General features: G+C 41.1%; 1 protein-coding gene and 2 long non-coding RNA genes across 5 annotated transcripts in view; 2 read left to right on the top strand and 1 right to left on the bottom strand.

The window, feature by feature from the left end:
* Positions 1-1,389, top strand: part of LOC132377883 (uncharacterized) — a 19,240-nt gene extending 17,851 nt beyond the window's left edge. The window contains exon 3 of the long non-coding RNA XR_009506825.1: positions 398-1,389. This is a non-coding gene — a long non-coding RNA (uncharacterized LOC132377883). The remainder of the gene's footprint in view (positions 1-397) is intronic.
* A 31,420-nt stretch (positions 1,390-32,809) lies between these two features.
* Positions 32,810-81,768, bottom strand: LOC132377884 (uncharacterized). Of its 3 annotated transcripts, XM_059944333.1 has the most exons (4): positions 81,541-81,768; positions 41,556-41,612; positions 34,791-35,389; positions 32,810-34,757 (listed from the first exon to the last, which is right to left on the bottom strand). In XM_059944333.1, the coding sequence occupies exons 3-4, from the start codon at positions 35,220-35,222 to the stop codon at positions 33,468-33,470; spliced, it is 1,722 nt and encodes a 573-aa protein (XP_059800316.1). In that variant the 5' UTR covers positions 35,223-35,389; positions 41,556-41,612; positions 81,541-81,768; the 3' UTR covers positions 32,810-33,467. The 3 variants fall into 3 exon arrangements, with proteins under 3 accessions (XP_059800316.1, XP_059800315.1, XP_059800313.1); XM_059944332.1 differs by having other exon boundaries at positions 32,811-35,389; XM_059944330.1 differs by lacking the exon at positions 41,556-41,612 and having other exon boundaries at positions 32,811-35,389.
* A 16,212-nt stretch (positions 81,769-97,980) lies between these two features.
* Positions 97,981-129,327, top strand: LOC132377885 (uncharacterized). Its single transcript, XR_009506826.1, has 3 exons — positions 97,981-98,760; positions 120,634-120,869; positions 122,932-129,327. It is a non-coding gene; the product is annotated as an uncharacterized LOC132377885 (long non-coding RNA).
* The last annotated feature ends 14,852 nt before the right edge of the window (positions 129,328-144,179 follow it).

The raw sequence follows: 144,179 nt of genomic DNA, 5'->3' as shown, positions 1-144,179 counted from the left end.
CAAAAAAATCCTCAAATAGAATTGTTTTAAATAGTTTAAGATTGAGACAAATGAGATTTTAGCATATGAAAATAGAATGAGTTGGATGTTCATCACAAACTACAATGATTTGTGTGTTATAGTTTTCTGGTACCCAGAATGTCACCTGTACACATCATTGATGTAGATTCAGATCCTACTCATGTATGAGGTACTGTATATACTGTATGTAGTATTTACAATATACAATGCGAAACTGGTTACACACCTATTTCGATGTCACCTGAGGAAAATTAAAGTACAGAAATATAGGGCCAAAAATGAAATAGGGTTTAACAGGAGGACTGAGGCTGCTCACTACTACCTAAAAGAAACTCAGTCTTATTATGCCACTGATATCTTATTACTTCCTACCCAGGTCATGCCCTCTTCTTGCTGCTGCCATTAGGAAGAAAGTACAGAAGCCTCAGGACTCACACCAGCAGGTTCAGTAATTGCCCCTCAATCTGAACAGGAGTGGATAACTTCACTTGGCCCATCACTGAACTGTTGCCACAACTGCTTTCAAGGACTCTTCATCTCATCTTCTCAATATATATTGCTTATTTATTATTAATTAAATTTTTTGTTTTGCGCTATTAGGACATATTCTGGAGATATGCAATATAGTAAATATTAACTTCAAGCAATGTGCAGTTCTGAATAGGGATAGTAGTTTGAATTTAAAATGCAGCTTGGAACAATGGTCTTTCTGAAGCTGTACTTTAGAGTAAATTGCACACCAGGAAATACCCAACTGACTGAGATGTCTGTATATGCATGAATGCAATCAAAACCATTTGACCTAAGGTTCTACAGAGGCATGAACATGACTCAGAGACAATGATGATTAGCACTCATTTTGGGTGTGTTGGTGGGTAGATACAGATGATTGAAAATTATATGTAACTCAAAAGAAGCATAATGAAGGCATTGTAACTAGTAACATTGTCCTGTTACCTTTGTTCTTTAGCATATAAAGTATGTTGTAATGTCGAATCGGAGTGACTCCAAAGGCTGTCAGCTTGTGTGTGTCCTGAATAAAGGCATCGATATCTACCAGCTTCATCTTTCCAGTGGCTTCATTCACAGTCATGACATGCTCTCTTTTGCCTTTTGCACACTGGTTATCCACCCTGTTGGTGACATCTTTCATTGATTCTATTATGTTTATTGGATTTATTGAGTATGCTCGCAATAAAATGAATCTCAGGTTTGTATATGGTGATACATATGTACTTCGATAATAAATTTACTTTGAACTTTTGAATTTTGAATCCAACGTTTTCCTTTTCTCCCGGGGATTTTTTTGATTGTTCCATTACTGATTTTCCCTTCTAGCCATTGGCTACTGATCACCTTTCATGCCCTTGCCCTTTCAGTACAAAATGGGGCTTCATGACTGTCTCCCTGCCAGAGATTTGTCTTCATAAGCAATCAGCTCCTCCCCATTAAACAACAGACTCTAAGATCAATCAGTTCATCCTCCCCAAGTGCAAACCTTTACAGAAATCTACAATCGTCTCTGCGCTACAACTATAATTGTCTGCTACGAATATCTTCCCACTCCTCTCATCCTATTAACCCCACCAACCTTCAATCTGTTTACTGATCTCTTTCTTCCATAAGCTGCAGTATCTCCCATGGCAGTACTTCGCAGAGTTAGAGACTTCAGCAGAAGATTGAGTTTTCACAGGGCAGCTTCTGATGACAACACGTATTAACATGGGCTACTCATTTAATGATTGCTCCTTACATTCTTTGTTCATGCTGCTTATATCTACAGTTTTCTGTTTTTGTCACTGCTTTCTAAATAACACTGAGGGCAAAACAAATAATGTGCCCTGATATCTGAGATAGGCTTCACTTTGCACCTTTTATTGTATCTTTTATCTCCTGTTGACAATTATCCTTAACTGTAATAATATGAAAAGCGATTTTCCAAAATAACTACAGAAAAGAAAATTGCATTTCTCGTGTTTGGTGTTTGTACAGTATTAGTCCAACATAGCATTTAATCTGTATTGTGCTGGAGGCCACCACTGCCAATTGCAGTCTTGTATACTGAGTGGAGGCATGAGAGGCTGCAGATGTTGGCATCTGGAGCAACATACAAGATACTGAAGGAGCTCAATGGGTCCGACAACTACTAGGGAGAGGAATGGACAGTTGCAGAGAGCTTTCACTTGCTTCATACTCTTCACCTCTTCACCTCTTTATACTGGCTAGCTCTCTAGAGATGAGGAGTGTGGATGAGGGGTCTTGACCCAGTGCATTAATTGTACATTTCTCTCCATAATTGCTGTCTGATCTGTTGAGTTCCTCCAGCACCTTATACGTTGCTTTATAGTTAGTGTCTTACTATACAGGATAAATTAACATTAATTTAAGCTTCAAATGAATTATGTTTCATTTAATGGTGTTAGCTCCCTGTGTAACCACAATCTGCAACTATAATCGACAAGAAAGGCAGCAGATTAGTTGAGGGGTCTCAAGGGTGGGAAAGGGAAGTTACAGTAATTGGCAATATTTGTAAATGTCACTTGATGACACCCAGAAACATTCCATGAGATTTTACCCATGCACAGTGCAAAGCCCCAAGGCCCTGAGCCTGCATGTGAGACAGTGCACAACAGACATAGCAAATTATATGGATTTTTGCAAATTACTGAAGTGTCCAATTGAAGAACAAAACATATTCTGCTGCATTTTACGCAAAGCAATTTTTAATTCCACCCACCTAAAGTTTATAAGAGGTCTAGGTACAGTCTCCAGAAAACCATCACACAAGTGAAGTGGGATTCTGGACTAAACCTGAATCAGTGAAGAATGCTCAACAGTTGTGGCAGGGTTGGAATAACATCACATCTTATAAAGTTAAATCAAGTGACACAGGCAACAATAGGGCTTCACTTCCAGATGAGCTCAATACCTTCTATGCTCAAATTGTCCATTAAAACATGGACGAACCATCACGAGCTCACACATCCCCAGATGATCCTACGATTTCAGTCTCTGAGGCAGCTATGCGAGCAGCCTTCAGGAGGGTGAACCCATAAGAAGCATCTGGCCCAGGAAAAATACCGGGCCAAGCACTAAAGATCTGTGCTGATCAACAAGCTGTCAACTAAAATCTTTAACCTCTTGCTTCAGCAGTATGTGGGCCCTACCTGCTTCAATTATACCAGTGCCCAAGAAGAGCGTGGTGACCTTCCTCTCTTTTTAAAATTTTTTTTTATCGAATTTTCAAATAGGTTACAGAAAGAAAAAAAAATTTGCAAACCTTCCCCCCTCCCCTTAACCCCTCCCCCAAACATATCCCTATAGAAAAAAAGAAGAAAAAAGAAAGAAAGAGAGAAAGAAAGAGAGAAAGAAAGAAAGAAAGAAAGAAAGAAAGAAAGAAAGAAAGAAAGAAAGAAAGAAAGAAAGAAAGAAAGAAAAAAAAGAAAAGAAAAGAAAAGAAAAGAAAAGAAAAGAAAAGAAAAGAAAAGAAAAGAAAAGAAAAGAAAAGAAAAGAAAAGAAAAGAAAAGAAAAGAAAAGAAAAGAAAAGAAAAGAAAAGAAAGAATGCCCGGATATCAGAAGATCCCAATATGCTCCATGGAGTTCATAACAGCTTTAATATGTATATTTAATTCTTTCCCCAGATAACCAATAATTTTATCTTCGGAGCACCTATATACTTAATCCTATCTTTTGTAAATAAGGGTGCCAAATTTTCAGAAATATTTCTTATTTATCTCTTAAATTATAAGTAATTTTTTCAAATGGAATGCAGCTAAAAATTTCATTCTTCCAACCATCTATACTTAAGTATGAATCCGATTTCCAAGTAACTGCAATAGCCTTTTTGGCTACTGCTAATGCAATTTTTATGAATTCTTTCTGATATTTATTCAATTTGGATTTCGATTTTATCCCTTCAATATCGCCTAGTAAAAATAATGTGGAAGTTGTATTCCAATAATTTGTTCCAGTAAAACTCTTAAATTTGTCCAAAAAAGTTGAATTTTAAAACCAAGTTGAATTTTAAGACCAAGTAGAATGTAAAAAAGTACCAATTTCTTGATTACATCGAAAATATTGATCAGATAAATTTGAGTTTAATCTATTTATTGTTTGTGGTGTAATATATATTTGATGTAAAAAGTTATATTGTACTAATCTTAGTCGAATATTTATTGTATTTGTCATATCGTCAAGACATAATTTTGACCAACTTGTTTCATCAATTTTAATATTCAAATCAGTTTCCCATTTTTGTCTTGACTTATGAGTTCCTTGTTTAATTGCCTGTTTTTGAATCAAATTATACATACCAGAAATAAATGTTGTGATTTTTCCCTTATGAATTAAAGTTTCTATTTCATTAAGTTTTGGCAATAATATTGTTTGGCCCAGTTTATCTCTTAAATAAGTCCTTAATTAGAAATAACAGAAAAGAGTGTTATTTGATATTTTATATTTATTCTTTAATTGGTCAAATGACATTAATATACCTCCTTCAAAACAGTCTCCTATATATCTAATCCCTTTGTGAAACCAGTTATATAAAAGTTGATTATCCATTGTAAAAGGGATAAGTTTATTTTGAATTAAAGGTCTCTTTGCTCATAAAGATTTCTTTATCTCATCATCAACATTTATCTTATTCCATAAATTAATCAAATGTTTTAGTATAGGAGATTCTTTCTTTTCCCGTATCCATTTAGATTCCCATTTATATATAAAATCTTCTGGTGTATTTTCTCCTATTTTATCTAATTCTATTCTAATCCATGCCGGTTTATCTTCATCAAAAAAAGATGCAATAAATCTAAGTTGATTTGCTTTGTAATAATTCTTAAAATTTGGTAATTGTAACCCTCCTAGGTCAAATTTCCATGTCAATTTTTCCAACAATATTCTTGACATCTTACCTTTCCTAAGGAACTTCCTCACACATTTATTTAACTCTTGAAAAAACTTCTGCGGTAATTGTATTGGTGGTGTTTGGAATAAATATTGTAATCTAGGGAATATATTCATTTTTACAGCATTGATTCTACCTATTAACGTTATTGGTAACATCATCCATTTATCAAGATCCTCTTGAATTTTTTCAATAATGGCAAATAATTTAGTTTATATAAATTCTTTATATCATTATCAACTCTTATACCTAAATACTTTATACCATTTATCGGCCATCTAAATTGAGTTATTAATTGACATTGACTATAATCTGCTTTAGTAAGGGGTAAAATTTCACTTTTATCCCAATTTATTTTGTACCCTGATATTTTCCTGTATTCTTCCAATCTAGAAGATAATTTACACAATGAATGCAATGGGTTAGTTAGATAAACCAGAACATCAGCAAATAAGTTAATCTTATATTCCTCCTGATTAACTCTGAAATCCATAATATCTGAATCAGTTCTAATTAATTCAGCTAATGGTTCTATCACCAGCACAAATAAAGCAGGTGATAATGGAAAACCTTGTCTAGTTGACCTTGTTAACTGAAATGATGTTGAAATTTGGCCATTTGTCACCACTTTAGCTTTGGTGTTAGTATTTAAGGTTTTAGTCCATTTTATAAAAGATACTCCTAATCCACATTTTTCCAATACCTTAAATAAAAAAAAATCCCATTCCAATCTATCAAATGCTTTTTCTGCATCCAAAGCAACTGCCATACTAATTTCTTCCCTCTTTTGTGCCAAATGAATTATGCTAAGTAACTGAGTTACATTATCTTCCGATTGTCTATTTCTAATAAATCCTGTTTGGTCCATGTGTATTAATTTTGGTAAGTATTTAGATAAACTATTAGATAAAATCTTTGCTATTATTTTATAGTCTGTGTTCAACAAAGAAATAGGTCTATATGATGTTGGCTTTAAAAGATCTCTATCTTTTTTTGGCAATACTATTAAAATAGCTGTCAAAAAAGATTCTGGAAGTTTATGAGTTCTTTCCACCTGGTATATTAACTCCATAAAAGGAGGAATTAGTAAATCTTTAAACTTTTTGTAAAATTCAGGCGGAGAACCATCTTTTCCTGGAGATTTATTACTCTGAAGTGATCCTAGAGCTTCTTCGACCTCCTTTAATGTAAAAGGCACATCTAATCCCTTCTATTCTTCCATATTCAATTTTGGGAGAGTTACTTGTGATAAAAACCTTTCTATCTCATCAATATCATTTTGTGATTCTGATTGATACAGTTCAGAATAAAAAAATTTTAAAGTTTCATTAAAAGTTCATAAGTAATTTTATTTACACTTGTTCTAATTGCATTTATTGTTTTGGAAGCCTGGTCTGTTTTTAACTGCCAAGCAAGAATCTTGTGTGATCTTTCACCTAGTTCGTAATATTTCTTAGTTCTCATAATTGCTTTTTCTGTTCAGTATGTCTGAAGTGTATTATATTGTAGCTTCTTATTAACAAGTTGTCTTTGTTTTTCTTCTGTCATATATCTTTGAGATTCCTTTTCTTATTTTGTAATCTCTTTTTCCAATTGATTTATTTCTACCATATATTCCTTCTTAATTTTTGAAGTATAACATATTATCTGGCCTCTCAAATATGCCTTCATTGCTTCCCATAATATAAATTTATCATCAACTGAATGTGAATTTGTATCTAAAAAAACTGAATCTGTTTTTTCATTAAATCACAAAAATCTTGACGTTTTAATAATATTGAATTAAATCTCCATCTGTAAATCGATCCCTTCTTTATCCATCATTATCATTGTCATTATCAAGGGGGAATGATCTGACAATATTCTTGCTTTATATTCCATATTTTTCACTCTGTCTTGAATATTCGCAGATAGTAGGAAAAAATCTATCCTTGAATAAGTTTTATGTCTATTTGAATAAGATGAATAATCTCTTTCTCTTGGGTTAATTCTTCTCCATATATCAATCAAATTTAAATCTTTCATCAATGATAAAGTTAATTTTGCTACCTTTGGTTTTATAACAACCTTTGTTGACCTGTCTAAAACTGGGTCTAGACAAAAGTTAGAGTCTCCACCTATTAATATTTTATCGTGCACATCAGCCAAATTCAAAAAAGCCTCTTGTATAAATTTTACATCATTTTCATTTGGTGCATAAATATTTATAGGAGTCCATAGTTCTGAAAAGATTTGACAGTGTATAATTACATATCTTCCCACAGAATCAATTAATACATTTTGTATTTTAATTGGTAAAGTTTTGTTGACCAAAATTGCAACTCCCCTCACTTTTTAACTAAATGAACCTGTTATAACATTTCTGACCCAGTCTCTCTTTAATTTCTGATGTTCTCTCTCTGTTAAATGTGTTTCTTATATAAAAGCTATATCTATTTTCATTTTCTTAATGTATTTTAAAATTCTTTTACTTTTCACCGTGCCCATTAACATTAAAACTTTAAAAACTCAGTAAATTAGTCATTATTTTTAATGGGGTTACTCCAGTCTATAATAATACATAATATTTCAACTCTCATAGTACCTTGGGGAATTATTTTAAAATTCTCTATGTTGCTATATGTCTCCCCTCCGATCATCCAGGCAAAGAAAGAAAGATAAAAGAAAAATAGATTATAAAGAAAAAAAACAAAAAAAACCCTGCTAATGTTGTGAATGAAAAAAAACACAACATTACCCCCCTCCATTGTACGGGTCATGGCAATCGCCATGATTACACACGTGAATCCTGTAGCGATGGATCCGAAGATCCCCCAGCTCCCCCGTGACATGAAAAAAGTATATATAAGAGAAGAAAAAATAATATCACTACTCTCGATTAATATTTCTCAAATTTTTACCTTTCTCCCCCTGTATCATATAATTAAAAGTATATTTAAATATTCTTCTGTCCTTAATGTCCATCAATTCACTTCACTGTCCCTGTCTTCATCTTTAATCTGTTTCACTTTTAAATCTTTACTGTGTCTTGCGAATATTTGGGAGTTCTTGTGCAAACTCCTCTGCATCCTGATGATCAGTAAAAAATCTTCTTTCTCCATCATCCAAAAGAATTACCAGTGTTGCCGGGTGGCGCAATATAAATTTATAGCCCTTTTCCCATAAAACTTTTATCACTGGATTAAATTCCTTCTTTCTCTTCAAAAGGTCATAACTTATATCAGGATAGAAAAGAACTGCTTTCCCTTCTATCATCAATGACTCATTTCTCTTTCTGGCACGTTGGGCAGCCGCCTTCAGGATCTTTTCTTTATCTTGATATCTTAAGCATTTTATCAAGATTGGTCGTGGGTTTTGATCAGGTTGAGGCTCTGTGGACCCTTTCGATTTCAATCAACTGGGTTCCCTCTTCCATTTCCAAATTTTCTGGGATCCATTTTTGAAAAAAATTTATTGGATCCTCTCCCTCTATCCCTTCTTTAAGACCAACAATTTTAATATTATTTCATCTACTAAAATTTTCAAGCACGTCTATTTTTTCCAACAGTGGTTTTCTTTCTGATGTCCAAGCAAGAATATTATCTTCCATTTTATTCACTCTATCAATAGTGTCTCCTGTTATTTCTTCGACCTTTTTAACTTTCTTGTCCATTTTCTCCTATTTTTTCACCATTTTATCAAACGTAGTCATATTTTTAATATCTTCTTTTATTATTTTTAATGCCTTTAATTCTTTTAATTCATGCATTATTTGCGCTAAAGCTTCTCTTATGTCTCCAGAATATCTTCCATATCCAATCTCTTCCTGTTGTTCTTCTTTTGCCTACTCATCTTCATCTGTATGTTCCAGAGAATCCGAATCCACCTCAGATTCATTTTCACTTCCACTTCCAATCGTAGCTGGGATTTGTAGTTCAAATTGCTCGTGTTTGTGCATGTCCCTTCCTTTGCACATGCACAGTTCCTGTTGTTTCTTCCTGGAGACTGTTGATGTTGCCGCCGATTCCTGTTCTGTATCGCCGGAGGTGAGATGCTCCTGAGTTGGAGGCTTCTTCCTGGCGGCCGGCCCAGCTTGTACTGTCTGCAAAGTAGTAGTTTTCTTCTGTGTCTTTTTAGGAGGCATATCTAAGGAAGATCCTGAGTAGTTTAGACGTAGTTTTTAGAAAATATTTACTAACTTTTCTTCACTTAAACATTAATTTATTAGTTTTTTACGGGAGAGCTGGATTTCCACGTCTCGATCCTACGTCATCACGTGACGTCCCCCGTGACCTTCCTCAATGACTAGCACACATTAGCACTTACATCCACAGTGATGAAGTGTTTTGAGAGGTTGGTGATGAAACATATCAACTCCTGATTGAGAAGTGACTTGGATCCCCTCCAAGTTGCCTACACCACTTGCAGACTCCAATCAGTTCAGATTGGCTGTTTGGGGTCTGCAAGTGGTGTAGGCAACTTCACCAGCCTCTCCTTCACAATCTCCATCACACAGGTGCACCATAAAGCTGTGTGCTTAGTCCCCTGCTCAACTCACTTTACAGCTATGACTACGCGGCTAAACACAGCTCCAATCTCATGTTCCAATTTGCTTTCACCACTGTAGTAGGCTAAATCAAAGGTGGTGACAAATCAGAATATAGGAGAGAGATTCAACAAAAACATCTTATTCAATGTCAGCAAGACTAAGGAACTGATTATTGACCTCAGGAGAGGAAAAGCAAAGGTTCATGAGTCAGTCTGCATTGGAAGATCAGAGGTGAAGAGGCTCAACGATTTTAAGTTCCTCGGTATTATTATTTTGGAGGACCTGTCCTGTGCCCAGTATGTAAGTACAATTACAAAGAAAGCATAGCAGCGCTCTCTACTTCCTTAGGAGTTTGCAGAGATTCGGCATGACAGCTAAAACATTGACACACTTCTATAGATGTGCAGTGGAGAGTATATTGGCTGGCTGCATCACAATGTGGTATGTAAACACACATTGCCCTTGAATGGGAAATTATACAAAAAGTCATGAGTATGGCCCAGTCCATCATGGGTAAAGCCCTCCCCAAATTTGAGCACATCTACATGAAACACTGTCACAGGAAAGCAGCATCCATCATCAGGGACCCCCACCACCTTCTCGTTGCTGCCATCAGGAAGAAGGTACAGGAGCCTCAGGGCTCACACCACCAGGTTCAGGAATTTTTATTACCCCTCAACTATCAGGCTCTTGAACCAGATATTTTATATCTGGACTGTTTATTCTCTTCTGCACTTTGATTGAATGTTCAAGTTGGGAAGTATTTCATTGATTCTGTAATAGTTCTTATTCAAAAGTTTTATTCAGTATGCCCACAAGAAAATGAATTGCAGTGCTGTATATGGTGATATATATATATATATATATATATATATATATATATACTTTGATAATACATTTTCTTTCAACATTGAAATTTGGAAGCAAATCAATGGGAAATTAAAGTTTCCAAGATAATGGCCTATCTGAATATGGCCTATCATCATTTTAACCTCAGAGACTCAGTGGACATCAAGAGTACAAGCCAAAGACTGGGAGAACATCTTAAAAATATATACGTCAGTTCTTGTTTTTAAATATTTATCATTTTAATTAGGGTTACTTTAATTTTTTTTTAGTCATTAGCAAGTGATGATGCTGCAAGAGATGAAGTTCAAGTTCAGTTCTCATTCAACCATACATATGTACATGGCTAAATGAAACAGTGCTCCTTTTTGGGGTCAAGGTGCAAAACACAGTACCAACAGTAACACATCGTACACAGCACAAAGCAAGTGTAGTCAAAATAGAAGAAAAACATAGCCCAAGTTCTGATTGGCATGGCCTGGAGATTGACAGTGCATGTGAAACTGTCCTGAAGCCATGCGTCTACAAGAACAAGCATGCACTACCTGTATGTATAATCTATATTTTCATTTATATTTATCATTATTATTGTTATGAGCAGAGATACAACATCTGCTGGAAGTAAATTCCTTGTATGTGCACAGGTACTTGGCAATTAAAGTCTGATTCTGATGTAGCTGGTGTTCATCACATGCTTTTGCAGCCACAGATGAACTCAATCCAGATTGTTTTCCTGGGAAAGGAAACTAAGACAGCAGCTCTGACAGGAGAGGCCAGCCCCAAACTCAACAGGAATTCCAGTCTGCCTTCTGTGCCTCTGTTCTCTCCCACATCGCCTTTGGCACCATCTCCCTCGGGCAGTCGTAACAGATGACACGATGGCGTGACTGCCTGGTGAGCACAACATCTGATGTGTAAACAATTACTTACATCTCTAACTGGTGCAAAACCACACCTCTAGATTTACCAGCTGTCCAAGATTCCAGAATGTGGTGTGTCCTCTATGTTTCTGATGGAGAGGGCAATTTACTGCTACATAAAGAAATGTAGTTAGTTATGGCTATGGCAATAACAAAGGTAGCAGCTTCCAGTGATAATTGTCATAACACTGTCAAAGTAACGGAAGATCATTCTATAACCTTGCAATGTTGGATCTTCCAGACAAAAATTAATGAGTTCAATCTTTCTCTCATCAAAATCATTTCTTTTGTATGTATCTTGTCTTACTCTCTGATGAAATGTATTTGCCTGCCAGATTGTAATTAATGTTTATCTTCCAGAGATAGGATATGAGATAACAACCAACTAGAGCTATGTTCCTTTCCAAGAGAAAAAATGTGGTGTAACCATAGTAACTGTCCAAGTATATGCGGCTCTTCAGTGTAACCACAATAGCGGGGCCAGAATTCCATTAGTTAGAGTTAAAAAATAGTACGGTTAAGTTAAACACTCTGTAGTGCCATGCTGGTCTAGAGCACAAGCATTGAATTAATCAAGCATCATAGAAAATTGATGACTTGAAGGTTGCCGGTTTAGTCTGAGAATCAGAGAGCTAATGTTAGCTTGTTATACCTCTGGATTGTGGTTTTATATGTAATCTCTGCAGTATTTCAGGATCTGTCATTCAGCTCAATGTAAAGGAAGGGCCAATACTCCATTATCTGAAAGATCAGTTTATGAGAAGGAGCAGCTAAATTTATCCCATTTTATATACAGTCTTCATAGGAAAAACAGGTAGGTTAGTGCTTTAATGCAGTATCGAGCGAATGTTGAAGATATCATCCATTGAGGCAATTAAACAAAGGCTCCATTTGCTCTCTCAAGTGAATATAAAAACTCCCAAGGCATTGTTTGGAGGACGAAGAGAGGAAATGTCCTTGTCGCTGAAAATCACCAATTTATCGCTGAAGTTCAATATCATGAATTACCTTGTCATGATCAAATTGTTGCTGATGGGAGCTTGCTGTGCTTAATATTAACTCCTGCTCTTCCATCAGTGATGGATAAGAGGTCCTGAAATCCCCATAAGGATTATGGCATTCCTTCTGGGATTTTATTACCATTTTGAAGCTGTTAGATCAAAAGCCGAAATACTTTTGGGAATGTATGGCAAGGCTGCAAGGATTTAACGTTTTCAGTCGATAGCCTGCACTTATTAGCTGCATTAATGAGAAAGCCCCAGCTAAAACATCAAGCAAAGAAATTTCTAAAACGTATAGCACGTCTGCTTGTTTCAGCTGGATAAACTGCTCCTGATGCGACAATGCTGAATAAAATATATCACGTTATTATCCTTTGAATTGCTGAAATAATTAATAGAATAAATCTCTGAATGTGTTGTAGCTTGTATAAAAGGATTGTAAATTGCCACTGAGAAATTAATTACTTCTTGTCCCATCATTCCCACCACTCCCTCTTTTATACATAAGTGCCGTACTTATTCTCAGGATTCTTAGCTACTGTACTGGTCCTGGTTGCCCTCGTGTTAAGTATCAGAATCAGGTTTAATATCACTGGTACACATCATGAAGAATGTGGGAGATGCTTTGATATGCACTTATAAAGCAACTGCTGTGTATTTTCCTGCATCTGCGTTTTTTATCTATTTCATAAATCCTCTCATGTTTTAATTTCATTCAACGCCTAACCTTGATCCACTCTCCCAACTTTGTAAAATCTGTGTTCTCTATGCATCACTTTGCAGTGACTGCTTTCATTTCCTTTGGGATTTTGAGCTCATTTTCAGATGAATTTGTTGGCTTCACTATCTTCCATTCCATCAACTAACAGCATCTAAATCCTCCCACTGAGAATCACCTCCATCTCGTTGATTCTCAACACTTCTCATGGCCTTCTTAACTCCCTATCCTATGAACCTGACTAGTTCTTTTCCACTCATATCACACTCGCACTTCCAATAATTGATTGGATATCAATTCACTATTTTCCCTACTTATTGCCAGTATTGGAGACTAAATAAAATTATAATGATATATTTATTGGTGACTTGAATTGACCAATCATACACTGCCTTTTGGGCAAACCTGTACTTCTTTCTGAAAGGCATGGCACTTAATTTAATATAATGCCATTTTTTCTTGGATTATCTTCCAAGCAGCTTTCTTTTTTTTTATCAATCCTTCTTAATCAAGAGGATGTTTGGTGCCTGCAAAACTGAGCTGACCAGCCATTGTGCAGCAAGCCAGTGAACATTCCTTGTTATGTCTACTGCAGTATTAGAGAAGGTTTAAGGCTTTGGCTATTGCTGAATCAGTCTGACACAAGTTCAAGCCTGCCAATGCATATGCAGGAAAAGAAGCTTGATCTGTGGAGGTTGACTGAAGGGGTTCGCAGAGAGGAGATGGTGCTCATGGTGATGGTTCACATTTTAGCCAGAAATCTAAGACACTGCAGGGATTAGTAGAGAGGGAAGATGAGTACCAAGCATGGCAGACAGAAATGGGTGGATTTAGGTATGTAGGAGCTCACTAATAGTCAAAGGTAGTAGCAGCTGAAGCAGGGGTTATTGTGCACTTCAAGGAGTTAATGGATCCTGACCTATAATATTGTTAAATACTATCTATAATTAATACTACATAATGCCTAAACACATGGGCGCACACAATATTGTAGACTAACTTTATTGTAGACTAACACTGGAAACACATCTATAGTAACATTATTATGTTGCTTGACATGTGACTCATTTACATATTTACATACCTAGTTTAGCACAGAAGTGGTAATCAGCAGTTGTGCTGATGTCCAAGGCTTCCAATCAGATGCAAGAGTTGGCATTTGAAGGGTTTGGTGGATGTCAGTAGTCAGTGTGGCTGTTGGGTAGATGGGAGACATTGGGGTTTTCAGGTGGGGTTAATTTGCAGGATAGCAGCCTGCTTGATTATGAACTTTTGATGACTTTATATTAGCTGTTGATGGAGGAATCAAAAGGTGGGTTATTGTCTAAACTGAGAAGGAATGCAGATGAGGGAAGTTCAGAGGGATCTGGGTGTCCTCATGCATGAATCTCCCACAACAGCAGGTAGATTCAATGAGTAGTTAAGAAGGCAAGTGGCACTTTGACCTTTATTGCAAAGGCATTGGAGTTTAAGAATAATTTTTTTTTTGCAGTTGTACAGGGTTCTGGTGGGACTACACCTGGTACACAGTTTTGTCCCCCTTACTTAAAAAGGCATGTACTGGCACTGGAGGCAGTCCAAAAGATATTTGCAAACACGAGGAAATCTGCAGATGCTGGAAATTCAAGCAACACACACAAAACGCTGGTGGAACGCAGCAGGCCAGGCAGCATCTATAGGAAGAAGTACAGTCGACGTTTCAGGCTGGGATCCTTCGTCAGGACGAAGGATATTCACCAGGCTAATGCCTAGGGTGTGTATTCTTTGGCTTTCAGGACAATGTTAGGTGACATATAACATCTCAACGAGATACAAGAGACTATAGATGCTGGAATTTGGAGCAACACACAATATGCTGGAAGAACTCAGCAGGTTGAGCAGCATCAGTGGGAGGAAAGAAATTGCTTGTGTACCCTGCATCAGAACAGTGAGTGAAGCATACCAGCATAGAGAGAAGAAGAGGAAGGGGAAGGACTCCAAGGTGATTGGTGGACTGAGGAGGGATGTAAGCTGGCAAGCAGGTAGTGCCGATATCCAATTGGGGCTTAACAAGATAGATGTTGATGTATTTTCACTAATGGAAGGGTCACAGACAAGGGGACATGGCTACAAAATTAAAAGTCGGTCACTTAAAACAGAGGTGCATAGAAATTTCTTCTCTTGGAGGATAATGGATCTCCGGAATTCTCTGTCTCAGTGTGGTGATGGGCAGTTTGTTAGATAAAGTTAAGATAGATACTTTATTGATCCCAAAGAAAATTACAGTGTCACAGTAGCATTACAAGTGCACAGATATACCAATATTGGAAGAGAAGGAAAAAAAGAATAAAAAATAAGTTACCTCAAACAGTCTAACAGGAGGGGGTCATCACTTCCCCGGCTATAAGTTGACTCATTATAGAGCCCAATGGCCGAGGGTAAGAATAACCTCATATAGCACTCTTTGGAGCAGCACAGTTGTCTTACTCTGTACAACCAAGGTGGCATGCAGAGGGTGAGAAACATTTTCCGTAGAGCCCTTTATTCTACCACAGCTTCCAGTGTGTACAATTTGACTCCTATAACAGAGACAGCCTTTCTAATCAGTTTATTGAACCTGTTGACATCACCCGTGTCGATGCCATTGCCCCAGCAAACTGCATAGGAGATAGTAATAGTGACACCAAACTGGTAGAATATGTGAAGGAGAGGCCTGAGTACTCCAATGGATCTCATTCTCCTGATGAAGTAGAGTGACTCTGGCCCTTCTTGTACACAGCATCTGTGTTGGTGCTCCACTCAAGTCTGTCAACCACGTGCATCCCTAGGTAGTTGTAGGTCCTCAGCACACCCATGGCTTCACCATCAATAGTAACAGGGGGCAGTGCAGGTTTAGTCTTCCTAAAGTCCATCACCATCTCCTTTGTCTTACTGATGAATCACCTTGCACTATTTGACAAAGTCCACCACCAGGGACGTGTATTCATCATCCCATCCTCCATTTATACACCCAAATATTGCTGAGTCATCAGTGAATTTCTGTAATTGATATGTCTCCGTGGTGTATCTGAAGTCCTAGTTATACAGGGTAAACAGGAAGGGAGCCAATACAGTCCCTTGTGGGGCCCCAGTACTGTTTATAGCCATGCGTGACACACAGCTCTGAAGCCGCATAAACTGTGGCCTACCATTCAGGTAGTCCATGATCCAGGATACAATAGAAATGCCAGCCTGCATTGAATGGAGCTTTTCTCACAGCATCGAGGGCCGTGTGGTATTGAAGTCACTTGACAAATAAAAAAAGACATCTTCCTCACAGTGCTGCCCTGCTTATCCAGATGGGAGTAGGCCCTGTTCAGCAGGTAGATGACAGCATTGGCAACTTCAATGTGCTTCTGGTAGGCAAACTGCAGGGGATTGAGGGCCGATCTGACCAGGGGTCAGAGGTAAGCCAGGAGCAGCTTCTCTAGGGTCTTCATGATGCATGAGGTCAGGGCCACTGGATGGTAGTCATTCAAGACTTTTGCAGGGCCCTTCTTGGGTACTGGGACCCTTTCCAGGCTGAGACTCAGACTGAGAATGTGCTGCACAATTCCACACGGCTGCTCAGCATCCTCCTTCTGGACCTTGACTTTGACAACATCTGGTCCCAACACTTTGCTGTGTCTGAGGTGATCCATGATGACTGGTGAAATGGTGGAAGGTGGGGGCTAGGGGAGGTGAAGATCAGGACAATAGCAGTTGCTATGCAGAGGTGTGATGGTAGGTGCTGAGCAAGGAGAGGATGGTAGTCTGTGTCGTTCATCCACGTGTTGAACAGGAAGGGAAAGGAGGGAGAAAGGGAAGCATTGGTGCTGAAGAAGATTTGGGTCTCTTGGCACCTGGGCAAGTGTGCTGACAGGGATGTGAACAGGAGGGCAATTGTCAAACCTATTGAAGAATTGGTTTAACTCATTAGCCCATTCATGGCTGCATTCCGAAGCTCTGAAGCTAGGCTGATTGAAGCCAGTGATGTTCATCATGCCTCTCCACACCTCCTGTGTGCTATTCTGCCCAAGCTTGTTCTCCACCTCTCTCCTGTGTTCCGCTTTAGCTATCTTGATCTTCTCCTTTAGCTCTCTCTGCACATGTTTCAGTTCCTCCCTGCCTTCTGATTTAAAGGCTCTCTTTCTGTGGTTGAGAAGAGCCTTTAGATCATTGGTGTCCCATGGTTTGTTGTTAGGGAAGCAGTGAACAGCCCTCAATGGAATTATAGTGGTCACATAGAAGTTGATGTAGCCAGTTTTGGAATCAGTAAGTCCATTAATGGCCTCCCTATATGTTTCACAAAACACATTCCAGTGAGTAAACGCAAGACAGTCCTTCAAGATGTCAATGGCCTCTGGAGACCATTTTACTATCTTTGTGGTAGCTAGCCATTGCTGTACTTTGGTCTTATATAAGGGCATGAGGTGAACCAGGTTGTGATCTGATCTTCCACATTGGGGGAGTGCTGCGGATAGGTATGCATCCTTAAAATTTGCATACAAGGTATCTAATGTTTTATTTTCTCTTGTATGACACTTGACAAACTGATCGAAGGTGGGTAGGCTTGTCGACAGAGAAACATGGTTGAATCTCCCGATACTGCAACGAAAGCATTGGGGTGTTGAGGCTGGAGTCTACCTATGGAAGTGTGTATGACGGCACACATAGGATTGGGTCTGCGTCGGGGAGGCAGAATGTAGACAATGAGCGATATGGTCTGGCTGAACTCACGCAGTAGATAAAGCAGTTTGATGTTCAGACTCCAGGTTCTCATTTTTTCACAGAAATGTGCCCAAGATTACATCATCTATTGTTCACAAGTACAGCAAGCCCACCTCCCTTCCTCTTACCGAATTGTACATTAAATCTGTCAGCTCGAATCGTTGCAAACCCATTCCCAGTAGTGTGAGGCAGAGATAAATAAATATTTGAAAGATTGAGGAATTGTGAGTTATGAAAAACTGACACAAAAGAGGAGTAGAGACCAGAAAAGATCAGCCATGATTGCATTGAACAGTTTAGTGGCATACTGATCTCCTATTTTCTTGTGCTCTTGAGTTGTGAGTTGCCTACAGACATGTACTAGTGATAAATAATCTTATAGTACTGATATACTCCAACATTCAGCAATCTTTTTAATACTTTAACCCAATTAGATTGACTGCAGTCTAGTTAGCAATTCAGCTTCTGAAAAAGCAACCTGCCCTTCCCAAGGCATGTTGATTGGAGCTGAACACAAATCTCTATGTGGTGTCTTCCTACACGATGAATTTGTAATCCATCATTGGATGAATAAAGTCCAGCGCTGAGGCCAAATAAAGTGAGCTGCTTTGTACTGGACACTGAGAGAAGACACAAATAGTATTTGTGTAGAATGTGTTACCTTCTGTTAAATTCTTAGCCTAAAATTATATAACAATTTACAGAATTAGATATTACTAAAAGTAATTCATGATAAACTGATGTCACTTTGCATTCTCATGCAATATGATTTGAATTTCCACAGTATTAATTCCATAGAGGTGCATATGGCTCATAGAACCCCGTACAGAGTCTGCTCTTCCCGTCAGGGTTAAAGGCAAAGTGAAGAAGAATAAGGGAACTTGGTTCTGTAGGGACATTGGAACTCTGATAAAGAAGAAGAGAGAGATGTATGACATGTATAGGAAATAGGGAGAAAATAGGGCACTTGAGTATAAAAAGTGCAAAAAATACTTAAGAGAGAAATCAAAAGGGCTAAAAGAAGACAAGACGTTGCTTTGGTAGTCAAGGTGAAGGACAATCCAAAGAGCTTCTACAGGTATGTTAAGAGCAAAAGGATAGTATGGGATAAAATTGGTCCTCTTGAAGATCAGAGTGGTCGGCTATGTATGGAATCAAAAGAAGTGGAGCAGATCTTAAATGGGTTTGTTGCATCTGTATTTACTCAGGAAACTGGCATGGAGTCAATGGAAATAAGGCAAGCAAGTAGTGAGGTCATGGAACCTATACAGATTGAAGAGGAGGGGGTGCTTGCTATCTTGAGGCAAATCAGAGTGAATAAATCTCCAGGACCTGACAGGGTATTCTCCCAGACCTTGAAGGAGACTAGTGTTGAAATTGCAGGGGCCCTGGCAGATATACTTAAAATGTCGGTATCTATGGGTGAGGTGCTGGAGGATTGGAGGATAGCTCATGTTGTTCCGTTGTTTAAAAAAGGCTCTAAAAGTAATCCAGGAAATTATAGGCCAGAAAGCTTGATGTTGGTAGTAGGTAAATTATTGAAAGGAGTACTAAGGGATAGGATCTAAAAGTATTTGGATAGACAGGGATTTATTAGGGAAAGTCAACATGGCTTTGTGTGTGGTAGGTCATGTTTAACAAATCTATCAGAGTTTTTCAAGGAAGTTACAAGGAAAGTGGATGAAGGGAGAGCAGTGGATGTTGTCTACATGGACTTCAGTAAGGCCTTTGACAAGGTCCCACATAAGAGGTTAGTTAGGAAGATTCAATCGCTAGGTATACATGGTGAGGTAGTAAATTGGATTAGACGTTGGCTCAATGGGAGAAGTCAGAGAGTGGTAGTGGAGGATTGCTTCTCTGAGTGGAGGCCTGTGACTAATGGTGTGCCACAGGGATCAGTGCTGGGTCCATTGTTATTTGTCATCTATATCAATGATCTGGATGATAATGTGGTAAATTGGATCAGCAAATTTGCTGATGATACAAAGATTGGAGGTGTAGTGGTCAGTGAGGAAGGTTTTCAAAGCTTGCAGAGGGATTTGGACCAGCTGGAAAAATGGGCTGAAAAATGGCAGATGGGGTTTAATACAGACAAGTGTGAGGTATTGCACTTTGGAAGGAAAAACCAAGATAGAACATACAAAGTAAATAGTGGGGCACTGAGGAGTGCAGTAGAACAGAGGGATCTGGGAATACAGATACAAAATTCCCTAGAAGTGGCATCACAGGTAGATAGTGTAGTAAAGAGAGCTTTTGGTACATTGGTCTTTATAACTCAAAGTATTGAGTATGTTACGTCCGTAGCCCCCTCCTTTGTGAGAATCACAAGATCACTGTTGGGTTGGGTCAAGGGCCCCAGGAAATGAGAGAGGTGACGTGCAGAATGTCTCGTTTCCCCGGCGATGTAAAGCTACGGGACATGGCCATTGTCTCTTGGAGACCAATTTGTGGATTGAGATACTATGCTACGTGAACGCCCTCAGGCAAAGTGGGCTGGTTGAGGGAGATTGCATCACCCCCAACCTGATTGACATCTACGACCCTGCGAGTCAGGATAAAAGAGGGTCTGTAGGAACAGCCCCTCAGACGCGCCAGAAGAAACATTAAGCCACCACGTAACAGCAGGAATTCATCTGAAGGAGGCCACGTGCGTTCGGTTCCGTTGCTGGAATTGGTGGCTGGAACCACGGAAAACGGCTTTTAGCTAATAACGGGGAACCCACTCCCCTGACTCAACGGATTGGCATCATAAAAGACCTGGGCAAGTTTAAACTGTCTCGCTCTTAAACCCAAAAACGCTGCAGCTTGAACGAACTAACAGTGACCGTTATCTTTCCGTTGAACAATACATTATCCCCAGACAACGATAGAGCTATTTCTTATTGGTTATTATTATACCTGCGCTTTAGATTTAGTATTGACATGTATATTATCTGTATGTTTGCATTAATCTTATTTTTGTGCCCTTTATCAATAAATACTTTTAAAAATAGTACCATCAGACTTCAACGGACCTCTCTATCTTTGCTGGTAAGTGATCCAATTACGGGATTTCGTAACAATTATAATAGTTGGAATGTAATGGTGAGGTTGTATAAGGCATTGGTGAGACCAAATTTGGAGTACTGTGTGTAATTTTCGTCTCCAAATTAGAGGAAGAATATTAATAAGGTTGAAAGAGTGCAGAGAAGGTTTACAAGGATGTTGCCAGGACTTGAGAAACTGAGTTACAGAGAAAGGTTGAATAGGTTAGGACTTTATTCCCTGGAACGTAGAAGAATGAGGGGAGATTTGATAGAAGTATATAAAATTGTGATGGGTATAGATAGAGTGAATGCAAGCAGGCTTTTTCCACTGAGGCTAGGGGAGAAAAAAACCAGAGGTCATGGGTTAAGGGTGAAGGGGGAAAAGTTTAAAGGGAATATTGGGGGGGCTTCTTCACACAGAGAGTGGTGGGAGTGTGGAATGAGCTGCCAGATGAAGTGCTAAATGTGGGCTCACTTTTAACATTTAAGAAAAACTTGGACAGGTACATGGATGAGAGGTGTATGGATGGATATGGTCCAGGTGCAGGTCAGTGGGACCAGGCAGAAAAATGGTTCAGCACAGCCAAGAAGGGCCAAAAGGCCTGTTTCTGTGCTGCCATGTTCTATGGTTCTATGGTTCTTTTTTCTTCATCTTTCCTGTTCTCTCAGTCAGGAAGAATAGTTCAATGCTATCTTGTTTCTGATATTTTTCAAGAAGTTTGGCACCATTCAAGACAAAGAAGCCTCACTGATTGGCACATGCAGGCTGTATATAAGTTGTATTGCAGTAAGTTGACTAGTCTTCTTTGATAGCATCTCACAAGCCCGTGTACTCTATTATTGAGAAGAATGAGGCAGCAGTTACACAGAAACAATAACATCTATAGATTCCCCTCCAAAATATCAACAATACTGACTTGGTAATATATCACTGTTCCTTAAAAGTAATGGGTCAAAATCTTGGAACTTCTTGTGATCAGTGCTAGAGGTGTGTCTTACTCATTTCTGTTGCAAACTTTAAAAAAAAACAACTCACCATTACCTTCTCAAGAATTAAAAATGGAGTGGATAACAGAAGTCTTACTACCATTGTTTTAACCCATGATTGAGCTAAGACATGTCCAGAATTTGTAATACAGAAGACACTCATAGTTCAGCGGCTCATTTTAAGGGGTGAGCAGTGAGGGTATAGGATGTGATGAAGCACCCTGGAAAAGAATGCAGGTTCAATATTAGCTCTTTTTCTTGCATATTTCTAGGGAAAACAGTGTTTGCTGGTCAGTTATTCCATAAGTAAAGAAAAATATTATTTTTCTGATCAGTGGTGTTAAAAATCACACTGGTGGTAAAAAAAAGTGTTGCAATTTTATTGATGTGATTTTGCGTCAGAAGTTTCTCCAGTGCCAGTAAAGATTAGTTCAAGAAGTTAAGGGCTAAATTTTTGGGCACTTAAAGATCAAAATTGAACACAACATTATTCAACTAAACAAACTTATTTTTTCGTGCCGTGCGCTGTGTAAAAATAAAATTTTAGGCAGAAGTATGTACTTATTAACTGAGAACAATGAAATACCATACTTAGTTGCCAAGGATGTCATAACGGAAATTAGCAACTTATCATCATATTATTTTGCCTTAGTTCATTCATTTAAATAAATACTTTGTAATGTTATCATAGTATTTAAGGAATTCAAGATGTGATCAGCTCTGAAGGCTTAGATGGGAAGACCTGAAGACATTTGATCTCAGTATTGTATTTAATGTAATAACTGGTGAACTGATTAGCAACTTGCACGTTGTAGTCTTGACTTTACCCAGAATAAAAAAAATCAAAGCTGTTACATCAATTTTTACTCCAAAGAACATTTCCATATATTGAACAGCAAAATATTTGATGTCTAAATTAGTATTGCTATGTACAGCTAAATTGACATAGAGGAGGCAAAATTTAAGGTGTAATAACAATGAATTTGGTTCTTATCTCACAGGCTAATTATATCATTTTCTATTGCAGAAAGTTGCATAGTCCAATCTTCTACAAAGTGAGCATTTGATAAATAGGCTGTTAATTGTGGATATTGAGTTGATAATCAGTGATTATACATTCCTATATCATTATCTGTGACTTATGAGCCCAGAATAATTTCTGGCATTTATAATGTTCCTGGGTCTTAAAATTTTTAACTTCATGCACTTTTGTCTCGACATTGGAAAGGTTTGGGTTCATAATTTCAAGAACATATGTGTGCAGCAACTCCTTGAGGACATGATGTACTCAGATATCCTGCACCATTATGATGGTGATGAGGTGATGGGACCTGAAATTGATGACATCTCTGTCTTCTCAGCTACATTACTCTAATAAATGACAGTGAATTACCCCCAATTTACTGGTCACCACTTAATCCTCAGTTAGCTTTCCAAGAAGATGATCAAGTCATTATATTACATCATTGTTTTGTAGGAGAACGTGGTGTTCAAATTGTTTGCTGCATTTCCTGAATCATAACAATGATAATATAATGAATTCAGTTCAAAAGTAGTCTTTTTGCACCAAAGTGTTTGGGAGCTATTGAAGACGTACAGGTATTTTTCTGATTATCTTTCATTGTCATTTATTTTGTATTTCTTTGTGCTGACAGGAACAATGGCTGATAGATTGTTAGGGTAGGGTTTATTGTACTGTGGACCTGCCTCATGATTTTTTTTTCATTTTTTTCATTGCCATCCTTTAAAATGTTGCAAACAAACCAGATGAAGAAAGTCTGAAACAAAAAAAAACAATGGAAATACTCAACACTTCAAGCAGAATCTGTAGGAGGAGAAACGGAATTAATGTTTGAGGTCTTTGGCTATGCATAAAACTGTAAAAATGAAAAGTGAACTATGCTTATCACTATATTGTCTTTGTAAAATGTCTATTGGGTTTAAAGAAAACCCAAAGATGAAATGACTTCGCCCCACCACATACTCCTTCCCCCACCCCAGTCAAGAACATAGAACAGTCCAGTCAGCCTTTTAACCTACTCAGAGATCGATCTAACCCTTTCCTCCCTCACAGCAATCCATTTCCCTTTCATTTATCTGCCTATTGAAGCGTCTCTTAAATGTCCCTAATGTATCTGCCTCTACCACAATCCCTGGCAGTATGTCCCTTGCATTTACAACTCTTTGTGTAAAGTCGCCCTCCTCTGACACCCCACCCCCCATACTTTCCTCCAATCAATTTAAAAGTGCGTATCTCATACTAGCCACTCAAAGAAAAAGGCTCTGGCTGTCCACTCTATCTATGCATCTTATCATCTTCGATGCCTCTTTCAAATCACCTCTCATCTTCCTTTTCTCCAAAGGAAAAAGCCCTATCTTACTCAACCTTTCCTCATAAAATACAGTCTCCCATTCTGGCAGCATCCTGGTAAATCTCCCTGGCACCCTCCCGATAACACCCTTCCTATAATGACGTAATCAGAACTGAACACAGTGCAGTGTGGTCTAGCCAAAGCTGCAACGTTGCTTCATAGCTTTTGAACTCAATCTCCTAACTAATGATGATCAACACACTGTACATTTTTTTAACAACACTATCAACTTGCATGGTAACTTTGAGGGATCTCTTGATGTGGTCCCCAAGATCTTTAAGGTCTTCCATGCTGCTAAGAATCCTGTGATTAACCTTGCATTCTGCTTTCAAATTCAACCTTCCAAAAATAAATCACTTTACACTTTCCCATGCTGAGCTCCATCTGCCACTTCTTAGACCAGCTCTCTATACTGTCAATGTCCCACTGTAACTTATGACAACCTTCTACATTATCCACAACATCACCAACCTTAGTGTCATCTGAAAACTTACAAATCCACCCTTCCACTTTCTCATCTAAATTGTTTATAAAAATCACAAAGAGCAGGGATCCCAGAACCCCTGTGAAATTTCACTGGCACTGAACTCCAGATAGGATATGTACCACCTACTACCACCCTTGGCTTTCTGTGGGCAAGCAAATTCAGAACTCACGGAGCCAAGTTTCCTTGGATCCCATGCTTCCTGTCCTGAACGAGCCTATCATAGAGAATCTTGTCGAAGTCCTTACTAAAATCCATATGCACCACATCCACCACTCTAACTTCATAAATCTGTTTTGTCAATTCCTCGAAAAGCTCAATCAGACTTATGAGCCTGCTACTCAAAAAGACATGCTGACTATTCCTAATAAAATCCTGGTACTAAGAATTCTCTCCAATAGTTTTCCCATCACTGATGTAACACTCACTAGTTTATAATTCCCAAGATTATGGCCATTACCTTTCTTAATCAAAGGAATAACATTTGCTATCCTCCAATCTTCTAGTATGACTCCTGTGGCCAATGAGGATGCAGAGAACATCACCAGAGATCTCTTCTCTCACTTCCCGAAGTAACCTGAGGTATGTCCAAGCTGACCTTGGGGTCAGATTTATCCTGATGTTTTTCAATGGTTCCAACATATCCTTTATCTTAATTTCAACATGTTCCAGCATATTAGTCTGGTTCTATGCTGACCTCACATTTCCCAAGGTTCTTCTCACTGGTGAACACTGAAGCAACGTATTTATTAAAGACCTCCCCTACATAAGAACATAAGAGATAGGAGCAGGAGTAGGCCAATCGGCCCCTCAAGCCTGCTCCGCCATTCAACAAGATCATGGCTGATCCAATCTTAACTCTAGTTATCACCGAATCCCACAAGGCAACAGTGCTACCCAACAGGGCACCATGCCGCCCATTTTATTTTATTATTCATCCCGCCCAAACCCATGTGATCACCCAGGGGAAAAAAAAGCGATTTGCCAATTGACGAGAAAAAATCTGGAAAATTTCTCTCCGACCCATCCAGGCTATCGAAAACTGGCCCAGGAGATCACATGGCTGATCTAAACCTAGCCTCATGTCCACTTACCTGCTCGCTCACCGTATCCCCTAATGCCATTTTTATCCAGGAAAATGTCTATCTCCGTTTTGAATTTATTCAGTGTAGTAGCTTCCACAGTCTGCGGCAGTAAATTCCACAGCCCCACTACCCTCTGAGTGAAGAAATTTCTCCTCATCTCAGTCCTGGAACGGCATCCCCTTATTTTAAGATTATGCCCCCTAGTCCTAGTTTCAACCATCATTGGGAACATTCTCCCCGCATCCACCCGATCAAGCCCCTTCACAATCTTATATGTTTCAATAAGATCACCTCTCATTCTTCGGAACTCCAATGAGTAGAATCCCAATCTACTCAACCTCTCATCATACATCAACCCACCCATCCCCAGAATTAACCTAATGAACCTTCTCTGCACTGCCTCGAGAGCCAGTATGTCCTTTCTTAAATATGGACAACAGAACTGCACGCAGTACTCCAGGTGTGGTCTCACCAATACCTGGTACAACTGCAGTAAGACCTCCCTGTTCTTATACTCCATCCCCCTAGCAATAAAAGCCAGCATTCCATTGGCCTTCTTGACCACCTGCTGTACTTGCATACTAACTTTTTGTGTTTCCTGCACCAGGACCCCCAGATCCCTTTGCACAGAAGCACTTTCCAGTTTCTCTCCATTTAGATAATAACTTGCTCTATTATTTTTCCTGCCAAAGTGCAAGACCTCACACTTGTCAGTATTATATTTCATCTGCCAACTGTCTGCCCAATCACTCAGCCTATCTATGTCCACCTGCAGGGTTTCAATGTCCTCCGCACTCATTACACTCACTCCCAGCTTTGTGTCATCAGCAAACTTTGATACGTTGCACTTAGTCCCTTTCTCCACATCATTAATATAGATTGTAAAGAGTTGGGGTCCCAACACTGACCCCTGCGGAACACCACTAGTCACCAACTGCCAGTCTGAGAATAAACCATTTATCCTAACTCTCTGTTTTCTGTTAGAAAGCCAGTCCTCCACCCATGCCAGAATATTACCCCCAATCCCATGAATTTTTACTTTAAGTAATAATCTTTGGTGTGTCACCTTGTCAAATGCCTTTTGGAAGTCCAAATACACCACATCCACTGGTTCCCCTTTACCTACCCTATATGTTATGTCCTCAAAGAACTCCAACAAATTTGTCAAACATGACTTCCCTTTTGTAAAGCCATGCTGACTTTGTCCTATTGAGCTATGTTTATCCAAATGCCCTGTTACTCTTTCCTTAATTATCGATTCCAATATTTTGCCAACCACAGATGTTAGGCTAACTGGCCTATAATTCCCAGCCTCCTGTCTATTGCCCTTTTTAAATAAAGGAATTACATTAGCATTTTTCCAATCTGCCAGGACCATTGCCGAGTCCAGCGAGTTTTGAAAAATTATCACTAATGCATCCACAATCCCGACCACCACTTCCCTTACGACCCTAGGATGCAGGCCATCTGGTCCAGGGGATTTATCCACCTTCAGTCCCATTAATTTATCAAGTACCATTTCCTTGGTGATTTGAATTGTAGTTAGCTTCTCTCCCCCTAGAGCCCCCTGTTTATCCAGTGTTGGGATATTTTGAGTGTCCTCTACTGTAAAAACTGATACAAAATATTTGTTCAGCGTTTCCACTATCTCCATGTCCCCTACCATTAATTTCCCGGTCTCATCTTCTAAGGGACCAACATTTACTTTAGCCACCCGTTTTCTTTTTATGTAACTATAAAAACTTTTATGCTTTTCGCCAATTTACTTTCATAATCTATCTTCCCCTTCTTAATCAATCTTCTTGTTATTTGCTGCTGATCTTTAAAAGTTTCTCTATCTTCAATCTTCCCACTAGATTTAGCTATCTTATATAACTTTCTTTTTAGTCGTATACTTTGCTTTATTTCTTTACTTAGCCACAGATAACTATTTTTTCTTTTACACCCTTTTTTCTTCAGTGGGATATATTTTTCTTGATAGTTGTAAAATAACTCCTTAAATATACACCACTGATCAAGTACCAATCTACCCTTTAATCTATTTTCCCAATCCATCTTAAGCAATTCCTCTCTCATACCATCATAGTCTCCTTTATTTAAGCTCAGTACGCTTGTTTGAGATCCAACCCTCTCATCCTCTAATTGAATATGGAATACGACCATATTATGGTCACTCATTCCAAGGGGATCCTTTGCTAGGACATTTTTTATTAGTCCTGTCTCATTACACAGGACCAGATCTAAGACTGCTTGCCCCCTTGTCGGCTCAGTAACGTATTGTTCAAGGAACCTATCCTGAATACACTCAATAAACTCTTCTTCAAGGCTGCTGTGTCCGACTTGATTAGTCCAGTCAATATGAAAGTTACAACCCCCCATAATTATAGCTGTTCTCTTATTACAAGCCCCAACTATTTCCTGATTTATGCTCCGACCAACTGAGTTACAGCTGTTTGGAGGCCTGTAGACTACTCCCACCACTGCTTTTTTCCCTTTACTATTTCTTATTTCTACCCAAATTGTTTTGTTATCCTGATCCTTTGAGCCTCCTCTGACTCCAGACGCATGTTTCCTCTTTAGTCCCTGATCAGTCCTACCCTCATTATAGTCATCTTCCCATTCTGAATGTATGTGCAGAACACTTCGGACTTTTTCAAAGTCTTCTCATGTCCCCTTCTAGCTCTCTTAAGTCCCTTCTTAAGCTCCTTTCTGGCTATAACCATAAAAACAGTGACAGGAAGACACTATCTTGAAACTATCCACCCAGCCTTCCTATCGACATGTTCCTCTCGGTCAATTCAGATGCCCCAGAACAAAAATGGAAGCAGGTCCTCCCTGTTCCATTGATACTCTACCGTGAAGACATGCAGGAACCCTAAGTACTAGATGCAATTCAGACAAAAGTGGAATGGACACCAGAAACATGTTGTGTAGGCAGCACCCAATAGCGGTTAGAAGCCATCTCTTCTACTTTACTACTTTTATTTAATATCACACAGCTGAACACACATTGAGTATTAAGAAGAATTCCCCCACAGCACTATTTAGAAAGTGATTCAGATACTTCCAAGCTGATTGCTGACTGATTTTTTCTGCTGTTTCTGTGATGGTACAAATGTTTGTGCTTTCTAGCATTTTCCAACCTTGCTAGTTTATAGGCACTGAAGATATGAAGTCTTGACTTCAAAATTTCTGCAAAAGCCACTTATTTGCAGACATGAGTACATTAGTAAGCATTCCCCTTGGAATTCAGCATGACGGAGAAAATGAACAGAAGGCTTCCAGAAAATAAATTAATTGGTGGGAAACATAGGATGAGAAATGCTACTTGGCTCTGGGGAGTAATTCTTTCATGCCAATCCAGCAAGTAACAGTTTTGAAGATGTCTTCAGTTCAGTAAATTCCTTCACCAAACTCTGCCTTATATTTAACTGCAACTTCAGTGCCAGAAGGCAAGGGGACCAGATGGCCAGTGGCTGTCCTGGAAATGGTAAACTTGCATTTGCTGGATTCTTTGCATTTCTTTACCAAATTCTGTTCAATGAATTTAAGGCTGAATGATTATTTGTTGAAATATTTCTGTGAATACCAAATGTCCAGTGGAGGGACAGCTTAACTTCAACAGTGAAAGGGCCAGTGTGTTGGAAAATGATTTTTGAGCTCATACTGCACTATTTTCCTGTGAGGACACTGGTAAAAACATGTTTCCTGGAGTCATGTCCTTCCCACAGAATAGCACTGAAACCATTCAAGAGGATGGATGCCTAGATTACTGTGACACCTGGAAAGATGGTATCCTGAACTTTGATTGCAATGCCCTGGATCTGCAAGGCAGTAGGTTGAGTCTACAAGAGTAGGTTGTGCAAACATTGCATAGCCTGGTGTGTGTACTTAAGTCAAAGATATCAGCCATGTGACCATGTACCAAACTTGTCTTTATAAATGCTGCAATGCATAGGTTCAAAGCTAATTGTGAATTCCTTCAGGATCCCTGATATTGAACCTTGGTTTTTTGGTGTGATGACATTGAGAGTATCTGTTCTAGAGTTCTAAACTTAAGCCAAGACCTTAAACCTTACGGGTGTCTTTTAGTACCCTGACTTTAGGGAGATTATACTATATCAATCAATAATTCAAAAAAGTGGTTGACTTAACCACTTTACTCTTTTCTGAAGTTTATCTGTCAATAAGCATTTCTCTTCCAACCAAGAAGGAGATGCTTCTAGCTAACAAAACAGATTAAACACAGTTATTTATTTTAAATGGAACACGAAATAGTTCTAATAGAGATTATAGTTCTACTGAGGATTTCCTATCACAAGTACAACTCTTATGAACTAGGAAACTGTAACAAGGTATTGCACACAAACGTGTTTTTTCTTACAAAAAGAAAGCTCTAGGAAGAGCTCCTTCTTGGGTCAAGGCTGAGGAGTGAACTCTATGTCTTCATTTCTGTAACTCCTCCATACCCTTACGGCTTTCTTATATTTTTACCTTTATTTTGCCAGTCATCTAATCATGACCTTATCGGCATTTAATGTTTTCACAATTGCATAGATCAGGTCAGATGGCTGGAGAAACATTCTTTCTTCTGATTCAGCTCAGCCTTGGCAGTTTTGTTTTTCAAGAACATAGCTAAAAATTAGGTAAAAATTAGCAATAAATTTCTTGAATCTTGAATAGTTTCTTCTGTTTTAAAAAACTGTGTACAGCAAAAATCCTCTGACCATGGGTAGTAAATATCTATCATGGTAGTAAATCTCCCAGTTCCTATTATGCACACTGAACAGCTATTTTCTGTAGGCTACCCAATAAAATGCTCAGAGGTCCTCTATAACAGAGATTGTGTCCAATCTGTTACCTTTGCTTTCATCTCTCTACGTTCAGTATCTCATTATTCTGGAATCCACATCTAGGTTCACCTCTAAATTGAAAAGAATCAGCGAGTCAAGCAGCATCTGTGGAAGCAAGAAGTTAATTTCAGGTCAAGACCCTACTTCAGGACTGAGAGTGTAGAGTGGAGAGACAGACACTATAAAGAGGAGGCAGAGACTGGTCGTTGATATGTAGAACCAAGAGGGGAGGGAAATGATGGACTGATATAGCCAGGTATGAAAGTGGAAGGAGTGGCATCAGGGGATAGCAGCTGATGAGTGATTGGTAAAGACTGATAAGGAGGGAAAGACAAAAGAGATAAATGCATCCTGGTGACATGAGAGGGAAGGGGAAAGTAGAGGCAGAGGTTGGGAAGCCATAAGTGATGGCACAGAAGGCTGTAGAAGCCATAGTCTGTTCAGTATAAAAGGTAATAAGTGGAATCAGGTATGAGAGTGATGATGTGCAGATGGAATCAGCTGGGGGAGGTGAACAAAACTGGGTGATAAGTATGTGTGTTTGTGTGTGGGAGGGGAAGGAACAAGGGGTGGGGGTTGAGAGGAAGAAAGGAATGCATGAATTTTGAGTTACCTGAAATTGGAAAATTCTATATTTTTATTAGTTTGGACATCCTTATCTGATTTCACTTACCGGCTTCCTTTCTGAGCAGATTCCAGAACCTGCAGTTACTTGTGTTTCCACTGATTGCCTAATGTCTCAACCTCCATCTTTACCTCCACATCAACACCCCCATCACCACCCCAACCTGTATCTGTCTGGTCCTTGTATCTTCTCTCTTTTATCTGTCTCTACCTGTCACCCATCAGCTGCTGTGTCCCAACACTACCCCTGCAACTTTCTTACCTGGCTCCCCTGCCAGCTAATACCTCACTCCTCCTCTCACCGCTTTATACTGTCTATCTCCCATCTACACCCTCAGTCCCTATGCAGAGTCTCAACCAAAAATGTGAATCAGCTCTTTCGCTCCACGGATGATGCTTGTCCCATCAAGTTTCTTCATCCGTTTGTTTTTTTGTTCTGCAGTACAGCATCTGCAGTCTTTTGCATCGTTTCTAAATTAGACACGGTGTTTGTATCATAATAGGTAGATGTAAATGTTACATTGAGTAAATGTAGGTGTAGCCATGGGCACTTGCGTGGGTCGCAGCTACACTTGCCTTTTTGTTGGCTACGTGGAATGGACTATGGTCCAAGCCTACACTGGTATCACTCCCCAACTTCTCCTATGCCACAGCCATGACTGCAACTGATGCTGCTTCCTGCAGAGCTCGTCGACTTCATCAACTTTGCCTCCAACTTCCGCTCTGCGCTTGAATTTACCTAGTCTATTTCTGACACTCCTTCCCCTTTCTTGACTTCTCTGTCTATCTCTGGAGAAAGCTTATCCACAGATAACTTTTATAAACCCATTGATTCTAATAGCTACTTGGACTATACCTCTCCCAATCCTGCTACTTGTAAAAATGCTGTCTCTTTCTCTCAATTTCTCTGTCTCCACTGCATCTGCTGTCAGGATGAGGCTTTTCATTTCAGAACAAAGGAGATGTCCTCCTTCAAAGAAAGGGGCTTCAATTCCTCTACCAACAACACTGCCTTCCACTGCATCTCTTCCATTTCACACATGTCTGCTCTCATCCCATCCTCCCACCACCCTACCAGTGATAGGGTTTCTCTTAACCATATAACAATTACAGCACGTAAACAGGCCATCTTGGCCCTTCTAGTCAGTGCCAAATGCTTACTCTCACCTAATCCCACTGACCCACACTCAGCCCATAACCCTCCATTCCTTTCCTGTCCATATACCTATCCAATTTTACTTTAAATGACAATACCGAACCTGCCTCTACCACTTCTACTGGAAGCTCGTTCCACACAGCTACCACTCTCTGAGTAAAAAAATTCCCCTTCTTGTTACACTTAAACTTTTGCCCCCTAACTCTCAACTCATGTCCTCTTGTTTGAATCTTCCCTACTCTCAATGGAAAAAGCCCATCCACGTCAACTCTATCTATCCCCCTCATAATTTTAAATACCTCTATCAAGTGCCCCCTTCAATCTTCTATGCTCCAAAGAACAAAGATCTAACTTGTTCAACCTTTCTCTGTAACTTAGGTGCTGAAACCCAGGTAATATTCTAGTAAATCTTCTCTATATTCTCTCTATTTTGTTGACATCTTTCCTATAATTTGGTGACCAGAACTGTACACAATACTCCTGTAACGTTCTCCTTCGCGTGTAACGAAACGCCGAATTAAACGTCGAGATAAACCACAGTCAATAAGAACCAGATCGCAGTAAGATTAACCATTTACTGTTCACTCTTCACATTAACATATGGTGAAAACTGTTGATAAAACAATACAAGATTGATACAGTATTTGTTCCTTCCTTAATATCACATTTCAATTGTAAATACTTGCAAAGGTGACTATAACTACATTACACTAAGGTGCAGTATACAGGGAGAGTTTACCTGCTCCATTGACTACTTTAATACACTTCCATGCAAACTATCCGCAACTCTTTATCTAAAGAAAGCATAAACATTATCGACCGTCGTTACTTCTAACAGGATCGGCATTAACATCTTAGTTCAATATATCGATTATCTATTAACTTACAGCATTGCTCTCACTGTGATTTCTCATGCCTGCAAAACAACTTCTGCTCAGGTGTGCCTCGTGGTGAGCCCCCACCCTCGCGCTAATTTCAAACCGGTATTTTCCCACAAGACGCGGCAAAACCGGATGTGACGTCATCGCATGCCAATATATTTTACATGCAATGAATATACTTTAAACACTTCTAATTCTAACTAGAAATACTATTGAATGAATTACTAAGCAAAAATATTATAAACTAAATAACTGTCGTAAAGACAGCACACTCCCCGCTTGACCTTCGTAAGGTCACAATGAGCAGAGTACAAAACTTAGTCTCTTAATCAGTCATTGGGTAGAAGTAGAATAACTTCTGTAACTGGCCTTTGGTAAATTTTCACATCGCCTTGGTCGGTAGTCTTCAATTCGATCTTCCTGACATGTCCATCCCCACTAGGGAATGTAGCAGTGATTCTGGCCGTTGGCCAGCTGTTGCGGGCGATTTGCTTGTCCCTGAGCAGGACTAAGTCTCCAACTTGAAGATTCCTGCGGGGTTCTGTCCACTTTTGTCTCTGTTGCAACAAAGGTAGATATTTTTGTCTCCAGCGAGGCCAGAACTGATTTGCCAGAGCCTGGACTTGTCTCCATTGCTTTTTGTACAAATCCTTGTCTGAGAAGTCTCCTGGTGGAGGAGGTGCTCCTGCCTTCTGCGTAAGGAGCATTGATGGCGAAAGGATGAAGGGGTTTTCTGGGTCAGAAGACTCAGGTAGGAATGATTGTGCGTTTATAATGGCTGTGACCTCTGCCATTAGGGTGCACAGTACCTCGTGGGCCAATCGGGTGCGTTGCTGCATCTCAGGTTTCCTTTTCTGGGTTTTCCGTAAGGACGTGAACCGTTTGACTGCCTGCTCTTTGTTAACTGGTGAGCGCTGGCGTGGTTCTCTGAAAGGCAATGGGGTAACCCCATTATTTGCTTCATCTCTGAAGGCCTTGGTGTCTTTGGTTTTTAAAGAAATGGTATCTTGAGCTGATTGTGCAAGTTTGTTTCCGTGCTCGGTTTGAACGAAAACTGACTGACCTAGCGTCTCGTCGGTTACTTTACGCTTGGTAATGTCTTGTTGTGCTTCTTTAGGGTACACCTTAGTGAGGCAGATCTTGGAACAAGAACGGCTTGACTGAGTTTGACCGCAAACTTCTGTATAGTTCGAGCTGACAATTGTTGTCCTGGAGTGAACCTCTCCCTCCCCGCCGTCCTGTTGTGGGGGTGAAGGAGCGTTGTCGGTCCTTTCATTCTTGACTTCATCACGGAGCCGCGAGGGTAAATTTTCTTCCTCGTATGGATGTGATGCAATCGTGACTCTCTGAGGTTCCTCGTAGCTGGGGAAGTTATCAAATACATATGGAGAGGGGAGACGAGCCTGCCTGTCTATTTGATATTGTACATAGTCGCTTGTGCGTTCCTGTCTGGTCCTTTCTAAAGTAGATCTTGCTTCAGTCAGATCATGCGACCCTTCAGGTTCTTCTATGTACTCTGCTTCCGCCATGGCAGCTTCTTCTTCTCTTTCTAGCTGCAGCACTTGCAACTCTGTCGATATTTTTGCCATTTCCAACTGGGTTTCGGCTTCTCTGGCAGCCTTTTCTTTCTGGATTTCGGCTTCTCTGGCAGCCTTTTCTTTCTGGATTTCGGCTTCTCTGGTGGCCCTTTCGGCTTCTCTGGCAGCCTTTTCTTTCTGGATTTCGGCTTCTCTGGCGGCCCTTTCTTTCTGGATTTCGGCTTCTCTGGCAGCCTTTTCTTTCTGGATTTCGGCTTCTCTGGCGGCCTTTTCTTTCTGGATTTCGGCTTCTCTGGTGGCCTGTTTCATTTTCAAAACTGCTTCTTGTCTGGCGTAACGCAGTCGCACCTTGGCGGCTTCTGCCTTGGTGGACTTACTTGATGTCGCTCTACTGCCCTTGTCGCTGGGCGCCATCGACTTGATCCCGGATCGAGCTGACATTGCAGCACTTGGAACACCTGATAACGCCTGGGTGGGCTTACTTGATGTCGGTTTACTGCCCTTGTCGCTGGGCGGCGTCGACTTGATGCTGGATCGAGCTGACATTGCAGCACTTGAAACACCTGATAACAACGCTTTTTCACTGTAACGTTCTCCTTCGTGTGTAACGAAACGCCGAATTAAACGTCGAGATAAACCACAGTCAATAAGAACCAGATCGCAGTAAGATTAACCATTTACTGTTCACTCTTCACATTAACATATGGTGAAAACTGTTGATAAAACAATACAAGATTGATACAGTATTTGTTCCTTCCTTAATATCACATTTCAATTGTAAATACTTGCAAAGGTGACTATAACTACATTACACTAAGGTGCAGTATACAGGGAGAGTTTACCTGCTCCATTGACTACTTTAAATACACTTCCATGCAAACTATCCGCAACTCTTTAACTAACGAAAGCATAAACATTATCGACCGTCGTTACTTCTAACAGGATCGGCATTAACATCTTAGTTCAATATATCGATTATCTATTAACTTACAGCATTGCTCTCACTGTGATTTCTCATGCCTGCAAAACAACTTCTGCTCAGGTGTGCCTCGTGGTGAGCCCCCACCCTCGCGCTAATTTCAAACCGGTACTTTCCCACAAGACGCGGCGAAACCGGATGTGACGTCATCGCATGCCGATATATTTTACATGCAATGAATATACTTTAAACACTTCTAATTCTAACTAGAAATACTATTGAATGAATTACTAAGCAAAAATATTATAAACTAAATAACTGTCGTAAAGACAGCACAACTCCAAATTCGGCCTTACCAATGCCTTGTACAATTTTAACATTACATCCCAACTCCTGTACTCAATGCTTTGATTTATAAAAGCCAACATACCAAAAGCTTTCTTCACCACCCTATCCACATGAGATTCCACCTTCAGGGAACTATGCACCATTATTCCTAGATCACTCTGTTCTACTGCATTCTTCAATGCCCTACCATTTACCCTGTGTGTCCTATTTGGATTATTCCTACCAAAATGTAGCACCTCACACTTATCAAAATTAAACTCCATCTGCCATTGTTCAGCCCACTCTTCTAACTGGCCTAAATCTCTTGTCCTCACCTACCACCCCGCCATGCTCCACGTCCAGCATATAATCCTCTGGTAGTTCTGCCATCTCCAACAGGATCCCACCACCAAACACATTCTTCCCCCCCCCCCACTTTCTACTTTCCGCAGGACTTGCTCCCAATGCAACTCCCTTGTCTATTTGTCTCTCCCCACTGATCTTCCTCCTGCCACTTATCCTTGTAAGTGGAACAAGTGCTCCACCTGCCCCTACATCTCCTCTCTCACTACCATCCAGTGCCCCAACACTCCTTCCAGGTGAGACAACACTTCACCTGTGAGCCTGTTGGGGTCATATACTGTGTCTGGCACTCCTGGAGTGACCTCCTGTAAATTGATGAGACCCAACATAGATTGGGAAACTGCTTTGCTGAGCGCCACCAGAAAAAGCAGGATCTCCCTGTGGCCTCCCATTTTAATTCCACTTTCCATTCCCATTCCAATATGTCTATCCTCTACTGTCACAATGAAGCCACACTCAGGTTGGAGGAACAACTCCTTATATTCCATCTGGATAGCCTTCAATCTGATGGCATGAATATCAATTTCTCAGACTTCCAGTAATGCCCCCTCCCCCTTCTCCATTCCCCATCCCTTTTTCCCTCTCTCACTTTATCTCATTGCCTGCCCATTGCTTCCCTCTGGTGCTCCTCCCCTCCCCCTTTTCTTAACTTCCCATGGTCTTCTCTCCTTTCCTATTCGATACCCCCTTCTCCAGTCCTGTATTTCTTTCTCCAATCAACTTTGCAGCTTTTTACTTCACCTCTCCCCCTCCCAGTTTCACCCATCACCTTGTGTTCCTCCCACGTCTCGCCCCACTATTTAACTCTACCCCTCATCTTTCTATCTCCAGTCCTGCATAAGTTGACTGTACTGTTTTCCATAGATGTTGTCTGTCCTGCTGAGTTCCTCCAGAATTTTGTGTGTATTGCTTGGATTTCCAGCATTTGCAGATTTTCTCTTGACATTGAGTAATAGCTTTGTTGTGCTTTCATCTTCACTACCTGCTTGGTCTTCTATCATTGCTTGGGCAATGTTTATTATTTGGATGTATAAAAACATCAAAGCTAAAACTTCAAATTTCCTAATATTGATTGGCATCTCCTAAATGCAAGAAGATTAGATGGGGCAGAATTTGTTAGGGTTGTCCTGGAAGGATTTCAGCCAAAGTATGTGGACAGGTCGACTAGAGGACTGGCCATAGTGGATCTAATATTAACAATGAATCTGGTCAGGTGACAGATCTCTCAGTGAGTGAGCACTTTGGAGACAGTGATTACAACTCCCTGACCTTTAGCATCAACTAGGACAGGGACAGAGGCAGATGGTATGATGAGTATTTAATTAGGGAAGGATGAATTATAATGTTATTATCATATGCTCCAATACAGTTAAGAAATATCAATGTATTGAAATGTTGAGATGTAAAAGCAGAACCTAAGTGGGGTATCACATCACTTTTCCACTTATAGTATTACACACCAGCTCCCTATATAATGTAAATAAGGCATCATTTTTCAAACTTCAATTTTCCTCCTGGGATACTATATTTTAAGAATTATAGGAACCACATTTTAAAAACTTGGAAACAAGAGAAAATCTGCAGATGCTGGAAAGCCAAGCAGCACGCACAAACTGCTGGAGGAACTCAGCAGGCCAGGCAGCATCTATGGAGAAGAATACAGTCAAGGTTTCAGGCCACAGATGCTGCTTAGAAACTTGGATTTTGTCTGATTTGGACCTTGAGGTCATGCTGTAATACAGTTAGGTGCAGAGCCAAGCTGTTGATTGATTATTCCAAGCCACTAAATTCTCATTTCTTTTGCTGCATATTGCCATTGAAACCAGCAGTTAAATTAATGCCTTCAAGATGTGGGAAAATCAGAAATGCATTAAACTAGTTTCTCCTGTGTCCCCTTGCAGCCGTTCATTGCTGTTGACCTGAGAGTACCTCCCTCACCCAGTCTGTCCTCTCAGTTATAGTTGATGCTTGATGAAGAGAGATAGAGCAGCAAATATACTTCATACACTGAAAAAAATGCCTCATGCCACTTGCTCGTTTCTTAGGGTTGCTAAAGCCATGAAAGATTTGCAATAATTGCTCGTTATCCCAGGGACTGCAAGCTTAAGATAGATGAGGACCAGAGTTATTTTTTAAGTATCACGATAACAACTTTTATTACTCCCCACAAAGTTCAATTTTTAGCTAAAAGAGCAATTAAAGCTATCTACTTTCCTTGGCATAGTTCCAACAAGCTTTTCATTTTTTATGTTGTTTCCCAGGTGCCTTGTTATCTGTGCACGGGAAGAATATAGGAGTGCTCACTCACAGTCCAATATTAATGTTGTCACATAACTAGGCATTTTAGTTCCCTATGATAACAACATAACAAATTGATTACTCCAACATTTTTCTTGAAGAAATTGACAGATCCAGTTTATTGATCATTATTATTTCACATCTAGCAAACAGTTAGGTCCATATTTAAAGTATTTAAATTTCAGCTATCAATCTTACAGAGTTTTTTGACGAGTTTACCAGGAAAGTTGATGAAGGAAAGACAATGGACGTTGTCTACCTGTACTTTAGCATGGCCTTTGTTAGAGTCCCTCATAGGTGGCTGGTCAAGGAGGTTAAATCACTTGGCATTTAGGCTGAAGTAGTAAATTGGATTCAACACTGGCTTCGCTGGAGAAGCCAGTGAGTGGTGGTAGATGTTAGCTTCTCTCACGGGAGGCCTGTGACTAGCTTTTCAATGATCTGGATGATAACGCAGTAATCTGAATCAGAAAATTTGCAGATGACACCAAGATTGGGAGCATAGTGGATAGCAAGGAAGGGCTATCAAAACATGCAGCATGCTCCGGATCAGTTAAAAATTGTTAAAAATGGTAGTTAAAAATGGTAGGTGGAATTTAATACAGACAAGAGTCAGGTGTTGTATTTTGGGAGGACAAACCAAGGTAGGACTTACATATCAAATGGTAGGACACTGAGGTGTGCAGTAGAACAAAGAAGTCCATAATTCCTGGAACGTGACATCATAGGTAGTTAGGATCATAAAGAGAGCTTTTGGCATGTTGGGTTTCTTAAATCAAAGTATTTAGGACAGGAATTGGGATGTTATGTTGAAGTTGTATAAGATGTTGGTGAGGCCAAATCTGGAGTATTGTGTAGATTTCCTAGGCATCCACCTACAAGAAAGATATCAATGAGATTGGAGGAGCATAGAGAAAATTTACAAGTAAGTTGCCAGGACTCGAAGACCTAAGCTCTAGGGCATGATTAAATAAGTTAGGACTTTATACCCTGGAGAATAGGAGAATGAGGGGAGATGTGATAGAGGTATACAAAATTATGAGGAGCATAAGGGAAATGTAAGCAGGTTCTCCCACTACATTTGGGTGAGATTTGAACTATAGTCATTGCTTAAGGGTGAAAGATGAAATATTTAAGGGGGATGTGAGGGGGATCTTCTATACTCAGAAGGTGCTGAGAGTGTGAAATCACTTTACAGTGTAAGTAGAGGATGCAGGTTCAATTGCAGAATTTAAGAAATGATTAGGTAAATATATGGATATGAGGGGGTTGGAGGACTGGAAAATTACAAATGTAACTCCACTCTTTAAGAAGGGAGGAAGGCAAAAGAAAGGAAATTATAGGCCAGTTAGCCTAACCTCTGTGGCTGGGAAAGTGTTGGGAAATTTATGAAAATGCATTTTTGTAAAAGGAACAATAGTGCAGATTATTATCTAAATGGGGAGAAAATTCAAACATCAGAGATGCAGAAGGACTTAGGGGTCCTTGTGTAAGACTCCCAGAAGGTTAATTTACAGGTTGCATCTGCGGTAAAGAAGGCAAATGCACTGCTGGTGTTTATTCCAAATGGAATAGATAGAATATAAAAGCAAGGAGAAGATGCTGAGACATTAGTCAGGCCACACTTGAAGTATTGTCAACAGTCTTGAACCCTTTATCTTATAAAGGATGCGTCGTCATTGGAGAGTGTCCAGAAGAGGTTCACGAGGATGATTCTAGGAATTAAGGAGTTATCATATGAGGAGAGCTTGGCAACTTTGGGCCTGTACTCAATGGAACTTAGAAGAATGTGGGGGGTTCTCATTGAAACCTACTGAATGTTGAAAGGACTAGATAAGGTGGATGAGGAGAAGATGTTTCCTCTTGTGGGGGTATCTAGAACCAGAGGGTGCAGCCTCAAAACTGAGGGGCAACCTTTCAGAACAGAGGTAAGAGGAATTTTTTTTGCCAGAGAGTCATGAATCTATGGAATACTCTGCCACAGACCGCAATTGTTGGGAAATTTATGAAAATGCATTTTTGTAAAATGAACAATAGTGCGGACTATTATCTAAATGGGGAGAAAATTCAAACATTCAACTGTGGGTATATTTAAAGTGGAGTTTGATAGTTTCCTGATTAGTCAGTGCATCAAAGGATATAGTGAGAAGGCAGATGTATGGGGTTGAATGGGATCTGGGACCACCCATGACGGAATGACAGAACAGGCTCGATGGGCTGAATAGCCTAATTCTGCTCATACTGTATGTCTTATGGTCTTATGGAAGGCTGTGCTTCAGGTGTAGGTCGATAGGATTTGGCCAGGTCTAGATGGCCAAAGGGTCTGTTTAAGTGCTGTACTGCTCTATGTCTCACCCTACTAGCAGTATAGTTGTGACATTCCATGGCACAGACAGAAAGCAAGAGAATCATTTATTACATATTTCTGCATCTGATTTAGAAGCACTACACATTCACAAACTGAATTCTGTGGGAAACAAAAATTGAATGCTTGTAGCTAAAAATATCACATCAAGGGGAAACAATCTCATTTCCTTTATGAGCTCTGAAGGGTCGAGCTGAAATGTTTTCTGTCCATTTCCCTTCACAGATGCTGCCACTGAGTTCCTCCAGCATGTTTTTTTTTTGCTTCATTTAAATGAGATTTGCAGGCTTGATGCTCAGCCATAGAAACATCAAAAGATATGAAAATGGAAATTTTTGTATGTATTTTGCTTCACAATTTGACATTTTATTTATCTTTTTTAGATATGCATTCCATTAACATTAATCTTCATGCACTACCCAATAAAAAATTAAAATGGATAATATTTTTGAAATTTGTGTGGGGTATCCTAAATGATTAAAGTGAACTTCTAAAATTTAGTTAATGGATTGGTAACTTTTTCAATTTGGAAGTATAACTATTTTGAAGCAATGTTATTTTGATAGACAAGATGTTACAAAGGACTTCACTGGCAATATATACTCACCATCCTCACACAGGAAAAAACTGCAAATGTTACCTTCATTCAAAGGCTGTTGTAAATCTAGTCAAGAAGAAAAGAAGAGCTTACTAAAAGTTCAAAAAACTAGTTAATGATAAAGAGCTGGAAGATTATAAGGCTAGCAGGAAAGAGCTTAAGAAACAAATTAGGAGAACCAGAAGGGGCCATGAGAAAGCCTTGGTGGACAGGATTAAGGAAAACCCCTAGGCATTCTACAAATACATGAAGAGCAAGAGGATAAGACATGAGACAATAGGACAAATCAAGTGTGATAGTGGAACAGTGTGTTTGGAGCTGGAGGAGATAGCAGAGGTATTTAATGAATACTTTGCTTCAGTATTCACTATGGAAAAGGATCTTAGAGATGTTAGGGATGACTTACAGCGGACTGAAAAGATGTAGATATTAAGAAAGAGGATGCACTGGAGTTTTTGGAAAGCATCAAGTTGGATAAGTCGCCGGGACTGGATGAGATGTACCCCGGGCTACTGTGGGAGGCGAGGGAGGAGATTGCTGAGTCTCTGGCGATGATCTTTGCATCGTCAATGGGGACAGAAGAGGTTCTGGAGGATTGGAGGGTTGCGGATGTTCTTCCATTATTCAAGAAAAGGGGTGGACTTAGCCCAGGAAATTATAGAGCAGTGAGTCTTAATTTAGTGGTTGGTAAGTTGATGGAGAAGATCCTGAAAGGCAGAATTTATGAACATTTGGAGAGGCATACAGGTAGTCCCTGAGTTATGAATGTCTGACTTACGAAAAACTCATACTTACGAACCGAGGAAGGAGAACTCTGTCCGCCATCTTAAGTAGTTGCTATTGACACCGTGTTGAGTGTGTAACTTTGTACTTGGCTTAAATATTTCTTAGCAAGATTCACCCTGACAACCGCTCACCCCGCTTTTCCGGTCAGCTGGTGGCGCAGTGAGATCAACACCAGGCTCGAGAACTGAGGTTCCCGAGTTCGATGCAGTGACAAACCCTCCTGAGTGCACTCTCCATCCATGCCAGTTTGATGTCAAGCTCGTAACACGACCACGTGAAAAAAAAACACTGCCACCTCCGGTTTAAATTCCCACGCAGAATATTGTGGAGGCCCCCACTTGTCCCATTTGACCTGTCTCAGTGCAGTGGACTTTAGGATCCGGGTAATTCAGTGGGGTGGTCCTTATGACCTGGCAGAGCTCGGGAACCGGCAAAGCTCGGGACCCACTGCCCGCAGTGTTTTTGTTCCATTGACGGGAAACGATCACGATTGAAAATAAAATGGAAATAATAAAGTGTATGGAAAGAGGTGAAATGTCATCGATCATTGGAAAAGCGTTAGGCTACAGTCGGCCAACGATCGGAACAATTTTAAAGGACAAAGGATAAAGTGGGAATAATGGAGCATGTGAAAGGCCCTACCCCGATGGAAGCTACAATTATTACTAAGCAACGCAGTGGTTTAATTATTGGAATACGTATGTATCTTAAGTGTTCTATATGCATAGAAAGGTAAAATATATACTATATACTATGACAAACGTTTGACTGACGCTAAATAATACCGGATGTACTTTTTCGACTTAAGTACAAATCTGACTTAAAGACGGACTCAGGAATGGAACTCGTTCGTAACCCGGAGACTGCCTGTAAAATGATTAGGAATAGTCAGCATGGCTTTGTCAAAGACAGGTTGTTTTCGGGATGTTTTAACAAATGAAAGAAGATATGTAGAAGTAATTGTTGCTGCTAGCCTGGAGTGTGAACCCATGCATGTTCATGCCTCTGATATTCTCAAACCGGGAGAGAACTACTGTGGCATTGTTAGTCAACGTGACAAATGAAGAACATGCGCTATCCAGGCTTTGAATATTGGTGCATTGAAATCACACTGCTGCAATAAATTTTGTTTTGCCTTTATCTTTATTTTAAAGCCCAGCATATGAACTTGCACCTCCTGTCCATCAATGAAGCTCATCACAGAATCATCCTTGGACGATACAGCATGTTCACTTGCCCTTTAAAATGAATTGATATTAAACCAATCAGTTTTGCTAACCAGCAACTACTGAAATAATAATATTTGTTCATCTTGGTCTTCAAATTTGATGTTTCTAGGTTCAATTAGATTTTGGCTAGGCACTGGATTTTCAATGTTTTTGGTGAAATAGTAGATTTCCCTTGCCGTCAGAGTAACATCTGAACTAATCAAGTTTATTTCTTTTAAAATTTAAAATTCAAACACCGGGTTGATTTAAGTTGATTAAACCTTCTATTCTTTTAGAGTTCAGCATCCCATACAAATCTATGGACTATTACTTTGCCTGGGTATTATATTGAATATTTTATATTAGGTATGTAAACAACATAAACTGAAACATCAATGTCTACATTCACCATTGCTTTCTTTCAACTCTGAATGTGTATAAAGGTATTTTCTTTGGAGAGAATTTACTACAATGGCTGACAGATAGTCATATTCCAGAAATTCCTTTGGATACTTCTTCATTCATTAGTTGTCATGTCTTACAAGGTGGGCAACCATGATCTTTCCATGACCATGATTATTCTTGGTAAATGTTTATACAGAAGTGGTTTGCCATTGCCTTCTTCTGGGCAGTGCCTTTACAAGATGGATGACCCCAGCTATTATCAATGCTCTTCAGAGATTGTCTGCCTGGTGTCAATGGTCACATAATTGGGACTTGTGATATGCACCAGCTGCTCATATGACCATCCATCACCTGCTCCCATGGTTTCACGTGACCCTGACTGCAGGGGAATAAGCAGGTGCTACACCCTGTCCAAGGGTGACCTGTAGGCTAGTGGAGGGAAGGAGCACCTTACAGCTCCTTTGGTAGAGATGCATCTCCACTTGCCACATTAGACATTAGATGTTGAATTGAAACCCCCACCTAACATCCACTTCCCCTCCACCCAATGAATTCCCAATCACCAGTTCTCAATGAAAATGCCCTGACTTGACTGCTATTCAGAGCCTCCAGCCACCTTACTGATTTCAACAACCCAGCTAGCCATGGTAACCATTATCAATGATCAGCAACAATGAACACATCTGGTTCTCTTCTTCACAACATTAAAATGGAATTTGTTCCACCAAGAAACCCCAGTCTTGTGCTCTGTGATGGTGCATGATACAAAGGAAAGATATTTCACTCATCCTTTCTTCAGTGGTTTGATCAAGAAATGACTGCACAGGCACGTGGATGTCAGCGAGTTAGACCAGCGGGAAGAGTATAAGAGGAGATCATTTTTAATTTGACAGTTTGGTCGAGGACCAACCGTGCAGGCATGTGGACGTCAGCGAGTTAGACTGGCGACCTTCCAATCCTCCAGAACCTCCCCTGTCCTCTTTGGAGATACAAGGATCATTGCCAGAGGCTCAGCAATATCCTCTCTCACCTCCCACAGTCGCCTGGGGTATATCTCATCTGGTCCCGGAGACTTATCCAACTTGATGCTTTCCAAAAGCTCCAACACATCCTCTTTCTTAATATCTACATGCTCAAGCTTTTCAGTCTGTTGTAAGTCATCCCTATAATCGCCAAGATGCTTTTCCTTAGTGAATACTGAAGCAAAGTACTTATTAAGAACCTCTGCTAACTCCTCTGGTTCCATACACACTTTTCCACTGTCACACTTGATTGGTTCTATTCTTTCATGTCTTATCCTCTTGCTTTTCACATACTTGCAGAATGTCTTCGGGTTTTCTTTAATCCTGCTCGCCAAGGTCTTCTCATGGCCCCTTCTGGCTGTCCTAATTTCATTCTTAAGCTCCTTCCTGCTAGCCTTATAAGTTTCTAGATCTCTATCATTACCTAGATTTTTTTGAACCTTTCATAAGCTTTTCTTTTCTCCTTGACTAGTTTTTCAACAGCCTTTGTACACCATGGTTCCTGAACTCTACCATCCTTTCCCCGTCTCATTGGAACGTACCTATGCAGAACACCACACAAATATCCCCTGAACATTTGCCACATTTCTGCAGTACATTTCCCTGAGAACATCTGTTCCCAATTTATGCTTCAGAGTTCCTTCCTGATAGCTTCACATTTCTCCTTTCTCCAATTAAACACTTTCCTAACTTGTCTGTTCCTATTCCTCTCCAATGCTATGGTAAAGGAGATAGAATTGTGATTGCTATTTCCAAAATGCTCTCCCACTGAGAGACCTGACACCTGACCAGCTTCATTTCCCAATACCAGATCAAGTACAGCTTCTCCTCTTGTAGGCTTATCTACATACTGTGTCAGGAAAACTTCCTGAACACACCTAACAAACTCCACCCCATCTAAACCCCTAGCTCTGGGGAGATGCCAATCAATATTTGGGGAATTAAAATCTCCCATCACGACAACACTTTTGTTATTACTTCTTTCCAGAATCTGTCTCCTTATCTGCTCCAAAATGTCCCTGGTCTATAAAAAAACACCCAGTAGAATTATTGACCCCTTCCCGTTTCTAACTTCCACCCACAGAGACTCAGTGGACAATCCCTCCAAGACTTCCTCCTTTTCTGCAGCCGTGACACTATCTCTGATCAACAGTGCCATGGCTCCCTCCCTGTTCTTTCTGAAACATCTCAAGCCTGGCACTCTAAGTAACCATTCTTGTCCGCAAGCCATCCAGGTCTCTGTAATGGCCACAACATCATAGCTCCAAGAACTGGTCCACGCTCTAAGCTCATTCGCTTTGTTCATGTTGCTTCTTGCATTAAAATAGACACATCTTAAACCATCGGTCTGAGCATATCCCTTCTCTATCACCTGCCTATCCTCCCTCTCGCACGTTCTGCAAGCTTTCTCAATTTGTGATTCAACTGTCCCTTCCTCCGTCTCTTCAGTTTGGTTCCCACCCCTCAGCGATTCTAGTTTAAACACTCTCCAATAGCCTTAGCAAACCTCCCCTCTAGGATATTGTTTCCCATGTTGTGCACAGCATTGTGGGCTGAAGGGCACTGTGTTTTTAAATGGCATGCTTACAATCAATGGGTTAATTCACCTTGGTGTGTGCCAGCTGGACTTCTAAGACTTAGTCAATATTAATTAAGGTTTAGCTTGGAGTCTATGATTGTTTCAGAAAGCACTGAGATACAGCAAGACTGTATTGGGACAAGGCTTAGTTTGCGAGACACACACTGAGAATTTATGCACTGAATCTCTAAATTAGTGCTTTAAGTGATTGTAAATGAAACTTAGCTTATTTGACAAGTGGGAACAAGGCAGGCATGACTCTAATTCATAATATAAACATACACATGAATATGCAGAAGGATTCATACAGGGACTTCTCCATCTTTGAACATCAGTGTAAAAAATTTCAACCAGCTTACAGAGAAAGAAATTGTGCATAAAATCGGTGATAAACAGGCTTTAATACCTCTGCATATAAAATAGTTCTCTGCATACCTCAATGAGCACAGAAGCAGAAATTGTTTCAATAAACTTCAAATGCCAGTACAAGGAATGAAATAGCACCTTCACTATATCTTTCTATACAGCCAATATCTTTGTAGCAATTATTCTGTGGGTTATTATTATGGAAATGTGTTGCTTAAAAAGGCTTGTTCAACTCTGCTAAATGTGCATTCAAAAATGCAGCCTTCTAGTTAAGCATCCAAACTGGATGCAATGTGGATCAATCATCCAGCTCAGTGCCATGGATAAAATTAATTGCTGCTAATCTCTGAAGTGTTTAATTATTTTTGAGCACTTCTTTCAGCCTGGAAGGTTTAGGTTTTGCACCAATATGGAAGCAAGGTTGCAAAGTGCTGCTTTTTCCCTTCCTGCTTCAAGCACCGATCTGCACACAACACTATGTGGAAATACCTACATGGTGAAGAATTAGTTGTTTTCATGTGTTTCCATACATTTAGATTTAATCTCACTGGGATAAACCCGGTTTGTGTTTTTTTTTCTCATGGTTGGTAGAATGGATGTGGTGATGTGAGGTGATGTGATGGTGATTATTTTTAACCCGGTTACCTTTTAACTTTGATCCCCAGATCCTCATGGATCAATGCTACATGTGACCTGGATTTTCACAACCAAGCACTTCTAATTTCAGCAGTGTATTATCTACCAGTTAGGCTAACTCTCCAATGTGATGCTACCTTTTGATGTTAAACTGAGACTCTTATCTACTCCATTAGTGGATGGACAACATCTCTATGCTCCGTTTTGAAGAACGGAGAGTTATCATTAGAATTCTGGCCAATATTTACAGTATTTTCCAATGAATATCACTGAAACAAATAATATCATACCACGGCATGTTGAAGATTGCTATTCATCAAATGCAAACCCTAAGGAAATGAAAATGACTGTACACTCCCAGTTCTCTTCAGACTCATCTTGTACGCAGTCATCATTTTGTCAGAATTGGTCGCCATTTGTCTTGGCTCGGTTTGGATTTGTAGCCAATTAAGGAAGGCTTTCTGGTCACCATTGTAGCCACAGACACCAGCTTTTTTTGTCGGGTGCAAGAAGGTTCTGGAATTTGGAATCAAAATGGTCCTGGTTTGGGACACTATTTATATTAATTTAAATCAATTTATGCTTCTTTTGAGAATACAAAAAGACAAGTAAATAAGACCGGAGTTGGCCACTAGACCCCTCAAGCCTGCTCCACCACTTAATGTGATCATACTGATCTATACTGGCCTCAATTAATCTTCCTATCAGTTCACCTGACTCTTAATTGCTCAATCTTTTCCAAATATTTTTATATTTAACTAACTGGCCTCCATCTTCAGGGCAGAGGATTCCGGAGATTCATCACCCTCTGAGAGAAGAAATTTCTATACAACTGTAAGGCCTGTTATTCTGCAGATACATCCACTTGTTCACGTTGAGGAGCATTGTCTCATCAGATAAGGAGGCTGCACGGAAGAGAAAGTAATGATGTGAGATTCCAGTACCCTTTGGTTATATTCAGCATGGCGGAATCTGAACCACTGGTATGATACAATAATGTAATTAAAAAGTTTGGCAAGAATGTGAAACTTGGTACCTCTTTGATTCACTGTGGTGAATAGTATAGATTTATCTTGCAGGATGCTTGAAAAACATTTGAGGGTGAAGGGCACAAAAGATTATGTCATGAGGTTGAAAGTAATGTAAATAGAGTGAGAATTTTTTGTGGATGTAAACATTGACACAAGCCATTTCGGTGATGCAATCTCTATGTAATACATTTGGGTTTCTTTTCTGATGTAGGATCCTACTGAATGGATGAGAGTACAATTTCTTAATTCAGTAGCAGCGAACTTATAGGTAGGGCAGCCAGAAAACTGGTTCCTTCCAGAATGAGGAAGATATTCTTACTGTAGAGGCCAAGAAATGGGAATTCACTTTGTCTCTTTCTCATACTAAATAGATGCTACACGAAGTGTTAATGCCCAATAGAGTGATGCATGAAAAATTCAAAAATTAGGAAAATAAATTGATCATTCATGTACAAAAATCTTTACCTGCATGAAAGCCAATAGCAGCTGCCTCAGAAAAATTACAATGACTTGTCCATGTAACCATGAAGCATGAGAAGGTGGTTCAAGGCTTGAAGGGACTGTTTCTATGGCTACCATGAGCAACTGCAGGAAGGGTGAATTTGGAGTTGAGAGAAAATACAGGGGTAGGGGATATGTGTCTTCAGTGTATCAGGACCCCACACCACATGCGTCTTCAGTGTATCATGACACTGGCGAATGTTGCAAAATTAATCTTTGTTGTACCTAGAAAAGCCTCAGTAACAGGACACCGAGAAATGCTGGATTTGGACAATAAAAAAAAAGAATGGTAAAATACTGACACCAATACATGGATAAACAGTGGGGGTCATTTAATTCATATTTTTGCTTTCTAATTAGATCCTTGTTTTTAGTGACTGATAAATGCAACTTTAAAACTCAATTCCTTTTTGTATTTTAAAAAGGAACTTAATGCCTGTTTCAAGCAGTGCTTATCATTGGTCATTCCTGGGACACCTAGGTACTAATAATGTTACCCACACAGCTAAGTCCTATCACTTACCTGATCTCCTTTGGACCTTTCAAGCACAATGCCAGCTCCCCCAGACATCCACATACACCAGTCTGAGCCTTGACGTCCCTTTCTTCCTGATCCACCAATTGACACAGATCCTGACATCAGCGTTGCCACCTCCACTTAATTCATCAGTTACTGATTTCCCCACTCCATATCATATGTTGCCAGTCTTAAAATAACCACTTCCAACACCATCATCACCCCAGGCCATGATCGGGCTCCCGATTGCAGGTCACCCATTAATTTGAACACCCAGGATCCTGTCCCACTTTCAGTTAGTGCATTTTTTCTTCAATACAATGATTTCTCATTCCTATACAAAGCATCTATAGGAGAATGTTAAAAATATCATGGACTACACACACATCAAATGAAGAAGTTCTCAGAAGAGCCCAAGCAGTTAGATCACTCATACCAAGAATACGAGAAAGACAACTCAGCTTCCTAGGACACATCATGCTTAAGATGAACTAGAAAAACTCACTCTCTCTGGAAAAATCGAGGGGAGCAAACCTAGAGGAAGACCTCATCTTATGTACATCAAAAGCCTAGCCAGGTTCCTGCACATTGAGGAAATGGAAGTCATTCAAAGAACAAGTGATAGATCTATATGGAAAACCATGGTCACCGACGTCCGCATCAGATATGGTATCTAGACAGACAGACATACAAAGCTTCTGTATGACTGTCACAAAATAAGATATCCTTGCCTCAATGAGCAATCAGTCTAAAGCTTATCTTTTTGTGTATGCGCCAGTTTCCACCAATACTTTCTGGAATGATGGCAGAGTTGGCTAAAGTGGATGAGGAAAGTAGATTAAAGAGTATCACAAACATGAGGAAACCTGCAGATACCAGAAATCCAAAGCAAAACACATGAAATGCCGGAGGAACTCAGCAAGCCAGGCAGCATCTATGGAAAAGAGTAAATAGTCATTGTTTTGTGCCGAGATCCTCTTTCACGGACTCCTGATTATAGATTAATAGATGCAATTATTTAAGGGAGATACTTCATAAACTTCAGCTAAGGTAAAGTCCACTGAGGAAGAAAGGCTCCACAGCAAGTATATTCTATCCATGCTAATAAGAAATATAGATTTTTATCAAATTGAAAAAAATTAGTTGTAGGCATAAAGATTTGAAAGTATTGAGAAACCAAAGTAGATTTAAAAATCACAACATTAAGAGTACAAGTTAGAATATACAAGTTAACTGATAAAGAGTAACAATAGATCTATAGGTATGTAAGAAGGAGAGTAGCTAAAGTAAGTGTTGCTCCCATGGATATTAACGATGGATAATAAAGAAATTGCAGTGGTTCAAAATAATTATTTTGCATTGTCTTCACAGTGGATATTAAAACAACCCAATTATATTACACAATCAAAAACAATAGGGACAGAGAATTTAAAATCTTTCTGAAGAGAAAAAGCATTAGGCAAACTAATGGGGCTCAAGTTTCACATTGCATCTGTATATGATAGGCTGCATCCAAGTGTCTTAAGGGAAATGGCTGCACAGAGAACAAATGTATAGGTTGTAACATACCAAATCTCCCTAGATTCTGAGAGGTCCCAGGGCACAACAAATATCAGGCCACTGTTCAAGAAAGGAAGGAGACTCAAAGTAGGAAGCTACTTTGTAGGAAGCTGGCCAGGTAAGTTAGCAGTGGTGATTGGGGAAGTGTTGGAATCTATTATGAAGGAGATGATAACATGGCATTGAGACAATCATAAGAAAATCATGGTTTGTTAAAAATATATTTGCAAATTTAAAGCATTTTTTAGTGAATGTAAGAAATAGGTCAGCTAGCCTGACTTCATTGATTGGGAGGATGTTGGAGTCCATTGCTAAGGATGAGATTTTATGGTACTTGGAGGCATCATGATAAGATAGGGTGAATAGAGCATGGCTTCCAGTCGGGGAAATCTTGCCTAAAATTCTGTGGGAATTCTTCGAGAAAAATTACAGACATCATACACCCTCCCCCAGGTGACACAGCCAGGGCTGATCAGACCCCAGCTTGTGTCCAGATGGCTAGCTACTTGATTCTATGTCTTCCTTCTTTTGAGCCACAGCCATCTTGAGGCCCTCTCTGCTGCATTGGTGGCACTGCGGATGGCTCTCCTCTTCCTCTCTCCCTCGATGCCCAAATTGCTGAAGGCTCTAGCTAAGGAACGGGCTACCCCCTACAACCAACCTCCATTGGGAGACACCTCGCTCTCCATCCAGCCTGCTGGCAGTTGCTAACCAGTCCTGGGTACTTGGAGAGCTTCCTTTCAAAGGCCTCTTCCAAGCGATCTTCCCATGGGACTGTCAGCTCCAGCAGCACCACTTGCTTAGTAGACTCAGACACAAGGACAATGTTTGGTCACAGGGTGGGGCTGTGATATGTTTGGGGAACTTCAGCTGCTGTTTGAGATCCACCAATAGCTGCCAGTCCCTTGTAGAGGCCAGGATGCCTGCAGAGAGTAAGTTGATGTTGTTTAGTTGGGTTTTCAGAAAGCCATTGACAAGGTATTACACTTGAGACTGCTGAACAAGATATATGAGCCCATGGTATGACAGGGAAGATACCAGCATGGATAGAAGATTGGCTGACTGGCAGGAGGCAATAAGTGGGAATAAAGGGGGCCTTTTCTGGTTGGCTGCCAGTACTAGTGGTCTTTCACTAGGCTCAGTGTTGGGACCGCTTCTTTTTAAGTTATATGTCAATGATTTGGATGATAGGATTGATGACTTTGAGGCCAAGGTTGCAGACAAATCAAAGATTTGTGGAGAGTCCGATGGTGTTGAGGAAGCAGGGAGGCTACAGAAGGATTTAGACAGATTAGGAGAATGGGCAATGAAGAGGCAAGTGGAATACAGTGTTGGGGAGTGTATGGTCAAGCATTTTGGTAGAAGGAATAAAGGCACAGATTATTTTCTAAAATGGATGCAAATTCAGTAGTCGGTGATGCAAAGGGACTTGGGAGTCCTTGTGCAGGATTCCTTAAAAGATAAGACCATAATATATAGGAGCAGAATTAGGCCTTTTGACCTATTGAGTCTTCTCTGCCATTTCATTATGGCTGATCCAATTTTCCACTCAGCCCCAATCTCCTGCCTTCTTCCCATATGCTTTCATGCCCCGACCAATTGAGAATCAATCATCCTCTACCTTAAATATACATAATGACTTGACCTCCAGAGCTGCCTGTGGCAAAGAATTCCACAAATTCACCATGCACTGGCTAAAGAAATTTCTCCTCATCTCTGTTCTAAAAGGATGCCTCTCTATTCTGTCTGTGACCTCTAGTCTTAGAACCTCCCAAAAGTGATAACTTCACTTGGCCCATTACTGAACTGTGTGGACAGCCTATGGCCTCACTTTCAAGAAATCTTCATCTCATGTTCTCAAAACATGTTGCTTATTTATTATTGTTATTATTTCTTTTATTTTTGTTTGGATTTGCACACTGGTTGTTAGCCCTGTAGGTGCAGTCTTTCACTGATTCTATTATGGCTATTCGATTTATTGAGTATGCCACAAGAAAATGAATCTCAGGATTATATATGGTGATGTATACTGTATGTACTTTGATAATAAATTTATTTTGAAGTTTGAATTTTTGAACTACTAAATGTTGTGATGCAAATTGTTCTGAGCACTTTAATGCATAAAATGTAAAGGTTGGGCATGCAGATATGCAGATAGTTGTGCAAGCAAATGGAATGCTACTGTAACCCCCTGGGCCACCTCAGGCTCGCTCAGCTCGTTCTCGTCTGGGGGAGCAGCCTTCGGCCCCACCAAACTGGCTAATCAGCTTGTGAGGATGCTGTGCGTTGTCCCCACCTTGGCAAAAAAAAGACAGGACACCATATGCGATTAAATGATTACAATTTATAAAGATTACTATAACTGATTAATAACCATACAGTATATATAAAGGAAAAGAAAATAAAGAAAAGGCACCAAACTTATCAAAGTCCAAACTACTTTGTGCACAACCATTGGCGCTCAATTACTGAAGTCTTTTGGCCACCATTCGATCCCCTCCGAACTCCTCGACTCGCAGCTCAGGACCACCCAAAGTGGTCAACCAAGCACATCTATCTTCGTCTCCTCTCCTCAGGGTACCTCCTGGCCTTGGACCCCCCCCTTGGTGTCCGTTCCTCACCCAGTTTACAGCATCATGTCCTCTCTCTCTCAACCCCTCGTGCTGATCTCCCCAAAAGCCCGCCAACAATAGTTTACAGACTCAGAAGAAAGAGCAACATTAATCCCAATTTGTTTACAAAGGAATACAATTCTCGTTATCAGTAAATTTTAACCCAAACAAGCTTCCAGCACTCTCTCGCAACAAAGAAGTATTCCTACTTTTAACAAAACAAAGAAGCCATTTTGATTAACATACACAGTAACAAAGAAAAAGAAGAAACACCCCTTTACACTACCTTTTAATGCAAAAGGAGTGGGATATAAGAGAAGCTCTGATGCAGCTTTACACAACTCCAGTGAGACTGTACTGCATACAGTTTTACTCCTCAACCTAATATGGAATATACTTACGATGAAAGCAGGATGGTGAAGAGACACAAGGTTGATTTCAGCATTAATGTGTGAAAAGGGGTTGATGTAGAAAGGTTGTCCCTATATTTATCAGTGTTTAAAGATGCAAGGTAACCTTACTGCGTGGCACAGTGGCACAGATAGCAGAGCTGCTGCCTCACTACTCCAGCAACCCGGGCTCAATCAAGACCTCAGGTGCTGTCTATGTGGAGTTTGCATGTCCTTTCTGTGATCAATGTGAGCTGCCTCCAGATGCTCTGATTTCCTGCCACATCCTAGGTATGGCAAATTAATCAGCGCTAATGTGTGGGTGCATGTTGGAATCTGAGTGAGCCAATGTGAATATGGGAAGTATAATGATGTGATCACTATAAACGGGAGCTGGTATGTTCTCAGTGGTCTGAGAGATTGTTTCCATGCAGTGATACTCTATGAGACCGTGACTATGAAACATATAATTCTGAGAAGGATTTACAGGGTGCATCTGGAATGAGGGGCCCAGTTTCGGAATGAGGATCACCTTGCTCAGATGTGGAGGATAATTTTCCCTTTGAGAGTCAAAACCCTACGGAATTCCTTACCGCAGAAAGACATGGAGGCAGAACTACTGAATACAATTAAGGTGCAGTTTGAACTACGCAAGTCAAGGGTTATGAGCAGCATGCACAAAATGCAGGAGGAACTCGGCAGGCCAGGCAGTGTGTATGGAAAAGAGTAAACAGCCAAGACCCTTCGTCAGGACTCATGAATTCCTCCAACATTTTGTGTGTGTTGCTTTGGATTTCCAGCATCTGCAGATTTTCTCAGGTTAAGGGTTATGAGTGTTGGGGGAGGGGTATTCCTTGAAAAGGGATGCTAAAGTCAAGATTGGATCTGTTATGATCTTGTTTAACGACTGTGCAGGCTTGAGTAGTCAATTGTCCTCATTTAATTTCTTATGCTTTTTGGTTACATATTAAAATAATAATGACTACTGAAGGAATAATGACAAGCCAGTGGATATTTTATATCTATATGTAATAAATTAATAAATTCTTATTCTTAGAGTTTGTCATTGTTTAAATGTCCAGGTCTGAATTGAAAGCTGGTCCATTCATAGAAATGAAAGGATGATTGAACTCAAGGAAATATAAAAGGTTTCCTTTGCAAAGGACAATGTCATTAAAATGTTAACATATGCAGTATCAGCTGACGAACCTGCAATTTACAATTGTCATTTTATGCTTACACTGTCTAGCTGAAAGGAAATGCAAATGTGACAGCCTGCAGAATATTAGTACTTCCGGAGTATTCAAACACTGCCAAATATTTTAGATCAATGAATTGTTGACATGAATGTGCACCATAATTAAAATATTATGTACATTCAATTTAAATGATTCCAAATTATTTCTTCAATTATTCCTGTAATCAGGGTCAAGATTGCAATCAATTAATGTTCTTGTCTTTGAAATGTTGTAGGACTAGAGCCTGCGGTACTTCATCAGTATCAAAATCAGCAGCTAAAAATGACTGGGGTGTATGCACCCATGTACTGTTCAATGTAATGGTTGAATTAATTGTATGTCTATAACATCCCACAGCATTTCGGAAACAGAGGAGAGCAGAAAATAAGCTGATGATTACTCTGAGCCAGTTGGAGGATTTGATCAGAGGTGAAGAAGGAGTATATTATCACGTCTGCAATGAGCCGGAGTCTTTTCATGGGCCCGAGCTGCTGAGAAGCCAAACCATTACAGAGTTATGGTTGTGCATTCTCACTGATCATTGGCTTGGAGTTTATGGGTATCATGACAGCAAAAAGACTGGGGTTTACCAGAGTTGCTCCATGAATCTGAAGGCTGCTTAAAGAGCTAGAAATTCTATCGTGTTGCACAATATTTTATTTACACTTGAACACATGAGGCCACAGGGCACACACATTGATCCTTGATTATCTCTGTACAAAATGATAGGCTCTTGACCTCACAATACACCTTGTTATGATCCTACACCTTATTGTCCACCTGTACTACACTTTCTCTGCAGCTGTAGCACTTCATTCTGCATACGGTTACTGTTTTACCTTGTGTAACCTCAAGGCACTATGAAGTGAATTGATTTGTATGTACAGTATGCAGGACAAGCCTTTCACTACACCTCAGTACATGTGACAATAATAAACCAATTGCAATCCCAAGTCAAGACAACCTTTCTGTTTCTGAAAATCATGGGCAGTCTAACTGTCAATCCTTTCAACATTCCATGACTTACAAAAAACTTGTTTTTGACAACTGATAATTTTTATTAAAATTTAGAGATGTGTTGCCTATTGACTTCCTTTGAGATTGTCTGCTTTCTGGTGGCATCACCTGTACCAGACACTACACCTTTACACAGGCTCTTTGTAGCAATTTGCATTGAAAGTGCGGTAAGCCAGGTCCCAGGATCTTTTATGAATTAAGAGAATTATTTGAAGTTAATACCTTCTACCTTCTCTTCAATGCTTATTGCAAAATTCAGACCATTAAGATAATGGTTATCTGCACACTGAGAATTGTTTGTAGAATCTTAATTCAGTGAATGTATTAACATATGGAAGTAATCCAAAAAGTTATTGTACTAGGAATTGTACAGTGCTTAATATTCATAACCTTTAATTATATCACATTTATAATTTTAGACCTTCATAAAGACTAGCAAAATATATAAATCAAGGCAAACTTATAAATACTCAATGATTTGTAAACAAAATAATTGCCAAGTTCTTCCTTCGATCTTTTTGGGTAAATTAATTTGGGTCGCCATTCAGAGTTTTATCAGCCTACAAGGATGAGAAAGAATTAGAGAAATTAACCTTTTGCTTTTCTGTCTAATTATATGGAATTTTCTCCATTTTAACTTTGTGTGTGGACCACAGTTTTAATATACATATATGATTTTAGAAATGAAGGTAGAGATTGGTGGTGATTTTTTAAATTAGCCCCAAGGTGTTGAGAGGATTTCAACAAACATGAATAATTCCTAGGAAAAGGGACCTATTTATGTAAATAATAAACACAAAAGATTCTGCCAAAACTAGAAATCCAGAGTAGCACATATAAAATGCTGAAGGAACTCAGCAGGTCAGGCAGCATTTATGGGAAGGAATAAAGAGTTGATGTTTTCGGCTGAGACCCTTCATCAGGATTGAAACAGAAGGGGAGAAAAGCCAGAATAAGTGGATGGGGTGAGGGAAAGAGAGGGAGGAGAATCTGGAAGGTGATAGGTGAAGCCAGTTGAGGGGGAAGGTAGGTGGATGGGGGATGGGATAAAGTGGAAACCTGGAAGGTGATAGGTGCAAAAGGTAAATGTCTGAAGAAGAAAGAATCTGATAGGAGAGGAGAATGGACCATGGGAGAAAGGGAAGGAGAAGGAGTACAGAGGGAGGTGATAGGCAGGTGAAGAGAAGGCAAGAGGTAAGAGGGGAGCCAGCATGAGAGCAACTTTCTCATGCAGAGTGTGGTATGTACACTATAGGAAAGAGCTGCTGGAGGAAGAAGCTGAGGCAGGTATAGTAAGAACATTTACAAGACATTTGAATAGGTATATTGATAAGAAAACTTGAGAGAGGTATGGGTCAAACATGGGAAAGTGAGACTAGCTTAGATGGATATCTTGGTCAGTGTTGAGCCACAGTGTGGTGAACTACATATAACTGTCTGGACACGCCCCCCTGCTGCCTGCTTCTGTGGCTCCTCCCACAGGCCCCTGTATAAAGGCGATTGGAGGCACTGCTCCTCCCTCAGTCTCCAGGACGTTGTGTGATGGTCTCTTGCCGCTGACAGTGCTTTCTTCCAGCTAATAAAAGCCTATCTCTCACCTCATGTCTCCGAGAGTTATTGATGGTGCATCACACAGGGCCTGTTCTATTCTGTGTGACTATGATTCTAAGTGATAGAAAGGAGATATCTAAAAGAGCATTTAAGTATAATCAGCAATGGAAGAGACAGTTGGGACTGAGCAGAATATTGGAAAATAGTGTGAGCTCTACAGTGTAATAAATTATTCTAATCGTGTAATATTACATTAGAAAAATATATTCTCATGTCATCTCCCCTCCCCTACACACCTACCTTTCCTCTCACTTTATTCTGGCTTCTACCCCCTTCCTTTCCAGTTCTGATGAAGGGTCTCAGCCTGACATGTCAGCTCTTCATTCCTCTCTGTAGATGCTGCCTGACCTACTGTGTTCCTCCAGCATTGTGTGTGTTATGTAAGTGTCACACTTTTTACTGCGGTAAATCCATCTGAAGCAGTTTTATGCTTTTTACCCCGTGTCAATCAGACTGGTTTGCTGAAACAGAACTAACAGAGGAATATAAAATGTGTTATCACCTTTAATTTGAAATTCATACCAATAGAAGCATTGTTATTTATTTAAATGTAATTTTTAATAAAGCATTGAGGCTAAAAAAATTGAACCGTTTGAAATTTTGGACCATTTGGTTTCCATGGCAATTTACGAGTAGCTGAAGCAAAAATGATTAGCAGAAAAATAGATGAATCTAATGGTATAGAATAACCTCCTAAAAATACCGTCTATTAATTTTTTTTTATCTTCTTGAACCGGGTACATGTGATTGAATATATTTTTGTGGAAGGAGATGAATGGAGAGTTAACCATCTCCAGAGACATGAAGTCATTGTCCTCCCAAAACATGAATGACCTTACACATGTGGTCAAGGACACTGGAAACTACAACAAATCTCATTTTACAGCAGCTTAAATATGCCATTGATTAACACTGCCACTTGAAGTGATTTAGAGGCTACCTCACTTTTTCAAAAAGAATAATCCAAGTATGGAGAAGGTAATCCTACTGAGTTTACTGATATAGATAACTATTTGTGTCATCATGTGTGTACTGAATAAAGAACTCCATTTCCCAGTGTGCAATGCAGGTAGTTCACCTGGAACAGGAAGTGATGCTGATAAATGAGGCACACACGCTTTTAGCGGGCTAGTGTGTCCTGAGTAAAATGTGGTCGAGCTGAAGCCATTCTGTAAATAAACAATGGGTTAGTGTTCTTTTTACCCATGCAAGGGTGTCTTTATTAAGAACAAACACAATGTGCTGTCAGAAGTCGGCGTGAGGTCGAAGTACAAAGTGTAACTGAATACCATGAGCAACTAAGAAAGATGTTAGGTTCTGATGGTGAGAAGCTGCCAGAAAGAGAGCATGCTGTCTCAAAGTTCACCAAGATATTCCAGTGAGAAAAGAGCAAAAAATTCATTTACGGATAAGCTAAGTCCTCTAGTGCCTATTCAGTTTACCAGCAACCTAACTGATAACTGGAAAGGCATCATACAGAGATTCAATATATGTTTAGCAGCAGGTAGAGTCAGAGGTGCAGAGGAAAAATTGAAAGTGTCTATCTTTCTACACATAATTGGTGAAGATACTTTGGATATCTGTAACAACTTTCAAATTGATAAGACAGTCTTGACATTGGACACTCAGATGACAGAATTTGAGGAGTATTTTGTCCCAAGTAAAAACATTATGTTTGAAAGTTATAAATTATTTTCCTGTGAACAGAAACAAGATGTTAGCTTTGAACAGCACCCAGCTGAGCTTCACAACCTGGGTAGGTTCCTGTGAGTTTGGAGATTTGAGAGACTCACTAGTCAAAGACAAAAGAGTTTGTGGAATCCCAGATGATGAGCTCAGAGAAAGCTTACTCTGTGAAAAAGATTTGATGCAAGAAAAGGCTGTGAATATGTGTAGGTCAGTAGAGACCACACAATCTCAAACTAAGCAGTTGCACAGAGCAGAAACAACACTGCGCGCTGTGAAAATAGAGGAGCAGAGCACAAGGTATTTCCCAAAGCAATAGTGTAGCAAAGAGATAGGACTGAGCAGTAAATGCAACAAATATGGAGGTAAGTACATTTTCTGCAATAATTGTTGGAAGAAGAATCATTTTGCATTGGGGCAACTAAGAAAAAGTACACACTGTTGGTGAGGAAATGAAGGATGTCTTTATAGATTCTCTACAGACTGCACAGGTGCTGGTAAAACAGAATAGCTTGTTTCAGTGACTGTGAATGAGACAGTAATTCCATTCAATCTTGATGCTGGAGCCCAGGTGAAACTGTTGTCTGCAGATGATTACAAGACTCTAAAGTAAAGAGCAATATTTACCCAGTGTAATTAAAGTGACAAGCTATACTGGAGAGAACATACCAATTAAAGGGGGCAGTATAGTGACCTTCAAGCACAAAGGGCAAAACCTAAAGGCTCAATTCTTCATTGTTGACAAATGAGAACAGCAAATATTAGGTCTGCCTGCATATGAAAGGCTCAGCCTGGTGGAAGAAGTTTCAATAGTGGCTTCACAGACCAAAGATGAGCATGCAACATCCATGGAAGTGTATGCAGATGTCTTTAACAGGCTTGGATGTTCACCTGATGCAACTCAAGAAACTCATAAGAGCATCCATGGGACTCCAGAGAGGTTATGCAAGAGAAGCACAAGAACTCCACCTTCCATAGACATCGGTACCAGCTACACCATGATACCAGCATGATAGTCAGGATGTCAGTACTAAACAGAGTGATCATGATGAAGAATTTGCCAATATTCTTCCACAACATGCAGCTTTGGTTCAAAATCTGTCTCTCATCAACTTTCAGTTAAAGACGGTAAATTAAAAGTATCTCCATGATCCTCTCTGAAGTTGAAGAAGAAAATAAAAAGGAAGATGGGAAGACCACATAGACCCAAAGGTCAGAACAATAGCAACATTTCAACACAACCAAGAGGAGGAGTTGCTATCTATGATACACAGTCAACAGAGGGAGCTCTGTAAGTTGAAACAGAATCAGTAGGAGCTTGTGCAAAGACTCACTGATCACATGGATGCAGTCCAAGGATCCATTATGAGGCACATGGAGCGAATTATGGTCACACAGCAAGAACAAGAACAGAGACAAACAGACAGAATCTTGGCAGAAGGATGTGAAAGAAATGAACATGTTGATTAGAGTTCTCAAAAATACATTAATTTTAGCACAGCAAATGAATGCAAGATGTGTGGAAACAAACAGCAGACCTAAAGGGATAATTGAACCACCACAAAAGTGGATTGTAAGTACCAGAGTGAATAAGGGACTGTATTTGCTCATTTTTGTATCTTGCAGGTTTAGAGGACATACTATTGTGTTTGTTTTCTTTAAAGGAGGAAGATGTGTTTTTAATTATGTACATAATAAAGAATATCAGTTCCCAGTATGCATTGGGGACAGTCCACCTTCAGTAGGAAGTGATGTTGGTAACTGGGGGACAAACAGTCTTGGCAGGCTAGAGTGTCCTGAGTAAAATGTGGTCAAGTTGAAGCCATTATGTAAATAAACAATGTGTTATTTTTCATTTACCTGCACAAAATAGTCTTGATTAAGAACAAACATAACACTGTTGTCTTTGGATGCACTTCCTCAGACAGCTAAAGGCAGGAACATGGTCTCAGCAACTCTGTGGGCTAAACAAGCATTCCACAGTATTGTTTTCTCCCTTTCTCCCTCCACATTCTTATGGGTCTGCTTCCATATTGACCACATTCTTTTATTCCTGGTTAGTGAGGATCATCAGTGAGACTACAACTCAGTCTCTCATCTGAATTGGAATTTTACGTATTCCCTTAAACCTACTCCAAGGTTCATGATCCAGTTTTCACCCCGGTCATATGCAACAAACTCTGGTACAACTGACTCTCCATCAAATCTGCAAATAATTGTACATCATGTAAAATTATGAAGCCTGGGATTGTCCCTGATATGGAGCAAATTCTTCCTGAACATGGATGCCAAGGTCCATTTCCACTAAGGAGATGTCAGCTGTTCAGTGCACATGATCTGACATCACTATATCCTTCATGCATGGATGTAGCATGTAGACAGTCCCACACTGTATGCCATATACATCAGTAAATATTGCAAACAAAATAACCTTTCCTACAATTTGTGTCAACGTTGTTCCAAATCAGTGCTTGGGACTAACCTGCAACAATTGATGCCACCACAGCAAGAACCATATGTTCAGGTGCAACCTTTGAGAATGTGCATTGTGTACCTTAATACTTCCCTTCTGCTATTCGATCATACCCGGTAATTACTGACTCCATACCATTCACCCAATGTTCTCAGGGTCCCGGCCCTTAAAGACACCATTTTGTTAGGGCTGCAAGGAAGCCAATGCTGACAGCCTCTCCTGATCCACAAAAACTTTGATATCACTGTAGATTAGCTATGTCCTCCTCATCAGGGCTATAGAGAGATTGTGAGGGGGTGAAATCAGTTACAGAAAGAGTTAGCAGCAGACATGGAAGCAGAGTGACACCTCCCCCCACATCACAAACCTGAGACTGAGAAACCATACAAGAGGATTATCATGGCTTCACTCAATTTGTCCAGTTGAGAGTTGTGAGTCTTTGAATTGTAGCTGACAAGGGCAGCATTGAAACCAACTTAGCTGTAGCTCCTGCTTCTCTCAGAGCTTACCTCCTTCTCTCTCCTTCCCTCTCTTTCTCTTTCCCTTTCCCTCTCTCCCTCACACATGGACAGACATATCCTTATCGCACTAACAATGCTATGTACCATCTCCCCATTATAAACTAATTAACTGCCCCGTTGCTTTTCAGGTTAAGGCTGTCAACAATAGGCCTATCCAAATAGACTAGAAAAGTCCCTTCTCAAAGTTTCAGATCACCACGCTGGAGCAGAGCTCCTCCTCTTTAAGGGGTCTAGAGCTGTGGAGGTTGCACATGAAGCAGGTTTACAAGTCTTTATACAACCATTATGATGGCTTCTTCATGGAACTCAATAGATTTTCTGTCTATATATCTATAACACTCATCCACACATCATCACCAGGATCTTTTTGACTATCACTGTAAACTCACAGATGCAAGTATTTCCATGTAACCCCTCCACTTCCACAGAAGGGGAGTAGGAAGATATTGAAATTGACCTCAACAAGCATCAGCTCAGATATTGGTACAGCAAGAGCAGGCTAGATTAGTGACATGCATTCAATGTGGACAAAGTTGACACCTACAGTGTATTTTACCCCAAAGTCCCAAGGAGTCCATATTTAATCTCCCTTAGCCGTTTTGGAAGGATGAGAATTAAATCCTTTTCAGTCAAAAAGTTATAAGCAACTCAGTGTCAGCCATCATTGATGTCCCCACTGTGTGGCAGTTGATGGAGTAGATTTCTGCTTTATGGGGCAGTAGAGCCAAAGAATTTTACGGAACAGAAATGAACCTTACACCCCATAACATCCATACTTATCTTTTCACCCATCTACACTAATTCCATTTGCCTACCATATCTTTCTATCCCTTAGCTATTCCAGTGCATGTTTAAATGTTGCTTAAATTAGTGATTAGTGAGTTCACCACCTTCTCTGGCAGTGAAATTGACATCATGTTCAGTGATGGCCTGAGTGCAGAGGGAGAGACACTGAAGTGGAATGAACAGTTCAGTGAGTTTTAATAAGAAACTAGACAACCGGATGGCCCATTGGGGCACCCTTTGAGAGACAGGTAGTGCAGTCTGATGTGACCAGAATGAACATTAAATTTACCTGAATGCTATTGCTATCACTTTGCTTTGGAAACTAAAGAAGGAAAACTCAGTTTATTAAAGAAGAAAGATGCATAGCTAGACAAATATAGCTCCTCCTCATTTAATGAAGGACACTTTTGATGACAACATTTCTGGTTGATCTGCCACCCTTCAAGAATATTCTAACGTTTTCATTACTTTTTCCCCGGCTTAAAGCCACATACAGCTGACCATGCTGCTTCTCCAGATAAATCAACACATTCTCCATGGTTTGGCCTTGTGCCTTATGTGTAGTCATAGCTAAACCTGACTGTATCGGGAACTGGCTCTACTGAAGAGGGACATCTTCCCCTTCTGGTTAAACTGAGAGTAATTCTTGGGATCATGACAATGTCATTTTTGAATGCACCAATGTTTATCTTTGATACGATGAGACTGTCATGCAGTTCTTCCACCATCATTCGTGTTCCATTGCAAAGCCTTGGTGGATCCAAGTTCCTCATTGAAATGATGGGAGATGCCCTCTTCAATTCCAGTTTATGTGGTGGCAATCCAGAGAATTCAACCATATCAAAAAATTCTGTTGGAAAATGAGTGGCATTAGCTCCTTCACTTACGGCACTGAAGGAACAGTATGCTTTCATGATTCCAGGGAAGCGTCTAATGCACAGGAAGTTTATTTTTCGCATCATTTCATTGAGAGGAGCCAAGATAGGATTCCTTGAGAACAGTTCTGCGGGATTGTCAAATGTTGAGTAGATGAAATCAATGCATTCTTCCATACTTTTTCTGGCAGAATCATATCTTCAGGTAATTCAATTTTATTGTTTTCATTTTTCTCAATCTTGTCTTCTCCAACATCCAATAGGCACTCAGAATATCATCCTTCTCCCTCACTCAATCACATTTTTCCCTTCATTTGAAACTTGATGAAGCTTCTCCATAAGTAGGATTTTTTAATGCATGTATACTCCACATCAGCATCATTTCCTTGTTTCACAACTGGTAGAAGCTGACAGAAATCACCACAGCAAATGGTTAAAATACCCCTGAAGGCCTCATTCTTGCTGCATTCATCATTAACAGTCTGGTCCACAGCTTCGAAGTTCTTCCTCCCAATCATGAGGCACTCATCCCAGACAATAAGCCTCGCATTTCGGAATAAATTTGCAGTATTAGTGTTTTCATCGATGTTACAAAGGGCTTCTTCATTGACTTTGATTCTTGAATGCGCTGTCCTATCACCAGGCATCAATGTTGCTGCAATACCAGATGATGCAACAGTAATAGCAACACGAGGATCAAGTTAATGATAAATGTCATGCCCGTTCCTCTTGGTGCATCAGTGAAAATCATTGAAGAGAGATTTCTTTCCAAGCAGTCGCACACATATTCATATACTTCTCTTTGCTCCTTATTCAATAGGGGCTCCTTCTGTGAAACAAATTCCTGCTGTTCATCTCTGTTGTGTTGCAGTTCATGCAATAATTCCAGATTGCCAGCACTTTGAGTAATTGTACCGTTTCTTGGTGTCAGCAAGTTATATTCTTCAAGCGTTTTGCCCAAGTTCTCAAGTTTCTCTTGGAAATACAGAAGAGCTTGTCCATGATGCTTCTCATCGATCATGATATTAGGATCATTGATAGTTCTCCTCTCCATTTGTAAGAAATCTTCAGACATTGCATTCTTGAACTGGTTCCATAATTGCAGTGAATTGTTGATTTCAGTGTTTGTTAGAAAGACAACAAACAGATCTCTCATTTCTCTGGGCATTCTTGTTCTCTTTGTTTCTTCCATAGTTTGCTGCCAATGATCGTCAGCTTGCAACAATCCTGTCTCTCTGCAGACGTCTTTGAATGATGGAAGGATATCTCCATCATGTGTTTTCAATGATTCGAAAGATACTGGTCCCTTTATGTGATGAACAAGTCTCAAATAGTAGAGGTCACCACTTCGTGGAGAAACGGTATACACTCGAACCAGAACATTTGTTCAAAAATCCCGGAGTACTCCTCCGCTCTTTTCCCCATTCTCCTTCTTTCCCATCTCTTATTAGTCCAAGTGTAGAATCTGGGAATATCTGCATAGTAAAGTGTTCTTGCAAATGGATCACGAGTGCAGATCCATGCATTCCATTAAAGTGGTTCTTGCCATATCACTATTCAGTTGCACAGTAGCATTATCTTGATGCTGTTGGAGAAGGTGCACTTGAAGGCGAACAATGGCTAGTTCCCTCTCGTAAATTGGAAATCCAGGTATCGATCTGACAGCTTCAGTGGGCCCGATATATCTGCCTGTCAGATACTGTGTGATTTCGTCTTCTCTATTCACTCTTAAAATTGCCCGGTCACTCCCCTTCATGGTATACTTGATCATTTATTTGATGGACTTGACAGGTGAGCATATTTCTACACTTAGATGGCAATTGAACAGCTTCAATAGTTGGACATTACAGGGGCCATCCATTCAGAAGTTATAGTCCGACTTTGTCGTCCTACTTGATCATCTTCGAATCCTTCCATTTCCACAGACCGTCTCCTATACACAGGATATGAATCATCCCCACACCTTGTATGCTCAACGAATGGCTTTGGGTACCTCTTACTGCATGTACCATTTTGCCAACATGGTGATTTAGTGGTGCAATACAGACCATGTATCATGTGCTTCATGACCAATTCATGCAGCTTAGGATCTTCATTTGGGTCTGGTATTTCTGCTTACACGAGTCGATCATAATCTTGTGGTCTCGGTTTGGATGCCTCATCGAGCCACAACAGACAGTGCAAATGAGGCAGACCCCGCTTTGGGTATTTGACACTTACAATGTAAGCGATACACCTACCAAAGAGACCACAGGTTCCAGTGAGGTACTTCAAAATCAACTTTCTCTTCAAGTCAAACGCTCTTAGAATTAAATCCAGCTGATCGTTTCTGATGCAAAAAAAGATGCTGTCAGATTTCTGGCCAGTTTGGATTGCATGTCATTGTAATGAAAAATGAAGCATTACCATACTTCAGTATATACATCATGGCATTCTGACATCATTCCATCATGTTTCTCGGTCCACCGACAAATGCTGAGAGGATGATACACCTTCTGATGTTTCTGAAGTCATCGTCATCATTCAATGCATCAGTCAGGCCTCTGTATGTTGTTGATCTCAAGGTTGCTTAATTCATTCGGATTTAGCTCAGCCTCTCAGCTTCAATCTTAGCAGCCATATCGACCAAGTATTGTTCAAATAGATGTCCTCCTCTGAGAAGGTTATTAAACTCATTCTCATGGTTCATTATTTGATACACATAATAACGCATTGCCATCAGTTTCTTGTTGTTTCGTCATTTGCAGTTGATGATGCCAGCCATCGTCTCCAAGTGGAAAGAAAAGTACGTATTAAAAGCTGTCACATGTGCGATGGGACTCTGAAATTATTTGCAAATCACCTCCTCGTTCTTTCAACACAATGTGCCGTGATCTTGCTTCAGGTTCGATGCTGTTCGGTATAATGACAGCAACTCCATTGGCAATTTGTGCATTTACTCTTCTCTCATGTTCAAATGCTGGTCTCCGGTCAGGATCAATGACAATGGATGTCACTGGCATGCCTCGAATTTGTTCTTTAGCAAGTCAAAGAGATCCATTGTACAGGTTTCATTGTTGCAGTAGGTTTTCCAGTAATTCAACAATCTCATTCCATCATTTTGTAGTATCCCCCTTCTCAATTCTATGCTGTCTTGAGGATCCATGAAGTAAATTTGAAGGAACCGGGCTTACTGGTTGGGGTCTGGCATTAAATGTCCGATGTAATGATGGACTTGGCCATGAATAATCACAGGAGGATTCCATCCATTCCTCATGGAAGGAATTCTTTGGCACCAAAGGATGTAATTTGGTAAAGGCAATTGTATTGTCTGATGTTCTTCCTGAACTCATTTGCAATAGGTTCATCATTGCTGTATAAAATGAGTTCATTGGATAGAGATTGCAAATTGCCTATCCTGACTTTCCCCTTCATACAGCAGATATTTGCAGTTTCTCCAGTGAATAGGAAGGCACAACATTGAGGCATACTCTGGTCATCGTACCAACATCAGCGGGAATGTTACAGCATGCGAGTCGTGCATTCTGCCTTGCTCTTTCTCTGCCGAGGTACTGTCATTGAAAGCGGGCATTGTCGTCTTCAGCAACTCTCGCAATAATTACTCTTTGCCGCATATTCTCGAGACCATCTTTCCTCCCTCTCTCCTCCTTCTGTGCCTGTTTTTGCCACTCTGGAGATGTGCAGCCCTTTTATCCCCTGTCTCTTCATCTCTTCTGCCATTTGTTCTTTGTCTCTGGTCCTGGAGATGTACATTTCTCAGCTCCTTTGTCTCTTTCTCTCTCCGCCTTCGATGCCAGTTGTTGTCATTCTGGAGATGCACAGCCCTTTCATCCTTCATTTCTTCATCTCTTCTACCTTTTGTTCTTTCTAATCCTGGAGTCGTGTGGGCCTGGCCTCATCTGATTCTTGCTCTCTCTGTCTTCTGTGGCTGGTTTTGTCATTTTGGAGACGTGCATGCCTCTCCTCCTCTGTCTCTTCTTCTCTCATCTTTTTTGTCCTGACTCTTTGATCCTGGAGTCGAGCGGCCCTGGCCTCATCCAATTCTTGTTCTCTCTGCCTCCTTGCGGCTTCACGACGGCGTTTGGCATCATCTCTTGACCATAATGTCCCCCTTCTCTTTCCACGTGGAATAATTAGGCTGACCATGTTTTTTTACCTTAATGCTGGATTGAAGATACGAAGCAGTAACACCAAAGCCTCCAGGATGCTGATTTCTCTTGATGTGGTTGGCGCTCTCTGAAATGGATGTAATATAGTCACCGCTGTCCTTTGACTGCAGCAAAGGGTTTGATGGGTGTCTCCAAGTACGTCATTACAATAGGATTTAATTATCTCTTATTGATGGGTGACGGTTAGATCTGTCCCAATCCTGCACATGCTGATGGTGATTAGCAGAATGTGACCGCTCGAAATAGAGCTGCCCTGCCCTTTTGCTCCAATTGGTGTCGCTGCTGTGAGCATCGTGAGGCGCTGCTGAGGCTGGCCATATGCATGCTTCGTGGTGTTGCGTTGCAGTTTCCATGAAAGCTGGAATTGGGTGTGAAAAGTGAGGCCTATTGACGAGTGAGCAACTTTATACAAATATAACCCTGACCTCTGCATGCATTCTGTAAGTTAGCATATTTTAAGTCCATTTAGTCAAAAAAAGTGCCGCTTTAATGCACCGTTTGGGCTAATTTGAGGGCACAAACAGACAAGCCGACAAACAGATAAACAGAACGAGAATTTTAGCAATGTACAGATGTAAAGAACCAAAGGAAATTAATAAACGTTAGGCCAGCAGGGCCGCGAACTAAAACTCTCAAATTAAAAAATCTAATGCCAACACAGCAGTTCGTATTAAACAATAACTTAATATTAAATTCATACTGCACTCTTACAGTGCCAATCTATCTTATGGTCTTCTTTCCTGGAACATGGATTAAGGTCAGCAGAGAGCATTGCCATTGCTGTGCTTTGCTCAAGACTCTACTAGATTGAAACAATATACAAACGTTTGTACAACCACAAAGAAGCTTTAATCGAATGGATGTGCATTCTCACGAGTGTGTTTGCTGACCCCTTTCAGCTACCCACTTGTGATGATGCCCTGGTTGAGACAGGGTCCCCCTCCTCAGGCGCAACTTCCAAGGTGCCAGAGACCAGTAGCTGCTGGAAGTCCCAGGTGAGGGTCTTGTCCAGGATGTCATGAGCTGGAAGCCTCTGAACCATACCTTTCCCAAACCACAAGGTACTGGAACTTGCCCTGCACCTAGCGAGATGCCTGGAGGCACTGCACAGAATAGTCCAGGGATCCGCCCACCAGGTAGGAAGGAGGGGGTGGGGGCTGACTGGATCAAGAGAGCACGACGTCAACAAATCGAGCTGGGAAACATGGAACACTGTGTGAATCTTTTGTAGTCTGGGGAAAATCACACACGCAAGAGAACAAATACTTATTCGGGTCTTTAATTCCGTTACCTGTTTTAAATGTTTTAATGCAAAAAGAGGGTATTGAAATAAAACCAATTAAATGAATTTTCAAAAAACATAGTTCCCACTGTTACAATCTCAGTTTAACTTCAGCCCATGCCCTTGTTAGGTGCGCAGTATGAAAATAAATAAAACAAAATAGACAAAACCAATACAGTAGTGGCAATTCTAAACAAACAACGTTACAATCCCACCAACCCTGTACCTTATACACAACATCAAAAATATGAATAAATTCATCTAATCATAACTAAGAGATATACTTACTTTGGCACACAGGTGCTTAACTTCCAAACACATATAGGCAGACACTAAAACGAGTTCTCCTCGCTCACACTACATGAACAGAGATTAACACATTCACATTTCTCCATTACGTCCACATTCGGTCAGGAAACAATAAAGAAAGACAAAGATAAACTTTCACAAGAACTTTTACAATATATTGCCTTGTTAGGTTGGTAAGGAATTTTGTACAGCCACACTATTGCAGCGCTGATCAATTTACTCGTGAAAATCAAACCTAGGAAAAGCACTTGAACATCGTTCTCTCTAGAGCATGGCAACTCTTCATTCTACTCCACATGTGGACAATGATGTCACTATTTTCTCTTAAAGGCACAGGCAGCTAATTTAGTACTACCCAGGTGAATACATAAGTGCATTTCAACAATAAAACATGATATTCAACGGTCACCTGGTTTCCTCTTCATAGATGATAGTAGCTGCAGTCTACAGGAGGCTCTGTTCATAGTCTCCTCCACTGTGAATGATCTTACATAGCATGCAGAAACTTGTGGCTTTTGACTCTCAAAGGAAGATCTCAGGATGCCAGTGACACTTTTTCCACTGGCTAGAGAGGCTTCACCTGTTAGTGGAGCCAAACAGCCTGCTGGGCATGTTGTTTCTGAGTACACAACGGAGAAGCCCTGGCCTGTTTCTATTGTGCTTGTAGCTCTGGACCAACTATTCAGCAGCAGAAATTTTCATATCAATCTCTTGGTCAGGGTAGGGCATGTCCCTCTTTGAATGTTCCCCTTTGACATTTAAAGAGGGACATGAAGAGGAGGAGATAGCAGAGGTATGTAATGAACACTTTGCTTCAGTATTCACTATGGAAAAGGATCTTGGCAATTGCAGGGATGACTTACAGTGGACTCAAAGGCTCGAGCATGTAGATATTAAGAAAGAAAATATGCTGGAGCATTTGGAAAGTATCAAGTTGGATAACTCACTGGGACTGGACGAGATGTACCCCAGGCTACTGTGGGAAGCGAGAGAAGAGATTGCTGAGCCTCTGCCGATGATCTTAGCATCATCAATGGGGACGGGAGAGGTTCCAGAGGATTGGAGTGTTGCGGATCTTGTTCCATTATTCAAGAAAGGGAATAGAGATAGCCCTGGAAATTATTGACCAGTGAGTCTTATTTCAGTGGTTGGTATGTTGATGGAGAAGATCCTGGGAGTCAAGATTTATGAACATTTGAAGAGGCATAATATGATTAGGACTAGTCAGCATGGCTTTGTGAAAGGCAGGTCATGCCTTATGAGCCTGATTGAATTTTTTGAGGATGTGACTAAACACATTGATGAAGGTAGAGCAGTAGATGTAGTGTATATGGATTTCAGCAAGGCATTTGATAAGGTACCCCTTTCAAGGCTTATTGAGAAAGTAAGGAGGCATGGGATCCAAGGGGACATTACTTTGTGGATCCAGAACTGGTTTGCCCACAGAAGGCAAAGAGTGATTGACGGGTCATATTCTGCATGGAGGTCGGACACTAGCGTTGTGCCTCAAGGATCTGTTCTAGGACCCCCACTCTTCGTGATTATTATAAATGACCTGGTTGAGGAAGTGGATAAATGGGTTAGTAAATTTGCTGATGACACAAAGGTTGGAGGTGTTGTGGATAGTGTAGAGGGCTGTCAGAGGTTACAGAGGGACATAGATAGGATGCAAAACAGGGCTGAGAAGTGGCAGATGGAGTTCAACCCAGACAAGTGTGAGGTGGTTCATTTTGGTAGGTCAAATATGATGACAGAATATAGTATTAATGATAAGATTCTTGGCAGTGTGGAGGGTCAGAAGGATCTTGGGGTCTGAGTCCATAGGACACTCAAAACTACTGCGCAGGTTGACTCTGTGGTAAGAAAGCATTGGCCTTCATAAATCGTGGGATTCAGTTTAGGAACCGAGAGGTAATGTTACAGCCATATAGGACCCTGGTCAGATCCTGCTTGGAGTACTGTGCTCAGTTCTGGTCGCCTCACTATAGGAAGGTTGTGGAAGCCATAGAAAGGGTGCAGAGGAGATTTACAAGGATGTTGCCTGGATTGGGGAGCATGCCTTACGAGAATAGGTTGAGTGAACTCGGCCTTTTTCTTTGGAGCAACGGAGGTTGAGAGGTGACCTGATAGAGGTGTATAAGATGATGAAAAGCAGTGATCATAGGGATAGTCAGATTCTTATTCCCAGTGCTGAAATGACTAGTATGAGAGGGCACAGTTTCAAGGTGTTGGGGAGTAGGTATAGAGAAGATGTCAGGGGTAAGTTTGTTACACAGAGAGTGGTGAATGTGTGGAATGGGCTGCCAGTGATGGTGGGGGAGGCAGAAACAATAGGGTCTTTTAAGAGACTCCTGGACAGGTACATGGAGCTCAGAAAAATAGAGGGCTATGGGTAACCCTAGGTAATTTCTAAGGTAAGGACATGTTCAGCAGAGCTTTGTGGGCCAAAGGTCCTGTATTGTGCTGTAGGTTTTCTATGTTTCAATGACATCTGGATGTTATTGTAGGCAATCTCTACCCAATCTAGTTAGGAGCACCAAGTCATGGATTTGGAAGAGACGAGGCAGCGCATGGGTTGTCTCCAGCTCTTGATTCATTTTCTCAGAATGGGGGTGGAAATGTGATGAAAGGCTGCCTATGGCTCCCTTGAGAGATCAGAAGGCCTTCCAAAATTGGGACATGAATTATGGGCTTCAATCAGACACTATGACTCAAGGGAAGCCATGCACGTAAACACATGCTAAACAATGAGGGTGGCATTTTCACAAACCAATGAGAGCTTGGTGTGAGCTGCTTCAGAGAACCAGTGCACAACTACCAGAATGGCAGTGTGCTATCTGACAGTGACAGAATCCACTGCGAGAGGAGGACAGGGGCAGTGAGACACAGGCAGCGGGCAGAGCAGACCAAGAGAACTTCAACATTACGTCTTCTTCTCGACACAAGCGCAACAGACAGAGACAAGGTTGTGAATATCTTAGTGTATAGACAGCCACTAAAATTGTCCCTTTATAAATTCCATTGTCCATTGAACCCCTGGATGGACAACCAGACAGGAATAGTGACCCTACTCCATCACTCTGGGGCACATAGTGGCAGTGACGAACAGCCAGATGGAAGGTTCCCCACCTAGGCCTGTCGGGCAGCCCTCACCTCTATTTCTATTACCCAAATCACTGGACCAGCTGTGCACGAGCAACAAAGGATGAGCTCTGGATTGGTATTGTCCTCAGAGAGGTCAAACTGACAGGAGAGAGCATTACTCTTTGTGTTCTTGCTGTCGGGACAGTAAGTGAGGGTGAAATTAAACAGGGTGAAGAAGGGTGCCCAACAAATTTGACAGGAGTCGGTTCTTGGGATCTGTATATATCAGAAAGAGGTGCTCTGCCCTCTCTAGCCAGTCACCATGTCTCCAGGATCACCTTGATAGCCAGAAGCTCTCGGTTCCTGATATCAGAGTTACACTCTGGAGGAGTCAGGCGACGGGGAAAAAAAACACAGGTGCAGCTGGTTATCTACAGATGAGCACAGGGAGAGTATGGCTCCAATGCTGATGCAACAACCTCGACAATGAATCATCCTGGAGTGGTCTTCTTGGTGAGTGCATTTATAGAACAGAGGTTTCAGATGAAAAGTTCGCACACCCCATGAAGCACCTCACCTGTTTGGTTGTAGATGGTTTGGGCACTTCTGTGACCGCCTGAACTTTATTTTGTTTGGAACTGCACTGTTAAGGGCAAGGCCCTTAACGCCATTGCTGAGCAGAGTGATTTTGGCATCCAAGTCTATAGCTCCTTGAAAGGGGCTACTCAGGTTGATAGGGTGGTTAAGAAAGTTTATGGAATGCTTTCTTTTATTAGTCGAGGCATTGAGTTCAAAAGTCAAGAGGTTATGCTGCAAATTTCTACAACTCTTGTTGGGCCACATTTGGATTATTGCATACAGTTCTAGTCGACCAACTGTTAGAAGGATGTTGAGGCTTTGGTGAGGGTGCAGAAGAGGTTTACGAGGACACTGCCTGATTTAGAGGGCACGGCCTATCATGAGAGCCTGGACAAACTTGGGTTGTTTTCTCTGGAGCGGTGGAGGCTGAGGGGAGGTCTGATAGAGCTTTATAAGATTATGAGAGCATAGGTAGCGTAGACAGGGAGTATATTTTTCCCAGGGTAGGGATTTCTAATACCAGCGGGCATGCTTTGAGGATGAGAGGGTATAAGTTCAAAGCGGATGAGTGGGGTAAGCATTTTACTGAGAGACTGATGGATGCCTGGATTGTACTGCCTGTTATGGTTGTAGAAGCAAATATATTAGAGGTTTTTAAGAGGCATTTATGAATATGATGAAATTGTATATGCATATGAGGACGATGGAGGGATATGGATATTGTATCGGTAGGAGGGATTTGTTTTGCAGGGTTTTTTGATTTACTGTTTGTGTGGTTTGGCACAACATTGTGGGCCAAAGGTCCTGTTCCAGTGCAGTACTGTCCTACAGGGTGGAACAGGCCCTTCTGGCCCTTCAAGACTTGCCACCCACAACCCATGGGTCTAAACCCCTTGCCTAATCACGGGACAACTTATAACGACCAATTATCCTACTAAAGGGTGCATCTTTGGGCTGTGGGAGGAATATACAAACTTGCCTGCAGAAGACGCCAGAACTGAACTCCTAATTCTGATGCGTCAGGCTGTAATAGCGTCATGCTAACCATTATGCTACCGTGGCTCCCCTTTATATGGGTCCCTTTGAACGCTGAATGAGGTGAGGATGTAGCCCAGGAACAACACCTGCTGTTTGTGGAACTCACTCTTCTCTGCCTTGGCATAAAGGTTGTTCTTGAGGAGCCATCTGAAAACCCTCCAGACATGCTGGACATGTTCCTGGCGAGAGCGGCTGTCAAAACACACAACAACGAACTGATTCAACATGCCCTGGAGCACATCGTTGACTAGGGCCTAAAAACAGCAAGGGTGTTGGCCAGACCAAAGGGCATCGTGAGGTACTCATTGTGGCTCGTGGAGGTGTTGAATGTTGTCTTCAGTTTGTCCCGTTCTCAGATGCAATCCATGTTGTAAGCATTGTGCAGATCTACCTTGGTTGTTCTCAGGAAACACAGAGGCAAGCAGAGGAAGAATGAAGCAGTTCTTCACCATGATGTTGTTGAAGAGCCAATAATCAATGTATGGATGGAGCTTGCCATCCCTTTTAGTCACAAAGAGGAAGCTCCCTCCTGCTGGGAGTGAGATTGATGGATGGATAAACCCCAAGCCCAACGGCTCCTTTATGAATTCTTCAATGGCTGCCATTTCAGGTCAAGAGAGGGAAAGAGCTGGCCCCATGGTGGACTGGAACCTGGTAAAAAGTCAATGGCACTGTCATGTGGCCAGTGTGGAGGCAGAGAGGTGACATTCTTCTTGCTGAAGTCCTCAGATGGGTCAGCATCTTCAGACAGGTCCACACCTGATGTTGTCACAGGAGGGGATCCTCTGACAGGGCCTTGAACTGGACCCGGACATGCCAGTCCCTACGCTTGGAGCGCCATTAGGGACCAATAGATCCATGGGCTGTGACTAAATGGTCAGAGAAGCCCAAGCACTGACAGTTTAGGTGAATCAACAAGATGGAAGGAGAACTGTTCCCTATGATTACCTTCTAACACAGGCTGGAGGGGTACTATGGAAAGGTGCATCCTGCTGGTGCCCAAAGGCTGATCATCCTGAGCTTTGACATCATAACTCTCTCTCATTGACTGGGAATATGCTATCTCCCAGCCAGAGAGATATCCATATGGTTCCTGGCTGCCCCGGAGTCAGTAAATGTCTGAAGCTCTTGGGTCTGGGACCCTTATGGCAGGGAAGCTGGGAACATTAAAGGAAGATGCTTGCAGGGAGAATTGACCCATCAGAATTCCCCTTCCTGTTAATGCCCTCTTTTACTGGGCACTTAAGACATGGTGCCCAGACATGCCCTGCGGACTCACAGTAGAGGGAGCAACCTGTTCTCCTGCACCCTTCTCATTCCTTCTGAGTTAGGTGTAGCGCCCCACACTCCCAACCAATATGATCTCCTCCACAGACTGTGTACCGGGTGAGGGGTGACAAGTAAGAGGGTGAAGACAGACAATGATGTGAAGAGTAGGAAGCTCTGGGCATTCTCTCTCTGTGCCATTCAATTGCCCGGTTGTCTGATCGAGTGGCCAGATTTGTCAGGTCATTCAGGCTAATCCAGATTTATCAGGTAATCTAGTTTATCATGCACTGCCATCTCATGCTGGACCCCTTCACTCAGCCTACTCAGATGTGATGAGGGATCTCTCACTCTGCCCTGTCTCAACTGCAAGGATGCGGAATTTAACTGTGTAGTCCCTCACTGACCCTTTCTCTCAGCGCAGGTCTGGGAATCGGCGGGCAGTCTCCTGACCCTATACTGGAAGATCAAAAACCCTCTTGAAATTGACTACAGATTGCTGGAAAGACTGGGCTGCAGGGGAACTATGTTCTCGTCAGGCATTGAACAGGCTGAGCGAGGGTCATGTAGGCCCTGTTTACGTCATGTTTATGTGCATTATCCCTGAACTGACCTAGCTGGGCTTGGAAATTCAGCTCATACTAAGCAATAAAGTTTCTACAGCCATTGGGGCCACCAGAGTATCTGCCTGGTAGAGGAATGGTCAGTTCAGGTCCAGAGGTTGCTGAGGGAATCAGGACATTAATGGCTGAGGCTGATGGGACTGCTACAGAGGGGAGGATGTGGGAGATGCTGATGCTGAGAATGGGACTGTCCTGTCAAATGTGAGAGAAGTAATGGCTGCCACCATGTTCTGGCTGTCTGTGCTGAACTGCTGAACTGTTGTTGCAAGTGCTGACACCTGCTTTTCCTACTTGGACTGGGCTGGCTGCTCTGGAAGTACTTTTCACACTGCATGAGCCATTCCTGTCAATCTAGTCTTCACTGACTTTAACTTCTCTCCTACCTGACCAACATAATTCAGGGCCTGGTCAGCTGCACTTTCTCCGCTGGGAGAATCGTCAAGTCTTGTTAACATGGTGTTCAGTGATGGCACAAGTGCAGAGGGAAAAACACTGAAGCAGAATGAACCATTCACTGAAGTTTACTAAGAACTGTACAGGACAAAAGGAAAACATTTAGAAGTTGGCCAAGAGAGCTGAACTAAAAATCTAATGCAAAACACTGTGGCATAGAAGCAGTAACTTAATACTAAATTAACACTGCTGCATTACAGCTTCAGTCTAAATTGTGGTCTTCTTTCCCGGCACGTGGGCTAAAGGTTAGGTGAGAGCATTGCTGTCGCTGTACTTTGGTCTGAAATGAAAGAAAGGAAATTAAACCCAACCATAATGGAACTCTAGTTGTCTGGAATATGCATTCTCATGAGTGTGATTGCTGACCCCTTTCAGCCGCCCACCCACAACGGCGACCAGACTCCATGGCAGAGTCCATGGCTGTGACAGAAATCTGGATATCAACACTTTCTTTGTACACAACTTTCTCCTAAAATCCCCTTTAAATCTCCTTCCTCTCATGGTAAACCTATGCCCTCTTGTTTTTGCTACCCCAAAAATGAGAAGAGTCCCACAGAGGAGATGTCAGGGGTAAGTTTTTTTACACGGAGAGTGGTGAGTGCGTAGAATGGGCTGCCGGCAGCAGCAGTGATGGAGGCAGAAACGATAGGGTCTTTTTAGAGACTCCTAGATGGACACATGGAGCTTAGAAAAATAGAGAGTTATGGGTAAGCCCAGGTAGTTCCAAGGTAAGGACATGTTTGGCACAGCTTTGTGGGCCAAAGGGCCTGTATTGTGCTGTAGATTTTCTATGTTTCTACCCTGTCGATGCCTCTTGTAATTTTGTACCCTATTGCTAAGTCACACTTCAGCTTCCCTTGGTCCAGATAAAAACACACCCTATCCAACTGAAATCTTACAGTCCAGCAGTCCAGACAACTTCCTGGTTTATTCTCCTGTACAATCTCTCCAGACAGCATCATCAAATCCTTCCGATGTGTGGATTGCACCAAGTGCAGGTGGCAGGGTGGAAATACATTTCTAACAAAGGAGGTGTAAGGCATCCCTTCCTTTCACAAGACTGCAGGTCACCTTGGGCAAGTTGTAACACCTGCTTAGCCCTCACCCCCCCACCCCCCCACCACCCAATCAGGGTCACGTGCAGCCATGGGAGCAGGTGCTGGAAGGTCATATGAGCAGCTGGTACATATCACAAGTCCCAATTATGTGACCATTGACACCAGGCAGACAATCTCTGAAGAGTATTGATAATAGCTGGGGTCATCCATCTTGTAAAGGCACTGCCCAGAAGAAGGCAATGGCAAACCACTTCTGTAGAAACATTTACCGAAAACAGTAATATTTATGGAGAGACCGCGATTGCCTAAGTCATGTGACACAATACATAACGAACAAAAGAATTCCAAGTGCTCAGTAGTAACACAATAGTGTTCTCTCCATTTGTCAAGAATCCCTATCGCACTAACATTTATTTTTATGTCCTACACCTATATGAATTCCCAAAATCCGTAAGCTCGGAGCTGTTGGGATCAAATTTAATGTGCCTACATTCCACCCAGCCATCCATGTGATCTATATCCTGCTGTAGCCTTAGACAGCTGTTTGTGATGACATGCGGGTTAGCGTGTTGTGGCCAGCTTGTTATCCACACGAGCAGGTCAGATAAATAACCATCAGTTCTTTGTACATTAAGAGCGAAAGAGTAACTCGGGAGAGAACAGCACTCCTTAAGGATTAACGCTGTTGTCTATAGGTGAAGCCACAGGAGACAGGTGAGGTCTTAAATGAATACTTTCTTTGTCTGTATTCACTGCTGAAAAGGTCATGAAGCTTAGGGAATTCAGGGAGGAGAGTAGTGATTTCTTGAATCCTGTCCATGCTACAAAGAAGGAGGAGCTGGCGGTTTGTAAGGGCAGATACATACTTGGTGCCTGATCAATTGTGTAATATTCTTGAAATACATTTAAGATGGGTTTAGAAATAGTTCTTATAGCTGAACAGATTAAGGGACATATGGAGAAGACAGGAATAAGGTGCTGAATTTGGATGTTCAGCCATGATCACATTGCATGTTGTTTGGCAGATTCGAAGAGCTAGGTGACCACTTATCCTCATGCACTCTGTTTCTTTGCTTTTGTGATGACAGGTTACCACAGAATTAAGCTTGAAAACACTATAGTACCCATAACAGCTGAACTGCTCACCAACATTTGCAATCCAGAAGCTCAAATTAATTATACTTTTTTATAAAAATTGGTAGCTGGAGAGGAGGAGGGAAATGAAGCTTTTTTTACATGAAAAGTGAATTGTCCCTTGTTGCTTGATATTCATCACTCATGTTGCTGAAATGATCAAATTTAAGAAATTCATTGAATTTCATTATGTATTCATTAAGGAAGAGCTTATGATTATTGGTTGAGTCTATGATTCAAATAATTTGATGGTTATTAATTGGGAACAGGACATTTCATTTTTATAAATATATAATAGAACAAGTTTGTTAATAGAGCCACTAAATTGTTTTTCTATTGATAAACAAAGAAAATATAAAACATTTCTGCATTAGTATATTTTTATGCCTTCCTCACAGAAGAAATAGATCCTGTTACATGTTCTTACTGAAAACTAAATGGAATCGAATGTGTTGCATAAGGTGATATGTAGAGATACAGTATGCACACTGAGTAGCACCAAGATACTGCAGATAATAATCTTTATCAAAACCAGTTTTTAGAATGCAAGCAAGACAAAACTGTTCTTGTGGTCAGCCAGCATGTCTTTATGAGCTAGCACTTTGTCAGAGAATCTTTCCAGATAAACGCAGATAAATGGTGATTTTTCTCTCTCTCGTCCTTCCAGCTATTAATTATTAAACCCAGCATTCCTAACTACAGGTACTCAAGATTCTAAAAGTAGAAAACGCCTAATAGGAATGGACACTAGGTTGAAAGTACATTGTGTTAATACTGAGCATAGCAATTAGGTATAAGAATAAATGCTTTATTAAAAATGAATGTTTCCATAAAAAGTAGTTAAGAATACAGTGAATTAAATCTTCATCTGCATTCTTGGTAATGTTTAATTGCTTTAACCAGCAAAATTTAAAATGTAATAGTCAATGATGAACCAATAGTAAAAATGACTAAGGTTAAGTTTTGTTAATAAGTTAAAAGATGGCTTTGCCATTCTGGATGAGCAAAAGTGATCTTTAACTAGCTGTTGGAAAGGTCAAAGCTAATACCATCAGTCCCCAGAATTACTCCCAGGATTGTGATTCTGTGCCTCCTTCTGCTGACTGTCTGAGAATAGACTCAATTTTTGTAGCCTTGATGTCATTTTGATCTTGAGGCATGCCCTGTACTATAAACTTGGACCATAATTATGACAGGCAATTTCCCCAGCTCCTTAATATTTCCCCATGACAATTTAACTGCATTTCTGAGGTTGATCATCTAGAGCTTTCTAAAACTTCTGCTGCCTGTAATCTAATGCACAACATCTCATTTTCACATCTCCATGTGCCTCCTAGTTAAACAATGATTTTATTTCAAAGTGATAGATCCTTATTTTCATAACTCTCTTTGGATGCCCTCCCATCCCTATCCTGCATATCTCTTGAATCTCCTGCTGATCCACAAACTTGTGACACATTTACTTTCCTTCAATTTCCCTCTGCTGTGCATCCCAAGTTTAACTGCACCACCATTGGTCACTGTGCCATTGATGACCACAGCTCCTTCCCCAAACCACTCAAACTCTTTTCCACGATTTCTCCCTGAAACCTGAAAACCTCGCTTTCTTTTGGTTACATGCCAGAAAGTCTCCTTGTTTGGTTTGGTGTTAAATTTTGTTTATCCACACTCCAGTAAAGCACCTTGGGGGCCATTTACTCTGTTAAAGACACTACATAAATACAAGTTGTTATTTGTTGTAGTTAGCAGAAACCTTGGATGAAGGAGTCAGTGCAGGTGAATTAAATAGGGTTTGCAGCTGGTTGCCTGGCAACCACAGAGACCAAATGTTCTCTTTGGCAATTTTCCAGTGAAAGGATGATGAAAATGGTTTTAAAGTTATACTGCATGAATAGAGTGCTGCAAATTGCCTGATTGCAAGGAAACTGATTTATTGAAAGTATATCATTAAAGAAGCTGGTCTGTTTAATTTTGCACAGTTGTTGTAAACCACAAACTATATTTGAATACATTGTTTTTAAAGGAATGTTTGCAAGCCAAATATCAAAAGGTTTTCCAGCAATATTAATTAAAACATCTATAAAATCTCCACTTCAGCAGACTGCCTGTTAATTTTATGAAAGGAAATCTCCACATCATTTCACAGTTATATCAATTATTTTACTTAAATAATTACCCACCAGAACACTGATTCCTTACAATACCCTCTGTTCTCCGATGCAAAACGTTCACAGATCAGCATCCACCAATACTTGAAAACAGACTTGAGTTGCATCATGTGCTGGGGACCTAGTGTGAACGCCTGTCCTGTACTGGTTCTCCTGCAGCAAAGGATTGTCCTCTGTTCAGTATGGAGAGACTGCCTGAGCACTGGTTTTGGGTGGACTGGAATGTGTTGACTCGGTGACTCGGTGTTGAGTCATGGACTCAGGGTGCAACCAAGCTGACTTGGTAAATGAACATTGCTGGTGATGTGCCATTTATTGATAGATCCTCCCCATTCCTTGTTAGCTGTGGCTTCCCTCTCTCTGTCCAGCTGCGTAGCTCTCACTAGCCCAGAGATCCCTCTGTGAGAAGTTCAGTGATAGTGCTGCCAGTCCCAGCAATGGCCTGCAGTCACTGTGTTGCCCGGGTTACAAACCTGAGCACCAGATCTCGATGGTGAGTGGTGAGTGGGATGGCCACTTGCCTCAGCCAACCTAGTACAGGGCACATGTGGGTGCCTCGCTGTTGGCAATGTTTTGCTGGGAGATTATCACTGGAGGGTAGGCATTGGCCCTAGATCCCCAATGTGGCAGCATACACTGGTGGGGAGGTCTCTCTCTCTCGCTCTCTCTCTCTCTCCCTCTCTCCCTCCCTCTCCCTCTCTCCCTCCCCCTCCGTCTCTTTCTCCCCCCTCTCTCTCTCTCCCCTCTCTTCTCTCTCTCTCTATATATTTTTAATGCTATAATGATCCCTTCTAGTTCTGAGTCAACTGATAACCAGCAGTACACTCAGCACATAAAATGAGGTGAGGTGAGACATCCACAAAAAGCAGAACTGCAAAAGAATGAACAACTGAAAAATGTTAGAACCCCAAAGCCCCCTCTGCCCCCTCCCATGTGCAAGGAGCAGCAAACATCAATACATTAACCTCCCTCCTCCCCCTGCCTGGTCTAGCAAAAAGCATCAGTGCCCATCACCCACCAAGCAATAACAAAGCACCCAAAGAAAGACCATGATCTACAGTCAACAAAAACCATTGTTTATCCAGCAGTTCGACGCGTCACAGGCTCTCTCCCTCTCACTAACAAGGGACAGAGAGATATGACCCATTTTTAACAGTGAAAGGAGAGACTGACAGTCACTGTTATGGTATTACAGTCTGCCGTGTCACTTTTTATTCCAAGATTCTCTAACCTGAGAATCGGCAACAAACTCTCCTGCCTTCGAGAGAAAGAACGTGACTGTTCGACTACGGAGTCTTCCATCCATACATCTGCTGCAGTGAAATCATTTTTGGGAACGTGTCTCCGCCGCCATCTCATACCGAAGGGATTTCAGCTTCGGTTCCAGGCTTCCCAGTTCGGGACCAGCAAGGATCCTAGGTACCGCCATTTTGTTAACTGATGCTCCCTCCGCTTCTCCCGTCGGATTCTCCGAGGCACGCTTACCGCCATGCGGAGATACCTGCGGTTCCTATCACTGTCTCTGCCACTACTACGAGCCACGCTTTCCAACATCTGCCATGGTCCACCTCTTCACTTCATTCTCTGTCGGATTCACGCCTTCAACCGCCGTTTCTTCTCCTTCCTCACGTCCAAGAAGGATTACAAGCTTGCTCGCTTGCATCCCACGAGGACGTCTGCCTCCAGCCTGGACTCCTACTTCTCAGACCTTCAGTACGTCGAACTCCCCCCTTTATCTTTTCTCTGATTGGTTTTCCACCTGGCGCCTCTAGCCCTTCCCCCTCCGCTATCTCTATTACTGGGCTCCAGCCCTCTCTTCCCCCCCCCCCCCCATTCCTGATGAAGGGTCTTGTCCCGAAATGTTGGCTTTTCTCACAGATGCTGCCTGACCTGCTGAGTTCTTCCAGCGTTGTGTACGTATTCTTTGATCCACAGCATCTGCCGTTGTATTTTAGTGCAGTGAAATCCTGATGTTCCATCTCCCATGATGCCTCATTAGCAACACTGGCTTGGAATCGATCATCCACGGGGCCACACCCTGGAGGCATGCGTCTTCCAAACCCCACCTGGAGAATGTTGGAAAGCGGTCTAGGAACACAAACTCATCCACCATTTAAAATAAGTGCCGTTGAAAATCAGGACCTCAATAGAATGTAAACTACCTTGAAAAGGGAAAAAAAGAGACATTAAGGAGAGGAATTTTCCACAGATGAGTTTGAAAAGGAAGCCACTTGCTGCCATCTTAACTCTGCCCATATGTGTCCAACAATGTGAAGCAAGCTGCTGTGTACCAGCTCTTTAAAAGACATAGCGAATTTCCCTCCTTTTAGTAATTGGTTTATTATTGTCAGATGCCCCAAGATACAGTGAAAAGCTTTTGTTTGCATGCTGTCCAGACATATCATTCCATATGCAAGTACACAAGATATTTCAAAACAAGAGCAAAATATAATGTTACAGTTTCAGAGCAAGTGCAGTGCAGGTCGATAACGTGCGCTGTATAGTATCATAGTTTTATATGCTATGCAGTAGAATTTCAATAAAAAATTATTCATCAAGAAATATCAGGGACTTACTGCAAATTCCACAACTTCCATAATTTTTCTTCAGGGTCTTCTGTGTGTCTGACATGCTAACAGAGAAAGACATTAATGATGTCAGTTTGGGCTCTTGGTCAGCACTATGTGAGTCCCATCAATGGTGTGTGCTGTGTTTCTGACTGAAGTCAGGAGAGAGAAACTGAGGATGGTGATACAGAAGTCTTTATTTGTCACCACAAGCAGGGATTCTTCTGGAGATACTCACAGTAAAGTCTCACAAATCCAAAAGTACATCACAATTTTTTTATCCTTAAGATCAATGATAACAGTAGATGATTCAATATAATATCAATAGTTATATTGACAGTGTTTACCTCAATACTCCATGTTGACAATGCTTCCCTTGAATTGCATATCTACAATAGGAGACACCTCTGAACGTTCAGATACCTTTGGTGAGACAAACTAATTGCAAGTTTACAGTGATGCAAGTTACTTAAACCCATAGTTGATTGAATTGATGCAGGCTAATCAACACAAACTCATTGTCTTAACGTTTGGCTGATGCATTTGCAATCATTTAGTCTAGGGCCAACCTGGGCTTTTAACCTCAATTTACTGCTTTCAATTTACAATAAAAACTAAAGACTGGTTCTTCTCGAATTAATAGCTTTCATATTCACATAACTCCAGAATACTCCCTAAAAGTGTAGGCAGTATTGCAGAATAGGCCTTTGCAACATTTCTGATTTGTAAATCATCTTTACTTCAAGGATACTTTTCTGAACAGATCACTTGCTGTGGAGATTTGCACTGGCTTGCAATCTCAGCCAAGCCCTTTACAAGCAGCATGTCAAATTATTATCAGGACTCTTTCTTGAACCATTCACCCACCATTTCCTGCCCACTCTCATCATGTGCTTGACCCATGTTATCCTCTTCCCAACAAACTTCCTGCAAATCGCTCTCCCTTTAATCGAATAACTGATACCTTTTCCTTGTGCATCTTGAGCATTGGAAAAATTAGCCGTTGTTTGCAACACAGTGGTCTGCACAATTAATTAAAAATATGAGGCCTAAAATATCCAAGGTCTAGACTGTGGACTGGAATAGATGATCTGGAAATGCTGATGAGCATTTTGTGCATGTAAATACCACTCAGAAGGAAGTTTAACTGTTGAATTTTTTATTCATAATATGGGATTTCATTTAAGCCATCGTGTTTCAAAACTGAGTTTGCCTGCTGCTCAACACTACTGTTTCCAAGGAAACAAGACGTTCTCACGTCTAATCTAATTAAACCAAATCCATCCGAATCAAAAACGAATGTTTGAATTGACAGTTAACACTCAATATGATCAACATATTTACACGGTATTTCAACATTGTTAGGGTGGTGATAGACATGCTTAACCTCCGGTCATTCTTTGTGTATTCACAGTTATCCTTGGTCCAGTTTCACTGGAAAATTAGCACTGCTGGATTGGAGGGATAATGACAGGAATTGTAGTCACTAATGAAATCAGAAATGAACCTCATGCAAAGGAAAAACCTACAGGAAATGATCAGCAGTTCAAGCAGGAGAGAATAAAATTAAATAGTTCAAAACTATGTCCTTTTATCAGAAACAAAATACCCCTGGTCACAGTTCTGATATCATCACCTGTAACTATATTTGGGTGAGAACTGCATTCAAAGATGAAGACAATTATGTTTCCTTAGACAAGGTGGGAAATGAGAAACATTAGCTGAATGTTGCAGATATCTGAGATTTCACATAAAATGGAAAATTTCTGAAAATGCATATTGTTACATACCCTGTGGGTATCTTGTAACTGTCTTATGACCATGATGTAATTCAGTATCTTGTGAGCATGATGTAATTGTCTTGTGATGGTGGGGTGATGTAATTTTCCCACTAGTGTGAGGTCACATGATGTAATTTTCCTGCCGGGGTGAAGTCATGTGATGGCATGTTCCAACAGGTATATAAGGGGAAACCCCTGTTGTGGTGCAGGTAGTTCAATAGTTTATTAGTTAGTTTTGCTGCGTATTCGTCTCATGACACAGTTTCATTTTAAAGTGGAATTTTTACTTTCTGTTGTAAGTTGCAAAAACCGTTGTGCCGGCAGTTTCGCCAGTCGCTACCAGTTCTGGTTTATTGCATCTTTGATTTACCTTTACGGTCTAACATTGGAGAGTGAAGACTTTACCAAAGTACAGGAACCCGAAGGATTGAGTAAAGTTGTTGTCATTCAGTAGTTTTATAAAGGATCAACCTTATTGAATCTTCATTCAGGAATAGTGACCTGCATCTGAGATAGCCAGTGGAAGATCAGGAAGGGTTGTGCAGTGTTCACCCTCCTGCAAAAAGGTCAGTTCTTTTAAGCCGTTTTATTTCCTTCATTGTGAATCCTTTGGGCCAAGGCATTATCTCAGCTGTGATCGGCAGTAACGTCACGTCTTCGAAGAAATCAGTTTTCAGGTAAGTCTCTCCTTACTGAGTGTATAAACCACTTTAAGACTGTGTTCGAATTCACCACTTTAAGGCTGTGTTTGGATTTACCGCTTTATAAACTACTCCAGAGTTTGGTACTTTGTTAAATTGCCATACAGCAGTTTACTTGCGGTTTAATTAGTCATTTGTTTACTTTTCACTTTTGTTGAGCAGAGTTTAATAAACGTTTATGTTTGTTTATAAAACCTGACTCAATTCTACATTCATTGTTGCCGACCACATAACAATATAGTTGCAGGATGTATATAAAAGCAACTTTCAACGGAAAGCTCTTATATGAGACATCAGAATATCTGAGCTGCTTAAGTCAGTGAGGTAGTTCTTAGTTTCGAAGTACAGAGCAATTAAAATGAGAAGACCAAAAGACTCTAAATGAATCAGTGAAAAAAAATATTAGGGCAAAAGTAATTATCAATAGACAATTTCTAGCATCAGCAAGATAAATATTATCTATATCAGTGCAATCATTGTGATAGCAATTATATCACAAAATGGAATTCCCACCAAATGAAAACAGAGCAAGTCATGTGGATTGTCAACCATTTCAAGTTTGTCACTCACGGATCTCTGTCCATCAAAGCTCATCAAAGCAGGTAGCAAGTATTGAAGTCAATACAGAGATTAAGAACTTCTCTAGATTAGAATACCCAATCAGAACCCTTTTCTACAAGTAAAATTTAGCACTTGCAACTATCAAGTAAGTAAGCAAGGCGATAAAGGCATTCCTATCAGCATGATGAGTGAACAAACTTTACTGTTCTGGAGATTAGATTTCAGAGAGATTGGCTTTAGTCACATATACATCAAAACATAGCGTGAAATGTCTGCTATTGTGACAATGACCAGCACAGTCTGAGGATGTGCTGGGGGCAGCCCACAAGTGTCGACGTGCTTCCAGGCCAACATAGTATGCCCACAATTTACTAACCCGTATGTCTTTGGAACGTGGGAGAAAAAGGAACAACATAGGAAACCCATGTGTTCACTGGGAGAATGTACAAACCCCTTAAGGACAGTGATAGAACTAGAATCCCAATCACTGGTGCTGCACAGCATTATGCTGACCACTATGCTACCCTGCCGCCAATCTATTCTGCTGGCAACATCCTCACTCTAATACAGTGAAGAAAAGCCAGGATACTTCCTTACAATAATAGTCATTTGAGGGTTTCTGGGAAGGTTTGTGTTTCACATGCCATTTCAATGCAAGTGTCAACAAGGCACTGTGTAACCTCAAATTAGTTTGATAATCTGAGTTCCAATAAAGCTTCAGATTTTCATGCTGCAGAGATCACGTTTGCATTTCCCGCAGCATCGTCCAACAATGGCAAAAGAGGTTGCCGACTTCATATCAGTAATGTCAGTGAGAAGGCAGTGTATTCAAAACAATTGACCATTCTTTAATATGATCAATTCAGAGAGTCTGAAACCTGCTGAAGTTGCAAACCACATTACCCTGGCTGATTCTTTTGTCATCATTAAAAAGGTAAGGAAATAGCCGAATCTGGAAACAAGAACTTCACCACTTTCTCTGGGACTGCTGCATTCAATAACAGAAGTGTTACCACATACACCCATTCTCACACATTCCACACTTACACATCTTCTACAGACTTCCCACAAGAGAGATGATCAGCAAGGTCAAGAAAAAATAGCATGAAAAATGCATGGAGAAACCTGAAATACAGATCTCTATTATCGTAGCCTAGGGATACAGTTTCTGTGAAAAGTGATAACCATACAGCCCAGCCCCAGGTAACAAAAGGGGCTCTGTTTTTGCAATCATAGGTATTTTGTCTAGAAGTCAGAAAACAGAACCAGAATCAGAATCAGGTTTAACATTACTGGCAGTTGTCGTGAACTTTGTTGTTTCGCAGCAGCTGTACATTGCAATACATAATAAATATAATGCATTAAAAAGACTATAAATTACAGCAAGAAATATGGTGTGTGTGTATATATATAAATTAAAGAGAGGAAAAATATAGTCAGGTAGTGTTAATGGGATCATTGTCTATTCAGAAATCTGATGGTGGTGGGGAAGAAGCTGTTCCTGAAACATTGAGTGTGTTTCTTCAGGCTCCTATACCTCCTCCTAGATGAGAGCAATGAGAAGAGGGCATGTCCCGGACGATGGGGGACTTTAGTGATGGATGCCATCTTTTGAAGTATTAATTGTGCAGGATGTCCTCAGTGCTGGGGAGGGTAGTGCCCATGATGGATCTGGCTGAGTTTGTAAGTTTCAATCTTGTGTAGTGGTTGCTCCGTACCAGATGGAGATGCAGTCAGTTAGAATGCCTTCATCAGTTGTGGGATTGAGTTTAGGAGCCGAGAGGTAATGTTGCAGCTATAAAGGACCCTGGTCAGACCCCACTTGGAGTACTGTACAAAAATTCTGGTCACCTCACTACAGGAAGGATATGGAAACCATAGAAAGGGTGCAGAGGATACTTACAAGGATGTTGCTTGGATTGGGGAGCATGCCTTATGAAAATAGGTTGAGTGAACTTGGCCTTTTTTCCTTGGAGCAACAGAGGATGAGAGATGACATGATAGAGTGTACAAGATAATAAGAGGCATTGATCATGTAGATAGTCAGAGGCTTTTTCCTAGGGCTGAAATGGCTAGTACAGGAGGGCATAGTTTTAAGGTGCTTGGAAGTAGGTACAGAGGAGATGTCAGCGGTAAGCTTTTTATGCAGAGAGTGGTGAGTGCGTGGAATGGGCTGCAGGCGGCGGTAGTGGAGGTGGAAAAGATAGGGTCCTTTAAGAGACTCCTGGATAGGTACATGGAGCTTAGAAAAATAGAGGGCTATGGGTAAGCCTAAGTAGTTTTAAGGTAAGGACATGTTCGGCACAGCTTTGTGGGCCGAAGGGCCTGTGTTGCTCTGTAGGGTTTTCTATGTTTCTACCATGAGTTCTATATTTAGGACCGAGATGAGGAAAAACTTCTTCACACAGAGAGTGGTGAATCTGTGGAATTCTCTGCCACAGGAAACAGTTGAGGCCAGTTCATTGGCTATATTTAAGAGGAAGTTAGATATGGCCCTTGTGGCTAAAGGGATCGGGGGGTATGGAGAGAAAGCAAGTACAGGGTTCTGAGTTGGATGGTCAGCCATGATCATACTGAATGGCGCTGCAGGCTCAAAGGGCCGAATGGCCTACTCCTGCATCTATTTTCTATGTTTTCTATGTTAACCACCAAAGGATTCAAAAACACAAATATAAAGGCTAAAGTATTTATAGTTCACAGGAGAAATTTTAGAACACCAACAACTGGAATTTGGCAGATCATTTGTCAAAGCCAATGTAACTTAAATTTCCCATCATCATATCTCATTTCATTATTCAGCAGGAGATACCTGGCCCAAAGTCATTTTCTCCCCAGAACGCTGCAAAGCCCAATGTGCACCAATCTTCACTGAGTTGCTTATTTTTTCCGTGTGGAGGGAGTTAAATTCGTTAAACATTTCAGACCTGACTTGGGCCAATTAGATTCAGATTTGATATGCTGAAATAAATGCTAAAACATTACAAAGTTCCTTTATACTAAAGAATAACATGAATAATTTACGATTAGTTCTGATTGAGCACCTTTCATAGTGAAGATGCCCCAAAGCACATGACAGACAATTAAGTACTTCTGAAGTTCAATCTCTATTAAACTGTTCCCACAGACAGAAATTTGATTGTAAAAACAGAAAATACCAGAAAAATTCAGCAGGTCAGACAACATTCTAGAAATGCCAGCCTTGAAGTTCTCTCCTCTCTTGTATAATTCCCAGTAATCCTTTTTACTCGTGTCACTTCTGGGAATTTGACGTTGAATAGATAAACTGCTTTAATGATATTTGTGAGGAATAAACATCATTAATAATTCTCCTAATGTGGTGCCAAGAGATTTTTACACATCTACCTGAGATAATTGACAGAAGTTCGGTTTGGCATCTCATCCAACACAATGAAAGACTGCTTCGCTGGCAGAATTATATCTTTTCAGTGCTCCATGGCAATATCCATGACTCCAAAGCGGTCTTGGACTCACAAGCTTTTGACTCTAGACGAGAAAGCTGCCAGTTTAACTCAGATGAGCACTTTTTTTCTGCTTCTCAAGGATGGCCTGTATTATGTATCCTGGAATGTGTTGGCTCAGGCCAGCTCGATTTCCAGTTGTCAAATTGCTGAATCTTTCCTTACGGATGTTTGAAGATTTGGAATGTGACTGCTGAAACCTTACCACCTCTACAAGCACGCAATGGAAGAGAGCACCAGGTATCCATAATCATGTTAATAGAGCATGGTGCTCTATAGTACTGCAGGGTATGAGATCCAGGCCATGTTGCAACAACTTTTAAAATTTACAATATTCCTTAGTTTGAAAGGCCATTATGTTTGAATGATTTAAGAATTTTTAAGGTAATTCTATTCTCTATTAATAACTTTTTAAAATGTCTTAATTTGCTTTACTTTTAGTGGCTTTTAAATGATTCTATATGTCAACATTGGAAAAAGCCACAATAGCTTTGACAGACTGCAAAGCTGGAGGTGAACTTTGCCATCTATCACAGGCGTCTCAGATAGTTTTAGGGTTTGTGAACACCCATCCATGTGATCATGATGCTGCATGAGGCCATGGCATTTTTCAGGATTTACCTGAGCCTACAGATGAGCTCTCAATTCAGGATAGATCTAACACAAGGGCAGGGCAATTGAGTATCCTGGTGGTAAGAGTGACATGGCCATAGCAAACAAATGAATGATAAGTGAGGGTACTATTCCAAAATCAATAAAATATAATTAAACACGTACAAACAAGCTGGATGAATTTAGCAGGTCGGGCAGCATCTGTTGAAAGGAGCAGTCAATGTTTCGGGCCGAGACCCTTCGTCAGGACTTTGATGTTTTTGCTGGTGGGTGTAGAGGGGGGGTTCATTGCCTTGCTGCTGTTTGTGCATGGGGGGGCTTCAGGGCTCTAACATTTAACTGTTATTCATTCTTTGGGGGCACTCCTCTGTTTTCGTGGATGTTTGCAAAGAAAAAGGATACATTTCTCAGACATTAAATGTACCTATTGAAACCTATTGAGTAAACTTTTCCACATCTTTGAGCAACACTGCCCCAGCAACCTCGATTCAGCCCTAACCTAATCACGGGACAATTTACTATGACCAATTAACTTACCCAGTATGTCTTTGAACTGAAGGAAACAGGAGCACCCAGGGAACACACATGCATTCCATGGGGAGAATGCACAGACTTCTTACAGAGGATGCCATTAATACTGTCACACAAACCACAAGACTACCATGGCACTCAAAGTCAAATACTTTTCTAGCTGTTTTGTAAATGCCACTAGCATATCTGTCTGAACCACATCCAGGTAGTGCTTCCCAATGGGTGAAAATTAACCCCTCATCCCAGACATCATACATGAACAGGCAGCATCTAGAGGGATACAGACCATGAGCAGGGAGATGTGATGAGCTAGATTGCTATTACGATTGGCGTAGAAATGATGGGCTGAAGGGTCTGTTCCTGTGTTGTACTGTACTATACATTCCCACTGAATATTCTCCCTACACCTAGGCCTTAGACTTTGTTTCAGTATTAAAGTTCTCCGCCATATCTCTGAATTCATCATTATTAAATTCACCAGCACTGTCACTGAATACTTTCCGAGGTAGGCCACGCACATTTGCCCAGGAATGGACGAAGTTCTTTACTATCTCTGAGGGTCTCCTTGTGTTTACAATAGCAGCAGCACTGAAACGTGTGAACTCGTCAATGATATGGAGATACCGCACCCCTTGCTCCAGTTCAGGTAGGTTCTTGGTTAGTGCTTCGTTGTATTTTGATGCTAGTGGCAGACCAGCGGCTTGGGTTTGGGCTTTCCAAACTTTTGGCATGTCTCACAGCTGTCAACTACCTGCTTCTGAATGGAAAAACAGTCTGCATCTTTATTTCCTGAACTCCTGAGCCGTTTCTGAAGCGTGTAGGAACTGCTTGTAAGGATTGAGTAACACTTTGCATTTCTCATCTGAGGTCATGTTCTCGGTGACAGTTAGTGCTTCATTCTCACATTGATTCTCAGTAATGGTTTTATCTAGAGTGCTCACACAGGAATGTCCAGGGCTGGTGAGCTGTTGAAACATTGTTGCTTGGTCAATCTCCACATACAATACTGCACCACTTTCTCAGGGGTAATGGACGGAACATTGTGTTTTGATGTAACATTTTGCCTGCCCAATTTTTGCATGAATTTTCACTCTTGATAGAATGTACAATCTTTCCATCTCCAAATTTGAATGCTTTGTAATTGGGTGTACAGTATCTGTGTTTACCAGTTTCTGCACTTCATTCTGATTTAGTTCATTTACATAGCTTTCAAGGCATTTCTCTCCCCATACTGGTTGTGCATGCTGTATCAATAGCAGCTGATCTATTATGAAAATATCTGCTTCAGATGTCTCCGCAGTAGTAAGTGATCTGTTTGCATCCAGTGTGATGTGGCATGCTTCTATATCTTGAGACTTGTTATTTTCTTCAGTTGTTCAATCCTGTGAGGGCAGTTTCTTGCCCAATGCCAAGTACTTTGACAAACTGTGCATTTCTTTCTCATGCTTAGTTGATCTGTGCCAGGTAATGGTACCCCCATCCAGTCACTCTGGGGCCTACACTTTCTAAGCTCTCGTTTCTGCTCAGTGAAATATGCTGTTTCTTGACTCAAACTAATTCCGACTGCTGCCTTGGCGGCCTTTTATACAATAATCCTCTTCAGTGTCTATTTCACAGATGCAAATATAAGCTCTGTACATGCAGATAACACTAGCTGTCTGTCCTTTCTATCTAGATTGCAGTGTCCAGCAACTTAAAAGCTAATATTGCGTCAAGAAGTTACATTTTGTATTTACACACGTGACTATACTTTTGTTCAAGATCAAGAATATAATCAGTCACAATTCTAGAAATGTCTTTGGAAATATTGTCAAAGTCTGAATATGCCTCATAAATCTGACATTTTTCTTCCTTCAGTAAAATTGAGTCAAGTGTACAATATTTATTCGTGTATTCATACCGTCATCTTCCATCAAAATTCTCATCACAGCCTCCCTCACTGTTCCTGAAAGTGACAGCACAACTGTAAGGGCCTACTTCTTCTTCTTGAACACTGTAACACGGTCCATATTCCAATTTAATTTTTCGTAAGGCTTGCTCTTGTCAATCATCGGAGGGAGCCTATAATTGCCAATCATCCTCTGCTACCACTGTTAATTCTCAAATGAAAAAGACAAGATTTTCTTTCATTTAAACAACTTTACTTGCTCCAATTACCTTTGGTACATCAAGGCAGCCATCGTTATACCCACAGTTTCCCCCCATCACTCGTGCGCATGCCCAAAACAGTAGAAATATCCGTACATGATTGAAAGCTTACATAGCTCAAATGAAGAGAACTCAACATCTCCAAAGGAACACACCAAGCCTCCCTCCTTGTAACATTAAATGTTTTAATGAATGCAACATCCTGGTGAATCTCCTCTGCACCCTCTCCAATTACAGGATACAATTGGAGGGGGTGCACAGGAGATCCAAGAGCTTGATGACACATGAAGCAACGGTCCTTTACTGAGTTAAGTGGGCATTTTTACAGCACTTGGGTGTGTTAAGGCTCATTTACTTTTACTAATTACTCTGTTGTAAAGGGGTGGATAATATACTGGAGAGTTCTGTAGATCCAAACCCCCAGGAAGTAGTCAATAAGCTGGAAATTCATTCCCAGTCAACAATACTAATTCATTTCATCAGCATGGTGGAATATAATTTAGAACAGCTCAGTAGGTCTTTGGCACAGATGACTGGGGACAAGTTTCAATGTAAATTCCTTGAATGGAAAAGGAAGAAAGAAAACAGAATGAAAATACTGATTAGTCAGACTGGATGCACCGGGCTTCCATGTAGTAACTGCAGCCAAAAGGACACCCCTCGTTGTTAGTGCAAACAATCCTAATTCTGGGGTTGCTTGCAATACTTCAGCCATAGTGCTTGAGATGCTATGAAGGAGAAGACTACAGTACTTAATCTCAGAAATGGAAGGACAGTACACTCCACAGAAAATATAACGATGGATTATCCCTTGGTTGTTGATGCCTGATTCATCAACACACTGCAGCATTCCCTGAAAATTGCTACATAATAATACAGCTTGAAGCTCACCCACTCCAACCCTAATGGTGGACAATCTTTTAACAAACCAAGAAAATGCTTTTGAGCTAGGTTAATTAGGTTAATCTGCAGTAACAGTGAAAATTAATTTGCACTTGATTGCTTGAAGCAAGGAACAGAATTCCAGTGCAAGAAATTAAGAATTAAATACTACTAATATAAATACATATTAATATAAATCTATATTTTCATACATCCATCTGATGAAATAACTAATATATTTTGTTCACAGTTTTACCTAATCTGTTATGTCAGTCATGAACGAGTTGACCTTAGGTGCTCTTTGAATGAGATTGATGACAAACTGTCTGTAAGTTCCTGGAGACTCCAGAGGAGCACAAAATGGTTTGGAATTTTATACGGCAAATATTACTTGGTGCAAACAATGGAATTTGGCCATGTATATAGATAAGTACGACTGAATGGCTGCAAGCTGGCTGAGTTTTAGATGTGCAGTCAATATTTCATGATATCACCTGTCTATTTATAATCAGAGTTCACTGGTGTACATTTAAATTTGTGCCAGCACCATTATATGCGTACTTTGGATGCAGAATCAGCAAGGAACCAGCATGGGAAATGTAATGAATGCATTTTGGTTTCTTCCTCATCATTAACTTGCAATGGTACTATTCACCGAGTGTGATCTATTTTATCCTCTTGAAAATCTGCTACAAACCCACTCAGTCTCCAACTTGATTTGCAGCTTCGAAAAGATTGGCCGCTATGCTTTCCTTAAAGAAATTGCAGATTATTGCAATTCACTGTTCATTGACCCCCTATCCTCTTTTCATGTTGAGCTCCAGCTGATTTCCTTCACAGACCTCTCTGAAAACTGAGGATTCTGCTTCTTCACTTATAATCAGTCCTATTGTTGAATGAAGTTCAAGTCCACATTGCTAATACAAAGCTTTTGGAAACACTCCTATCAAACATGTGAGCCATCTGATGTGTCATAGTTCAACAGCACACTATGGAGAAGGGTCATCTCTCTTAGAAAGTTTGAACACTTTTGGCCTGAAGCTATTTTTTCTGTGGATATTGACCTTATGATTCCTTAATGGTATTTATATCAGCAGCAGTACATGAATAGGATATACTGTACGGTCCTTTCCTGGCTTCCCTGACATATTGCATTGATTTACCAACCCGGGGTGTGAACTGAAAAGGCATTCCCAGATCATATTGGATCAAAACTGCTTAATAACAAGACTTTATTGTCTAGACTCACATATCGTGTTTCATATCATACTTTTTTCCAGAGGAAAGGAACTTTATCATCATGTTGTCAATAGTATTAGCTATGTTGCTCTCACTGTAAGGCTAACTATGACTAACCACCAAGACACAATGTCAGGGACAAGGGTTTCATCCTGAGAGCTGTCTTTGTGGAATTTGTAGGTTCTCCCATTATTAGATTAACTCCATGCATTAATTAATTAATGCATTAAATTTTGGCTATATTTTTCAGATAACTTCATTTGTTCTTACCACATCTTGCTTCACTATCATCACAGGAGTCCCTGATTCAAACTACAGCAGAAGGGTTTGTAATTGCTGGAACCTGGAGCAAATAATGAACTGCCAGAGAAACTCAATGGGTCATGGTGCACCTTTGGAGGGAAGTGAACAACTGATATTTCAGGTAGAGACCTAATGGGTTCCTCCAGCAGCTTTGCTCAATGATTGGTGCCCAACCATTGAGCACATCTACATGAAACACTGCTGCAGAAAATCAGAACCCATCATCAGGCACCACTACCACCCATGACATGCTCTTTTCTCACTGTTGTCATCAGGAAGAGGAACAAAAATCTTAGGACTCGCACCACCAGGTTCAGGAATAGTTACTAACCCTCAATCATCAGGCTCTTAAACCAAAGGGGATAACTTCAACACAACTTGATTTGCCCCATCATTGAAGTGTTCCCATAACCAATGGACTCATTTTAAGGACTCTTCGTCTTATATTCTTGGTATTTATTGCTTATTTATTTATTATTATTGTTTCTTCTTTTTGTATATGCACAACTTGCTTTCTGCACTCTGGTTGAATGTCCTATTTGGGTGGTCTTTCATTGATTCTGTTATAGTTATTATTCTATAGATTTGTTGAGAATTCCCACAAGAAAATGAATCTCAGAGTTGCATATGGTGACATAAATGTACTTTGATAATAAAATTGACTTTGGACTTTGAAATGTTGTGCTTTCACTTCTGATTCTAACAAACCTTTTACCATTCTCCATGCCTATAGCTTACCGCAATTCTGCTCCTTTCTTAGTTGACAGATCTAGTCCAGACAATTTCAGGAGTAAAGGTTTGTTTTTATTTATTCATTCACAAGATATTGGCAGTCCCAGGCCAGACTAGCATTGATCACTCTTTCCAAATTTTCCCAACCTCAAGACCATTCCACAGTGTAGTTAATAGTTAACCATGTTGTTGTAGGCCCAATTCACGCCTGTTATGATCCCGTCTGGCTGTCCCCCATCTCGTTCCTATCTCCTTGATTTCTTAATTCCAGTCATTAGATTCCCAGTTGCTGCTAGTTCACTTAGTTACAGCACACCTGGTTTCCATCAGAGACTGCAGGGTAAGAACTCTGGCGTCACAACCCCGGGTCGCCAGTTCGTTGGTCTATTCCCATGTGATAACCTCGTTTCCCGACCACTTAGAACCGTTAGTTCTAAGTTCAGCTTTAGTTTCAAGTTATTCCATGAAAACCCCGTCTCCGTGTCAAGACTATGTCAGAGCTCCGTGTCAAGATTCATCCTGGTTATTTGTTCCACGTTCACAACTGTGCAAGCACCTCTCAACTCTGCCTCCGTGTCTGTGTCCAACACTTGGGTTTGCTCCCAGTCAGCCCGTGTAACAATGCCAGGCCAAAAAAATATAAAACCTCTAAAAATAAAAAACCTCTAAAATATAGAGGTCTTTTTCAGTCACAGTGAAACAAATATGTTTTTACAGAACCTAATCATTGACACCAGGTTAATATTGTGAATTTCAATTCCCTTGTTGTCATGGTGGCAGTTAGACAGGTTTCCAAATCAGCAGTCTGGACTTTGGTCTGCAGTCCACAATTCAATCGATTGACCTCCATATCCCTATAATGAATAACACGAGTTCAGTGATGTCCCAAGTGCAGAGGGAAGGGCAGAGAAACAAAATGAACAGTTCACTGAGTTTTAATAACAGCTCTACAGAGCAAAGAAAAACAATAAACGCTGGGCCACAAACTAAAAACTCTCAGGCAAAAAGCTAACCCCTTCACTGCGGCTCAGAAGCAGTAACTAAATATTAAATTAATACCAGTCCTTTACAACACGGCCTGTGACCACTGGAAGTCAGATATAAAAGATCGTCCATGATGTGTTAAGCCGGAACTGAAGGACATTCATCAAGCCATACCCTTTTTAATCCATGAGATACTTGAACTTCCCTGCACCCAGCAAGATCCCAGGATTCACTGCACAATGGACAAGGGACCCATCCACCAAGTGAGGAGGAGTGGGCATGAATGCAGCAGGGAGGGAGGAAGTCACGGGCTTAAGCTGGGAAACATGGAACACTGGGTGAATCTTCATATTTGATGGTAGGCAAAATCTATAGGAGACTCTTTTGATAGCCTTCTCCAGTATGAATGATTCCATGTAGCAAGAGGCCAACTTGTGGCTTCTCAACTCTCAAAGGAAGATCTGTGGACCCTAGCCATACTTTTCTCCCCTGACTTGTGAGGCCCCACCTGTTAGTGGAGCTGATGAGCCTTCCAGGCATATTGTTTCTGAGTGTGCAGCAGAGAAGCCCTGGCATGTCTCCATGTGGGCTTCTCCTGTGCCAACTGTTCAACCATAGGAACTGCCGCACCAATCTCCTGATCAGCGAAGAGTGGTGGCTGGAATTCCTTGTGGCATTGAAAAGGAGACATACCAATGGAGAACATCTGGAGGTGAGTAATCTCTGCCCAAACTAGTTGGGAGTTCCTGATTATGGTGTTGGAAGGGAGAAGACAGCACGGGGTTAGCTCCAGCTCCTGACTCACTCTGTCAGTCTGGCCGTTAGGTTGGGGATTGTAACCTGATGAGAGGCTGGCTGTGGCTCCTAAAGGAGAACAGAAGTCCTTCCAAAAATGGGATGTGAACTGTGGTGCTTGATCAGAGACTATGTCCTGAGGAAATTCGTGTAGCGTGAACACGTGCTGAAACATGAGGGTGGCAGTTTCAAGACCAGATGGGATATTGGGGAGAGCAATGAAATGGGCTGTTTTAGAGAAATGGTCCACAACTACCAGAGTGGTAGAAACCCCATGAAATCCACTGAGAGGTGGAACCAAGGACAGCAAGGCTCACGAGACCTGACTGATCTGACAACTCTTGTCTAGGCACAAGTGAGACGAAGTTGTGGACATCTTGGGACATAGATGGTCACCAAAATCTATTTATAAATTCTAGGATCTGCTGAATCTCTGGATGTCCAATCAGACGGGAAGAGTGACCCTACTCTGACACCTGGGGCCCACAGTAGCAGGGAAAAACAGCCGGTTGGGAAGTGACTGCTGGGGAGCCCTCATCTTTGTTTATAGTCTCCAAATGATTAGAACAGTTATTCATGAACAAGGAACGATGGGGTATGAACTGGTGGTGTACTCAGACTGACAGGAGGAAGCATCAGCCTTGGTATTCTTGCTAGCAGGACTGTAGATGAGGGTGAAATTAAACTGGTTGAAGAAGATACCCAACAGACTTGACAGGAGTTGAGTCTCTTGGCATCACAAATGTAGGAGAGGTTCTTGTAATCTGTCAATATCAGAAAAGGGTGCTCTGCTCCCAGGGCCTCCTTGACAGTGAGATAGGGGTACAGCTGATTATCTACAAAAGAGCACTGGGAGAGTACAGTTCCAATGCCAATGTCTGATACACCAAGCTCAATGGACTGGATGGGCCTGGATTTTGCAGAACAGGGGCAGTGGTAAAGCTCTAAGAATGCTTGGTCTGCTTCACTTGTCCATAGGAATCCTGTAGAGATCTTCTCGTTGAGTGCATTTATGGGAGCCACATTGCAACTGAGGTTTCTGAAGAAAAGTTTGCAAGCCCCATGAAGTGCCTCACCTGTTTGACTGTAATTGAGGTGACTCTGTGATGGCCTTTACATATGTCTCTTAGAACACTGGATGGGGTGAGGATGTTGTCTAAGAATGAAAACTTTTCTTTGTGGAACCTGAACTTCTCTGGCTTGGCATAAAGGTTGTTCTTCTGGAGCCTTCATTAAGACATTTCCAGGCAAAAGCGGGAATAGATAAGAACATCATCAAAATATATCAAATCAAATGGATTCAACATGTCCAAGAGCACATCGTTGACCAGAACCTGAAAAACAGCACAGGTGTTTGCCAGAAAAATGGCATCACAAGGTGCTCATAGCAGCCAGTGGAGGTGTTGACTGGTGTCATCACTCATCCTCTTCTCGGATGTGAAGCAAATTGTGCACATCGCAAAGATCTATCTTAGAGAATATAGTTGCTCCTTGAAGATATTCAAGTGTAGAAGTAAGCAGAGGAAGAAGGTAGCAGTTCTTCACTGTGATGTTGTTGAGGAGCTGACAATAAGTGCAGGGATGGAGCTTGCCATCCATCTTGTTCAGTAAAAAGAAGTCCACGCCAGTGGTGAGGCAGATAAATCCTAAAGCCAATACCTCCATGATGGTCAATATTTTAGGACAAAAGAGGGAAAAGAGCTGGCCCTGGGGAGCCATAGTACCTGGTAGGAGATCAATGGTGCAGTCATATGGCTGGTGTGGAGGCAGGAACATGGCCTTCATCTTACTGAAGACCACTAGAAGGTTAACATATTTGGATGGAACACCATAAAGGTTCACACTAGCAGTTGGCTCTGAAAGGGTTATGCCAATAGGGACTTGAGCTGACCCCAGTCAGGTAGAGAGACAAGTTGGTCCCCGTTCTTGGAGCACCTTAGGGACCATTGGATTGTGTCTAGTTAGCTAGGGAAGGCCGAGCACCAGTGGCAGCTTAGGCAGTTCAATCAACAAGATACCGTAGATGGAGAGCTGTTTCCTATGGTTGACTTCAAGAACAAGTTGTGGAAAGGTGAATCTTGCAGTGCTCAGAAGCCGACAATCCGGAGCATTGATATCAAAATTCTCTCTCAGTTATTGGATGGGAAATCCCCATCTTTGAGCCCGAGAGATATGCATGAGGTTGCCAGTTGCTCTGGAGTTAATAAGTGCCAGATGCTCATTTGTCTGGGACCCTATGACAGAGATGCTCGGAGTTTTATTCGATAAGGGGAAGATGCTTGCAGAGACAATTGACCCGTCAGAGCTCCGCTTTTTGCTGATGGGTATCTTCTTCACTGGGTGCTTGAGATATGGTGTCCGGAAGTGTCCTGGAGAGTGACAGTAGAGGTAACATCCTCATTATCTGTGTCAATTATGTCCGTCTTGAAGTAGGCCCCCCCTTCCCACCTGCATGGGCTCCTAGGCATAATGTGGACCGGTTGACAATAGAGTAGATGAAGACAGCTGACTGAAATGACCAAGCTGGGCCTGGAACGTCAGCTCACATTGATAATAAAGTTTCTCCAGCCATTGGGGTCATCAGAATATCTACCTGGTGGAGGAATGTTCAGTTCAGGTACTAAAGGAATTGGAGCTTAATGGCTAAGGCTGATGTGACTGCAGTAGACGAGGGTGGGGAAGGTGCCGGTGTTGGAAGTGGGGCTGTACTGGCAGAAAGCTGCTGAATAGTGGCAGAGAGAGCAGTAACTGTTGCCGACTGATTTTCGTTGTCTGTTGTGAGCTGCTGAGTCATCATTGTGAGTCGTGACCACTTGATTTTCCAGCGTGGACTGGGCTTGCCACTCCGAGAGTAGTTGTACTGTGTGAGCCATTTCCCCAAACCCAGCTTCCACTGTCTAACTTCTCCACCTGACCAGCAAAGTTTGGCTTGGACTGGGCTTACTGCTCTGCGAGAAGCCGGCATGCTGTGAGAGCAAGTTCTGCTAAACCACACCAGCCTCCATTGATTTTAATTTCTCCTCTACTTCTCCAATGAAGTTTATGTCTGATTTCAGCTGTTCTCTCTCCACAGAATCCATTTTGAGATTGGTCAAGTTTTGCTGTGGTGTTCAGTGATGGCCCAAGTGCAGAGAGAGAGAAACTGAATCAGAATGAATAGTTTTCTGAACTTTAATAGAAACTGTAAAGAACCAAAAAGACTGCTAGGCCAACAGGACCACTAGCTATAAACTTGCAACCAAAATATAATGCCATCATTGCAGCTCAGAAGTAGTGCTAAAATAATAAATTAATATTGCTCCTTTACAGCATCTATCTATATCATTTATCTACTTTTCCAGACACAGCCTAATGTAAGCAGGATGCATTGCTATCACTGTGCTTGGGTCAAGACTTGACATGATTGAAATGAAAGGAAGGGAGTTAAATGTGATTTCAAAGAAACTCTAATTGACTGGAATGTGTGCAATCTCACATGTGTGATTGTCATCTTCGTCCAGCTGCCTGCCTGCAAGAGCACCTAGATTCCACAGTTGTGTTTGAAGTTGTGACAATAAATGTTATAAAGAGAAATAAATCTTAGAGATTTCATTGCAACCTACTTTCCTCCCTAAAATCTATGCATTATGGAATCAAAACCGGCTTTGATTTTTGCTTGATCAAACCACTCCACCCAGAAATTCAAATAGGCATTTTGAGTTTGGAATAATACTAATGTTGAAGATATGATTTCTGTAACAGAATCTCAACTTTTGTGTGATGTCCATTTAGAGCAGGGTTTCCCAACCCTCTTTATGCCATGGACCCTTGCCATTAACCAAGGAGCCCATGGATCCCAGGATGGAAACCCCTGATCTAGAGTGATACTGACAAAAACTTCTCATGTGGTTTCAGAACAAACCCATTGTTGGGCCACATCAGGCCAAAGCGTTTTTGATAGAGAATAGTTTAATCGCGACCTCTCTGAGCATTTTGCAGTCCACTCTGGGAATGCAATCCAAATGGATTCTCAATAAATTTACCTGTGTTCCTTTAGGTGCTGCACCATCCAAGATCTTCATCAATGTCCAACAACCAGGCTGCAATTTCCTAACCCCCATTATTCCACCAGCTTTATTTATGGACATGTATGCTTGTATCAGAAACAGTTCAAAGGCGGTCACTAGGTTCAATCCTGGGGCAAAGGGATCATCTTAAGAGGAAAGATTGAGGAGATAGTGCCTCTAATTTAATAGAGGAGAAATCTTATTGAAACAATATGCTTTGAGAACACTTGTTGAGGTAGATCTGAAATGTTGTTTTACCTTGTAGGGAAACTTGGAACTAAGTATATGGTTTAAGAGGTTGAGAAAAAGTGAATAACCATTTGAAACAGTGATGAACAGAATGATATGGGCAGGTTTTTGTTTGACATGGTAATAAAAGATTATAGGGAACACACAAGAACATGGGGATGATGCTATAATCAGATCAGCCATAGTTGTAGAGGATAATGGGTCTATCTCTGCTTTATAATGTTCTTATCTTCAATCCCACTGTCCAAACGAATCCTTACAGCGAAACATTCGCAATAAAAGCATTCTGTCGGAAGGCAAATGAACTGGATAGGAAATTTGAATAAGGTATGTGTGAAAATAGATCAGCAGACAATAACAGCAAATTTAAAATTGTAAGAGACTTACGTGACTCAGAATGAAACAGGATTGGATGGTGTATAGAAAGAGCAGATGTTGCCACACACTCAAAATTCTTTGCTTGTTTAATATATTGTCACTCCAACAAAATAAACTTTAATCCTTATTTTATCAGTATTTTTATCAACTTCAAACCAGTAGCTTCTTCCCTAACAATTAAGGAATCTACAATGGTGGAGGAATTCTGCTCCTGGAACCCTGGGCAGACTTTAGGAAGGTCTTTATGTGCATACAAGTCATGTTGCTTGTAAGAGGGAGTTTGTACACAAGCAGTTGAGCTGTTTACCCGGTACTCACTTCTCAGATAGCAGCAACAAGAGCGTTCTTTCTTTTCCCCAAGTATTTTTCTCTATTATCTGATGTTGATCCAGGAGTGATCCATACAAGAGTGATCATTCCATCCATCAGGCACCAACCCCCCCCCCCACCCCCCAATTCCTAAACATCTATTTCTCAACATTTGACTGAGGGTAAGCTCTTGGAGGCAAGTGATTCATTTGACCAGATCTTAAAATAGCTATAATTGGACAACTTAGCTCACTGCAGACTTTAATGTCCTGCTACGTCACTCTCATCTGAGCTTGTCACCACCAATAAACAAGAATGAAGCGATTAATCTATTGGATCCTGAAAGAAAATAGGGTTAGTGACCTTAATGCCAAAGATGAAAATGTAGGTGTCATGGTCCAGATCGGTTTCCCTTTCAATTTAGTTAGGTTGCGTTATGATCCGGACCATTGACTCTTTGTTCCCTTCCAATTCCGTTTCACGTGTCCCTTGAGCTTGGCAATTAAGGTGATCTACTCTCGACCCGAATCGGCAGCTTATAAGCCTCTGGCTTTAGCCGTTCGGGGCGAGAGTGTTAAGAAGCCTTAGCAAGTCGCCATCGCTATGACAAGCCAGAGTTATCCTGCCCGCATTGGAGTACCAGCAATTCACCTTCCTTCACCAGAGTGGGTCCGGGCAAGGTCAATCTGCCAGGGGTGAGTCGAAGGCAGTGTCCTGACTCAACATTCATGCCCATTGTCAGTGTCTACCCCTCGAAGATTCCCAGCTCGGTGCCTGAGTGGAAGGCGGAGTTCTGGCTCAACGTTCATGCCCATTGTCCGTGTCTACCCCTCGAAGAGTCCCAGCTCGGTGCCTGAGTGAAAGGCACAGTTCTGGCTCAACGTTCATGCCCATTGTCTGTGTCTACCCCTCGAAGAGTCCCAGCTCGGGGTGCCTGAGTTGAAGGCACAGTTCTGGCTCAATGTTCATGCCCATTGTCTGTGTCTACCGCTCGAAGAGTCCCAGCTCGGTGCCTGAGTGAAAGGCACAGTTCTGGCTCAACGTTCATGCCCATTGTCTGTGTCTACCCCTCGAAGAGTCCCAGCTCGGTGCCTGAGTGAAAGGCACAGTTCTGGCTCAACGTTCATGCCCATTGTCCGTGTCTACCCCTCGAAGAGTCCCAGCTCGGTGCCTGAGTTGAAGGCACAGTTCTGGCTCAATGTTCATGCCCATTGTCTGTGTCTACCCCTTGAAGAGTCCCAGCTCGGTGCCTGAGTGGAAGGCGGAGTTCTGGCTCAAGGTTCCTTGTCCTGTGTTTTGGTGTCCATGTTTCTGGCTGCGGTGAATCAAGGTCCTAGTCTCCTAGTCCAAGGTCCGCGGAGGTCCCAGTCCCCAGGGTCCCAGTCATGGCCGCGGCTGTCCATGTTCCCACTGTCCAAGTCATGGCCATGGTGATCCCAGTTCCCAGTTTCCAAGCCCCAGATCCGCGGCGATCCAAGTCCCAAGTCCCCTAGTCCAAGGGTTGTGTTCTCCTTGTCCTCCTTGATTTCCCAATCTTCTGTGTAGCAAGTAATAAATGCTATTTTATTGTACCTAAGAAAGACGTGTTTGTGTCCTGCTTGTGAGTCCTCTCCCAGCACCCTTGTCCCCACCTAGTGACAGTAGGAGTTAGGATTACATTTGTAGACAATAAAAAAATTAGAAGAGTTATAAATAGTGAAGAAGGTTGCTTATAGATATAGTGGGACATAATTCAGCTGGAAACCTGGGCAAAGCGCTGGTAGATGGAATTAAATGCAAACACAAGATAATAGTTTTCAGGCGGGATAAATTCTGTAAAGGAATAATTAAAATAAATGCTAGTCACCTTACGAACATTGATATGTGCAGAAAAATTGGAGTGCATGTCCATATCTCCTTGAATGTAGTGATGGTTGATGGGGCTGTGAAAAGGCACTTAGTATGTCTGCCTTCACAGTTTGAGGCATTGAGTTTAGAAGCTGGGCTATCAAGTTGTTCTACAAAATGTTGGTTGGACTAGAGTACTGCGTATAGTTCTGGTAGCTGCACTACAAGAACAATGCAGTCACAATAGAGGGAGTGAAGAAGGAATTCATCAGAAAGTTGCCTGAAATGGAGGGCTGTAATTGTTAGGAGAGATTGGATAGGCTGAGTTTATTCTCAATGGATACCAGAGGGCTAATGGGTGACTTAACAGAGGATTACAAAATTATGAGGTTCAGATATAGGATAGATGACCAGTCTTTTTCACAAGGCAGCAAAGTCTAGAATTAAAGGGCACAATTAAAGAAGAGGAGCGGGCAGTAATTTACAGTGGATCTAAGTGGTAAATTTTTCACACATGGATGAGATGGCTCCTTTTCTGTGCTGTACGTTTCTACGATTCATTTCAAACTCTACATCACAAAGAGGTACACCTCTCAGACCTGGCGAAAAGAAACTTGCTGGATACTACTCTTTGTTGAAGTAAACATGTTCAGAGCAGAGTCTAAAAGGAAGATGAATTGTTGTGTTTAATCTTGATTAAGTGGAAGCACAGAGACTGGTAAGAAGGGATGTCATAATGGATTACTTGGGCCATTGCCTTATTGGATTGACTAAAATGAGTTGGTTTGTCACAATGTAAAGGCAATGAACACAGTATAAAAGATCAGAAGACATTTACATAACAATTATCCAACTTCGGTAATCACAGTTTTGATTGGCTTGTACCCATTTGTGAACATTATCCAATTGTTCATTGTTCAATGCTGACAGTGATTGATATTGATGGCATTTTTACATCAGCAGTATTTTAAATTGTTGCATTTTGTTTCAATGAGCTCTTTAAATATTCAGATTTTCATGTTAGGCTGTCAACATTTTTGTGACGTGATTTAGAATTGCCTCAGAGCCTGTTCTAACACTTTATAAATATTTTACAATGGGCTGAAAATGATTTGCTCCTCTTTCAGAAAAATATTCTAACTCCCACAGAGACACAATAACACTCAAAACATCTTGATTGGGTTTGATTAATTGTATCAGCCTCACTGGGACAGTTTTGTCTTGTGTGTGCTAAAATTTATAATGGGTAAACTCAGCCTAAAGACAGATTAATGTAAGAGAGTCTATTTTATCTTACTTAATTAAGTTTAATATGCACTTTGATTAGCTTATTTACTTTGCCCCTTGTGGTTCGACATTGACTGTTGAAATGAAGCTTTGTACATGGACTGAAACTAATTTCAATTCCAGAGTATATGATCATTCACAAATTTAAAGAAAGCAAGTTGCACATTCATGTTGATCTTCTCACAACCCCAGGACATCCCAGAAAGGTTTGTACAAGTCACCTCAGAAAACACAGCAGTCAATCTACACATAACACATTTCCACAGGTGTAACAATGACAGACGATCTGTTTCAGAGAAGTTGCTTAAAGAGTAAATATTGTGGAGGGTGTGATGGTTTACTGTCCACAAAGCCCTGAACATGAAAGGAGATTTTAAGCCCTATCCGATATAGGTATTTACGGGTACCCTAACTAAAGGGAGGTTATGCTGTATCAGTCTGCTCTGCACTAGACATTTGTCTGTCTAGGGTCTGCAGAGAAGTCTAATGCCCAATTTTCACTATTTCAGTGGTGGATCTCCCACCCTACCAAGGAGGACATACTTCCAGCTACCAAAGTTGTTTAAACACAGCTCATATAATTTTTAATGATGTCACGCTTAAACTTAGAATAATAGTTCTTAACACACGTTTAAAACACCTATAAGATTTCTGATATTTAAGAGATACCAAAATTCCAAAAAACCTATAAACTACGAAGGATTTCTGAACACAGGTGCAATCCTACAAACTAAAAGAACACATCAACGAGTTGCAAAGGAATGAATCATCCGTCACAGATACCAAAACGTGTGGAATGAATTCTAGTTCTCTTTTTTCTGTCACTGTCTTTCTGTCTTTCTCCTTCTCATTCCTAACAATTACCAATGCTTCCTAACACTTAAACTACTAGTTTTGCTACTAGATGACATTATCAGCATGTGATGTTTTTCAAATACTTCTGTGGGAACAGAGTAATTCATACAGGTAGTCTACAACCTTCTGGGGATAGAGAAGCCAGACAGCCAAAATTAATACCGTGACAGCTGACTTAATGAGTACACAAATATCCCAATTATTAATTGATCATACCCGTGATCATGTTTAATGTGCAAAATGACAAAGTAATTCTAATCTGGAACCTGCATTGATCTCTATCACATGATGCAAATGACATAGGTAGTACGGATTGTTTGCAAAACTGTGTTCTTAAGTTCAGACTGATTATTGCTTGCATCTTACATTAAGATCTGAAGACTGTTTACAATGAGAAGCTGAGCACGGAATGTTGGTTAGAATGTTAACTTTGTCGCAGATAACTCTGACCCTTTAGAAAGGTCATTCTGCTGTGCTGAAAATCTCAGGTTAGCAGTAACCCTCTCCGGCCCTGGAATGTGAATATCTAACACAAGGGGACCAAGGGATAATTCTTCTGAGTGTCTTTGAGATAGTAAGGGCCGACAATGGGCCACATCCCCAAACGTTGACCATCCTTTTGCTTCCACGAATCCTGTTCAACCCACTGATTTCCCAAAGAAGTTTGTTTTTGTTTTGCTGATGTGTACAGCGATATTGGAAGAGATTTCCAGAATAGGAGACAGTGCCTGAAGTGGGTGGTAGTGGGCTCAATTATTTTTTATCACTTCTCATCTTAATGCTCATGTAATCATAATACCTCTCACAAGGTCCTCTGATGCACACCCCTGAAAACAAGAAACCACTGAACAGTTCACTGCATATCGATGGGGTGATAAATGGTCAAGGTCAATCTACCATGCATTCGATTCAGGTTGCTATTCATAATGTAGAAGCTCTTGGAGAAGTCCAATGTGTAACCTTTTCAATGCAGTGGAAGCGCTTCATAAATGCCCACACTTTCTATTGTTGCATAGGCCTATGAAAATAGAGAGTGTGTGTGGTGAACTATGTACCTGTCTGGACACGCCCCCTGCTGACTGCTCCTGTGGCTCCTCCCACAGGCCCCTGTATAAAGGCGATCTGAGGCCTGACGCTCGGCCTCAGTCTCCAGGACATAGTATGATAGACACTCACTCCTGGTTCCTTCTTCCAGTCAATAAAAGCCGATATCTCGCCTTACGTCTCAGTGTGAGTTATTGATGGTGCATCAATTTTATTGACTGGAAGTTTTAAAACATGGAACCCGTTTTGCGTCCGGACCAGTTGGATTTGGACCCTCAAGACCCTGACACAGCTCTCGCTTTTGAACACTGGCTTGCATGCTTCCAATCGTACTTGGAGGAGGTTCGTGCAACTGAACCCGCCGTTATGCACAGAATTCTCCTCTCGAGGATCACCCCAAAAGTTTACTCCATTATCCGGGACCTGCCGACCTACGATGGGGCACTGGACGCCCTCAAAAGACAGTACCTGCGGCCGGTGAACACTGTCTACGCAAGACATCGTTTAGCTACCCGGCAACAGCGGCCTGGCGAATCGTGCGCTGAGTTTCTCCGAGCACTACAGACACTCGTCCGAACTTGTGACTGCAAGATGCTCACGGCAGAACAACATGCAGAGCTGCTGATGCGAGACGCCTTTGTGACGGGACTGAGGTCAGTGTACATGCGCCAGCGGCTGCTGGAAAATGCCGACCTTACCTTACGCTCGGTGATCGAGAAGGCCAACGCTCTAGAAGCTGCTTTGCATAATGCTGACGCTGTCCAGTCGCGCGATTCCCCGCCGGTTCCGTGGACTCCTCAGACCCCGCCACCGGCGGCTCCCGGGAGCGAATTCGCCAACGCCGCTGCCGGTCGCGATTCCACGAGCTCCCCGACCCTGACCACGGCTGTGGTCCGTCAGAAGCCCGTGTGTTATTTCTGCGGCCATAAAAAACATCCTCGCCAACACTGTCCAGCGCGAGAAGCGACCTGCTCTAGCTGCGGAAAGCAGGGCCACTTCGCCAAGGTCTGTAAGTCTCAACCTCGAGCGGAGTGCAGCGCTGCGGGTGAAACGTGGGGGCCACCATCTTGCATGCCCGGATGTGGGCGGCCATCTTTGTCAACGTCAACACGCCCCGCCCCCAACCCTCGGATGCTGACCGGGTACCCCGGATGTGAGTGGCCATCTTTGTCGACGTCAGCATGCCCCGCCCCCGACCCTCGGATGCTTACCGGGTCTCTGGCCACTGTAACTCTCGACCAAAGCGCCCCACACCAGCTTGCAAGGTCCATGATGGACATCCGGGTGGAGGGGCACAGGACGAGATGCCTGTTTGACACAGGCAGCACTGGGAGTTTTATTCACCCGGACACAGTGCAACGCTGCGGACTTGCAACGCGGCCGGTAAGTCGGAGGTTCCATTTGGCTTCTGGGTCGCAGTCCGCAGACATCCGGGCGGGTTGTATAGCGACTTTGGTGGTGCAAGGCACAGAATATTGGAACTTTGAGCTGCTGGTCATGCCTAATCTGTGCGCACCTGTGCTATTGGGGCTGGACTTCCAGAGCCATCTCGAAAGTGTGACTATGGTATACGACGGGCCCCTCCCACCACTCACTGTCAGGAATCCTCAGTTTTGTGGGACTTCTTCACATACCCCGCTACTGCCCACACACACACAAGGGCACACACATCCCATCCAGAACCAGGCCGACAGCTGCGCTACCGACACCACTTGCAGCCTCTCCACTCTCAAGGTCCCTCCCCCACCGCTGTTCGCCAACCTGACCCCTGACTGTAAACCTGTGGCAACCAAAAGCAGGAGGTACAGCGCGGGGGACAGGGCCTTCATTCAGTCGGAGGTGCAGCGGCTGCTCAGGGAGGGGATCATTGAGCCAAGCTCAAGCCCTTGGAGGGCCCAGGTGGTTGTTGTTCGGACTGGGCAGAAAAATAGGATGGTGGTGGACTATAGTCAAACCATCAATAGGTTTACGCAGCTTGACGAGTACTCCCTACCCCGCATCGCGGATATGGTCAACCAGATTGCTCAGTACAAGGTGTACTCGACAATAGATCTGAAATCCGCTTATCACCAGCTCCCCATCTGCCCAGAGGACCGCCCCTACACTGCCTTCGAGGCGGGCGGCAGGCTCTTTCACTTCCTGCGCGTCCCTTTCGGTGTCACGAATGGTGTCTCTGTCTTCCAGAGGGAAATGGACCGGATGGTGGACCAATACCAACTGCAGGCCACATTTCCCTATCTGGATAACATCACCATCTGTGGTCACGACAGGCCAGATCACGACGCCAACCTCCAATGATTTCTCCAAGTGGCCGCAGCTCTGAACCTTACTTATAACAGGGACAAGTGTGTGTTCGGAATCACCCGCCTTGCTATCCTTGGGTATGTCATGGAAAACGGGGTTATTGGGCCTGATCCTGAACATATGCGCCCCCTGTTAGAACTCCCTCTTCCCACCACTCTCAAGGCCCTCAGACGGTGCCTGGGTTTTTTTTCCTATTACGCCCAATAGGTCCCCCATTACGCAGACAAGGCACGCCCCCTGGTCAAGTCTACCTCGTTTCCCCTCTCTGCTGAGGCCCGCGCGGCCTTCAACTGCATTAAAGCAGACATTGCCAAAGCTACGATGCATGCGGTGGACGAGACCGCTCCCTTCCAAGTGGAGTGTGATGCCTCCGATTTTGCTCTGGCTGCTACCCTTAATCAGGAAGGCAGATCAGTAGCATTCTTTTCTCGCAGCCTCCAAGGCTCCGAAATTCGGCACTCCGCGGTGGAGAAAGAAGCCCAGGCCATAGTGGAGGCTGTTAGGCACTGGAGGCACTACCTTGCTGGCAAACGGTTCACCTTGCTGACCGACCAGCGCTCGGTTGCGTTCCTGTTCAGCAACCAACAGCGGGGCAAAATCAAAAATGATAAGATTTTGCGGTGGAGGATAGAACTCTCCACCTACACCTATGATATCCTGTACCGGCCTGGCAGACTCAATGAGCCCCCTGATGCCCTATCCCGGGGAACATGTGCTAGCACACAGCTCGACCAGCTGTACACCCTTCATGCACAACTTTGCCATCCGGGGGTCACCCGATTTTACCATTTTGTGAAAGCTCGGAACCTGCCGTACTCTCTGGAGGACATCAGGACGATGACCAGGGACTGCCAAATTTGCGCTGAGTGCAAACCGCATTTCTACTGTCCTGACACGGCACAACTTGTTAAGGCCACCCGCCCTTTTGAACGATTGAGTGTTGACTTTAAGGGCCCCCTTCCCGCCACTGACCGCAATGTCTATTTTCTCAGTGTTATTGACGAGTACTCACGGTTCCCCTTTGCCATCCCCTGCCCCGACACCACTGCCACGTCCATCATAAAAGCCCTGCGCCAGCTCTTCACTCTGTTCGGGTATCCCTGCTATATCCACAGTGATAGAGGGTCCTCCTTTATGAGTGAGGAGCTGCGCCAGTACTTGCTAGCTAGGGGCATTGCTACCAGTCGGACCACGAGTTATAATCCCCGGGGTAATGGCCAGATGGAGCGGGAGAATGCCACAGTGTGGAAGGCCACACTTTTAGCCCTTAAGTCAAAAGGGTTGCCGGTCTCTCGATGGCAGGAGGTCCTCCCTGAGGCACTGCACTCTATCCGCTCTCTGTTATGTATGTCCACCAATGCCACCCCTCACGAACGCCTATTCTCTTTTCCCAGGAAGTCTGTCACTGGGACCACCCTACCAGTTTGGCTGACGTCCCCGGGGCCAGTGCTGCTCCGGAAACATGTGAGGAGCAATAAATACTCCCCGCTGGTAGAGAGGGTTCACCTTCTACATGCGAACCCCCAGTATGCTTACATGGTCTTACCTGATGGGTGGGAGGACACGGTCTCCATCCGCGACCTGGCACCCGCAGGTGCAGCAGACCACTACCCTGAAGGCTCTCTGGTAACTATGAACCCTGCACCAGAGGTGACACCATGCTCACCAGGCCCTACATAGACTCCTCACGACACTTGTATACCGGGCGTTTCGTACGCATTTATACCAGGCGCCTCGCACATGCGTGAGGGATCACCGGCGCCTAGTGGGCAAGAACAAGCGCAACCTCCGTCCCCTGTGCAATCACCAATGTTGCCAGCATCTATGCGATCACAGCCGGTGCTACGTAGATCGCAGCGACAGATTCGACCACCTGATAGACTTGACTTGTAAGAAACTTCGCCACATGGGGACTCTTTCAAACAAAGGGGGGGGGGTGAATGTGGTGAACTATGTGCCTGTCTGGACACGCCCCCTGCTGACTGCTCCTGTGGCTCCTCCCACAGGCCCCTGTATAAAGGCGATCTGAGGCCTGACGCTCGGCCTCAGTCTCCAGGACATAGTATGATAGACACTCACTCCTGGTTCCTTCTTCCAGTCAATAAAAGCCGATATCTCGCCTTACGTCTCAGTGTGAGTTATTGATGGTGCATCAGTGTGTAAGACAAGGACTCCACTCCTTTAATCTACCTGCAAATGTACAGTTAGGTGAGGGCACTTAAAAGTACATTATGAACTCAGTGTTGCTGCTCTGTTGGTCATCTGTTTGACAACAGCATCTAAGATGTATCATTTGTGTACGAGCTGGGACATCTTCAGTGTGGAATTCCTCTTGCTGCCTCTGTCTCCACTATTTGCTCTTGCTACCCGTACTACGTGAATCAATAGGTGAAAACCAGCATCTAAGTTACCAAAAATCTGAGCATTTAAGATTAGACTGAAAAGATGTTGGAAAATAAAGCAATCTACTCCAACCCTTCTCATTGAAACAGTTACAATGGTGGCTGTACTACTCTATTTGAAATCTATATATTTTCTTACGGAATCGGATTTTCAACAAGTAATCTAAAAGGCTAATAGAATACTGACATTCAGTCCGAGAAGTCTGAATAAAGCCATAAGAAATGTCAGATCATGATTATATCTTCTAAAACTGGGAACAACAAAGCATCAAGTATCAACATTTATGTCTGTACGATTACGTATGAAATGTATAACTGGTTGCCAGCTCCCCATCAGTTAGATTTCCCATTTTACAAAGAGTCAAAATAAAACCCAGAAAGGTGACTCTTCTGTTAAAAAAAGTGCCTGGGACTGATCCTATCTCCAGCAATTTATTCACCTATTAACCCAAAATGCAGGAAGAATAAACAGGCCTTAAAATGAGAAATGGTCCAAGCTGCTCAGAATCTCTCACCATGACGGTGACTTACTCTGAGATCTGTTGTGTTACCATTGATGTAACAGGGACATGTCTGATCATACTGAGGAAGGTGGGTGCTCATAAAGATCATAGTTTCAAAACTGTAACTAGAACATTTGTTTCCACTGGTGCAGAAATCGCAAATGAAGGGACTTAACCCTAAAATTGCTGCTGGCTATTTAAAATTATAATCAGGGAAGTTTTTGTGTAAAAATGGTGGTGGAGATTTGGAACTGTGTATTCTAAAAGATTGTTAATTGAACATTCAGGGCTGTGGTTTTTGTCAGGGAAATAAAAGGTATAAAATTGAGGTATTAATTACCCCTTGATATTTCAGATTAGGGCACATACTCTGATTATAACTGCTACTGAACAGCTATCTGGTTATCTGGTCTCATCCTGTTGGTGATATCCTCTTTATTCTACCCATCTTTTCCTTCTCTGCCACCGAAAACTAATTTGATTTTTCTCTATTCAGTTCCAATAAAAGACCCCAAATTTGAGCATTAACAATTTCTCTCTCCACAGACACTGCTTGACCTGTCAAGTATTTCTAGTACTTTTAAAAAAAAATTTCAGATTCCCTGTATCTGCAGTTCTTGATTTTCACCTATCTGATGTTCCTGCATTTTATTTAACAGTGAAATTGCAGTTTAGTGACCTGAAATTACAGTCGATTCTAAAACAATATTGCTCCTTACTTTTAATAATACAGATAGACCTTCAATAGCTTTACTAATGTGAAAGACTTTAAATGTTTTCCTGAATGCTTGTCTACTATCAAGAATTAAGTGAAACTTAAAATCATTCTGTCTGTTTCTTCCCAATAATTAATATAAATGCATTGAATTACCTTTGAATCAATCATCTAGCAATCAGAATTGGGAAAAAAAGCAATAGTTAGGCTATGAGTTGGCTTTCAATATCTCAAATATCTGCATCAAAATAAATAGGCAGCAAAGTGAACAAAATAATAAAAACAGAGTTATTAACTTTGGTGACTAAGATGTTGAAGCTACAATAAATCACAATTAAGTAGATGTATGTCTTACTTACAAATAATTAAATTCTCCTCACTTAATATCTAGAAGCTTCATTTATTATTTTTTTGTGATAATTATTTGAAAAGCAGGTATTTTGCTTGATTGGACAGCTTCTAAATGCAGGGAGATAAATATCCTGGATTTGATTATGAAACAAAGGTAAATATGTTTTTTATAACAGACAGTATCACCATTGCATGAACAGAGATGAAAATGAAAGGGGAATCTGATCCAAGTGTAATAGGGAAAGTAAAGTGAATGATTTACAAAGATTTTAAGGGCTGTTAAGCAGAGGAAAAATAAATCCATCCCCAGATCATAATTAATAAATTTGAAGGTTTTATTTGCATTATTTCAAAAATCATAAAAACAAGCCAGTACAGTATCATAGTGGTTAGCATAATGATTTATGACAGGTTCAACTCCCACGGCTGCCAGTAAGGAGTTTGTGCGCTCTCCCCATGACAATGTAGGTTCCCTCCAGGTGTTCCAGTTCCCTCTCACTGTCCAAAGATGTACCAGTTGATAGATTCATTGTAAACTGTCCTGTGATTAAGCTAGCATTAAATCAGGGGATTGCCGGGTGGCATGGTTCCAAGGGCCAGAAGGGCCTATTCTGCATTGTATCTCAACCAATCAATCAATCATAAACAAATAAGCAATCAAACAAATCAATAAGATTGCATCTCATATAAATGTTGGGCAACCTATATTCCAGCATTCATTGTTTTTATTGATCAATTTTCTCCTTTGAGAACAATGGAAACAACTAATTGTTAAAACAAGCAGAGATATAGCAGGAGGATATACTGTATATAGATTCAGATGTACATATATGCCCAGAGCACAAAAAAATTGCTTGGTTTTTCATTCTACCAATCTTTCTTTGATGTATATAGCATTTGTTGTGTACTTAATATTTCAGTAATATCTGAGTATTATTGCAAACATATTGTTTGATAAAGCATTTTTGTTTGTTCAAATGATTCATCGTGGGTTATACAGTATGAAAACATAAGCAAATGGGATATGTCATTATGCCACCACATCATAAGAGGGCGTATCATTTTTTTTTCAATTAGCTTTATGTTTTAGAGTTACAAAATGTAACAATGGTGACAAGTAGGTTTTAAAATAAACCCAAAATGACTAGCAGCAACTAATTAAAGTGCAGCAAGACATTCAAGATAAAAAAACGGGGAAAAGAATGATGATCGTTAAAAAAAGGACAGAAAATAGAAGAATTTGTGGGTTACTAAACAAAGATTAGTAGGTGATAATAATCAGTAACAAAAAGAGTAGAAATGGCTGACAACATTGGAAAGATAGATGCGTTTGATTGCACAACAGATAACTGGATGTTGTACACTGAGCAAATTGAGCTCTATTTTGAAGCAAATGAAATAGCTAATGAAAATAAGGTGCCAGTTTTGCTGAGTACATTGGGTGGAAAAACATGCAGATTGCTTAGATTTTTATGTGCTCCTGACTAATCAGTTCAAATGTGCTTTGCTGATATCATAAAAATAATGTAGGGATACAGCATTTAGAATCAAAATCACCATTGATTGCAAAATGCTTTAGGTTTCATAAGCAGAATCAAAAGGAAGGGGATTCCACTGCAGTATACATGCCTGAGTTGTAGAGATTGTCAAAGTATTGTCAGTTCTGCGATGAGCTTAATGATGAACTGAAAGATTGTTTAGTCTGTGGAATCTTACAAGAAAGCATAAAAAATAGCTCCTAACTGAGGCACAACTCACATTTAAAAGAATAGTTGAAATCACTAAATCAATGGAAACAGCAGACCGAGATGCAATTGAGTTGCTGTCAGGAATGGAAGTGAGAGTGAACAAAATTGCAACATCTTAGCCTTGCCAGACAGACTGTGTTACCATTGTAGGGGCTCATATACATCAAAACAATTCAGGTTTAAAAGCGAAACCTGTAGAAAATACAGCAATTTCGGACACATACAAAGAGCATGTCAGGGACTGTACAGGGAAAAGAAAAAGATAAAGTGTTTCATAGAGAGCACTAAACTGTATGCTGTTGATAAAAACTTGGTAATGATGAGAGTGGCACAGGACAGGTAGCCTTGTGATTTACAATGTGAAAACTATTAATGGACAAGTATGTGAATGGTAATTTAATTAAAATGGAATTGGATATTGGCTCAAAAGAAACTTATACTGGAGAAAGAAAACTCACGTGGGAATAAGGTTTGTAACAGTGAAATACAGCAACCAACAAGCCACTTTGGGCTTGTAAGTGGTAAAAAAAGGAGGGCCAATGTTGCGGGGCTGTGATTGGCTGAGACAACTACAACTTAATTGGAGCTTCATCTACAATTTGCATGCTACATCCTCTGCAATAGAGTCAACTGAAAACAAATTTTGAAAGGTATTGAACAATGCCACAGCAGTGTTCAAGGAACTCAAACATATCAAGAATAAAATAGAGTTAAATGAAAATGTCACACCCAAGTTTTGCAAAGCCCATACAGATCCTTATATCATCTGTGATAAAGTAGCCACTGAGCTAGATTGCATGGAGGCTGGGGGAATTCTTTTCCAAGGTTAAGGGAAGCCCATGGACAAAGCCAGTGGTCCCAGTAGCCAAGAAGAATGGGTGTGTAAGGATCTGTGGTGATTTTAAGGTCACCATCAACTTAGTACTAAAAGCAGATTAATATCCTCTTCCCAGGATAGAGAATACCTTTCTGCAAACCTTTCTGGAGGAAAATACTTCAGCAAAGTGGACCTAACTGAGTCCTACCTACTGAAGGAGATGGAAGAAGATTCCAAAATGTTCCTCATCATAAACACTCACAAAGGACTTTATCATTATAACAGGCTTGTTTTTGGAGTAGCATCTGCACTTCCACTCTGGCTGAAATCTATGGACCAGGTGCTGTAAGGCTGCCCAAGCACTCCGTGTTACCTGAATCACATTATTGTTACTAGTAAAGATGAAAAGGAGCATCTCCTAAATCTCAAGACGGCTTTACAAAGATCAGAAGGTTATTGGCTCAGACCATAATGTTACAAGTGTGAATCCTTTAAACCAAGCGTCACACCATCAACACACAAGTGTGTTGAGAAAATTCAACTGGATGCTCCAAGGCCAAAGAATTTGTCACAGCTGCGGCACTTTTTAGGATTTGGAAATTTCTGTAACAGGTTCCCATCAAATCTGGCTACTATGCTTCACCCCTTGAACTCATTACTACAGATTGAGAAGAAATGACAATGGACAAAGCTGTGAAAGTTGGCATTCTAAAAGACAAAGGAAATGATGATACCAGGCACTGTGTTCACACATTATGATCCACACCGCCCCGTGAAGCTTGCCTGTGACACCTCGCCTTATGGCATAGGTGCAGTCATGCCATGTGTTATTAGTGATAAAGGTGAACACCACATAGTGCCTGTATCATGTTCCCTTACTGCTGCAGTGAAAAGTTACGCGACCACATCATACATGCGTGCTCGCCAAAAGTAAAACTGAAACTAGGCTACACATGTCATTCCCAACTCTACATTTTTCTTTCAATTTGTTTTATCTTTGAAGTTACAAAACATAACAGTATTTATCCCATTTCTTCATAAATATGATACATAAAAAAGCATTTTTATTTAAAATAAGAACTCAAAAATGTTGCTGGAAAATTCAAAAAGTATATGTTCTGTTAATTCTTTTGCATTTAAAATCCTTCTTTGAGAGTGGAGTTCTGAATACTCTCATATTGATCCAACATTAACCAAGATTAAAGTTAAGCTACTGAAACTGTTCTAGGTGAGACCCAGGACCACGACTCACCAGAGTTAAACCTGACGATAATCCAATAGCGATCACTGAGCCCAGCCTTTCGGATAATCCATTATAACAAAAAAGCTGTTCTTGCATAATAGGACAAAATACTGGAGAATAGTTACTGATTTCAGTGGTGAAATGTTGTTTGATACTTGCGTATATTGGCACCCATAATTAAATAACATTAAAGCAACTTTACTTTATAACAACCAATTTGACTTACTTTTGCTGTAAATCAATACGCATGTTCCACATTACCTAAAAGGTAAGAAAAAACTTCCATATGTTCCACTGTGAAATGCATTTGTTTAGTAAAAGTAGAGTTTTGACCAATTATTACTTTCTGTAGGTGACCACAACTGAATGAAAACTTGCACACAAATAATGCACCTTAAAAGTGAATCAGCAGAGGTAAAGGGCAGAAGATTATCCTTAACACAGGCTTTCATTGTTCTAGATAACATAGAATAATACAGCAAAGAACAAAAGCCAATTTGTGTCTCTTTTTCTATTCGTTTGAAAATTTAATCTAGTTATTACCACATGCCATGATTTTTTTTCTCCTCAGTTTCACACAGTTTTCCTTTCCAAACGTATTTCTATTACTGTTTGAAAGTTATTCTTGAATCATCTTCTATCAGCTTCCAGGCGAGGAATTTCAGATCATTTCCATTCTCCCATTAACAATTTATCCTCATCTTACCTTGGGCTCTTTCTCCCTTAGTTATCTTGGGCTTGATTTATAATCTTTGTTTTCACAGCCAGTGGAGGATTATCTTAACTTTAACTTTCCCGAAATGTCAACCTACACATTGAGTCAGCAATTTGTACATTTACACTAGGTTAAAAGAAACTGGGTCTTTCATTCGTTTTTCCAGCTTCTCCTTAAATACATCTTCACTGGTGCACTGAGTTGATGTTTGATCATCACATGGCACAATCAGTACAGGTGCTTCTTTTCACCTCCCTAACATTAATAGATTTTTCCCACACTTCACCTTCCCTGCTGCTGAAACCCTTCTCTACATAACAGTTGTTATATTGTTAACAATATGCATTAAGGAAAATAGAACAATTTATGATAAGTGGCAAATCAGCCAATATTTCATTTGTATGTGGAACAGGTCAGAGAAACTGAACAACCAACTCCTGTTCCCATATTCTAACAAATTTCTGTTTGGCATCTGCTACATGTAATCTTGAGATCATTGGGAGCTCTGCTGTCAGTGTCATTGTTCACAAGTGCTCTGGGTGACGATGAAAGACGATTGACTTGAAAACAACATTTGCTGTTTAATCACTGAGCACATGTAGTAATTTTAATTTATTGAAATCAGCACCTTATTTGACTTTACTTATGGTAGTAAACTTTCCTTTACCCATAAATGATGCAAATGGAGTGGCAAGCAGCTTTCAAGACAGTTTGTTGATTTTCCTTTCATCATTACTTTTCAAACACCTACAAGACATCTCTGCAATCGGCAAAGTTTGCCAATATAGGCATTTGCAATTACAGGTAATTAGCTCTCTTAGACTACAATTACCATAATTAGGATAACTTGATCAATTTTACCCTCTCAGATTCTGAGCAAGTCACAACCACGGATTCAGCAGCTCTGCAGATATGGCAATTGCGCTCGTGATTATGCATGTGTCAGCTAATTATTATTTAATTGTGACAGTCCTTAACTATATTCATTCCGTCGTAGTATTGGTCGAGACTTGGACACCGGACACAGCAACGCTTCACTGCCTGCATTCCGCCTTGCCTGAGAAATTGGCCTGTCAAATCAACTGACTCCGAAGATTAGTGTGTCTCTCACTCTGCGCTTGAGCCATATCCAAATCGGGTGACAGCAAGTCTCGACCACACAAAGATGGACCCAGCAGAGAGAGGGCAGCTGTCCTTGGCCATGAGATTCATTGGTCAGAGTGATTCACTGAGGTAACAATGTCCCGTTGGAATCCTATGTATAAACTCTTGTTTCTGTCTCTAGCGTGACACAAGCACCTTGCCAAGTAATGGACCCAGCGAGGTTTGATTAGTGGCATTTTGACATTGGTGGTTTGAGGAGAGGGTGCCTTTATTCTCAGTGCATGCCCTGACTCTACATTCCCAGAGTCCAGAGTCTACATACTGAGGTTTAGTCTACATTGAGTTTCTCCAATATCCGTTCCAAGCTTTTTAAGTCACAAGTACCCAGGTTCCCAACTCTGTGGTCCCATGACTCAGGTCTGCATAACAAATGAGTGCTTCAAGCAAGCTTATCAATTGATGCAACAAATCTTCATTCAAGTCGATAGTGTAAATACTGGAAGAGCCCTGCTGCAAACGTTGATCCCTAGCTGATGTGTGCAAGTATGCAAAGTAACCCTATCAAGAGTATTTTTAACCTCTTGATGAAAGTCATGGTATAGACTGGGGAAATGTAACTTCCATGAAACAAGTAAAAACAGATCTACAAAGTACCAGACAGTTTAGCAATTGAAAAAACCTGTCTATGATGTCTTGATCTGTAAAATTGAGAGTATATCCTAATTGCCTCTGGAAAAAAATTGTGAAAAATAAAACACTGAGTATGATTGGAAAAGTTTCCTTCTCTCACGTTTCAAGTTTCTTGTTTTCAAGGTTTCCCAAGGACTTTTCTCTATGTTCCCAAGGTTTTTATTTTTCCGATTGTTTCCAAGGCTTAATCAATGTGTTTAGGGTTTTTCAATGTCCTACCCATCTCAGTCTGTTGGGATTCTCAGGCCTCTCAGTCTCTCTGGATTCCCGAGTCTCCCTGCCTCTCGAGTTCCCCATGCCTCCCTCAAGTTCCTCAGGTCTCTCAAGTCATCCCTGGATCTCAAGTTTTCAGGTCTTCCTGGGCCAACAAGTGCCAGCTATAGGGAGGAGGGTCCTGTAGTGACTTCAGGCTTGTACAGGACATTAGAGAGCATTGGGCTCTGAGGTTTTTAAAAAAACATAGAAAACCTACAGCACAATACAGGCCCTTTGCCCTACAAAGCTGTGCCAAACATGTCCATACCTGACAAATTACCTATGGTTACCATAGCCCTCTATTTTTCTGAGCTCCATATATCTGCCCAGGAGTCTCTTAAAAGTCCCTATCATATCCAGCTCCACCACCATTGCCGGCAGCCCATTCCACACATACGCATTCACCACTCTCTGCATGAAAAACTTACCCCTGATATCTCCTCTGTACCTACTTCCAAGTACCGGTACCTTAAAACTATGCCCTTTCATGCTAGCCATTTCAGCCCTGGGAAAAAGCCTCTGACTACCCATATGATCAATGCTTTTCATCATCTTATACACCTCTATCAGGTCACTTCTCATCCTCCGTCGCTCCAAGGAAAAAAGGCTGAGTTCACTCAACCTATTTTCATAAGGCATGCTCCCCAATCCAGGCAACATCCTTGTAAATCTCCTCTGCACCCTTTCTATGGCTTCCACCTCCTTCCTGTAGTGAGGCGACCAGAACTGAGCACATTTCTCCAAATGAGATCTGACCAAGGTCCTATATAGCTACAACATTATCTCTTGGCTTCTAAGCTCAATCCCATGATTGATAAAGGCCATTGCACTGTATGCCTTCTTAACCACAGAGTTAAGAAGCAACTTTGAGTGTCCTATTGACTCAGACCCCAAGATCCCTCTGATCCTCCACACTGCCAAGAGTCTTACCATTAATACTATATTCTGCTGTCAAACTTAACCTACCAAAATGAACTACCTCTCACTTATCTGGGTTGAACTCCATCTGCCACTTCTCAGCGCAGTTTTGCATCCTATCAATGTCCTGTTGTAACCTCTGACAGCCCTCCACACTATCCACAACACCCCTGACCTTTGTGTTTTAGAGCACCTGAATTGGTTAATTGTTGCTTAACAGCAGTTATCAATGGTTTAAGAGTTCCTTGTGCTTTTCTCGAGCAACTCGCTCTTTGTAATGCAGTTTCCTCGTGGCTTCTGTATAACCTTATTAAATTTACTTTGATAGGCTCAGATTCTACAAATTTTATTCTTGAAGCAGATGCCTGAAGCAGAACCTCCAATCAGAGGATCCTCATTCTGAGTGATTCGTCTCACAGTGTCACTTGATTGAACTACCTGTGTATAAGCTCTCGTTTCTGTTTCTACATGGAAGTCTTTGGCTCACAGCATGGCACTTATCTACCAGCATCACTGAAGAACCTCATTCAGGACTTCCAGCAGACACAGGTTGCTGGTGCCTCAGGGGCTGAGCCTAGAGAGAGGAGCCCTGTCACAACCATGGATTCGGCAGTGCTGCAGTTACGGCAATTGCACGTGAGATTGTGCACGTGTCAGCAAATTATTATTTAATTGTGATAGGATTTAACTCCATTCATTCTGTCACAGTATTGGTTGAGACTTGGACACAGCAACGTTTCGCTGCCTGCATTCCGCCTTGCCTGAGAAATTGGACCGTCAAGTCAACTGTCTCTGAAGACTAGCATGTCTCTCACTCCACACTTGGGCCATATCCAAATCGGGTGACAGATCAAGGTTGCCAGTTTCGCCAAACATACTGAAGTTTATTTTTATGTTCCCCTTTGCAACCAGGCATATCTCAGTGAGGTTCATTTGAATATCATTGCAGAATCAGAAGTGACAGATGGAGTTCAACCCAGACAAGTGTGAAGTGATTCATTTTGGTAGATCAAATATGATGGCAGAATATAGTATTAATGGTAAGACTCTTGCCAGTGTGAAGGATCAGAGGGATCTTGGGGTCTGAGTCCATAGGACACTCAAAGATGCTGCACAGGTTGACTCTGTGGTTAATAAAGCTGTCACCAATTGTGGGATTGAGTTTAGGAGCTGAGAGATAATGTTACAGCCATATAGGACCCTGGTCAGACCCCACTTTGAGTACTGTGCTCAGTTCTGGTCGCCTCACTATAGGAAGTAAACACAAAGTACACTGCAGATGCTGTGGTCAAATCAAGACGTACAAACAAGCTGGATGAACTCAGCGGGTTGGGCAGCATCCGTTGAAATGAGCAGTCAACGTTTCGGGCCGACCTGCTGAGTTCATCCAGCTTGTTTGTACATCTTCAGTACAGGAAGGATGTGGAAACCATAGAAAGGGTGCAGAGGAGGATGCTGCCTGGATAGGGGAGCATGCCTTATGAGAATAGGTTGAGTGAAATCGGCCTTTTCTCCTTGGAACAATGGAGGTTGAGAGGTGACCTGATAGTGGTGTATAAGATGATGATAAGCATTGATCGTGTGGATAGTCAGAGGCTTTTTCCTAGGGCTGAAATGGTTAGTACAAGAGGGCATAGTTTTAAGGTGCTTGGAAGTAGGTACAGAGGAGATGTCAGGGGTAAGTTTTTTAAGCAGAGAGTGGTGAGTGCATGGAATGGGCTGCCGGCGAAGGTGGTGGAGGTGGGTATGATAGCGTCTTTTAAGAGACTCCTGGATAGGTATATGGAGCTTAGAAAAATAGAGGGCTATGGTTAACCCTAGGTAATTTCTAAGGTAAGGACATGTTCGGCACAGCTTTGTGGGCCGAAGGGCCTGTATTGTGCTGTAGGTTTTCTATGTTTCTATGTTTATATTATTTGTGGTTCAAATTTCCCTTTAAACTCCACCACGTGCAATGCTAACATTTCCTATTACTATAGTGAATTGGGGAAAAAACAAAAAACAGAAGAAATAGGGAACTGATTTCATTATGAGGACAAGATATCAATTCAAATCTCAAGACTCAGGATTGTTTACTGTCATTCTTCAGTACTCAAGCATAAAGGAGAACACTATGATTGTTACTTTGGATCTAATGCAGCATAAAAAACACAATCAGCATTAAAAACTCAATAAATATAAATGAAACAATATATAAGTAACTGTTTGAGTGTAGCTATATAGACATACATAAGATTAGCTTATATACATAGACTGATTGATACTAGCTGCAGAAGTATCTGTTTATAAGCCCACAGTGACCAGGAATAATGAAGAGATAAAGTGCCTCTTGGCAAGAGGAACACAGGAAGCAACAGGGCAAGTGGAAACACAGTAGGACAGTGACCGTGTCAGCATAGGGATGAAGTGTGGAGTGTAAGAGTAAATTGGCAGAGCATGGGAGGATAAATCTGTGGAGAGGAGTGGGTGATGTGCATGCAGTAGTGGTTGGCTGGACTAATGGGTGGGGGTTTTGATCAGCCTAATGATAACAGTTTTTAATCAAATATATAGAAAGCAACATATTTAAAATTTTAACATTTTCAATGGTATACTGTGTTCATTATTTGTAATCGGAACTTGAGTTTTTCATTGTTAACAATTATCACAGTGTTAAATGTCTAAATTTCTTAATTTAATTTTCCCTTAATTTTTCAGAATTCTGTAACATTGATGTGAATTGTTAATTTTGTCTTTCTGTCCATATTTGCTACCTCACTGCCTTTCTACCCATTATAAGCCAAACTAGTAGAGTCATAGAAAATTACAACTTAGAAACAGGCCATTTGGCCCATATGGTCCATGCTGAACCATTTAAACTGCCTCGTCCCATTTGCCTCCTCCGGGACCATAGCTCTCCATACCCTTACCATCCATGTGTCTATCCAACCTTCCTTGAAATGCTGAAATTGAGCTGGCATGCACCACTTGAGCTGGCAGCTCGTTCCACACTCTCACAGCCCTCTGAGTGAAGAAGTTTCCTCTCATGTTCCCCTCAAACTTTTCTCCTTTCACCCTTAACCCATAACCTTAGTGGAAAAAGCCTGCTTGCAGTTATCCTGTCTATACCCCTCATAATTTTGTATTCCTCTGTCAAATCTCCCCTCAATCTTCTACATTCCATGGAATAAATTCCTAACCTATCTTTCCTTGTAACTTAGCTCCTCCAGTCTTGGCAACATCCTTGTAAATTTTCTCTGTATTCTTTCAATCTTATTTACCTCCATGGAGAGAGAAAGAAAAAGTTAACTTCTGAGGTCAACAGATAGTCATTGACTTCAAAAATTTACTCTTTCTTTCTCTCTCCACAGATGCTGCCCAGCTTGTTAATATTTATAGCACTTTTGTTTTTGTTTCAGGTTTTGGACTTATGGAATTTTTCCTGTTCTTTGCAGCAAAACTCTCCATTTTCTACAAGTACATCATTCTACCATTATTGTGCAAGTAGGACACGGCTGTAGTTTCAGTTAGTTATTCATTCTGTTGAAATTACTTTTTTCTTTTATATGTATTTAGAACATTACTTGCAAATAAAGGCTTTCTGGACAGATGTCCCAGCCTGGAGTATTCACACTTTCCCATCGGACTCTGACCAATTTGTCAGAGCAGGACAATGGCAACCCACATTCCAACAACGTGCTCAGTATCATTGTCCTGCGGACATCTTGAGTTGCTCCTTCATTTTCAATTCCCAGTTTACAACCAATTCCATGGTGCTACATCTTCTGCCTATAAACCGATGCAAAATACCTGTTTAATTAAACTGCCTCCTTTTTTGAAGTCCTCACTAGTTCCCCAGACTCTTTCTGTTGGTTCAATGCTTGCTTTAATAACTTTGTAAAATATCTATATACAGTTATCTTTTATTTTCATATCTCTAGCTAGTCTTAATATAAAGTCCTTACTTTTTTTTCTTAATACTTAATTCCACATTTAAAACTTGTTTAATTAACTATGGATAGTAGGTTCTACCCTTGGGTTAATTTTTTTTACAGGAATATTTCTATTCTGGGTATGCTGAAAGCTCCCCTTAAATGACTACATTGCATCTTTTGAGTTGCTGGTTTGGAGAGATAATGGTACTATGTGAAACTGGTGGGGATTCTGCTTCAATCTCTTTAGTAGCATATCGAGCCTTTCCTTAATGATTAGATTTGTGAATATTAAATTCGAATCAGCATTGGAATCAAGTTTATTCTTGTGAAATTTATTGTTTCGAGGCAGCAGTAAACTACATAAACTTTAGTATAAGTTACAACAATAAATAATAAACAAACAGTGTGAAAGAGGAATAGTGACATTGTTCTCTTGGAATGTCCAGAAATTTGATGGTAGAGGGGAAGAAGCTGTTCCTAAAACATTGAGTGTGGGTCCTCAGGCTCCTGGACCTCCTCCTTGATAGTATTATTAATAAGAGGCCATTCTCGGATGGTGAGGGCCCTTAATGATGGACACCTCCTTCGTGTGACACGAAGATGTCCTCAATGGTGGGGAAGATTGTGCCCATGATGCAGTTGGCTGCAGCCTCTTTTGATCTGCATTGGAGCCTCCATACCAGGTGCTGATGCAACCTGTCAGAATGCTCTCCATTGTACATCTGTAGAAATTTGCGAGAATCCTTGGTGACCTACCAAATCTCCTCAAACTCCTAATGAAGTAGAGCCTCTGGACTGTCTTTCTCCTGATTTTATTAACATGTTTTGCCTGGGATCGAGCCTCTGGGATGCTAATGCCCAAGAACTAGAATCTGCACTTATTTTACCCAAAAATAATTGATGAAATGAGCCCTATCTATTCTGTGGGAAAGGGGTATGAAAGACTGTAAATAACATATTTAGCGTAAAAGAATAAAAAATAAAGCTATAATGGTGGCTACCAATGATTTGTAATTGTTGGTGTCCTCTCAATCAAATCATATTGTTAGTGAGGACTAGTATTAGAATCTAATTAGTTATGGTGTAAAATCTATTAAGTGTTGTGTCTGTGCACAACTACATATCAATTAGACAAAAGCATGCATGGGGGAGATGGCTTTAATTGGCATATTCAAATTGCAGTGAGAGAGCAATGCACATGTATGGACAACAGTGCATGCACAGACAACAGGTCAATGCGTAATGCTAAGGGGGGGGGTGTGTCATTGCTCTAATAGATCCATACATTACAATAAGATGCAGTGCTAAGCCACAGATATAAGGCTTACATAATACTTGCAAAACTTTAAGACAGATTGATATCTCAAAGGACATCACATATCTTTTGCTAGATAAAAGGATGTAAAAAAATTTTGAAACAGTTAGCTTAGTTTTAATTAGCTGAATTATTATTGCTTTGTGAAATATATTGGAATGATTTTTTCATTACCATAATCCACAGTTGAGAAAACCTTATCTTTCTTATTGGTTGAATCCAATATTGTAATTAAATGTTGCTCAGGACTTTTGAATTGAAGATTCGGTTAGTTAATTAAAATAAAAAGCGAACAAAAATCAGCAACTGAGACATTGTGTCTCAGGTCTCTGAGCTTTCTTTTGGGGTAGCAATAAGGAACATCTTAATGACATCTGCTAGAGTCTGGCTAGGTAGAGATGTCGCTTTCTGCCCAAGCAATCCTTGACAGATTGTGAACTACAGTGGCATTACAGGTTAGTCTTTATTTCATCTCACATTCACATGCTTGGGATGCAGGTAAGCCTGGTGTAAATTAATCTTTTAACACAGAGGCTTAAAATCTCAGCAGGTATAGCACATCTGGAAGGCCATAAAATTTATTATTCATCTGGTTCTATAAAGTGATATTCAGTTAATGCTCAGTGTATGTATCAATTCCTTGCATCCTTAGCAAACATCGTAAGTCTGCTTGTTGTACAGCTTGGAGAAATTATTATCCCATTGTGACCAAGACTGGCTATGATGGGTGAGGTGATCTCATTCTCAAGTTAAGCTTAAATATTTCAAGTCTATTAGTACTCAACACAAATATATTCTCAGTGGCCACTTTATTAGGTACACCTGTACACCTGCTCGTTAATGCAATTATCTTATCAGCCAAACATATGGCAGCAAATCAATGCATAAAAGCATGCAGACATTGTCAAGAGGTTCAATTGTTGTTCAGACCAAACATCAAAATGGGGAAGAAATGTGACCTAAGTGACTTTAACCATGGATTGTTGGTGGCAGATGGTTTGGTATCTTAGCAACTGCTTATCTCCTGGGATTTTCACACACAACAGAGTCTAGAGTTTACAGAGAATGGTGCAAAAAAAACAACAAAAGAAATCCAGTGAGTTGGAATTCTATTGGTGAAAATGCCTTAAGGCACCTTGTTAATGAGAAAAGTCAGAGGAGAATGGCCAGACTCATTCAAACTGGCAGGGAGGTGGCAAAAACTCAAATAGCGACATGTTACAACAGCCGCATACAGAGCATCTGTGAATGCACAGCGTATCAAATCTTGAAGTGGATTGGCTACAGCAGCAGTAGACTGCACCAGGTTCCACTTCTGTACCTAATAAAGTGGCCACTGAGTGTAGAGTACAATATTCTGGTGTAAAATCATGCTTAGGGTAGAAAATTTGGCACAGACTAAATTGCATGCAACACATTATCATATCAGATATAACAATACAGCTTCTTCATCACTAAAGACTAGGAGTTTGATTTCCCTATTTTGTAGCAAGTTATTTGGTTATTGCCATTCAGTGCCTCACACTTAGTTTAATAGTAATACAATAGAAGCAAATATTTATATCTTTTTGACCTAAATCATTTTGACCTATGATCTAAAATCTGGAAAATCAACAAAGTTAGCTAATAAACTCTTTCCACTGTCTTTTTTTGCTCCATAACCTTTTAGAAGCAAGTTTGTACCTTCTGAAAACTGTTCATTTCCACACTTTCCACAGAAATGGTGGCGACGTGGCCCCAGTTTTGATGGATATTCATGTGAGTTTGTGTGTTTGAAAGATGATAGAAGTCAATGCTGCAGCCAAGGCTTATCCTGGCATTGAGAGATCCACTGGTCATGAGTAACGCCTATTAGTTGCAAGCTACTGATGCAGGAAATATTTGAAGGATTTGTGCAAGATGAGGATGAGCTGAGATCTAAACCCAGGATGTCTTAAATACGATTTCCCCATTATCTTTATTGCTCTCAATGTTATTGAAGAAAACAAGTATAATAGCAGCTGCAAACCTGAATAATTTCTTGGGCTTCAGATGTAAGCCATTTAGTGGAAGTTAACCTTTGCACTGCCAATTAACATCTGATGAAACTTAATAACCTGAGCATGAAGCCAAGGCTGGCTCCATCCCTTCTGTTTCCTTTCATATCAGTATATTTTTCTTTCCAGAGTGTAGGTAAAACAACTGGCTCTTTAAAAATCTAATCCCTCCCTTCATGAAATTGGAGGGAGGTGAAGGGGTTCACTGTGTTAAAGTTCTTCCAGTGTCCTTGTTCACTTTCTAGTTCCATTGTCTCTGCAAGTTGATCTAATGGAAGGGAAAAAACTCTTAAGAAGTAGAGAAGGAAAGCCAATCAGTCCTCATAGTGAACTTAACAGTCTAGGTCGGGGGTCGGCAACCCGCGGCTCCGGAGCCACATGTGGCTCTTTTACGTCTGTGCTGCGGCTCCCTGTTGCTTTGGGAAATAATTGGTTGTGGCGACCCTTTTCCTGGCACATCCGAACCGACTCACAATAAGATAGCCTACGGGGGTTTGCGAGCACAGAGCTTTGGAGCCTCTGCGCCATGGGGGGGGGGGCGGGCAGGTTGAGGGAGGCTTAAAAGTGAGGCTGAAGATTTCGAATAAAGTTTTTTTCCTTCGACTGCAGTTACCGACTCCGTGTCGTAATTTTAGCGCTGCGTGTAGCACACCGCTACATGGTCAGTATTTAATTAATATGTATTTTATGTTAGTTTGTTAGTTTTTGAAATGTAAATCTAAATTTGAAGATTATGGTGATCTTGTACAATCTAAATAAGACGTTGTGGTGACCCATTTGCTGACACATCCGAACCGGCTCACAATTAGCCAGCGTTCAGGCTAAGGGAGATAGCCTACGGGGGTTTGTGAGTACGTGTCTTTTGCAGCATCCGCGCCCATGGGGGGCGGGTTGAGGGAGGCTTAAAAGCAAGGCTGTTTAGTTCGAATAAAGCTATCTTTGACTGCAGTTTACTGACTGCGTGTAGCAACCGCTACAACGTGTTTTTATCGCTGGCTGTCCAGAGGGGAGGTGCTGAAATGCTTTGTCGCGCGTCTGGAAGAAGTGAAAACTTTCCTGGGCAGCAAAGGGCTCAACTTTCCTGAGCTGGAACAGCCAGAGTGGCTGGAAAAGCTACACTTCATGGTAGACATGACAGCGCACCTGAACACGCTGAACACAGCTCTTCAACGGGGTAAGGACGTACAGCCCTGCACATGTTGGAGGATGTTTTGCATTCGAGCGCAAGTTGACGTTGCTTGCCAGAGATTTACAGAAAGGCACATTGTCTCACTTCCCCAATTTGAGAGAGTTCAAACAATGTCACGACATGATAAATTCGGAGTATTTACATTCTGCAAACATCGCAATGCAAACATCGTTTGGGAAATGCTTCTGTGAGTTCAGAGAGGAAAAAAACACATTATCCTTCCCGGTCACTCCCCTAAGCATCGATCCATCCCTACTGAATACGACTGCATTGTCAGGTGTGAGTCAACCTGAACAAGGATGATAAATATTTTAATTGCGTATTATTTTACGTATATTCATATGTTTTCATTGTTCAGTGAAATAGTCCTTTTATTTTTCAGGTTGACAGCTGGCTGACGTTATTTTTGGTTTGCTGCTGGCGGCAAATTTAAGTTTGGCGTTTTTCATAAATACAAGAAGGACTCAAATAGACGTTGAGTATTTTACTTAAAAGTAACCTTCAACCCAACGTCTTTTTTTCGGAGTTCAAAATGTTTTTGTTGCATGCAGAAATGTAATTTTGTTTTCTCTGCAGGAGTTCATCAATTTCATAAATACAACACATTATAGTTTATTTATACATAGCATAAAGGCAAAACAAAATGTTGTATGCAGTGTTATTTCATTTTAAATGTCAAACGGGTTTTGCGGCTCCCAGTGTTTTCTTTTCTGTGGGAAACGGGTCCAAGTGGCTCTTTCAGTGGTAAAGGTTGCTGACCCCTGGTCTAGGTAATATTAAGTAGCCAGCAGTTCCATAGTGTAACCAACTCTTTGTAGTGTATATGCAAGTAGGTTTTGGATCTGGATCTCTGCCCTGCTGAGAGGGAAGAATGGAATGTGCAGGAGACCATTGCCCAGCCCTTGGGCTTGCTATTTAGTGCATGGGCATTTTGGTTTTGAGATACACTCTGGCTCCTTGGCTTTCTCAGGTATGACTGGTAGTTCAGCACTAACACATTTACTTGAACAGTTAAAACCAACCTTCACCTTAAAAACAAGAAAAACTGATTTTTTTCATCAGTAACATTGACTAAAAGCTGGAGGAACTCAGCAGGTCAGGCTGCGTCCATAGAAATGAACCAACTGTCAACGTTTCAGGTTGAGAATCTTCTTCAGGACTGAAAGGGAAAGGAGCCAAAATAAAAAAGGTATGTGCGGGGGGAGGTGAGGGAGGCCAGCTAAAAGGTGATAGGTGAAGCCAGGTGGGTGGGAAAGGTAAAAGGCTGGAGAGGAAGGAATCTGATAGGGGAGGAGATTGGACCACAGGAGAAAGGGAAGGAGAAGGGGCACCAGGGGGAATTGACAAACAGATAAGATAAGTAAAATGCAGCTATTAAGCCAAACATCAGTCTAGGTCTTGGAAAATATCTGTTTAAGTATTCTAGTCATTTAGCGACGTTCTGGATGAAAGTGAATTATGACTTGTGACAAGGTGGAAAAGCTTTAAAGATAGCACTTTGTTCTTTGATTCCCATCTGGTTCTACTGAACTTGCAATATCAATTGTACTTTAACCATTTCACAAAACAAAGGCAATTAATCAATAGTGTAAGTGTCTTTGTCTTCACGTGTAATTGTTACTGGCATGGAAGAACAGAATCTCCCCCTTTTAAAAAAAATCTGTGTAAGAGATACTTTAAAAATGTCAAGTTTCAGTTCATTCCCATTTTGTTAATCTTAATTGTTTCTCTTTTATTGGACCATTTTTGTCACCTGTTCATTCTAAGCTCTTCATGGTTATGATTCTTTCAATCTTTCAATCTCTCAATCTCACTCTCTGTGAAAATTGTTTATCCTGATGCTTACTAAGGTTCCAGGTGACCTGTTATCTTCAGTGAGCCATCGCTGGGGGAGCGATCTTGAAAATTAGACAGAATTGATGAAATCCTAAACGTAGAAGCAAACGTGATTGACAGGGCATGTCTTGAGATGTCTCAGTCCCGTCGAAATGAGACCATTAAAATTGCTTTGTACATAAGCAAGCAGGTCATTGAGTGAGATGATAAATCATTTTTTGAACTGAAAGGAAGTTCACTGAAATTGTAAAATACTAGGTGTGCTAAACTTTTGTTCAAAAGTTATTATTCTTCATAGATTTATAGTTGGGAGCAAAGAAGATCTAAAGTTGAACAAAATGAGAAAATATACGTAAAGCATGTGACCATTAAAAATAAGAGCAGATTCCTCAAGCCTACCCTGCCATTCATAGCTGATGTGTTTGATACCTGGACCGTAAGACATAAGGGCAGAATTAGGTCATTCAGCCCAATAAATCCATTACTCCTCTCCTCTGTCAATTCCCCACAATTTTCTTTTACATTTTATCTGCTTCTTATGTGAATACTTCCACTGACCTATCCTCTTCAAACCTCCAGAATAAAAAAATTCTAGACTTACCACTTCTGCTAGAAGCTGGTACAAGTTAGTATAAAGCATGTTTAAGAAATACTTCATAAATTGTGGGTCATTAATTGAAATGGCTTCTGGATAAAAAAGGAAAAGACAAATATTCTGGAGCTACTGAAAAAGTGAAGAGTATCCTGAATATGAAAGAAGATAAACTAAACGGGTTAAGTGGCCTTTACCCATGAATACAAACTCATCCAATGTTGGAAATATCTTTCGTTAAACTAAATTTGGAACAAAATACAATCTGTTGCTGAGACCATGGATTCTACTGCTTCACAGCTTCTAGAGGAGCAAATACAAAGCTTTGCTTGTTGATTTGTATTTGGAGATACAGCGTGGTTAACAGGCCCTTCTGGTCCAATGAACCTGCACCACCTAGTTACACCCACAGGACCAATTACTTACTAACCCATATGTCTTTTGAATGTGGGAAGAAACCAGACTATACAGAGGAAACATATGTTTCACGGAGAGAGCGTACAGTACAAAATCCTTACAAACGCAACAGGAATTGAACCCGGGTCGCGGGTGCTGTAATAGCATTATGCTAACCACTACACTACTGTACTGTTCCATTGATTGACTGCTGCCTTTCTAATTTCCACAATTGCTTCACACAGACAATTACCGGACATCACTGGCCATTTTGCACATTGCTTTGCCATTATATCTACACAAAATATAACTCTTCTACAATACATGGTAAGCAAAATACAGCAGATTGATGATTGGGCAGCAAAAGGTACAGATGGCCAGGAATTTTGAGTTGGTAGCATCAGCAATCTGCACTGTTCCACTTATTTTATTGATGTCAGAGGCAGAGGGCAGTGCGCTAAGTTGTGTTACTAACTGGTGCTGCAAGAGTTGCTTTGAACTGAAATGGAAATGCTTCTGTTTCCAAAAGTGCCCCTCAATGTTTTCTTCTACTGAAGCACCATTGTGATACATTAATCTTAAAGTAAAATCAATAGAATATGTTGATCATGAATGGAGTGTTGTTATTCAAGTATGCATTTTACATTGTCAGTAAGTAAGATCCTTCCATATCTAATTGGCACCCAATAATTCTTGTTTCAATCATTGTCCAGTTTTGGGGGAGATAAATAACTAGTCCACCTCATCTGCTCTCAGGATGAGGCTTGTCATTCTAGAATAAAGGAGATGTCCTCCTTTTTCAAAGAAAGGGGTTTCCCTTCCTCCACCATCAATGCTGTCCTCAACTGCATCTCTCCATTTCACACACACCTGCTCTTACCCCATCTTCCTGCCACCTGACCAGGGATAGGGTTCCTGTTGTCCTCATCTACCATCCCACCAGCCTCCACGTCCAGCACACTATTCTCCAAAACTTCCACCATCTCCAATGGGATCCCACCACCAAGTACATCTTTCTCTCCCCCTTACTTCCTGCTTTCTGCAGGGATTGCTCTCTATGCGACTCCCTTGTCCATTTGTCCTACCGCACTGATTGCCCTCCTGGCACTTATCCTTGCAAGCAGATCAAGTGATACACCTGCTTCTACACCTCCTTCCTCACTGCTATTCAGGACCCTAAACAGTCCTTCCAGGTGAGGCGACATTTCACCTGTGAGTCTGTTGGGATCATTCCCTGTGTTTAGTGCTCCCGGTGTGGCCTCCTGCATATCAGATTGGGATAAGCAGATTGGGAGACCCCTTCGCTAAGCATCTATGCTTTATCTGCCAGAACAAGTGGGATCTCCTAGTGGCCACCCATTTTAATTCCACTTCCCATTTCCATTCCGATATGTCCATCCATGGCCGCCTCCACTGTCATGATGAAGCCACACTTAGACTGGGGAATTACACTTTATTGTGTAGACTCCAACACGATGACATGAACATCAATTTCCAGTAATGCCCCCCACCCCACCCCCTCTTCACCATTTCCCATCTCCTTTTTCCTCTCTCATGTTATCTCTTTGCCCACGATTGCCTCCTTCTGGTGCTCCTCCCCCTTTTTCTTCCATGGCCTCTTTCACTAATCAACTTCCCAGCTCTTTATTTCATCCCTCCCCTCCAGGTTTCACCTAGTGTTTCTCTTTCCCCGCCCTCCACCTTTAAACCTACTTCTCAGCTTTTATTCTCCAGTCCTACAAAGGGTTTCGGCCCGAAACGTCAGCTGTACATTTTTTCCATTGATGCTGCCTGGCCTGCTGAGTTCTTCCAGCATTTTGTGTGCGTTGCTTGGATTTCCAGCATCTGCAGATTTTCTCCTATTTGTAACTTGTGTTTATTCCCATTTCCACTTCAGTAATCCTGAGTATACCTGCTGTGTTACCTTCAAAAGTTAATTAAAAATGTAGTTCATCGTTGAGTAGTCTTTCAGACATACAAAACAATAAAGTATATAATTAACACCAATTAAAATTGCATTTTCTTTCATAGTATGTGAAGAAGTTTTGACCAATGAGGGATGTAATCGTATGGCTTTGAAGTGCTATACAGAAAGACAAAATGTCAAAGCAGTATGTCAGTCCTGCACTTTAATAATCTCACCATATAATTAAATAGTACTGCCTCTTAATACTGAAAATCTAAGCTTTTTTGGAATTCCTACAATGAGGAATATACACTGGTGATTTGTCATCTGAATTGGAGCTCTGATGTAGCAAACTAAAAATTGCAAATGCCTGAATGGGATCTGTCAATTTGTATCCAGACTTTCATTACAAAAAGAAGCTGAAATTGTGTGAATACTAAATTGTCCCCATTTTGTTGGAAGTTGCTTATTACCCCACATGGAACTGTTGGCATAGGTCAACGTAAGTGCCAGTGTGACTTGGGCACTTATGGCATCCTGTCAGAAATGTAAAAGTCTCAAACTTGTTAGACGGGCTAGCAAATTTCTTCTTTGAATTGGCACCATGCCAAACCAGGGACATGCTTTCAGGTATTTCTGCTGAAAGGTCTGAGACCCTCCATAAACAGTGCCCGAACTGAGTGTTTCTAGCATTTTCTGTTCAGATTTTTACAGTTGTGATTTTTTTAAATTTTGTTTTTCAGTTTTCTGAGGTTGGTTTTGAGTGAGTGATCACCAAGTAGCAAGGTTAGGTTTGGGGTGGGGCTGCATTGGCATTAAGATAAGGGCGAATAAAACCAAGTGTAATTTTAAATGGGGAAATGCAATGGGGGTCCTTCTGACTTGGAAAATTAATAGGGCCTTTTGGTGCCAAAGCTCTAAACTTTAGACCTGCAGCCAGTTTCACTCTGGGTTTCTTGCTACTGATAAATTGCAACATGAAATTTGACATCATAGTATTTACATCAGTGTATTTCTAACTTTGCATTAATATCCCACACGCATTTCCTGTGGCAATAACCTTCCAATGATGCACCTGATGCGTAAAATTTCCAGTGATCACACAGTAAGCTCAAACAAAGCTGTCCCTCTGACTGACAAATAATATTACAAAAAATCTGGTACAGATTGCCCTTAAGGACAAAATTCACCAGAAACAAGTCATCTATAAGAACCTGCTAAAGCTGAAATTCTCAAGACAAGTTGTGTCTACCGGTATCCTAGGGATGAAGATATTGACAATCACTCTCCAACTGAACAATACAAAAGACAGTAGGAGCAAGATTTGCCAACTAAACAATGTGAATCAAAGATTCTTGCTCATGGATCCACTATCCCTTGGAAGTAGTGTTTTCTTAGCAACTACTGGATCTCAACATCGCAATCTGCCATAAGCCAATAAGACATAGGAACAGAATTAGGCCACTCAGCTAATTGAGTTTGTTCCGCCATTCCATTATGGCAGATTTATTATCCCTGTCAACCCCATTCTCCTGATTTCTCCCCGTGCCCTGACTAAACAAGAACCTATCAACGCCTGCTTTAAATATACTTATTGGCCTGGCCTCCACAGCCATGCAAGGCAATGAATTCCATTCTCTGGCTAAATAAATTCCTTCTCATCTCTGTTCTAAATTAACATTCCTCTGTTCGGAGGCTTTGCCCTCTGGTCCCAGACTCAGCCACTATAGGAAACATCCTGTCACATCCACTCTGTCTAGGTCTTTCAATATTCAATGAGATCCTCTCTCATTCCTCTAATCTCCAGTGAGCACAGAGCCATCAAACACTCCTTATGCATCAACCCTTTCATTCCCAGAAGCATTCTTGTGAATCTCCTCTGGACTTTGTCCAATGCCAGTACCTTCTTTTCTTAGATAATGGGCTCTGAAGTGCTCACAAAACTCCAAGTGTTCTACTAATGATTTATAAAGTCTCAGAAACACATTCTTGGTCTTATATTCTAGTCCTCTCCAAATTAATGCTAATATTGCATTTGCATTCCTTACCATCGATTCAACCTACAAGTTAATCTTTAGGGAATCCTGCACAAGGTCTCCCAAGTCCCCTTGCATTTTTTCCCCATTTAGAAAATAGTCAGCACCTTTATTCCTTTTACCAAAGTGCATGACCATACACTTCCCAACACCATATTGCATCTGCCACTTATTTGCCCATTCTCCCTATCTGTCCAAGAACTTCTGCAGACCCTCTGCTTCCTCAACACTATGTACGCCTCTACCTACCTTTGTATCACCTGCAAACTTGGCCATAAAACTATCAATTCTGCCATCCAAATCATTGTTACCTACAGTTACCTCATCCTCCCTTTAGAAAACTTTTTCAGCTTTGGGATGTACCTATCCTGCGCCATCTGAATTGCCCCCAAAAACTCCTGCTATTGCTAATTTGCCATCATCCCAGATAGTGTTCCCTTTCAATCAACTTCGGCCAGCTCTTTGCTCATGTCTCATTAATTCCCTTTACTCCACTGTAATACTGATACATCTGATTCTGTCTTCTCCCTCTTAAAATGCAGGGTGAATTCTATCACTTTATAATCACTGCCTCCCATGGATTCCTTAAGCTCCCTAATCGAACCTGGTTCATTACACAACACCCAATCCAGAATTGTGTTTCCCCTAGTGGGCTCAACCACAAGATGCTCTAAAAGGCCATCTCAAGCATTCTACAAATTCCCTCTCTTGGGATCCAGCACCAATCTGACTTTTCCAATCTTTCTGCATATTGAAATCCCCATGGCTACCATAATATTGCCCTTATTAACACTCACAAAAATGCTGGAGGAACTCAGCAGGCCAGGCAGCATCTATGGAGAAGAGTACAGTTGACATTTCGGGCAGAGAGTCTTCATCAGGATAATTGCTTGGATTTCCAGCATCTGCAGATTTTCTCTTGTTTGTGATTACTCTGATTACACGGCTTTTCTAATTCCAATTGAAATTTATATCCCACCTCCTGGCCACTATTCAGGGGCCTGTATATAATTCCAATCAGGGTCTTTTTAGGCTTGCAGTTTCTTAACTTTACCCACAAGGAATCTACATCTTCCAATCTTATGTCGGCTCTTTCTAAAGATTTGATTTCACTTTTTGATTTCACACACCGTCTCATCCCCTCTGCCTACCTACCTGTCCTTTCGATACAAGGTTCACCCCATCAACTATGATCTTCTTTCAGCCACATCTCAGTGATGCCCACAACATCATACCTACCAACCTCTAACTGTCCTACAATATCATCTATCTTATTCGGTATACCGTGGGCATTGAAATATAGCACCTTCAGTCCTTTTTGATCTTGCCCCCATATTGCTCTTCACTTCATCCCACTGACTGCAATTTTGCTGAATGATCTGCCTGTCTATTCCCACAGTCTGAGTACACAATGCATCAACTTGTATTCCAACTGCCTCATCCTCAGCCCTATCACACTTCTAACTTTGTTCAAACCCTCTCCAACAGTTCTAGCATACCTGTGCTCATAGATATCGATCTCCCTTGGGTTCGGGTGTAACCTGTCCTTTTTGTACAGGTCATACCTTCCCCAGAAGAGTTCCCAATGTTCCAGAAGTCTGAAACCCAGTTCCCTGCATCCCTTCCTCAGCCATTCATCCTTCTATTTCACCATCATATTCCTGCACTGACTGGGATGTGGCAGGGAGAGTGATCTAGAGATTACTACCTTGGAGGTCCTGTTTCTCAGTCTTTTCCCTAACTCCCTATACTCACTGTGCATTGACATTTGGATCATTAACCTGCATTGATTTGTCGAATGAGACATACATAGAAATATTGATACAATTTGTAGATTATCTCAGGCTAAACTATTGAAAACTATAATTAAGTATGAAACTCCTCCCTCATTGACAACACAGACACATATGATCTACCAAGAGCAATTAGTGGCAATACCAATACTCTACCGGGCCACTGGATTTACATGATTCCAATCCGATCCATCCAATCACATGGTGAGGATCATTGCAGTTTTACCTTCCACTTCTGCCATCAACCTCATGTGTCACCTTGCCACTGCTAACCTTCTATGCACAAAGACACCTCAGCTGACTGCTACCCCTTGATAATATCATCCTATCACAAACCATAGGTATGAATAAGTAGCATCCTCTCATTCTCGATTTCAACATTCCTATTATCCCTAATGTGTCACACTGTACAGCATTACCTTCTAGCCAAACCCTGGAAAGACCATGTCACTGTCTTAGTCACCATTATCAAACATGTTTCTATCACCTTCTCATTAGTTAGAGTCTCAAACTGAATCAGATTACTCAAAAACTTGGTGTCATATTCTTCTCAGGCTGGTAGAAGTAGATGCAGGGAGGGTTGTTTCCCTCAGCTGTGTCTAGAACCAGAGGTCAGTGCCCTAACACATGGACAACACACACAAAACACAAGCGAAACTCCACAGGTCAGGCAGCATTTATGGAGGGAAAAGAACAGTTGATATTTTGGGTTCAGACTCTTCATCAGCACTGGATAGGAAGAGGGCAGTGAAGGGTCTTGATCTGAAATATCCATAGTTCATTTCCCTCCATTGATTCTGTTGAATTCCTCCAGTGTTTTGTGTGTGTTGTTCAAGATTTTCAACATCTGCAGAATCTCATCAGCCTCAAAATATGGGTTTATTACTCATGACGGATGAGAAGACAAGTCTTACCAATACTGTGGCATATCATGGGGGCTTGTCGGGGCTCAGTTACTGATTACTATATATCCAAAGGAGAGTTTAAGGGAACCGAGGGATTTGGAGATAGTATGAGACAGCAATGTTAAGCTCAGAGATCAGTTTTTTTTGAAAGGCTGATCAAGCATAAGACATGTATTTTTGGGTTGTGTTCTTGTGTCTCTGGCTTAAGTTCTTTGTATCAACACTTTTGTAGCATTGTCCCATCCAGTTTCAGTAACTCTTCCCTTAACTCAACTGAGATGTATGTTCTATACTAATTGAATCATCTTTAGGATTGCCCTGGACCCCACCTTCATTTAATTCTTCAAGCTTCTTCACTTACATTCAGAGTTCTATTGAAGTCTATCCTTACCAAGTCCTTGGATTGTCTTAATACATTCTTCCCTTGTGTCATAGTGTCAGTTGTTGCTCAATATTCACTCTGTGGAAGTGAGGCTTGTGTTACTTTGTTAATGGTGTCATATAAATACAAGATGTTGATTTTCTCTCTCAAGGATTTTTTAAGCATTCAGACTAAGACTTGTCTCTCCAGGCACCTGCTTTTCACTTTTTATATCCTGATCTAAGTTACTTTAGGAAATGTGCATCTTTAACCATCATCAGTTTTTCTCTATGCTTTCTGGAGCTTAATGGCATCCCAAAGTGTATAACATTGATGGAGATCTGTAGGGCAGCTGCTATTGCAATATTGAAGTTTGGCCAATCTGCCCACAGTGAGTCTTATTGCACCTGTTGAAACTGCAAGCTTTGGAATTCTCCTCCTAAATATCTGCTTTCTTTAAAACATGCCAGCAAATTTATTTTTTGAATCAATCCCTACACTTTACTGTACAACCAGAGATACGACTTCAATGCCTGAATGAGTAAACAGAATGATTTTGCACTGTGGCTAATATTTCATTACATTAGTTACTTTGCTATCAGCCAATACCTAGAAATTAATTTTGCAATCTATCATGATATCTCCACTAACAGTTCTTTCACATAATAAAACTAAACCAATGTGAAAAAAACCTATAAATTTTCTTGGGCACAGATTCAACCACCACATGTCTCCTTATATCTTTGCCATTCTGTTATATGCTTTTGTACTCTGTTAAGCACAATGATTTAATTTGTTCTTCAGAAACATAAACCTTGTGCAGTATAAATTTCCAATTTTAAAGCTTAATGGAGTAAGGCCTCTTTAGAGTTCCTGCTGAAGGGTCTTGGCCTGTAACATCGACTATACTTTTTTCCATAAATGCTGCCCGTCCTGCTGAGTTCCTCCAGCATTTTGTGTGTATTGTCTGGATTTCCAGCATCTGCAGATCTCTCTTGTTAAGGCCTCTTTGGAAACAGTTTTGCTTAGCTTTCCGGGAATTGCTTCTGTATAACATACATATGAGTATGTTGCTCAACTGTTGAATATTAATTTCAGGGTTAGCAGTTCTTTCTCAGAATCTAATCCATTAGAATCTTGTATGGTATCCTTTATGGCCTGTGTATAGTGTTTTTCTTAATTGTGTTCTTTATGCTCATTGTGTTTTTATACATACACCAGATACAGCGTAACAATAATTTTGTTCTCTTTTACAATTGAACACTAATGAATAGCAATAAACAATCTTGAATATTAGTTATGTTTAATTGTTTATATATTTGCATCTGTCCATGATATGTTTTTATCTGCTTTGGGTCCTGCCTATCCAAGGAAGTGATAGTAAGCCCCTATCAATTTCATTTTGTTGCTGCACTTGTACAGATGAATCCCAAGCATTAATATATTGGCAAAAAGTGCCTATAATTACACCTTCAAAGTTACAAATTCATGAGGCCAAATTTGCATTAGTTGTTTCTTTCACTCGAACTTCCCTGCTGAGATCTGCAGTATAACATTTAATGGGCTAGATTCTTAAAAATTACGCATGAAAGTTCTGTATGGAAAGAAAACTTCTCAAGTGTCCAGAAAGAGGATTATAATGCCTCATTTGCAATTGTTTCTGCTGATGGGTAACATGCTAGGCACTCCCATTTTGGTTGAGTCAATGGATCAGGGAAATCAGCTAGAAGTCAGCAATCAGAAACTTTCATCCAAATCATGTAAATTCCGATTTGCAAGGAATGCAATCTCACCATTGCATTTAGAAACTATGGAAATGTTTGTTTCAAAGTCTTGAAAAATAGTTTATCACTATAAATATGACTTTTTCTGACAAATACGTTACACTTGGAATAGATTAAAGATCAGTGATGCTCTCATTCACCTGCCGGAAGAACTTTTATTTGAAGTAGCTTTTCTCGCAACACAAATGGCAGAGCACTGAGGACTGACGGATTACCAAGTACTCACCCTAGAGGCTAACTATAGAGTGTTGTGAAGCATAGGAAGGAACAAAAGAAGTAAACTTCAACACACAATTTGTTGGCAACTCGATTTTGGTGGTTTTTTTTCCATATCTCAGAAACCAAAACTGTTTATGATTCCCAATGTAGTTTGAAAGCTTTCTAAAATGGTTGTACAATTTATTTTTGAATTGAACTGACTGAATAGCCATCATTAGTTTGTATAGGCAGGCGTCCATTCACTGTCAAAAAATGTGATGGACTCATGCAGCAGCAATGGTATTTATGTTGACAAATGATATCCTGCCATCTCAGTAGCAGTTAGGGAAATCATTTATTAAACAGCACCCTGCCGTTAGATATCTGCCTTCCAAATCTGCTACTGAAGTTGAAGCTGTTGTTAGCATTGTGCAAAACAAATACATCTTAAAGTAATCTGACTTATTTGCAATCATGCTATTCTCATTTCTCACAATCCAATCTACATTTTGCACATTAAGCTAAATGTAGGTGACCACCTATCAAAACACTTCCGTTCAATTTGTAAGCAGATCCCTAAATTTCTGATCACTTTAATAGTCCACAAACACTCTAACCTTTCTGTCCTTAGCCTACACTTTTCCAGCATGTCACAATGGAAGCCTAATAACAATGTACCACACAGCTTTTTGGATAACCTTTGAGACAGGCAAGTTCAGAATTTCTGCTACTGCTTTTTACATCTCTTGGGTGATTGTGTTTCTTCACTTCCTGTCATCATCCTCTTTGACTTTACACCACTTAAGTGTCCTTTCTGACATGTAAAGTTTTCTGGACTCACTGCCAATATAGATGTCTTCCTTAATCTTGCACAGGATTAGCAGAAGAAATGATAAAATTCATCAATTTGAACCAATGATTCTGGAGTGTATGTGACACTCACGACACACTCATACTTACCTTTTGTGGCCTCATGGCTCCTACCATTGCTGAAAGCTGTACTGCAACAGCCAACCGACACGATGAGCCACAAATGGCAACTAGAAACCCAATGCTCTGGTCTTCTGTTATGACATTGGCGGTACTTTTCCACTGTCTCTAAGTGATAAACAGAGGCATTTAAAAACAGTGACAATGTAATTTAAAGACAAATTATAACTGATTGAAAGGATGTATTGTATTAGAAACATTTAATAACAAAATAGAAAATATATAATATTAATTTTAGTTAGACATTTTGTATTGGAATTATTTATATCCTATCCTCAAAGCATTTTTTGCTAATATTATCGACTTTATATACAGTGGATGTGAA

This window comes from Hypanus sabinus, chromosome 19, assembly GCF_030144855.1.
Source record: "Hypanus sabinus isolate sHypSab1 chromosome 19, sHypSab1.hap1, whole genome shotgun sequence".
NCBI classification, from domain to species: Eukaryota; Metazoa; Chordata; class Chondrichthyes; order Myliobatiformes; family Dasyatidae; genus Hypanus; species Hypanus sabinus.
Note: the sequence above shows the minus strand (reverse complement) of the source record. Positions and strands in the feature narration are given on the sequence as shown.

What these genes read in the sequence shown, in the direction of transcription:
- LOC132377884 (XM_059944332.1), bottom strand. Translation starts at nt 35,222, where the DNA reads ATGTCAGCTCGATCCAGCATCAAGTCGACGCCGCCCAGCGACAAGGGC.